The following is a 131,969-nucleotide window of genomic DNA, read 5'->3' as shown; positions in this document are numbered from 1 at the left end:
CATACCAGAGACAGACATCCTGCTTGAATTATCTGTGTGTGTTTGAGTGTGTGTGCATGCTGGCTGACCCCAACAACGCTGCTGCTTAGATAATGCAGAACCATGGTCTCAACATTCCAGGAGCTTTTAATAAATTCCCTGGTTTTCCGGAAGTACTGCTTGAAAGATTCTGAATTTCTTGCTTATTCCCTCCTGACTCTAAAAATCCTCCAACCGGCGTTTCGGGAAGAAGAATTTATTGAAAGTTCCCGGAATTTTCCAACTCTATCCAGAACACACTGCTGCGGTTTAGGGGAGTGAGTGAGGAGGGGAATTAGTAACACAAACAAACACAGACTCAGTGAAGCCATCAGTAACTCTGGGACCTTTCCCCCAGTTTTAGACCTAGAAAGGGAGGACAGATATTAGCTTACATAGCAGCAGTCAGGATAGACTCACGATGGTGTTCTTTTCACGCTGTAAAGTGTTTGCTGTGAATTTGATAGTAACTTAAAGGCAGCTCAGTGCCAAGTAAAATTCTGCATTTCCTATTGTAGTACACCTACTGTAATCTAAATACAGTATCAAAGCAAGTACTGTTCAATGACACACAGTACAATACCGTAAAATCGACTGTATTATACTGTAAACAAAAAAAGGTAAATGGTACCGTAACTGAAATGAAGGAATGAATGGATGAATTATTTCAATTGATTGAATGAATGGGTTTGTACTTCACAGTATTTTATTGTAATTACAAGGCATTGTTGCAAGCAGGTTTGCTGCTAGGTATTGTGTTTACACATTACAGCATATTAATGAATATTTGGTGTTTTAAATGACTTGCATTTCTAGAGGTCTTAACAAAGCCTTCCAAACTGGCAGGGCAAAACAGACCAAAAGAGACTTGCTCCCACTCCAATCTGTCCCTTATACATTATACATTAATGGGGCACTACTACCACATACCAGTTAAACTGGCACAGAATTCTCACTCACTGGTGAAACAAATATAGCCTCTTACAAGGCACACGTCAAAACATGTCAAAATATGTTAATGATCCAAAAAAATACCATGCAACCACTAGTGGTCAAAAGGTCTTTGGCGTTCCAAAGACACGGTATGGTTCTGAATTCTGTGGGATGAAATTACATAGAACAAATAGAACAAATATTTCCCCGCCCAGAAGGCTGCAGTAAAACATTTCTGAATATTTTAGTGTTGACAATACAGAAAATTACCGCATAAATTACAGTTTTCCGTTACAGTGCACAGACACGGCTAGATGGACATGGCAGACCCCTGCAGAGCATCCAGCACCCTCCACACACTCACACACACACCCAACCACACTCACACACTCGCACTCAGCCACACAGAGATACACACAAAACACTTACTAAACTAGAGACAGCCATTCTCTTTATATTACGTTTCAGCATGTCTTATTATGTGACATCATGTCTATTTATGAGTGGCTTTTATTCACGTGTGCTGTGTGTTGTTTACAATGAGTGCCTTTCACTTAATTCCTTACATTCTCACATGTGAAATCAAATTGAAACACATGGACTATTTTGCTTGCTTGTACTATATGTTGTGATGTGATTCCAAAGATTGACATGGACTAAAGTGATATTGAGACAGCTGTTGACAATTCCTTATCACCTCTTGCCTCCCCAAACTAATTGCTAAACACAACCCAGAACTAGAGTCAAAAGGAACTGGAACTTTCATTCAGTGCACCATTTGAACCGGGGACCTCTCGAGTGATTGGCATCTACCTCCTTGCTGCTCCTCTTCACCAATCACCTGTGTGGGAAAAAGACAACTCATACAATGTGATCAAAAGGAAGGTGCTTATTTCCAGCATGTGATTGTGACTTCAACTGTTGGCCAGTACATGCTCTATTTGTATGTTTACTGATACAGGGGACACGCCCGACACAGCTACAAGAGGCTACAACCCTGCAGGCCCAGCGTTGAATGAGAGACCACCCAGCAAGCAGCCACTGACAACTGAACCTGCCATTGATGACCAAACCAGCCATCAACTAACGACCCCTGCTCGGTAGGAAGAGCAGAACCCTGTACGGGTAGAGCCGAATGAATGAACATTGGCCACCGTTCTGTGAGTGAATCAACTGCTGTTAGTTTGCCCAGGTGCTCAAAGTTAGCCTATAGCCCTAAATCCTAGCCCTATTATACATTTCAAATCAAATCAAATTGTATTTGTCACAAAGGGCCAAATACAGTGAAATACATTTACATTACATTTACATTTAAGTCATTTGGCAGACGCTCTTATCCAGAGCGACTTACAAATTGGTGAATTCACCTTATGACATCCAGTGGAACAGCCACTTTACAATAGTGCATCTAAATCATTTAAGGGGGGGGGTGAGAAGGATTACTTTATCCTATCCTAGGTATTCCTTAAAGAGGTGGGGTTTCAGGTGTCTCCGGAAGGTGGTGATTGACTCCGCTGTCCTGGCGTCGTGAGGGAGTTTGTTCCACCATTGGGGGCCAGAGCAGCGAACAGTTTTGACTGGGCTGAGCGGGAACTGTACTTCCTCAGTGGTAGGGAGGCGAGCAGGCCAGAGGTGGATGAACGCAGTGCCCTTGTTTGGGTGTAGGGCCTGATCAGAGCCTGGAGGTACTGCGGTGCCGTTCCCCTCACAGCTCCGTAGGCAAGCACCATGGTCTTGTAGCGGATGCGAGCTTCAACTGGAAGCCAGTGGAGAGAGCGGAGGAGCGGGGTGACGTGAGAGAACTTGGGAAGGTTGAACACCAGACGGGCTGCGGCGTTCTGGATGAGTTGTAGGGGTTTAATGGCACAGGCAGGGAGCCCAGCCAACAGCGAGTTGCAGTAATCCAGACGGGAGATGACAAGTGCCTGGATTAGGACCTGCGCCGCTTCCTGTGTGAGGCAGGGTCGTACTCTGCGGATGTTGTAGAGCATGAACCTACAGGAACGGGCCACCGCCTGATGTTAGTTGAGAACGACAGGGTGTTGTCCAGGATCACGCCAAGGTTCTTAGCGCTCTGGGAGGAGGACACAATGGAGTTGTCAACCGTGATGGCGAGATCATGGAACGGGCAGTCCTTCCCCGGGAGGAAGAGCAGCTCCGTCTTGCCGAGGTTCAGCTTGAGGTGGTGATCCGTCATCCACACTGATATGTCTGCCAGACATGCAGAGATGCGATTCGCCACCTGGTCATCAGAAGGGGGAAAGGAGAAGATTAATTGTGTGTCGTCTGCATAGCAATGATAGGAGAGACCATGTGAGGTTATGACAGAGCCAAGTGACTTGCTGTATAGCGAGAATAGGAGAGGGCCTAGAACAGAGCCCTGGGGGACACCAGTGGTGAGAGCACGTGGCGAGGAGACAGATTCTCGCCACGCCACCTGGTAGGAGCGACCTGTCAGGTAAGAGTGGGCCGCGCCGGAGATCCCCAACTCGGAGAGGGTGGAGAGGAGGATCTGATGGTTCACAGTATCGAAGGCAGCCGATAGGTCTAGAAGGATGAGAGCAGAGGAGAGAGAGTTAGCTTTAGCAGTGCGGAGCGCCTCCGTGATACAGAGAAGAGCAGTCTCAGTTGAATGACTAGTCTTGAAACCTGACTGATTTGGATCAAGAAGGTCATTCTGAGAGAGATAGCGGGAGAGCTGGCCAAGGACGGCACGTTCAAGAGTTTTGGAGAGAAAAGAAAGAAGGGATACTGGTCTGTAGTTGTTGACATCGGAGGGATCGAGTGTAGGTTTTTTCAGAAGGGGTGCAACTCTCGCTCTCTTGAAGACGGAAGGGACGTAGCCAGCGGTCAGGGATGAGTTGATGAGCGAGGTGAGGTAAGGGAGAAGGTCTCCGGAAATGGTCTGGAGAAGAGAGGAGGGGATAGGGTCAAGCGGGCAGGTTGTTGGGCGGCCGGCCGTCACAAGAAGCGAGATTTCATCTGGAGAGAGAGGGAGAAAGAGGTCAGAGCACAGGGTAGGGCAGTGTGAGCAGAACCAGCGGTGTCGTTTGACTTAGCAAACGAGGATCGGATGTCGTCGACCTTCTTTTCAAAATGGTTGACGAAGTCATCTGCAGAGAGGGAGGAGGGGGGGGAGGGGGAGGAGGATTCAGGAGGGAGGAGAAGGTGGCAAAGAGCTTCCTAGGGTTAGAGGCAGATGCTTGGAATTTAGAGTGGTAGAAAGTGGCTTTAGCAGCAGAGACAGAGGAGGAAAATGTAGAGAGGAGGGAGTGAAAGGATGCCAGGTCCGCAGGGAGGCGAGTTTTCCTCCATTTCCGCTCGGCTGCCCGGAGCCCTGTTCTGTGAGCTCGCAATGAGTCGTCGAGCCACGGAGCGGGAGGGGAGGACCGAGCCGGCCTGGAGGATAGGGGACATAGAGAGTCAAAGGATGCAGAAAGGGAAGAGAGGAGGGTTGAGGAGGCAGAATCAGGAGATAGGTTGGAGAAGGTTTGAGCAGAGGGAAGAGATGATAGGATGGAAGAGGAGAGAGTAGCGGGGGAGAGAGCGAAGGTTGGGACGGCGCGATACCATCCGAGTAGGGGCAGTGTGGGAAGTGTTGGATGAGAGCGAGAGGGAAAAGGATACAAGGTAGTGGTCGGAGACTTGGAGGGGAGTTGCAATGAGGTTAGTGGAAGAACAGCATCTAGTAAAGATGAGGTCGAGCGTATTGCCTGCCTTGTGAGTAGGGGGGGGAAGGTGAGAGGGTGAGGTCAAAAGAGGAGAGGAGTGGAAAGAAGGAGGCAGAGAGGAATGAGTCAAAGGTAGACGTGGGGAGGTTAAAGTCGCCCAGGACTGTGAGAGGTGAGCCGTCCTCAGGAAAGGAGCTTATCAAGGCATCAAGCTCATTGATGAACTCTCCGAGGGAACCTGGAGGGCGATAAATGATAAGGATGTTAAGCTTGAAAGGGCTGGTAACTGTGACAGCATGGAATTCAAAGGAGGCGATAGACAGATGGGTAAGGGGAGAAAGAGAGAATGACCACTTGGGAGAGATGAGGATCCCGGTGCCACCACCCCGCTGACCAGAAGCTCTCGGGGTGTGCGAGAACACGTGGGCGGACGAAGAGAGCAGTAGGAGTAGCAGTGTTATCTGTGGTGATCCATGTTTCCGTCAGTGCCAAGAAGTCGAGGGACTGGAGGGAGGCATAGGCTGGGATGAACTCTGCCTTGTTGGCCGCAGATCGGCAGTTCCAGAGGCTACCGGAGACCTGGAACTCCACGTGGGTCGTGCGCGCTGGGACCACCAGATTAGGGTGGCCGCTGCCACGCGGTGTGGAGCGTTTGTATGGTCTGTGCAGAGAGGAGAGAACAGGGATAGATAGACACATAGTTGACAGGCTACAGAAGAGGCATACGCTAATGCAAAGGAGATTGGAATGACAAGTGGACTACACGTCTCGAATGTTCAGAAAGTTAAGCTTACGTAGCAAGAATCTTATTGACTAAAATGATTGAAATGATACAGTACTGCTGGAGTAGGCTAGCTGGCAGTGGCTGCGTTGTTGACTTAGTAGGCTAGCTGGCAGTGGCTGCGTTGTTGACACTACACTAATCAAGTCGTTCCGTCGAGTGTAATAGTTTCTACAGTGCTGCTATTCGGGGGCTAGCTGGCTAGCTAGCAGTGTTAATTACGTTACGTTACGTTACGTTAAAAGAACGACAATAGCTGGCTAGCTAACCTAGAAAATCGCTCTAGACTACACGATTGTCTTAGATACAAAGACGGCTATGTAGCTAGCTAGCTACGATCAAACAAATCAAACCGTTGTACTGTAATGAAGTGAAATGAAAATGTGATACTACCTGTGGAGCGAAGCGGAATGTTGACCGGGTTGTTGAAGTTCTATTCGGTAGACGTTGGCTAGCTGTTGGCTAGCTAGCTAGCAGTATCTCCTACGTTGAGGACGACAAATAGCTGGCTAGCTAACCTCGGTAAATTAAGATAATCACTCTAAGTCTACACACTCTAAACTACACAATTATCTTGGATACGAAGACAGCAAAGACAACTATGTAGCTAGCTAACACTACACTAATCGAGTCGTTCAGTTGAGTGTAATAGTTTCTACAGTGCTGGTAATCGGTGGACGTTAGCTAGCTGCTGGGCAGATAGCAGTGTAGACTACGTTAGGACGACGAAATACGATAATTACGCAATTATCTTTGATACAAAGACGGCTATGTAGCTAGCTAAGAAGAAATTGCTAAGATTAGACAAATCAAACCGTTGTACTATAATGAAATGTAATGAAAATGTAATGAAAAGTTATACTACCTGCGGACCGAAGTGTAGATACTTACTTACAAGCCCTTAACCAACAATACTTTAAGAAGTGTTGAGTATCAGTGTGGCAGATGTGTTGTTACCTACCCTTACCACCTGGGGGAGGCCCGTCAGGAAGTCCAGGATCCAGTTACAGAGGGAGGTGTTTAGTCCCAGGGTCCTTAGCTTCGTGATGAGCATTGAGGGCACTATGGTGTCCTAATTGGGCCGCAGTGATACTGTGTGTTGTCATAGTTGTAAAAGCTGAATTTATAATAAAGAACCTTTAATTGACAACACTGCAAGGAGTGTTGTATGGCATTGAAGCTCATCTGGAGGTTTGTTAACACTGTCCAAAGAAGAGCCAGATGCATACAGAATGGTGTCGTCTGCGTAGAGGTGGATCAGAGAATCACCAGCAGCAAGAGCAACATCATTGATCTATACAGAGAAAAGAGTCGGCCTGAAAATTGAACCCTGTGACACCCCCATAGAGACTGCCAGAGGTCCGGACAACAGACACTCTAATTTGACACACTGAACTCTATCTGAGAAGTAGTTGGTGAAACAGGCGAGGCAGTCATTTGAGAAACCAAGGCTATTGAGTCTACCGATAAGAATGAGGTGATTGATAGAGTCGAAAGCCTTCACCGGGTCGATGAAGACGGCTGCTCAGTACTATCTTTTATCGATGACGGTTTTGATCATGTCTAGGACCTTGAGCGTGGCTGAAGTGCACCCATGACCGGGTAGGAAACCAGATTGCATAGTGGAGAAGGTACGGTGGGATTCGAAATGGTCGGCGATCTGTTTGTTAACATGGCTTTCGAAGATTTTAAAAAGGCAGGGCAGGATGGATATACTGTAGGTCTATAACAGTTTGGGTCTAGAGCATCGCCCCCTTTAATGAGGGGGATGACCGCATCAGCTGGTCATTTGACCGCGGACCGATCACGCACACAGGCAATGTGGTGCGTGATGGGTGTATTTAGAGGGCAAGTTGGTCAGGATGATATCTAAGAGGGTGCCCATGGTTATGGATTTAGGGTTGTAGCTGGTAGGTTCCTTAATAATTTGTGTGAGATTGAGGGGCATCTAGCTTAGATTGTAGGACGGCCGGGATGTTAAGCATATCCCAGTTTAGGTCACCTAACAGTACGAACTCTGAAGATGGATGGGGGGCAATCAACTCACATATGGTGTCCAGGGCATAGCTGGGGGATGAAGGGGGTCTATAACAAGCAGCAACGGTGAGAGACTTGTTTCTGGGAAGGTGGATTTTTAAGCTTCCCAGAAGCTTGAATTGTTTGGGCCCAGACCTGGATAGTAAGACAGAACTCTGCAGACTTTCTCTGCAGTAGACGGCAATGCCCCTTTTGGCAGTTCTATCTTGTTGGAAAATGTTATAGTTATAGGACATTTCTGGATTTTTGGTGGCCTTCCTTAAGCCATGATTCAGACACGGCTAGGACATCAGTGTTGGCGGAGTGTGCTAAAGCAGTGAATAAAACAAACTTAGGGAGGAGGCTTCTAATGTTAACATGCATGAATCCAAGGCTTTTACAGTTACAGAAGTCAACAAATGAGATTGCCTGGGGAATGGGAGTGGCATGTGTAGCCAAGTGATCATAGGGTCCAAAGAGTAGCACTAGATCAGTCAGGGAGCCAATTCCGTAGTCGCTGCTACTCTAGGCGAGCTGGAGACAAGGTGATTCAGACAGCTAGCGGGCTAGCGGGCTAGCAGATGGGCATCCGGTGACGTCGCAATGAAAGAGCCCGTTGAGACCACCTTGGACGGTGACGTCGGCAGACCAGTCGTGATGGATCGGCAGGGCTCCATGTCAGCAGTCAAGGGTCCGGGCCAATTAGCAAAAGAGGTATTGTAGCCCAAGAATTGGCTGGTGGACCTCTTTGGCTAGCCGGGAGATGGGCCTAGCTCGAGGCTAACTGGTGCTTGCTGTGGTAAAGAGACGTTAGCCAGGAGTAAGCCAGCATCCCGGAGTCACCTCTTCACTGTTGACATTGAGACTGGTGTTTTGCGGGTAAAATTTAAAAAAAACATCAGCCTTTTCCAGCTACAAAAGTCATTTACAACATTAACAATGTCTACACTGTATTTCTGATCAGTTTGATGTTAACGTAATGGACAAAAAATGAGTTTGTCTTTCAAAAAACAAGGACAGTTTTAAGGTACCCCAAACCTTTAAATGGTAGTGTATATCTGTTGTTTTTATATTGTTTTTGTAAACAGTTTATTTGTATGTGGGACCAATACATTGGATATGCCAAGGCTAAACATTCAGGCACTTTGGAGAGGTTAAAAAACATTTGAGTATCCCCCAAATGTCCCCTGACACCATCACAATATTTGAGTGAGATTGATATGGTAGAAATTGTGTTTATTTACTGAAAAAATAGTTGGAAACGTCCCATGACCACACCTGACACCACTTACTAAAAAATGTCTAGTTGTTCGGTCTATCAATCGCATATTCTTTTCTGATATCGTTCACATGTTGTGGAAGCCAATGAAAGATGACTTTCCAAATAAATAAATAACAAACTGTTTATTTATTCTGTGCTTGATTTTGTGTATTCTGAATTATGTAACTCCCATCTATCTTCTGATAATTTCCTCATCTCCCAGATGTCTTCTTTCCAAACATACCATGTATGGGTGGGATGACCTGAAATATTCTGCTTTTACAAACTATTATGCTGTTTTCAAATGAAACACAATACCTTGCTCTTGTTAAAGCTTTTAGAATGTATTAGTTTTTTGATGACATCCCACGCATGTCAGAATCATGTAATTGCACATGAATAGCAGTTACTTTTGGGTTTGTCTATTTAGGCAGAAATCTACATTTTAACATTACGTTTAAGAGGTTAAATGTTTTTTGGAGTATCTGTACTTTATTTTACCATTTATATTTCTGGTAACTTTGACTTTTACTTCACTACATCCCTAAAGAAAATGTATGTTTTATTCCATGCATTTTCCTTGTCACCCAATAGTACTCGTTACATTTTGAATACTTAGCAGGACAGGAAAATTGACAAATTCACGCACTTACCAAGAGAAAATCCCTGGTCATCCGAACTGCCTCTGATCTGGCGGACTCACTAAACATACATGCTTAGTTTGTAAAGATTTCTGAGTGTTGGAGTGTGCCCCTGACTAACCGTAAATAAAATAACAAGAAGATGGTGCCATTTGGTTTCCAAATATTAGGAATTTTAAATTGTTTATACTTTTACTCTTGATACTTAAGTATATTTTAGCAATTACATTGACTTTTTATACTAAAGTATATTTAAAACCAGAGTGAAAACTGGAATAGAAAGGTAGTTGGTTCACTCAACTGGGACAAGGTCACAGCTGAGAGAGCCAGGGGCCGAACGGCTGCGGGGGCAGCGGGACCCAAGAGTGGGATAGCTGCGTGAGGCTATGACGATAGTGCAGGTTAGTTAGCCGGAAGGCCAGAGCGGCCGGCAGTGAAAACTGGAACAGAAAGGCAGTCGGTTCACTCAACTGGGTCAGGGTCGCAGCTGGGAGGGCCAGGGGCCAAACTGCTGTGGGGGCGGCAGGCACGTAACCGGCTGAGTAGGTGGGTCAACAACATTGTAGTATCTCCACAATACTAACGAAATTGACAGAGTGAAAAGAAGGAAGCTGGTACATAATAAAACTATTCCAAAACATGCAGCCTCTTTGCAACAAGGCACTAAAGTAATACTGCGAAAAATGTGGCAAAGCAATTAACCTTTTGTCCTGAATACGCTGTTGAAATACCTGGATTATAAATAACATTATATTCCACTCATCTGAATTTTATTGATACACTGTAAGCAGAGATATAGGCAATACCTTATCCGTTGACAAGACACGCAAAAAAGTGATCTTGTACAATGTTGCATTGGGAAGAAATGGCATACAACACTGTGCACGATTTTACAGTAGCTAACTGCTTTATAATACCTCTATTTCTGATGATTTGTCCAACATAAAGTATGTACTGTATAAGGATAATGAAACTGTAAGACAGACATGTTTCTCAACATGTTCACAACCTGCCATCGTATACAATTTTGTTTTATGTCAACTTATAGTCAAATACCATATGGAAAATGATATTTACCATCTACCATTCTTTCTATTTAGCACTTTAAAAAAAGAACAGTTTTGAAATGTGTATCTTGTATTTTTTGCTTTTGGATTAAGTGGTAGTTCAAATTACTAAATGGTGAACCTATCATTATCTGATGTATTGGTGACCAAAAAGTCCATGCTGCCAAACAAATTTCAGGCGGTCTTTTTTCAAACAGTGCATAATTTTCACAATTTCACAGTATTTTTCCAACCTCACGGTATGGAAATATATATAAAACACAGAAAAATAATGTTTTTGACTGCGCTGTCCCTTTAAAATGAAAAGTGTTATCCAGGATAAAGGTCGCCCTCTAGTGGCCACAATGGAAGAGGGAGAAAGAAATGTAATTGAAGAATCCATAGGCTCTAACCACTTCTGGGAATATTGTAAAACACTGAACAAACAACACGAAGAGTTATCTATCCAAAACGGAGATGTATGGGTAAACCACTTCTCCAATCTTTTTGGCCCTGGAACAAAGAAAAAACAGCAAACACATATACATGATCAAACACAAATCTTAGAATCAACTACTCAAGACTACCAGAACCTACTGGATTCCAATTACATAAAATGAACTACAGGACAAAATACAAACCCTCCAAACCAAAAAGACCTGTGGGGTTGATGGTATCCTAAATGAAATGATAAAATATACAAACCACAAATTTGGCTATACTTAAACTCTTTAACATCATCCTCAGCTCATCCATATTCCCAATTGTTGGAACCAAGGACTAATCACCTCAATCCACAAAAGTGGAGACAAATTTGACCCCAATAACTACCGTGGGATATGTGTCAACAGCAACATTGGGAAAATCCTCTGCATTATCATTAACCGCAGACTTGAACATTTCCTCAGCGAAAACCATGTACTGAGCAAATGTCAAATTGGCATTTTAACAAATTACTGTACGACTGACCACTTATTCTTCCTGCACACCCTAATTGGCAAACAAACATAAACAAAGGAAAGGTTTTCTCATGCTTTGTTGATTTCAAAAAAGCTTTTGACTCCATTTGGCATGAGGGTCTGCTATACAAATTGATGGAAAGTGGTGTTCGGGGAAAAACATAAGACATAATAAAAATCCATGTACACAAACAACATTGGCAAAAAACTGTTAAAATTGGGGAAAAACACACACATCTTTCCACAGGGCTGTGGGGTGAGACAGGGATGCAGCTTAAGCCCCACTCTCTTCAACATATATATACAGTGCCTTGCGAAAGTATTCGGCCCCCTTGAACTTTGCGACCTTTTGCCACATTTCAGGCTTCAAACATAAAGATATAAAACTGTATTTTTTTGTGAAGAATCAACAACAAGTGGGACACAATCATGAAGTGGAACGACATTTATTGGATATTTCAAACTTTTTTAACAAATCAAAAACTGAAAAATTGGGCGTGCAAAATTATTCAGCCCCTTTACTTTCAGTGCAGCAAACTCTCTCCAGAAGTTCAGTGAGGATCTCTGAATGATCCAATGTTGACCTAAATGACTAATGATGATAAATACAATCCACCTGTGTGTAATCAAGTCTCCGTATAAATGCACCTGCACTGTGATAGTCTCAGAGGTCCGTTAAAAGCGCAGAGAGTATCATGAAGAACAAGGAGCACACCAGGCAGGTCCGAGATACTGTTGTGAAGAAGTTTAAAGCCGGATTTGAATAAAAAAAAAATTCCCAAGCTTTAAACATCCCAAGGAGCACTGTGCAAGCGATAATATTGAAATGGAAGGAGTATCAGACCACTGCAAATCTACCAAGACCTGGCCGTCCCTCTAAACTTTCAGCTCATACAAGGAGAAGACTGATCAGAGATGCAGCCAAGAGGCCCATGATCACTCTGGATGAACTGCAGAGATCTACAGCTGAGGTGGGAGACTCTGTCCATAGGACAACAATCAGTCGTATATTGCACAAATCTGGCCTTTATGGAAGAGTGGCAAGAAGAAAGCCATTTCTTAAAGAAATCCATAAATAGTGTTGTTTAATGTTTGCCACAAGCCACCTGGGAGACACACCAAACATGTGGAAGAAGGTGCTCTGGTCAGATGAAACCAAAATTGAACTTTTTGGCAACAATGCAAAACGTTATGTTTGGCGTAAAAGCAACACAGCTCATCACCCTGAACACACCATACCCACTGTCAAACATGGTGGTGGCAGCATCATGGTTTGGGCCTGCATTTCTTCAGCAGGGACTGGGAAGATGGTTAAAATTGATGGGAAGATGGATGGAGCCAAATACAGGACCATTCTGGAAGAAAACCTGATGGAGTCTGCAAAAGACCTGAGACTGGGATGGAGATTTGTCTTCCAACAAGACAATGATCCAAAACATAAAGCAAAATCTACAATGGAATGGTTCAAAAATAAACATATCCAGGTGTTAGAAAGGCCAAGTCAAAGTCCAGACCTGAATCCAATCGAGAATCTGTGGAAATAACTGAAAACTGCTGTTCACAAATGCTCTCCATCCAACCTCACTGAGCTCGAGCTGTTTTGCAAAGAGGAATGGGAATGAATTTCAGTCTCTCGATGTGCAAAACTGATAGAGACATACCCCAAGCAACTTACAGCTGTAATCTCAGCAAAAGGTGGCGCTACAAAGTATTAACTTAAGGGGGCTGAATAATTTTGCACGCCCAATTTTTCAGTTTTTGATTTGTTAAAAAAGTTTGAAATAGTCAATAAATGTCGTTCCACTTCATGATTGTGTCCCACTTGTTGTTGATTCTTCACAAAAAAATACAGTTTATATCTTTATGTTTGAAGCCTGAAATGTGGCAAAAGTTCGCAAAGTTCAAGGGGGCCGAATACCTTCGCAAGGCACTGTATATATCAACGAGTTGGCGAGGGCACTAGAACAGTCTGCAGCAGCCGGCCTCACCCTACTAGAATCTGAAGTCAAATGTCTACTGTTTGCTGATGATCTGGTGCTTCTGTCCCCAACCAAGGAGGGCCTATAGCAGCATCTAGATCTTCTGCACAGATTCTGTCAGACCTGAGCCCTGACAGTAAATCTCAGTAAGACAAATATATTGGTGTTCCAAAAAAGGTCCAGTTGCCAGGACCACAAATACAAATTCCATCTCGACACCATTGCCCCAGAGCACAAAAAAAAACTATACAGATGCACAAAGAATTTGAAAACAAACCCAATTTTGATGAACTCCCATATCTATTGTGTGAAATACAACAGCGTGCCATCACAGCAGCAATATTTGAGACCTGTTGCCTCAAGAAAAGGGCAACCCATATTTATGTTAATTTATTTTCCCTTGTGTAATTTTTTGGGGGGATAGATCAGCTTTAGTATTGTGGATAGATTGTAGATTCCATCAATATTGCATAACTTCCAATCCCTCATATATTTTGGGGGTAAATATATAGTACCAGTCAAAAGTTTGGACACACCTACAGTGGGGAGAACAGGTATTTGATACACTGCAATTTTGCAGGTTTTCCTACTTACAAAGAATGTAGAGGTATGTAATTTTTATCATAGGTACACTTCAACTGTGAGAGATGGAATCTAAAACAAAAATACAGAACATCACATTGTATGATTTTTAAGTAATTAATTTGCATTTTATTGCATGACATAAGTATTTGATCGCCTACCAACCAGTAAGAATTCTGGCTCTCGCAGACCTGTTAGTTTTTCTTTAAGAAGCCTTCCTGTTCTCCACTCATTAACCTGTATTAACTGCACTTGTTTGAACTCGTTACCTGTATAAAAGACACCTGTCCACACACTCAATCAAACAGACTCCAACCTCTCCACAATGGCCAAGACCAAAGAGCTGTCTGAATTGTAGACCTGCACAAGGCTGGGATGGGCTACAGGACAATAGGCAAGCAGCTTGGTGAGAAGGCAACAACTGTTGGTGCAATTATTAGAAAATGGAAGAAGTTCAAGATGATGGTCAATCACCCTTGGTCTGGGGGCTCCATGCAAGATCACATCTCGTGGGACATCAATGATCATGAGGAAGGTGAGGGATCAGCCCAGAACTACACAGCAGGACCTGGTCGATGACCTGAAGAGAGCTGGGACCACAGTCTCAAAGAAAACCATTTCTAACACACTACGCCGTCATGGATTAAAATCCTGCAGCGCACACAAGGTACCCCTGCTCAAGCCAGCGCATGTCCAGGCCCATCTGAAGTTTGCCAATGACCATCTGGATGTTCCAGAGGAAGAATGGGAGAAGGTCATGTGGTCTGATGAGACAAAAATAGAGCTTTTTGGTCTAAACTCCACTCGCCGTGTTTGGAGGAAGAAGAAGGATGAGTACAACCCCAAGAACACCATCCCAACCGTGAAGCATGGAGGTGGAAACATCATTGTTTTGGGGGGATGCTTTTCTGCAAAGGGGACAGGACGACTGCACCGTATTGAGGGGAGGATGGATGGGGCCATGTATCGCGAGATCTTGGCCAACAACCTCCTTCCCTCAGTAAGAGCATTGAAGATGGGTCGTGGCTGGGTCTTCCAGCATGACAACGACCCGAGACACACAGCCAGGGCAACTAAGGAGTGGCTCATTAAAAAGAATCTCAAGGTCCTGGAGTGGCCTAGCCAGTCTCCAGACCTGAACCCAATACAACATCTTTGGAGGGAGCTGAAAATCCGTATTGCCCAGCGACAACCCCTAAATCTGAAGGATCTGGAGAAGGTCTGTATGGAGGAGTGGGCCAAAATCCCTGCTACAGTGTGTGCAAACCTGGTCAAGAACTACAGGAAAATTATGATTTCTATAATTGCAAACAAAGTTTTCTGTACCAAATATTAAGTTCTGCTTTTCTGATGTATCAAATACTTATGTCATGCAATAAAATGCAAAAACTTAAAAATCATACAATGTGATTTTCTGGATTTTTGTTTTAGTCTCTCACGGTTGAAGTGTACCTATGATAAACAAAATACAGACCTCTACATGCTTTGTAAGTAGGAAAACCTGTAAAATCGGCAGTGTATTCAAATACTTGTTCTCCCCACTGTACTTATTCAAGAGTTTTTCTTAATTTTACTATTTTCAACATTGTAGAATAATAGTGAAGATATCAAAACTATGAAATAACACATGTGGAATCATGTAGTAACCCAAAAAGTGTTAAACAAATCAAAATATATTTTAGATTTGAGATTCTTCAAAGTAGCCACCCTTTGCTTTGATGACAGCTTTGCACACTCTTGGCATTACTCTCAAACAGCTTCACCTGGAATGCTTTTCCAACAGTCTTGAAGGAGTTCCAACATATGCTGAGCACTTGTTGGCTGCTTTTCTTTCACTCTGCGGTCCAACTCATCCCAAACCATCTCAATTGGGTTGAGGTCGGGTGATTGTGCAGGCCAAGTCATCTGATGCAGCACTTCATCACTCTCCTTCTTGGTCAAATAGCCCTTACACAGCCTGGAGGTGTGTTGGGTCATTGTCCTGTGGAAAAACAAATGATCCACTAAAAGCAAAGCAGATGGGTTGGCATATCGCTGCAGAATGCTGTGGTAGCCATGCTGGTTAAGTGTGCCTTGAATTCTAAATAAATCACAGACCTTGTCACCAGCAAAGCACCATCATACCTCCTCCATGCTTCGCGGTGGGAACCACACATCTGGAGATCATCTGTTCACCTCCTCTGCGTCTAACAAAGGCAAGACGGTTGGAACCAAAAATCTCAAATTTGGACTCATCAGACCAAAGGACAGATTTACACCGTTCTAATGTCCATTGCTCGTGTTTCTTGGCCCAAGAAAGAAGTGGTTTCTTTATAGCAATTCGACCATGAAGGCCTGATTCACTCAGTCTTCTCTGAACAGTTGATGTTGAGATGTGTCTGTTACTTGAACTCTGTGTGGCATTTATTTGGGCTGCAATTTCTGAGGCTGATAACTCTAATGAACTTATCCTCTGCAGGTAACTCTGGGTCATCCTTTCCTGTGGTGGTCTTCTTGAGAGACAGTTTAATCATAGCGCTTGAAGGTTTTTGCGACTGCACTTTAAGAACTTTCAAAGTTCTTGAAATTTTCCAGCATTGACTGTCATTTCTCTCTGCTTATTTGAGCTGTTCTTTTTTCTTCTTTTTTTAACTAGGCAAGTCAGTTAAGAAAAAAATCTTATTTACAATGACGGCCTAGGAACAGTGGGTTAACTGCGTTGTTAAGGGGCAGAATGACAGATTTTTACCTTGTCAGCTCGGGGATTCGATCGAGCAACTTTTCGCTTACTTACTAGCCCAACGCTCTAACCACTAGGCCTCATGTATACCACCCCTACCTTGTCACAACACAACTGATTGGCTGAAACTCATTAAGAAGGAAAGAAATTCCACAAATTAACTTTTAACAAGAAACACCTGTTAATTGGTTGGTTTTGATATTAAACTGTTCCGGCTATTACCTAATTCTGCTCTCCTGCTTCTGACTTCACTGCCACCAGTTACGCACCCCATTACAGAATTCCACACCCCCATATGGAGTCAGCAGGAGCAGGTGCCCCTGGAAAAGGGGTCGAGGAGCGCGTCCAGGAGCAATCGGCGATGATCCACCATCTCGGCGCCGCCATGGACCGCGTTGTCCAAACCATGGACTGCTGGGAGAGACAGGGAGTTCCTCCAGCGCCTCCCCCACCACAACCAGGGCCTCCACTACTCGCCTCCCTTTCACCCGGTCCCAGTGAGATTTGTCTCGCCCTTCCCTGGGAATACAATGGGACGGCTGCACGCTGCCAGGGTATCCTATTGCAGCTAGAGCTCTACCTGGCAACCGTCCACCCGGCTCCTTCGGGCCTTGAGAGGGTGTCCGCCCTAGAGTGGGCCAGCGCCGTGTGGGGAGAAGGAGACGCGGCCTATCTCAAGGATTTCACCCACCGTTTCCGGGCAGTCTTCGATCACCCGCCCGAGGGTAGAGCAGCAGGTGAACATCTCAACCACCTAAGGCAGGGGACGAGGAGCGTCCAGGAGTTCGCCATGGACTTTCGGGCCCTAGCTGCCAGCGTGGGATGGAGCGACAGGCCCCTGATCGACCACTACCGACCGCAGTTTGTGCGAGGACGTCCTTCGGGAGTTGGCCTGCAGGGACACAACCCTCACCTTCGACCAGCTGGTGGACCTGTCTATTCGGTTGGATAACCTGCTGGCTACCCACGGACATCCAGAGCGGGTACTGTTGGTTCCATCCCCCAGCACCACCGCTCCGGTGCCCAAGGAGCTAGGAGGTGCTGTGCGCAGGGAGACCGGAGGAGGTTCAGTCTCGTGCACCATCTGGTGTCACCCAGGTGAGCCGGCACCAATCTCACCCAGAGCCCTCTGTTGCGCACATGTTTTTGTATGTCACTTTTCCTGAATTTTCCCCGCATTCCCATTATAAGGCGCTCGTCGATTCAGGCGTGGCTGGGTATTTTATAGACAAATCGTTCGGCCATAATTTAGGGATCCCTATTGTTCCTGTGGCTGTGCCCTTCCCCATTCACGCCTTAGACAGTCGACCATTTGGGTCCGGGTTGATTAGGGAGGCCATCGCCCCCCTGGGCATAGTGACACAGGGGGGATCACAAGGAGAGAATCAGTCTTATTGACTCTCCTGCGTTTCCCGTGGTGCTAGCCCTACCCTGGTTAGCCTGTCACAACCCCACTGTCTCGTGGCAATAGAGGACTCTCACGGGGTGGTCGCGAGAGTTCTCGGGTAGATGTTTAGGGGTTTCCGTTGGTGCTACCAGGGTGGCGAGGAGACTGAAACCTCCCCAGGCAAGGTGGGCCATGTTTTCCACCCGTTTTGTTTTCACCCTCTCTTACAGACCAGGTTCCCAGAATGCCAAGGCCGTATGACACAGGGGAGCGGCCTATGGATCCCACCCACATACTCCCGGCCTCCTGCCTGGTGGCGCCGGTAGTGTGGGAGCTGGACGCGGACATTGAGCAGGCGCTACGTGCAGAGCCTACTCCCATCCAGTGTCCCACTGGGCGTCTGTACGTTTTGTCTGCTGTCCGTGACTGGCTGATCTATTGGGCCCACACGCCACCCTCCTCTGGTCATCCAGGCATCGGTCGGACGGTGCGCTGTCTGAGTGGGAAGTACTGGTGGCCCACTTTGTCTAAGGACGTGAGGGTTTAAGTTTCCTCCTGCTCGGTGTGCGCCCAGTGTAAGGCTCCTAGGCACCTGCCCAGAGGTAAGCTACACACCTTACCCATTCCACAACGGCCGTGGTTGCACCTGTTGGTGGATTTCCTTACTGATCTTCCTCCCTCACAGGGTAACACCACGATCCTGGTCGTTGTGGTCCTGCCATCTCCTTCCTCTGCCCGGTCTCCCTACGGCCCTACAGACTGCGGAGGCCTTGTTTACACACGTCTTCCGGCACTACGGGGTGCATGAGGACATAGTGTCTAATCAGGATCCCCAGTTCACTGAGGGTCTGGAGGGCGTTTATGGAACATTTGGGGGTCTCAATCAGCCTTACCTCGGGTTTTCACCCCGAGAGTAACGGGCAGGTGGAGAGAGTTAACCAGAATGTGGGTAGGTGTCTGAGGTCTTATTCCCAGGACCGGCCAGGGGAGTGGGCGGAGATGGCCCAGAACTCACTCCGCCACTCCTCCACTAACCTCTCCCCCTTCCAGTGCGTACTGGGGCATCAGCCGATTCTGGCTCCTTGGCATCAGACTCAGACTGAGGCTCTTGCGGTGAATGACTGGTTTCGGCACGAGGAGGAGACATGGGACGCGCTTATGTTCACCTTCAGTGCACCGTGCTGCACCAGAAAGCCTGTGCAGACCATCACTGCAGTGAGGCCCCGGTGTTCGCATCGGGGGACTGGGTCTGGCTCTCCACCCGAAACATGCCCCTCCGCCTGCCCTGCCCGGAAGCTGGGTCCGCAGTTTGTGGGCCCATTTAAAGTCCTGAGGAGACTGAATGAGGTGAGTTACAGGTTACAGCTTCCCCCCAATTACTGTATTAACCCCTCGTTCCATGTGTCTCTCTTCAGGCAGGTGGTGGCTGGCTCGCTCCAGGGGTCTGAGGTGCGGGAGGTTCCTCTGCCCCCTCTGGACATCGAGGTGGCCCCGGCGTACTCCGTTCGATCAATACTGGATTCGAGACGTCGGGCGAGGGGCCTTCAGTACCTCGTGGACTGGGAGGGGTACGGTCCGAAGGAGAGATGCTGGATTCCGGTGGAGGATGTGTTGGATCCTTCAATGCTGCGGGAGTCTCCGTCCGGATCACCCTGCACCTCGCACTCAGGGTCATCCCCGAGGCCGGTGTCGGCGCGCTACTGGAGCCGCTCGTCAAGGGGGGGTACTGTCACAACTTCCACAGAAGTCGTTTCCTCTCCTTGTTCGGGCGGCTTTTGGCGGTCGGCGTCACCGGTCTTCTAGCCATCGTCGATACACTTTTATTTTCCATTTGTTTTGTCTTGTTTTCCTACACACCTGGTTTCCATTTCCCTCATTATTTGTTGTGTATTTAACCCTCTGTTCCCCCCATGTCTTTGTGTGGAATTGTTTGTTGTAAGTGCTTGTGCACATGTTTACTGGTATGCGTCGGGTTTTGTACCCATGTTGGTTTATTCTTTATGCCGTTGGTTTTGACATTAAACTGCTCCTGCTATTACCTAGTTCTGCTCTCCTGTGTCTGACTTCACCACCGCCAGTTACGCACCCCATTACAATGAGGCTGTGGAGGGATTCTAATTATGGATTTAAAAGAAAACATGAATCATGAATGTACAATGACACCTTTGTTTTTAAACCCTGGATTTCCAATCCCTTAATATTATTGTTGCATCTGATTTTAACAGCTAACATTTCTATGGCAATAATAAATAGATATGCCGATGGTGGACAGCCTTGTTTTACTCCTCTTGACAGTTTATAATATAATAATATAATAATATATCCCATTTAGCAGACGCTTTTGTCCAAAGCGACTTACAAGTCGGCTGGGGCCACTACTTTTACATATGGGTGGCCCCAGCGGGAATCGAACCCACGACGCTTGGCGTTGCAAGCGCTATGCTCTACCAACTGAGCCACACAGGATGGGTTTAAAACTTTCTGAGATGTGGCCATTATTTACTATTTAACACCTAGGGTTACTATACATAACTTAAACCCATTTTAGAAGAGTTTCTTCAAAATGTAAATATTCCAGGCATTTCTATATAAACTTCAGTCATACTTTATCAAAAGCCTTTTCAAAGTCAGCTATGAATAGCAGGCCTGGTTTCCCAGATATTTCATATTGTTCTGTTGTTTCCAGTACTTGTCTTATATTATTTCTAATGTATCGTCCATGTAAAAAACCTGTCTGATTAGGAGGAATAATATCCGAGCCACACCTTTTTAATTCTAAGGCGCTAAGCATTTTGCTAGAATTTTTGCATCACAACACTGAAGTGTAAGAGGCCTCCAATTATTTTAAATGGACTGGATCTTTATATTTACCACTTGATCCTGTTTCAGTACTAATGAAATCAGACCTTGTTGCGTGTCTGATAATCTACCATTTATATAGGAGTGGTTAAAACAGGCTAATAACGGTCCTCTGAGTATATCAAAAAAGGTTTGGTATACCTCCACTGGTATGCCATCCAGCCCTGGAGTTTTTCCGAACGTAAAGGCTTTAATTGCATCAAGAAGTTCCTCTTATGTAATTTGGCCTTCACATGAGTCTTTTTGTACAGCTGTTAATTTTACATTATTAATAGGGAAAAAATCCACACAATTAGCTTTGGTTAGTGGAGATGGAGGAGACAAACAAAAACATATGCTTTCCTTCCTTTTTCGAAATACCGTTTGGTGAATCATGGGTGACTACATTATTTTTTATTTTTGGTAGCATTTCTATGTTGAAAATTTAAAAACAATTTGGTGCATTTTTCTCAATATTCCATTCAGTTAGCTTTATTTTCAGAATATATTACACTGGATCTTTCTTGAATAAGTTCCTCCATTTCTTTTTGTTTTTCCTCTAACTTATTCTGAGCCTCTATGGTACAGTCTTGCTATCTATCTTTACTGTTAGTCCTTTCATTTCCTTGTTTTAATATGGACTCTTTTGACCTCAATTGCTTTTGTTTTAGAGATGAGTACTAAATTGCATGACCTCTAAAGGCACATTTAAGTGTCCCATTTGTATTATATATAGCTATTTATATCATAATAACAATATATATATATAATTTATTTTCTTTAAATCCTGCTTATCTTAATTTCCGTAATCAACCATTCATATTTGCAATAATGTAGGTAGTTCACACACACACACACACACACACACACACACACACACACACACACACACACACACACACACACACACACACAACCCCTTTCCCCCACAAACAACCATAAACTCAGATGCTTAACAGTTGTTCCAACCCAGAGCCCAACTCAAGAAGGGACTTGATTTATGAATGCATATACAGTTGCAGCTGTATGAGAAGACATGCAACATTTTGCAAATACTGGCAAAAATTGAGAGATTTAATTAACCATTGTCAAGTCGTAGGGGAGTCCTTTTGTTCTTTAAATATTTGCACATAATATGACATTTGAAATGTATTTATTATTTTGGAACTATTGTGAGTGTAATGTTCACTGTTAATTTTTATTGTTTATTTCACTTTTGTTTATTATCTACTTCACTTGCTTTGGCAATGTTAACATATGTTTCCCATGCCAATAAAGCCTTTACATTGAAATTCAATTTAGAGAGAGAAAGATACATTTGCATAGTAAAACAGTAAGTTACTTATTGTTATTATTATTGTTGTGATTATTATTCCAAATAGTAGTGGTATGGGTAGTAGGGGTGATGGTAATGATAACAGTTTAGTGATGGTAGCAGTAGAAGTAGTAGTAATAATGATGGTAGTTGTAGTACTGATGTAAAGGTGAGGATGACAGTAAGTTAGTTATAGTTTCATTTTCTATGTTTAACCTTTTATATTTATTATATTTCTACTATTGACTTATTTTATTATTATTATTTGCAATTATTTATTATTTTCTTACAATGTATATTGTACACATTGCTTTGGCAATATTGACGCAATGTTTTTCATGCCAATAAAGCAGCTGGAATTTGAGAAAGAGAGAGAGATTTTCCAGGCATTACTTTGGTTGTGTTGTTCTGGGAGGGGTTTCCATGGCCACAGGAATCACTTCCCAAATGTGGAAAATTCATCAAAATAATTTCAAACTACAGTCTGACTCGACACAAACATACTAAACACAGGCACACACTGCTCAGCTATGTTTAATTTGAAAGAGACTGATGTGCATAGAAGAATGAGAAAAGAACGTGTCAGTACTGTAATTTAATTTCCCAGCACAATAGCTAAAGAAAGAATAGCCAAGAGTCCAATTTCTTGCCAAATCAACCCAACCCTTTACTGAAAACAGCTACAGTATGTCAACTGAACAAAGTTATCCATCTCCCTCACCGAAGTCAGACAGACACAGACAGTCAGACAGACTTAAAACTTAAATGTTTATTTCTTGCATCGCAATACACAATAATGTGAAGAGTATTTTCTTTGGTTAAAGCATAAAGTATTGCCTGTGCCTCTTAGAAGCATGTCAGTAAGATTAGCATGATTTGGCTATTTGGTTTCAACATCGTAAGAAATTAAAATAATTTTTTGGTAGCATTTCTATGTTGAAGATTAAAAAAGAATTTGGTGCATAGTTCCCCATATTCCAAATTGCTTTATTTTTCAAATTCCTTTTCCTGAAAACAACTTGAGAATTCAAGGAATATCAGTGAGTGTTTGGACTATTGGCCTAAATAGTATACATGGTATTCCTACAGGATTAACCAACTGATCCACAGGATTTTTAATGGTAATCAATTGTTTGGTCCCCACAATAATAGTAAAACAAACATGTGTGTGTGTGCGCGCTTATATCCTCAGTTTGCGTGGGTTCACCACCCTGCCGATGAAGAGCAGTGCCCCCGAGGCCTCATCCCTCACCAGGAACAGGAAGGGGCGGTCCACGCGGTACGACAGTGGCGCGTGGACTTGGCTGGAGCTGGCATACTGGGTGCCCTCTGGGGCCATCTCCATAACAACCTTATGATTGAGGCTGCCAAGCTTCACCGTCTGAGCCGTGATCTTAGTCAGGTCTGTGTCTGCCAGAAATTCGGCAAGACCTGGAGAGATGGAGAGAGAGGATGTGAGAGACGTGAAGACAGAGGAGAGCAAGATGAAGAAAGAGGGAGAGAGGTACAAGCACTCACCCAGGTCAGAGAGCAGTGGCAAGAGGTCAGTGGAGTAGCTGAATTTTAGGACAGGTAGTGTAAGGGCAACTTGCACGGGGTGAAGGGTCATGGAGAGGTCCTGAACAAACTCAGCCGTCAGGCTCTCCTCCACCAGGGTCATGTTCTGAGTGACATCATCAGGAAGGAACACAAACATGCTGACGTCATCCTGCATCTGGATCTGAGCAATCTGGTGAGAAAGGGAGAGGGAAGGAGGGGCTCAATAGAGGTTTTCCCTGAGGCAAACTTTCATAACTGGCTGTAATAAGTAATAAGTAATAACCATTGAAAAAAGTTACATTTCTGCATGTGTACTCACTGTGCAGCCCAGGTCTGGGTCAACTCCCATCTTCACTGGGTAATTGTCCTGTTGCATCATGGGAATGCGGGCGGGAACCTCTCCATCAAGCTGGAAGTCCTCCATCAATCCACTCTGACTGAACCGAGTTATCCACTTCCCTACACAAACACAGCATTTTACAAACTACACCCCATAAACGAGTGCACACTTTGGGGATAAGGGTAGAGAATTGAACCGCAGACAGACTGTCCTTACCTTTGAAGTAGGCAGCACCGAGAGGAACCACACCAGAGTTCCGTCCCAAGGGCTTGGACATGAAGCGGTCGACCTTGCCACCTGTCTGCTGTTTGACCCAATCATTGATCTCATTCACATCTTTAGCCCCACCCATCAGAGCCTTGGGCCGCACCCCATACTGCTTTTCCACCACTCCAAAATATTCCGGTTTCAGACGCAGTCCTAGAGAGTTACACACACACACAAATACACACACAGGTCAACAAACATACACAATAAAAATACACACAGACTGTTCAAAGTATCACAGAGACGCATGTATGCTTATACACACACTCACTGCGGGCCAGGTAGATGCGTGCAGCGATGCTGAGGCCTTTGCCAGGTGCTCTGAGTGAGACCAGTAGGTCCCTGAGAGTGTCGTGGAGCTGAGGGTCCTGAAGGGTGTGATACCTTAGAGCTCTGTACAACCACCTCTCTGAACGATCCGGAGACGCTCCTGAGTGAGAGGGGGGGGGGGGTAAATACCAGATAAATACCAGACAATGATAGAGTATAACAGTGCTGAGGCTAACTAACCCATGGAGAGCTGAGTGAGCACTGCAGAGATGCTGATGGGGGCCAGGAATACGTTGGCCTTGTGGTCGCGTCCCGCCAGGGCCCGGAAAAGGTTGTAGCCGAAGTCAGAGGTGGCGGCAGCCATCTTGGCTCTGGGCGTGGTAAAGAGCTCCACAGCTTCCTCTTCCCCTCCCGTCCCCTCTGTCTCCGACTGCACAGGATTGGTTGATCCAAAGACACAGGAAGAAAGAGAGGAGGGTTAATGGCATGGCTAGTTCATGAAGAATGAGGAAAATAGAGAGATAAACTACTAGAGGATGAGGAGAGAGATTCTACATGTCATCTCTCATAAGAAAGCCAACGGGATGGAGCGCATATAAAGAGACATGAAAGTATGAGAAAAAGAAAGGAGTATGAAAACAGAGATGTGGAGTGGTCTCACCAACTGAGCATAAGAGAGGGAGAGGAGGGCCCCCAGCCACAGCAATAGGGTTGTCCACATCATCCTGCAACACAAGCACACAATCAATTACACACACATTATTATACAAACATACATCCAGAACTAGGCTTAATCTGTGTCTGGGAAACTGGCCCATAGAGTGTGAGTCAGACTTTCAGTTTGTGAGGGTGATTCCCTGCAGGCCAAGGCTCTTGGGAAAATGTGGTTTTACCTTAGAGTAAGTCCCTCCATCTCACCTGCTCAGCAGGGTGTGGAGCAATGAGTTCTCAATAAGGTCTCTCTGTCTGTCTCTCTATTGCTCTCTGTCAGCATCTCTCTTCACTTCTTGCTCTACTAGTTGGAGATGTGTAGACCTTTGTGTGTTCAGACTGAGCTCCATTACATCCTATTACTGAGTAAAGACTTAACTATATAATATATCCTAAACTTCTGGCTCTCCACTCACACACATGGTGTAGCTAACACACAATACAAGCAGGCTGCTGTGAAGTTCACACCTGTTTACTAGCTAGCCACACTAGCACAGCTAGTATTGGTAATGAGCTTAGTGGAGTGAATAGAGTCATACAGAGAGGTGAGCAGACAGAGCAGGGAGAAACTGAAGGGTCACAGGAGGTGGAGATCAGAGGATTCTTTCCCTCTTTCTTTCTCCCTCTCTCTCACATTCTTTCTATTTTACCCCCACACACACGTATGCTCTTGTTCCCTGCACATCTGGTTGTCATTAAGGTTCTCCTGGTTTCCCAGATGAAAAAAACATCCATAACTGACCTCAGACCACACACTTCTCCTCTCAATTCCTTTCATCTTCTCCTCCCCCTCTCCTCTCTGTCTGCAGGCCTGATGGTTAAACCAGACACTTGATCTCTGAGTTCCAACCCAAAGCAGCCAGCCAAACCCATACTGAGAGATCTTCCTTCTCTCTGCACTGAGTCCTCTACCATTCACAATCACAAGCACGATGAATTTAAGACAAAATCAAATGGAAAATGGTACAGTAGATATTGGCTGTAGGGCACACAGTCCTCTTGATCTACACACATTTTTAACCCACAAATTAAGAGCATTTCCAAAACGCTATATCGACTACTTTTTCACATTTGTGTTTTTTCATCAGAAATTATTGCTTATGGGTACCTTCATGTGTGTGTAAAATATTGCTGTTTTCTTATTTTTTTATTAATAGATTTTAGATATTTTTTGCAAAACGCTGCATTAGCTGGAATTCCAGCTAATGTACGTACCCTGTATATTCGACTGTAATATGTCGTTGTCTCACCTAGCTATCTTAAGATGAACGCACTTCCTGTAAGTCGCTCTGGATAAGAGCATCTGCTAAATGATCAAAATGTCAAATGTAAATGTTTTATATACAGTATTACTGTATTTAATTATTATATATTTTTTTTTATCAATATTGATGTAAAGAATGTATAATCTGTACATTTATTTGTAAATAGATATAGTTATTTGTTACATTTTACAGTTTAAAACCTAGCAGTAGCCTACTACTTATTTCTCTGAGAGTGCGTCGGATATTTAGCATATTGCAAAACAAACATGATTATTTGTCTCTTTGAAATGAAACCATTAAGTGATATTTTAAACAAATACATGTCTGTCATTGAACAAACCCATGCGATGATTAGATAGTGAAAAGAATGCACCAATAAAAGCTCATACCAACAGTTCTGAAAATATATAGTGTTTTAGAGTTGCTTGCACATCCTGAGGTAGCCCAAAGGCCGGCAGATGAACCAGTCAGTAAAGTGCTCGGAAAGAAAGGGAAAAAATGTATAGTCACACTATGTAACTCTGTTTTACAGACAAGTATTAAAATGTCAATCCTGATCAAATGATCCCATTTAAAGGGTTGGTGAGTAACGGATTACATAAAAACTCACGGAATCAGATACTTTACCAGCAAGAATATTGTCATCAGATTCCAGATACTTAAACAAATATCTGATATATGATTACTTCTAGGATTACTTTTAAATTCAGAAAGGATGTTTATGAAAAAAAACATGACACCTTTCTAGTTTCTTAATGACATTTAAATCAGCATAAAAAAAGCCACAATCAGAGAGTCTGACCACAATCAGAGAGTCTGACCACAATCAGAGACCACAATGAGGACACACCAAATGCGTTTGATGGATCGCAGGAAAAGAGCAGGAATACGTTTTTGTAGGCTACAGTCCAAGGTATGTCTTCCAATGAAGCGACTGTCGGCATCCAAAGATTATCCAACTTGAATAAACGCGTGGAGGTAAGGATGACAACAGTGGTGTAGCCTACGGGAAACGGATATCACTGATTATTGATATGTAGGCTGCATAACGCATTGATGTGAATCGCACTGCTGCTCTCTCATTTAACTATTTTCGGATTGTGGATGATGTGATGTGGATGGCTGTTCACAAACGTATATGTGTATTTTAACCAAATAATGGTTGAATTGAAGAAGTTTAAGCTGCCTGTCAATCATTGTTTTTGCGGCCAGGGGTGTTTTCATTAAGGAAACCGTTTACCGTTTAAGAACCAAACAGAAGCATACAGAGCAAAACGAGAGTTTCTATTAGACAAATTCAAGTAGGTCCCTCCACGGTTCGTTCCATTTGCTTCCGTTTAAGAAACATTTTGCAACAGAATAGGCATAATGAATATGCCCCAGTGGACAGCCAGTATAAAACACTCTTGCAACACATAGTGCAGATCCCAGCCTATGGAATAAAAGTTTGAGGGAGTTCCTTCGAAACTCACCCTTGGTATAGTGCTACATACTGTCAAAACAAGTTTCACGTAAGAAGACCACATAGGCCTTACGGACACAACTCACACACTTCTGATAGACTTAAACAGTTGAAAATTATCAAGATGTCACCAACAAAAATATGAACAACAGGCCTCTATCAAATGCAGCATATGGGACACAAGCGCTTTTCAGTAGTACTCAAAGCATGCCATTCTGAGAGCAGCATTTATTTTTCAACTCAAAGCAATGAGCCCAATGTGTCCTCTATGGCAAGAAAAATCAAAAACAACAGAGTAGGCTAATAATTCCTTAGTTTTGGGGTTATGCTCAGGTAAAACAGTTCGGCTAATCTATATTTCCATGTCCTATTATTGAAGATCAAGGGGTTTTAAATGAATTGTAATGACAGTAAATCTGACAGATGTTGGGTAATAATGTAAAGACAGCCTAACTGTATTATTATCTGTTGTAGAAAGAAATGGGTTAGAAGAATCCTACATAACCAACCCAGAAATTAAAATGGAACATCCAATGATGGCCATCTATGTAAACTTTAATATTGATTTATCCTGTAATAGATGTTCAATTGATAATATGAATTATTGTCTTCTTAAGAAGGTTGATGTTTATTGGGATGAGTCTTGTCCTTGAGGCAGAACTGAGCGATTTCCGATTGGTGGGCCAGCTGCAGAGTCAAAATTGTCTGTATTGTAAAAATGTGTGAAAGAAAATAGCTTTTTGGTCTTAATTTAAGATTAGGGTTAAGCATTAGGTTGTTATCAGTGTGGTTAATGTTAGGGTTAAGATTAGGATTAGATTGAATGACTTTGTGGCTGTGCCAGCCAATGATCACTCTGTAGAGCTGCCCCCAGAACAAGATTCATGATGAAAAAATGCTAGCCTGCACCTGTTAAGGGGAGAGTAATCTGAAAGTAATCAAATTACATTACAGAGTTTGGGTAATCCTAAAATTACATTACAGAATACAATTTGACAGGTAACTATTAACTGGTGGGTCCTGTGTGGCTCAGTCGGTAGAGCATGGCGCTTGCAACGCCAAGCGTCGTGGGTTCGATTCCCGCTGGGGCCACCCATATGTAAAAGTAGTGGCCCCAGCCGACTTGTAAGTCGCTTTGGACAAAAGCGTCTGCTAAATGGGATATATTTTATATTTTAACTGTAACGGATTACATTTTAGAAAGTAATCTACAGTGCTGAATATGTGTTTTTGCCTGCGTTACAGATGGCTATATCAGTCGCTAATACAGGACTAGTAAATATTATTATTTTTCATTATGATTTGTCAGGGGTGCTGCAGCACCCTCGGCACCCATACTTCCCGCAGCTATGCACATAACCTTATATTTAAAGTCTTTTGGAATGCAGATTTTACACTAAATAATAAGTAATATTTCCTGGGGACAGGAAATGCACCGCATAGTAGGAATGACCCTGGTGTATCATCATAGTGGTCTCTGATCTGTGGTCAGACTTGCTCAGGCATAGCAAACTTAAACTTGTGCCTTTTTTCAATGCTGATTTGAATGTCATTGAGAAAAGAGATGTGTCTGATATGTTTTTATCATAAACATCCTTTATAAATTTAAAAGTAATCCCAGAAGTTTTCATACAGATTTTCAAAAGTATCTGTAAATCTGATTACAATGTTACTGCTGGTAACGAAACGGATTACAGTTAGTTTTTTTGTAATGCATTACTCCCCAACTCTGCATATGATGCATAAAAGTACTGACCTTTCCAAGCGGTTATGGTCCACGTCGCCTGTACGTATGTCTCTAGCAGTCGTGTCTCCAGTGGAGTGCTGAATGTACCAGGACGATGCACACAGCCGTGAAGCCAACTTTTACCCGCCCTTCTCTGACGTAGCCTGTTGGGTTGGGCAAGAATCTGGATGGCTGTTTTGAGCGCAAGGCGCATCCATGGTCCTCCCTCACTGCCCCAAATTAACGGTGGTATGTTAAGTTTGACGCTGAAATGTTATAACAAATCTTAAATAAGTCCGTTTTTAATTGCATGAATGTGCTGGAGAAAATAGTTCAATTATAGGTTGTGAGGTATAAGCCTAAATCTAAATCCATTGAAAATGAAATAGACTCCCCTGTTGTTATATAAAAACATCCAGTCTTGCTCATTCACATGATCACATCCACCATTCACTAAAACATTGAGACTTCATTTCTTTAATCAATACCAGAGGTGAGAATCATCAAAAAGTAAGACATCAAAACAAAACACAAATACTGTAAGACAGACAGTGCACAGCCAAGTGTAAAAAAACACATTTGAGTGTTAATCTGCACACACAGTGTAGTATGGGACAGGTCCATGGTCTCTCCTAAATCATTGGGTTGTAATCAGGGGCATTCACTGGGGAGGGGAGGGACTGTGCGAAGTTGTCAGGTGTCTAGGGGTAGGGGCTGTTGTTGATTCTGGACTGGGAACTGTGCCAATAGATTGGGATAGGGTTTTGCTATGTGAGGGCTGGGCTCCATATGAGACCAGCTGGTCAGGCAGTGTTGCTCAGGACAGAACAGTGAGAGATGGGTTAGGGCAAGCTGGGCATCAGTGTTGCTCAGGACAGAACAGTGAGAGATGGGTTAGGGCAAGCTGGGCATCAGTGTTGCTCAGGACAGAACAGTGAGAGATGGGTTGGGGAAAGCTGGGCATCAGTGTTGCTCAGGACAGAACAGTGAGAGATGGGTTGGGGCAAGCTGGGCATCAGTGTTGCTCAGGACAGAACAGTGAGAGATGGGTTGGGGCAAGCTGGGCATTAGTGTTGCCCAGGACAGAACAGTGAGAGATGGGTTAGGGGCAAGCTGGGCATCAGTGTTGCTCAGGGCAGAACAGTGAGAGATGGGTTGGGGCAAGCTGGGCATCAGTGTTGCTCAGGACAGAACAGTGAGAGATGGGTTGAGGCAAGCTGGGCATCAGTGTTGCTCAGGACAGAACAGTGAGAGATGGATTAGGGACAAGCTGGGCATCAGTGTTGCTCAGGACAGAACAGTGAGAGATGGGTTAGGGACAAGCTGGGCATCAGTGTTGCTCAGGACAGAACAGTGAGAGATGGGTTAGGGACAAGCTGGGCATCAGTGTTACTCAGGACAGAACAGTGAGAGATTGGTTGGGGCAAGCTGGGCATCATTGTTGGTTTAGGAAGGAACTGTATGAGAGGGATTGGCACAGGAACTGGATCCTTGCCCCTCCACTTGGGTGTTGGGGTTTCCCTCTACTTCATTCAGGGGCTGTTGTTGCTCCTCCCCCCCGACAGGGACGCCACACTGCATTCTCTCACTTTGTGGCTGGTCACTCTGTACGTTGTTACTGCTATGGGGACTGTCGCTCTGTACGTTGTTGTTACTATGGGGACCATCGTTCTGTACATTGCTGTTGCTATGAGAGCTGTCACTTTGGGTCCTGTTGCCATTGGGATCATCGCCGAGGGGACTGTTGATCTGAATGGGGCTGGCGTCAGGGGCTGGGTTAGTGACGGTGCCCAGGAAGATTGGAGCGAGGGAGGCGTGGTCTACCAGGGCGAACAGGAAGGGGGAGTTTACAGAAAAGATGGGAACAGAGCGCATGATGGTGATGGAGGTGGCTGCAGATGCTTCGGCCCCCTCCTCACTCAACTCCACCCCGCAGGCGTGACGCATGCTGGACACCTGCAGAGGAACCGCTGAGACACCGGACAGATTAGGACTAGAGAACAAAGAGCCCAGACCTGAGAGAGAGAGACACCAGAGAGATTTTGATTGACAGAATAGTAGAATACACAACATGCTATTTCTAAATTTAGTTGTGCCTCAGCAGTTTTTTTGCTTGATAGGTCAGTCACTGACAGTCACTCAATAAGACATGTCAGCTAATCATTTTTAGGTTGGTAAATTAGTCAGCTATATACACTTGTAGTAATCATGGCTGTATACCGACAGGGCACGCAGGGCACATGCCCAGGGGCCCTGAACTCCAGGGGGGCCCCATTGATTTTGTTAGTCACTATCAATCAGATATCATATTTAACATGGAATAAATAAAAATGTGTAAAATTACAGGAAATTTGCTGTAAACTGCACAAATGTCTCTCAGCCACATGGCAAAATGAGTAAAATTACATGAAATTTGTTACAAAATTTTAACATTTTCTCTCCACCCCAGGGAAAAATACAGATGTGTGGAATTACTGAAATTGTACTTTAAACCTAAAAATGTTCTCTTCGCCGTCAAGAAGGGGACCACTATAATGTTTTGCCCGCAAGGTAGGGGGGCCCCATTGTCTCACATCAGAAGGCTTCACTCCTACGTGATGTACGTCCCTCAACCGATCTCTCTTGTAGATGTGGTGGAACTCATCTCTAAAAATCTAGATTTTGCCCATCCACCTAACACTAGTTCCTTATTCTGAAAATCATTCTGCTCTCGTTAGCTACCGACTACTATGGCAAACCATGCTCGAACACCTGAGCGAACGTGTTCCAGCGAGCAGCCGAGTCCAAGCTTGTTTGGCCATACGGTAGCATCCCTGCCTTTCGTTTCATCTGGATTGGTTTCAGACTGGTTCAGCCAGCAAGCAGACACTAGATAGCTAATGCTTAGGGCCCCCAAAAGGCTAGTGCTGGCCCTGCCTGTCCGTTTATAGCTCACTTGAACTATGACTAGGGCTTAAACTATGACTCAAGTTTTTCCAGACCACGTGATCTGACAGAGGAAAAATTCCTGGCCAAAACTATTTAACTTTCTGTGCTAGTTTCTAGACAGATTGGTACGTTCTGGGAGGCAACCCATGTTGCAGCATACAAGTCTGTACTAGGACCAACGTCAGTTTGGCAGAGAGGAAAGAGTGGAGCTGAAGCTACCTAGATGGAGCTGGAGGAGGATATTTTCAATTGTGTATTTCACAAGTGAGTAGTTTGCATGCGCCATGACGTTAGCATTACAAGCTTAAAACCCCTGACTGGCTGTGGCTAAAATTACCCTAGCTATCTGCATCCACATTGTGTGTCCGTCATATTTCTGAGGGGATTCTTTTTAAACCCCACCTACCAAAACAAGTGATTTGTTGGAAGAGTTGTCTGTCTCGAAAATCACCTTCTCAGAATTGGCCAAGAGAACCAGACATGATTCCCAGACCTAGTGCTGTTGCCCTTGGTCATTTCTTACACTACTTCTGTTCTCACCCATGCTGGTCAGCGCCTCCTGTAGCTCTTGGCGGTACTGCAGGGTGAACTTGGGCAGTTGGACCTGCATGGTCCTCTCCTGAGGTAAACGTCTGTACAGGTCAGAGATATTCAGCTTGGCCACCAGCGATGACACGTTTCCTCTTCCTGGCAACGGCATCACTACCAGAAAGCTGGTGTTTCCCTTAAATGGAAAACGTGCAACCTGCAAACACAGAAGGGGTGTGGAGATAAACATTTTAGAGAGGGAGACTGCACCAACTGCACTGTAGAGAGATTGAGAGAAAGAGAATGGAGGTGAGAGAGTGGTGGAGAATAAAACGTATTGTTCTGTCTACGTTTCAACAGCAAGGACTTTTCAAAACAAGTCTCGAGTAGAAACTGTGGTGTGTGAAAAGATAGAAAGGGAGGATGGAGACAGAAGCAGACAACAGAACAGATACAGCTAGCCCAGCTCACCTGAGCCCCAAGCTCCCCATCTTCTAACAGGCTCAGTGGATACTTGGCTGACCGCATCATGTCTACATGGACAAAGTTCTTATTGTCCAGATAGAAGACATCCTTCTGTGTGAGCTGAGGGTCGAAGCGAGCCTCCCACTCACCTACCAGTGACAACAGGAGAACAAGCCACACAATTGTAAAAAGGAGACACTTGTATACAAACGTCAAAGACATTATTTTAAACAAGGAGTGAAAGGGCTTACCTTTGAAATGCACAGCATTGATCAGCATGAGCACCACATCATGTGGAATACTGGTCAGGAAATTGGTCATGTGACCTTTGGTGGTGTCTTCCACCCATTGGTTGACATCTTCCACTGAGATCAAGGGGGCAGGCTCTGATTTGTAGCTACGCATGGATTCTGCAACAAAGGACTGGTACACCTCAAACTCTGCGAGAGAAAGAGAGAAACAAATATATAAACACATAAACATACACCAAAATAATCCAAAACATTGTCAGACCTTTACTGCATTACCAAAGGCAGTTGAATGGATGTGCTTTATAATTATGTCAGTAGACTGCTATTTTCTGGCACAGAGCTGCAACACTGAAATATATACATAAACACACACACTCACTCACCTGGGCGCAGGTACATGCGTGTAGCCACCTGTAGGGAGGTGTTGGTGAGGTGTTGGAGCAGGCTGCCCAGGGATTCATGGTAGCAGGGCACAGTGTGGGCGTGTAGAGAACTTAGCAGCAACTTCTGTGTCTCGTTACGAGCTCCTGATAGGGGCATCACAAGGAGGCAATGAAAATGTTTTGATTACATTAGTTCTTTGAGACAAAAGTTAATAAGTCATAAGCAGACATACACTTACAATCTCACAGATACATACTCACTCTTGACATTATACATGTCTCTCTCTCTCACACACACACACATGTGCCTCACCCAGTGTGAGCTGTGCTAGTGCAAGGGCCACGCTGAGGGGTGATATGATGACGTTGGGCTGCTCTGGCCCTGTCTGCAGGCTGTCCAGTAGCTGCCTGCCCAGTCTCTCTACAGCACCCCCTACTGACCACTGGGCCTCCTGGCTGAGCACCTGCTCCCCGCAAGAGTGGTACTCAGTAGCTACCGTACCAGTCTCATCCTGAGAGAGAAAGAGAGAAAGACTAGGGGTTAGACTGAGAAACTAGGGTAGGGTGCTTTAAAAGTATTGTAGTCAATACTTTTCTAATTTAAGGAAGGTTGATTTGTTTTGGGGTGAGGTTATGGTTGGCCCTCTTACAGTCAGTCCCAGCCAACAGAGGCAGAGCAGCAAGAGTACAGGCAGATGCAGCTTCATATCCCAACAGCTAGCCTGCAATACAGAACAAAGAAACCTGTACAATAATATAACATATATTCAAAGATGCAGGTTCTATCTAGGACCATTTAAGGGAAATAGTCTGAGGCAGATGTAAAAGGTTTATTAAATGACTAAGGTTTGTTTGTATAGAAGTAGATACACATACAAAATACTTTGACATGAACACAAAAGGCTGGTTTGATCTCAGCTCCTTCTAAAGTTCAACAGTGATTTCACAGGACTAAATTGACCTAGTTAGGCTACACACAGTGACCAAAAAACAGTGACAAGCAATACTTTCCGTAAGGGAGGGCGCTAGCAACAGTGCTTGGACCCAGAAGCGAGCCTCTCCCAACACAAATCAACTGGAAACAACTTTTGAGAACAATGGACCACACCCTAAACATTTCTTCACAGACAGCATGAGCATGTTCACAAAATGGTTCCTCATAGAAATAAAGTTAGACAGCAACAACGCTGCACAACCTGTGCACACACTGTGGGAGATTGTCAATTGGGCAAAAGCCTGTCCTTTTTTAATTCTTTAGTAGGCAAAAGCAAGTGTCTGCTCCCCTCTTCGATCACCTACTTCAACAGAGGATTTACAGGAATATCCTCACAGCAGGTAGCATGGAAGTGTTTTAAAATACACCATGCCCCTTTGAATCAGATGTTTTCTTCTCAAAGGAGTAAAGCCTGCACACTTTTAGAAAACAATATGCTACTTATCCTTTTATCTTTCAAAGCTAAATTCGTTTTGATCACTTTACACATTTATTTTAGGATTCCACACCTGTAAATATAATTTGCCTGGTGATGCGAAAGAGTAGAAATGGAGAGTCTCATTTAATAAAAACGCATTTGTTTCCTCTCCCCAGCTGGAGGAAAGGAGGCGAGCAATCCAATTGGAATTCTCCCAATGGATTCTGATGCAAAACATTTAGTCTGTTGCAAAACATTTTGCAACAGAAACGATTTACTCTAAAGGGAAAATGTTTTGCAACAAAAACAGGATTTTCTATTGGACAAATATAGGTAGGTCCCTCCCTGTTTTGTTCCGTTTGCTATGTTTGCTTTTGTTTGGTTCTTAAACGGTAAACGGTTTCTGTAATAAATACACCCCTGAAAAGGACTATGGGGTGCTTTTATCAGAGAGGAAGAGGCGAAGCGAGATGGTCCACTCCCGTTAAAATCTGTGTACTTGGGAATACAGTGATATGCAGACCATATGCCTTCCCACCTTTGGGACAACAACGCCCATTGTTAGGGCGGAGACAAGACCGTCTCGTCATCATATACTGTACAGTATCTCTGCTTTTATACATTTCACATGTTTAGCACCAATTAGAGTCCCCTGGGAAACATGGACCGAAACTATGGTTCCTACCCTGTCACTATGGGCTTGTTTGACATTGCATTCGACAGTACAAGCGACTGCCGACAAAAAACCTTGCATCATAAATAACTACTCGTTATTATTTGTAGATCAGTCAGTCACAATTTGCCCATGATACATTATGGTTTTGATCCTCTAGAACACAGCCAATAACTTAAATAATTAAGATTCAATAACAGTGATTATCAATGCATAAGAATTACTGAACCCCTCACTTTTACAGAGCAAATAAAAGAGTACATATTACTGCTGGACATGCAAACACCAGCGAACACTGATAGGTTGAGAGGAAATGAGAGCCAATCAAAAGCATGATTGCTTGGCTAGAGGTCCGTGTGGCATTGCTTTAGGCCTGGTTCTACACTGTAGAGATGTGTGGTGTTTTGCTCTGGGATCAACTGTTTGTCAGAGGGCCAAAGGTTTCTGTTTCACTGCTAAAGTCCACAAACAGCAAACACTGGCCTCACGACTGCAATGGGTTCTCTATGGATGCAATGGTAGTATTCGTGTTTTTATATATATGTATATGACTCTGCTTAGAATCATTAGCATTCATAGACGTAGTAGAAATAGTGGTAGTAGTGATGTCTTGATTGGTGATTTGAGTGTACATTTACATTTACAAAGGGCTCTTTAAAGTCAATTTGAATCTTTTAAAAAAGACTAAACAGTTTGTGCTATTATTATATCACTAGTAAACTAATAGCTACAGCCATACATCTAAATCATGTTCCAAATAGCTTTAAATAAAGAGCACTTACTATACCAGAATTATATGGCTTCATGCACTGTGTCAAAAAACCTACTGACTCCATTACATCAGATACTATCCCTTCCAAGTGAATTGAGGTGGAGAAAACTTACCCAGCCGATGTTTGGTCAGGGGATAGGTGATATAGGCAAACGGGATTAGGATATAGACAGATAGAGAGTCAGACAGGCACGGTGAGTGTTCCCCTAGCTGGATCCTGTAGTGCCCAGTACTCTACTGTCAGCCCCCTCATTGCTCAGTTAATGTTCAACTCTGAATTGATTCAGCAGTGCCACTACACAACCAGAAAATGTAAATATGTAGATATGTGACCCACAGGTCAAACCTGCCTTCATAAGAGCCTTCTTCCCCTCATTCCATAGAAATGTCACTCATCTGAAACATTTAACAGGTGTAATAAATGTAAAAGTTGCCAGTAGCACAATATGTTCACCTTTCTGCTCTCATCAGATCAGTGGTATCCCTTAGGGAGGATGAAATATGCATTTTTTAAATGTCCATCAGAATTTTAATATCTACCGTCTAATAAGGACGTCTATGTTTTTCTATTTTTCTCAGAGGAGGATGGGGGTTGCCGTTTGGATTGTGATATTATTTTTTGCTGACCTACAAACACATTTTCCTAGAAAGAGTTTGGAAACCCTCACAGATAGCTCTACGATAGTGTCAACTTTCAAATGGCTGCCCACTGAAGTGGCTGTGACTATGACAGCTGATATGTTACAACATTAACACGTATGACCTTTAGCATTACAGCACTGTGGCTCCCTCTATTGGCCCTAATGGAGGAAACCCAGAATAAGCACTGTAGAATGAGTTGATATAACATGATTTTGGGCATAATTCTAGTCCTCTGTCTCTAGCCCTTTAGGTAAAATAGAGTAGGCGGTGGGAGATATTGTTTTTCTTGCATGGACTGCCCCATTCCAGCCCTACACCGATGCAAGAACTTGGCACTAACATTGCAAACCCACAATGCACCTGTGAATCAGGGCATCACCTACTCAGCCCCTTTGGGTTGTTTTGCGGTGACTGTTTGTTTACTGCCTCCCATTAGGGAAGCATAAAAGGACCCCATTCACAGCCCCCACCTTACCTCACAAGCCGATGGATTGTGTTATGTATACAGATAGGAGAAGCATAGACTGTCTGCAGAACTGATGTTTTACCTTTACTTGCAATCAGAACAAGTAGCCTGGATGTAGCCTTTTCCACATGTAAACCCTGGTCCTGAAACGCGGGAAAGGAAGATGATTGGCCCCCACATATTTTGTATAAAGACTGACCTGCAACTGGTCCTCCATGTTCCAATCAAATTTAAGCAAAATAATCTGATTTCATATTTGTGCATTTCTGTGTTTTAACTCTAATTTCTAAGAACATCTGGGCTATTTGAAGGGAGGGATCATGTTAAGGACTGAGTTTAAGTAAACAAAAAAATTGCCATACGGTGGCAGTGTAGGATCTGAAGTCAAATGTGTGTGTGTGTGTGTGTGTGTGTGTGTGTGTGTGTGTGTGTGTTGTGTGTGTGTGTGTGTGTGTGTGTGTGTCAGACCGGAGTTCAAATTATATTTAAAATATCTCAATTACTTTCATATGCATTTCGAAGTAAGAATTCAGATATTTTAAATATTGAATATTGGAATGTATTTGGAAATACACTTAGAAAGTATTGGCATGTATTTCAAAATACTAAATTATACTTACTCAGGTATTAACTCAGGTATTTGAAAATAGTAATTGAAATAAATATTTAAAAATACTTTCAAATAGTAGGATATTATTTGATACGGGACATACTTTAAAAAAAACAATCAAATACACATTTGAACCCTGGTCTGATGTGTGTCAATCAATCAATCAAATTGTATTTGTCACATGCTTCGTAAACAACAGGTGTAGACTAACAGTGTAATGCTTACTTACAGGCCCTTCCCAACAATAGAGAGAGAAAATAGAAAAATAATAACACAAGGAAAAAATACACAGTGAGTAACAATAACTTGGATATATACACGGGTTACCAGTACCGAGTCGATCTGCAGGGTAGGTAGATATGTAGGGGTAAAGTGACTAGGCAACAGGATAGATAAGTAGTAACAGCAGCTTATGTGACACGTCAAAAGAGTTGGTAAATGCAGCTGGTAAATGCAGATAGGTAGCTATTTAGTTCAATATTAAGCAGTCTTATAGCTGTTCAGGGTCCTGTTGGTTCTAGACCTGGTGCACTGGTAACGCTTGCCATGCAGTAGCAGAGAGAACAGTCTATGACTTGGCTGGCTGCAGTCTAACAATTTTTAGGGCCTTCCTCTGACACCACCTTGCAGTTGGATGCCAAGCAGTTGCCATACCAGGTGGTGATGCAACCAGTCAAGATGCTCTCAATGGTGCAGCTGTAGCACACTGTGTGTGTGTGTGTGTGTGTGTGTGTGTGTGTGTGTGTGTGTGTGTGTGTGTGTGTGTGTGTGTGTGTGTGTGTGTGTGTGTGTGTGTGTGTGTGTGTGTGTGTGTGTGTGTGTGTGTGTGATGGGGAATGTACTCCCAAAGAAAGGTTGGTTTGCCAGCACTCACTGCTGTTCCAAGGAAATCCCAACTATCTGTCCCCTTATGTCGATCTCAGTTTATACCTTCTCTCGCTCTCTCTCTCACACCGCCATCCAAAAGCCAATGTGGTATGACAGGATTTGAATTACATGGGTGTCCAAAACAAATCACTGCCTGCTGATGATATGTCAAATCACTGCCTGCTAGTCTTAATATGTCACTTTCTTGTGAGAAATTCACCAATTGTGATAAATCCTAAAAAAGCTGCAACAATGAACAGATTCAAAGTTTAAAAATGTTAAGTGCACAATATGACTTAAAAAAATAATAATTCTAAGACTTTAAGATAAACTTGCACCAGGACTACAGTGTGTGAGTAAACGCGTTAAAAAAGTTAATATTTAAGTATGAATGCCACACAAGTGTTGACTCTCTGTCTCACACACACACACAAACACAGAGAGAGAGAGAGAGAGAAAGAGAGAGCGAGAGAGCGAGAAAGTTGTCATGTGCAGTCCTGTACCCAGTGTAAAGCTGGAGGTATCAGAGTTCGCTCACCCTTTCCCTCATAATTTTTGCTTTCTTTCCGGAGTGAGTCCAGACTTCCGCAACTGTAATTCTCTGTATTCTCTGACCGGGAGAGGATGGTGTCCTCGCTCCAGGCGATATGGATGTTCAAGGATGGGGTGATTCTGTTCTGCACACCGTTCCTCCTCCTCCCACTACCTCTGCTGATCGGAACCACGGTATGCGCCAAAGTTGTCGAATAGACTTATTCCAGGGGTACCTACCTCCTTTTGACCTCATCTAGAACTACTCTTTCTACACAAAGAGTAGGCTATCTGAATGATGATTTAGAATATTTCACTTGCAGCCTACTAGTAGTCTATCGTCTTGTTAGATATTTCATAAATCAGAATTATTTTGTGCACCTGACGCATGCTGATTTTGGCATAAACATGTATTGCTATAGTTCTAATGTCCCCACGCACACACTGGTGTAGCACCCAAGGGGCGGGGGGCATTGGGGTCCCCCTCGGAGGTCGGGCCCCCGATTGTCACGGCTTTCGTTGTGGGAAGGAGGAGCGGACCAAAATGCAGCGTAGTTGTGATTCATTTTATTTAATAAGGAAACTATACACGATTAAACTAACAAAATAACAAACGTATGAAAACCGAAAACAGCCCTATCTGGTGCAAACAAAACACAGAGACAGGAACAATCACCCACAAACACACAGTGAAACCCAGGCTACCTAAATATGGTTCCCAATTAGAGACAATGACTAACACCTGCCTCTGATTGAGAACCATATCAGGCCAGACATAGAAATAGACAAACAAGACATCCAACATAGAATGCCCACTCAGATCACACCCTGACCAACCAAAACATAGAAACATACAAATAAACTATGGTCAGGGTGTGACAGTACCCCCCCAAGGTGCGGACTCCGGCCGCAAAACCTGAACCTATCGGGGAGGGTCTGGGTGGGCATCTGTCTGCGGTGGCGGCTCTGGTGCTGGACGTGGCCCCCACTTCACTGTAGTCCTCCCCCACCTTGTCCGCTTCCGTGACCTCCTAGCCACGGCAACCCTGCTAAATAACTCGGGACAGAGGGGCAGCTCGGGACAGAGGGGCTCTTCAGACTCCGGCAGCAGCGCCGGACAGGCGGGAGACTCCGGAAGCAGCGCCGGACAGGCGGGAGACTCCAGCAGCACAGGAGAGGAGGAAGGCTCTGGCAGATCCTAGCTGACTGGCGGATCTGGAAGAATCTGGCTGACTGGCGGATCTGGAAGAGTCTGGCAGACTGGCAGATCTGGAGATCCTGGCTGACTGGCAGATCTGGAAGAGTCTGGCAGACTGGCAGATTCCGGAAGATCCTGGCTGACTGGCAGATCTGGAAGAGTCTGGCTGACTGGCAGATCTGGAAGAGTCTGGCTGACTGGCAGATCTGGAAGAGTCTGGCTGACTGGCAGATCTGGAAGAGTCTGGTTGACTGGCAGATCTGGTTGACTGGCAGATCTGGAAGAGTCTGGTTGACTGGCAGATCTGGAAGAGTCTGGATGACTGGCGGGTCTGGAAGAGTCTGGTTGACTGGCGGATCTGGAAGAGTCTGGTTGACTGGCGGATCTGGAAGAGTCTGGCTGACTGGCGGATCTGGAAGAGTCTGGCTGACTGGCGGATCTGGAAGAGTCTGGCTGACTGGCGGATCCTGGCAGACTGACGGTTCTGGCTGCTCCATGCAGACTGGCAGCTTCAAGCTGACTGGCGACTCTGGCTGCTCCATGCAGACTGGCAGCTCTGGCTGCTCCATGCAGACTGGCAGCTCTGGCTGCTCCATGCAGACTGGCAGCTCTGGCTGCTCCATGCAGACTGGCAGCTCTGGCAGCTCCTTGCAGACTGGCAGCTCCTTGCAGACTGGCAGCTCCTTGCAGACTGGCAGCTCCATGCAGACTGGCAGCTCCATGCAGACTGACATCTCTGGCTGCTCCATGCAGACTGACAGCTCTGGCTGCTCCATGCAGACTGACAGCTCTGGCTGCTCCATGCAGACTGACAGCTCTGGCTGCTCCATGCAGACTGACAGCTCTGGCTGCTCCATGCAGACTGGCAGCTCTGGCTGCTCCATGCAGGCTGGCAGCTCTGGCTGCTCCATGCAGTCTGGCAGCTCTGGCTGCGCTGAACAGGCAGGAGACTCCGGCAGCGCTGTAGAGGCGGAAGGCTCTGGCAGCGCTAAACAGGTGGGAAACTCCAGCAGCGCTGTAGAGGAGGAAGGCTCGGGCAGCACTGAACAGGCGGGAGACTCCGGCAGCGCAGGAGAGGAGGAAGGCTCCGGCAGCGCTGGAGAGGCGAGGCGCACTGTAGGCCTGATGCGTGGTGCTGGCACTGGTGGTACTGGACGGAGAACACGCACAGGAAGCCTAGTGCGGGGAGCTGCCATCGGAGGGCTGGTGTGTGGAGGTGGCACAGGATGGGCTAGACCGTGAAGGCGTACTGGAGATCTTGAGAGCAGTGTTGGCACAGGACATGCAAGGCTAGGGAGGTGCACAGGAGGCCTGGTGCGTGAGGCTGGCACCAACGTCACCAGCCGACTAACACGCACCTCAGAACGAGTATGGAGCGCTGACCCAGGTGCCATCAAATCCCGACACGCTCCGTGGGCGAATTCCATACTTAAAGCACCAACATAGCAACTCCCTCATTACTCTCTCCTCCAATTTCCCCATTAACTCCTTCACAGTCTCTGTTTCGCTCACCTCCAACACCGGCTCTGGTTCTGGACTCCTCCTTGGCTCCTCAGGATAAACAGGGAGAGTGGGCTCAGGTCTGACTCCTGACTCTGCCACACTCTCCCTGAGCCACCCCCAAGAAATTTTTGGGGCTGACTCTCGGGCTTCCATCCGCTGCCGTGCTGCCTCCTCATACCGGCGCCTCTCCGCTTTCCCCGCCTCCAGTTCTTCCTTGGGGCGGCGATATTCTCAGGCTGAGCCCAGGGTCCTTCTCCATCTAATTCGTCCTCCCATGTCCATTCCTTTTTTGTTGCTCCTGCTGTTGCTTTTGCCTGTTACCACTCCGCTTGGTCCTGTTGTGGTGGGTGACTCTGTCACGGCTTTCGTTGTGGGAAGGAGGAGCGGACCAAAATGCAGCATAGTTGTGATTCATTTTATTTAATAAGGAAACTATACACGATTAAACTAACAAAATAACAAACGTATGAAAACCGAAAACAGCCCTATCTGGTGCAAACAAAACACAGAGACAGGAACAATCACCCACAAACACACAGTGAAACCCAGGCTACCTAAATATGGTTCCCAATTAGAGACAATGACTAACACCTGCCTCTGATTGAGAACCATATCAGGCCAGACATAGAAATAGACAAACAAGACATCCAACATAGAATGCCCACTCAGATCACACCCTGACCAACCAAAACATAGAAACATACAAATAAACTATGGTCAGGGTGTGACACCCCCCCCAGCATATAAACACGTCAAAAAAAACCTATCGGGGAGGGTCTGGGTGGGCATTTTTAATTAATTAATTTCACTTTAACTCCCCCAACATTTTCTCTCAGACTCCTAACGATAACCCTTATAATTTATTCACAGAGGGGCTTCTACAGTGGGGCTTTTCATTACAGAAAGGCGGGAATCTCAAAGTCTTGAAACTAAACAGGAGAGGAAACAATCAGATCCTAATGATCTGGAAGAATCTGTACTGTTAAGAACTGGCAGACTGACGGTTCCGGTCCTGGCTGACTGGCAATCTGGAATCTGTCACTGAGCAGATCTGGAAGAGTCTGGCTGACTGGCAGATCCAAAGAGTCTGGCTGACTGGCAGATCTGGAAGAGTCTGGATCCATCTGGAAGCTGGCTGAGCAGATCTGGAAGAGTCTGGTTGACTGGCAGATCTGGTTGACTGGCAGATCTGGAAGATCTGACTGGCAGATCTGGAAGAGTCTGGATGACTGGCGGGTCTGGAAGAGTCTGGTTGACTCCATCTGGAAGAGTCTGGTTGACCCGCGGATCTGGAAGAGTCTGGAAGAGTCATGATCTGGAAGGTTAAAATATCTGGAAAGTCTGGTTGACTGGCGGATCTGGAAGTCTGGCTGACTGGCATCTGGAAGAGTTGGCTGACTGGCGGATCTGGAAGAGTCTGGCTGACTGGCGGATCCTGGCAGACTGACGGTTCTGGCTGCTCCATGCAGACTGGCAGCTTCAAGCTGACACACTCTGGCTGCTCCAGATGGAAAAAATGTGATGTCCATGCAGACTGGCAGCTTTGCTCCATGCAGACACGCTCTCTGCTCCATGCAGACTGGTATAATGACACTGCAGGATGAGCTCATTTATACTGGCAGTGTCAGAAGACACTCCATGCAGACTGTCTGTAATCATGGGCCGGGTGTGGCCTGATATCATTGGTTAATTCTCATATATTAAAATAGCATACAAAAAACGTAAATGGATAGTCTGATCATAGATACAATTTGGTTACATAAGCCTACAAACATTTACAACAGCAAAATCACAAGAATCACATAAATGGCTTCAGATTAAAGTCTACGTTGAGACCGAAGGGAGCAAGAGTCTTTAAATTAAAGATCCAGGCAGCCTCTCGTTTTAACAATACATTGTCGAGGTCACCCCCTCTCCCAGGAAGGGTGACATGTTCGATGCCAATATAACGTAGAGACGAAATCTAGTTATTTGCTTCCAAAAAGTGGGCCGCAACTGGGTAAGTTTTTGCACTTAATGGTGCTACAAACCTCCGAGATGCGTACTTTTAATTCATGCTTTGTTTTACCCACATAATTTTTACCTCAAGGACAAGTTATATATAAATAACTGCCTTAGTGGAGCACATTATAACACCTTTGATTGGGATCTGTTCCCTGTTTGGGGGTGTTTGAAGGATCTACATTTATACGTGCCATTGCATTGAGCACAGCCATTACACTTGTAGTTTCCATCCAATAGGGGCGCAAATACACGTTGTGCAGGGATATCATGGGGTGGTAAATCAGAGTTTACCAATTGATCTCTGAGGTTTCTGCCCCGCGAGAATACGACCAAGGGAAGGTCCGCAAACACATTACCGATACTATCATCGGGATCTTAGAATGTGCCAATGTTTGTGAACGATTCCCTTAATTTGTTCAGAGCACTTTGAATAGCGGGTAGTTAGAACGCAAGAATGTTTCTTTTTGCGAGACTGACCTTGAAAGAGGTCATGTCTCAATTTGTTTAGAATTTTCTCAATTGCAGTATTAATCTGACCATTTCTGTACCCAGTGCTGATGAACCATGATAACTATCCGTCAGTGTTGATATAGTCTGTGATTCCCAGAAGTATCCATTGAGATATGTAGAATCTGAAAAAACATCCCAGATGCCACACTGATTGACCGGGTAACCCTGGCAACTGGATCTCATGGGTCTCCACAGCACGTGCCATCCCTATGTAAAGTAGAAGGCCCAGCTGGACCCTTTAAATATAAATATGAATATACCAGAAAAATACACATAGCAAAGACTTTTGGTTTCGGAGAGAGTGTGTTATTGACACCTGACCATGCTTTCTCCTGCTGTGCTGACAGACCGTAGACCAATTTTAGGTATTACTCACACTTAGTAATCTACTCTTGTGAGAGTGACATAAAGCCTGACCTACCCCAGGAGGTCTTATATTCTTGTAAGTTCAGTGTTTCAGTGCCAAGGCATTGAAGACTAAGGAAAAATGTCCTCATCACACCATAGGGTGTTGAAGTTCAGGTTTACATTACTTGAGATTCACATCACAGATCAATATTGATACAATGGCACTATCAGACACACAGAACACCTTGTTTTCATGTGTGTGTGGGTGTTTGTCCTTTTGACCTCTAGGATATTTGGGTTCTCTGTACATCTATGTGCATCTAAATCATGTATTGTAAATGTGTGTGCTGCAGGAGGCAGGCTGTGCCTATGTGATCGCCCTGATGGCAGTGTACTGGTGTACTGAGGTACTGCCGCTGGCTGTGACTGCACTCCTGCCCGCTGTCCTCTTCCCTTTGTTTGGCATCATGGAGTCCAAGCAGGTACGCTTCCCTTACACACGCACAAACACACATGCTCACACTCAAAGACAATCTCTCACGTGTGTGTATCAGGTGTGTATGCAGTACCTGAAGGACACCAACATGCTGTTTGTTGGCGGGCTAATGATGGCTGTTGCCGTGGAGAAGTGGAATCTTCACAAGCGCATCGCCCTCAGAGTTCTACTCGTTGTGGGGATGCGGCCTGCCCTGTGAGTAGCAAATCACAGGTGTCTGTCTATCCGTTGTTCAAGTATCAAAGCAAGATTGTCAGCCCACTGAGCTAAAGCCTAGCATGCTTTCCTCCTTCTCCACTTCCTATCTTCTTTTCTGACTCTGATACACCCTCCCCTCCTCCGCTGTCCCCACCAGTCTGATGCTAGGGTTCATGGGTGTGACAGCCTTCCTGTCCATGTGGATCAGTAACACAGCCACCACAGCTATGATGGTCCCCATTGTCCAGGCCGTCCTGGAGCAGCTCAACGGCCCACGAAAGGGGGAGAACCCCCTGCCCACCCCTCAGAGCCGGGAGAATGTTACGACTCCTGAGGAAAATCTGGAGAACAGTTCGACCCCACAGGACACACTTATGATCCAGGACAATCACATCCCACTGGAGAAACTAGCCTCAGAAGATAAACTGGACTCCCCAGACAAACCAGTTCCTCAGGACAACTCTCTGACTGATGGGAAGCCAGGTGAGGTGCAGGGCACTGGGCTGGGGGCAGAGGCCAGGGCAGGGGTCTGGGGTCTGGGTGAGGCTGGAGCACTGCTTTTTCACCAACACACCATAACACAGTTAAATGGCGATTTCAGACAATTATAGACATAGGCTAAATGTCTGTAGGCAACAGGAAAACTATTGCCTTCCTAGTTTGGCAGTGACCTCTTGGTAGTCCTGATTCCCAAACATCTCTAATATATAGTGCTATTTTCTCCTCCTTCCTCTCTGTATACAGTGTTGGTGTCCATGGTCTTGAAGGAAGGGACTGAAGCAGAGGAGCAGGTTGGGGAGGAAGAGGAGGAGAAGGAGAGGATGAAGATGTGTAAAGGTCTGACGTTGTGTGTGTGTTACGCTGCCAGCATCGGCGGCACTGCCACTCTAACTGGCACCGGACCCAACCTTGTCCTCACAGGGCAGATGAGCCAGTATGTACCACACACACACACACACACAGACACAGACACACACACACACATATGTACCTCTCACAGACACACACCTCACATATGTTAGTGCATGTACAGTATATCCCGTCGCTATAAACATAGATATGGGGGTCAGAACATATCATGTTGATCAACTGACATTTGATGTTTTACATTTCTGAGAAGTTATGTTGTTAATAGAAGCCCACTGTCAGACTCTTCCCTCAGAACGGTGACGTCATTAACTTTGCCTCATGGTTCGCCTTTGCCTTCCCCACCATGCTGCTGATGCTGACGCTGGCCTGGCTCTGGCTCCAGCTCGTCTTCATCGGCTTCAAGTGAGTCACCTGGCCAGAGCATCACAGTGCATTATTTTAACTCTACTCTCTCCTCCCTCTCAGTTCAACCATGACATGATATCTGTAAAGGTTTGCATAGGCCAAATAGGGGTAATATCTCTCTCACTCACTCTGCTTCTTATCTGACCTATTATTGCAAATCATCTCTCTCTCACTCAGTCTCTCTTTCTCTCAAACCTTTCTCTTTTCCTCCCCCACTCATTTCTCTCACCCCTGTCTCCCTGTCTCCCTGTCTCCCACTCCTCCTCTCCAGTCTGAAGCGTACATGGGGCTGTGGTGCTGTGCAGTCAGAGAAGGAGTTTGCGGCATATGATTTGATCCGTGAGGAGCATCGTCGTCTGGGGCCCATGTCTTATGGAGAGCTGAGTGTCCTGGGGCTCTTCATCCTGCTGGTGGTGCTTTGGTTCACACGAAGCCCAGGCTTCATCGATGGATGGGCAACCCACGTCTTCAATGCCAAAGCACCGTTTGTAACACACACCACAGTGAAATACTGTACACACCATACACACTCAACCACACAGACACACACACACAAGTGGAAATATGCAGAAACATGCACAGTTACACAAGCCTGATCTGATCTGAAGGATAGGTGACCTGAGTTGTCTTTAGTTCCAGAACCTTCCATTAGACCAAATGTCAGGACACGGGGAACAGGATAAAACAAACACAGGCAGACAAAATATGTCGTTCAGAGAGTAAACCATCTGTGTTGCATCAATACACGTGTTCTGAACTTTGACACACAGGAACACACACGTGTGCACGTACACACACTCTCATCTGCACACACATACGCTGTAACCAGCACACAGAGTCCGGGAAACGTGATCTCACTAGTGAATGAGAGACAAAAGCACACTTCTTTATGACAAACAGATCGATGGGCAGGAGAGGCACACACTTCATTCTGGGCAATTCCACGGTAACGGAATTACGCTTTGACTCAGATTAACTTTCAAATGTATGCCAAACAAAAATAATTGATTTCAAAGACTACTTTTGTACAATTTACACAGAACATTTCACAAAAACCCATTTACTGGAAGACCTGTGCAGATGCAAAGTTTGGTAACAGAATTACAGTAAACTCTCCCTCAGTGTTTTATGTGACCACCATTTCCAAAAACGTTTTGGCCGACCCCACCAAATTCACATAGAATGTGAGTTATAGATTTGTCATTCTCTTTGAAAGGAAGTCTAAGAAGCGGTAGATCTGTTCTATGTGTGCTATTTCTATGCTTCCCGTTCTTAAGTTACATTTTTGTCTTCTACGTTTGCTTTTGTACGCCAACTTCAAAAAGCTGGAAATACAGTATTTTTGGATATTGAAAATATATTTCACAGTGGTTTAGATGGTACAATGATTCTCTATACAATACATTGTTTGTTTTGTCAAATAAACTGAGAAATGGTGGAGCGATTTCTGTATATTGCCCCTCTAAATGTCTGCTCCGAATTAAGATTCAAAGACTCCTGCAGAAAGAATGGGGTGTCACCTTGACACCTTGAATAAAAAAAAATAAAAAAAATGGTTATTGAAGTACAGTAGGTGACAATTTCAGTAACGGAATAACATCATGGGTACATGATCTGTACTATACAGGAATTTATAATTATGGATATAATTATACAACATTTTTGCATATTTGGGTTTTACTGACTTGCCTAGTTAAATAAAGGTCAAATGTTACAAAACATTTTTTTAAATAGGTAGCCGAGTGGTTAGAGTGTTGGGCCAGTAACCGAAAGGCTGCTGGATCGAATCCCCAAGCTGACGAGGTAAAAATCTGTCGTTCTGCCCCTGAGCAAGGCAGTTAACCCACTGTTCCCCGGGCACCAAAGATGTGGATGTCAATTATGGCAGCCCTCCGCACCTCTCTGATACAGAGGCGTTGGGTTAATTGAGGAAGACACATTTCAGTTGAGTGGATTCAGTTGTACAAGTGACTAGGTATCCCCTTTTCCTATTATTCTACACACTGGCTTTGATTGTAATGAGCTCCGCCCCCAAACAAGACCACATTTGGTTGGACCAGACCAAATCTTGAAACAATCTAAACGTCTGTTTCACAAGTTTGGATATCACAGTACAACACGGTAGAGTCCAACAGTACATTATACTGTAATCTACGCTTGTGTGCTCTACTGTAGTGTACAGTACTTTTCTCTAGAATTTTATAATTGGTTCAGATCTGGTCCAGACAGGGAGGACTGACCAAATTTCAACTACTTTTCAACATCCATGAACGTCGGTGTCGGTCGGTGCTCAGTGGGTTAGGATGCTTGATAAAGTAAATGGAAATAGGGTAGGTGGTAGGGTGTCATGGTAGGTGTCAGTAAGAGCCAGGAGAGGTGGCATTACCTGGAGAGAGAGAGAAACGGCAGAGAAACAGAGAGTGAGAGTGGGTAGGGGTTGTCGAGACTGTTTTCATAGTCTTGCTTAGACCACCAGACGACAGAAAGATAAAACCAATATGTTATGAGCTGAACAGGACAGGTAGTATAACATTTATATATGCCTTCATTTCTCAAAAATATAGACTCTTAGCTTTCATTTGACACGCAGTGTGACATGCTCCTATGAACTTTACATGTTGGTGCTCATGGGTCCTTTTACATGGAAATGCCCTTCTCTCTTATCTGGTCATGTGACCTGCCTAACACATAGGGCATATGTGACGTCTGTCAATTTATGAATGGGCACATCACCATGGAAACAGGCGTTGATTCTAACAGAATCCTGGATCAAACTGGGGCTAAGGTCATCAAAAATGTTCTGTCCTTTACGTCAATCACCTCTGTCATCACATTGCCATTGGGTAAGAATTAGTTAGTGTTCAAAATAGGATTGGAGGGCCCCTCCCCGGCCTCCCTCTGCACCTTTTCCCAAATCCTAACCCCTATATTCCCCGACACTGCTGCCCCCTAACCCCACACAGTCTAACACCTAACCGCTAGCCATCCTCTCCTAAACCCTCCACCTCTCCCTCTCCAGGTTTGTAACTGATGCCACGGTGGCGGTGTTTGTTGCCATGCTGCTGTTCGTCTTGCCCTCTGAGCCCCCCCGCTACCTCAGCTTCTGGAGAACACAGAGATTTGGCACAGGTGATACACACACAAAACAGAAATACCTTAGTTACATAAGTATTCAGACCCTTTGCTATGAGACTCGAAATTGAACTCCGGTACATCCTGTTTCCATTGATCATCCTTGAGATGTTCCTACAACTTGATTGGAGTCCACCTGTGGTAAATTTGATTGATTGGGCTTGATTTGGAAAGGCACTGTCTTTAAAAGGTCCCACAGTTGACAGTGCATGTCACAGCAAAAACCAAGCCATGAAGTCGAAGGAATTGTCCGTAGAACTCAGAGACAGGATTGTGTCGAGGCACATATCTGGAGGAGGGTACCAAAACATTTCTGCAGCATTGAAGGTCCCCAAGAACACCGTGCCCTCAATCATTCTTAAATGGGAGAAGTTTGGAACCACCAAGTCCTAGAGCCGGCCAAACTGAGCAATTGGGGGAGAAGGGCCTTGGTCAAGGAGGTGACCAAGAACCCGATGGTCACTCTGACAGAGCTCTAGAGTTCCTCTGTGGAGATGGGAGACTTTGAGGACAACCATCTCTGCAGTACCAATCAGGCCTTTATGGTAGCGTTTGGTTGATTTTCCGTCTAATGAAAAGAAAGTAATAGAAAACAGCATCAGTAAGTGTCCCACAAGAGTGATGACTGCTCACCTCAAACTCTTGGAAAAGCACTTTGGGACTTCCCAATCCGTTTGACTGTGATCCTGGCTCATTTGACATGCCGGTAAGTGAAATCATACAAATGATTGAGTTGTTATGTAACCGAATGCATTCACGGGTCACAACACAGGAGTTTTGGTTCCTGAATCAAAGGGAATACCTTGCCTTTTTCCTCTGAGCATTAATGCTGTGTTCAAAACAACTGGAAACTCGGAAATCTCCACCTTCCCGACTTCAATGTGTTCAAGACAACTGGGAACTCGGAAAGAAATGAGCTCCGACTGTGAAAAACCTTTTTGAAACTCCAACTCGGAATTCCAACTCGGGAACTCTGGCCTCTTTTTAGAACTCTGACTTTCCAACCTTTCCAATCACTGACATCATGATTTGACCTTGAAAGCACCAAAAACACATGGTAGGCTATATCTGTGTGAAGCCAGATTCAGTGCTCTCGTCTGCATTAAAACAAAATATTGATCCAGGTTGGATATGACAGCAGAGATGAGGTGTGCACAGTCGAACCAGACTTTGAGAAGCTCTGACGCAACATGCATCAAGCTCACCCATCTCCTTAGTGGTGGGATAAGATGCATTATGTCAGACTAATATTCAATTGACTGCCATAGCTGCAAATAAAGTAATTGGCTGTTAAGTATATTTCTTTTTACACATAGTTTAGGTTGCGAGAATTGTCAGATATCAAAATGGGGTCTGGGACCAAAAAGTTTGTGAACCCTGCTGTAGACAATGCTTGACATGTGTGTGCCTCCTCCCGTCAGAGCATCAGCCCACCCGTGGCCCCGCCCCTGCCCTGCTGACCTGGCAGGTGACCCAGAGGAAGATGCCCTGGAGCATTGTACTGTTGCTAGGAGGAGGCTTCGCACTGGCTAAGGGCAGCGAGGTGTGTGTGTGTGTGTGTGTGTGTGTGTGTGTGTGTGTGTGTGTGTGTGTGTGTGTGTGTGTGTGTGTGTGTGTGTGTGTGTGTGTGTGTGTGTGTGTGTGTGTGTGTGTGTGTGTGTGTGTGTGTGTGTGTGTGTGTGTGTGAGAGAGAGAGCTTCAATATTTGTGTGTATCCATCTAGGTGTCTGGTCTGTCACGGTGGCTGGGTGATCAGATGATGCCTCTCTGCTCCGTCCCTCCCTGGGCCATCGCTGTCATCCTCTGTCTCCTCATCGCCACCTTCACTGAGTGTGCCAGCAACGTGGCTACCGCTACACTCTTCCTGCCCATCCTCGCCTCCATGGTACACACACAGTCTCTCTTTCTCCCTCTCACACAGACACTCCCTCTGCGCCCTCATTCTGGGATCAAGTTTCCTCTTGATGAAATTGGAATGTACTGAATAGAGTTGGTCAATAGGGGATCTGAGCCAGGCCTATCACTTAAGAGGTTCACACACACACACACACACACACAGAGAGAGAGAGACTCTCTCGCTAATAGGTCACATTAGAGAGCAGACAGTGAGACTGTAGCAGCACTGTGTAGAGCTCTCAGCTCTGTTGATTCAGTGAAGAGAAGCTTTGATAACTGATCCAGCACACAGAGCCACATGCATACACACTCTTATTCTTCCTATTCACATCCACATTACAGGATAGTATTACTTGTGTATGTACTCGTGTGTGCTCATGTGCATACATTCGTATGCACGTAAGTGCGAGTGTGTGTTGGTTAATATGTGTGTGTTCTATTGCAGTCCCAGTCCATAGGGTTGAACCCGTTGTATGTGATGGTACCCTGCACCCTCAGTGCATCCTTTGCCTTCATGCTGCCTGTGGCCACGCCTCCTAATGCCATCGTGTTCTCTTATGGATACCTGAAGGTGTCAGACATGGTGAGAGACAGGCTACCATAGGTACCTACTGTACTTATCAGACAGAGTCAAATCGAAGGGCCTGTTGTCCGGACCTCTGGCAGTCTCTACGGGGGTGCCACAGGGTTCAATTCTCTGTCCGACTCTTTTCTCTATATACATCAATGATGTCGCTCTTGCTGCTGGTGATTCTCTGATCCACCTCTGCACAGACGACACTATTCTGTATACTTCTGGCCCTTTGGAAACCGTTTTAACTATTTATTGCCTTACCTCCCTTATCTTACCTCATTTGCACACACTGTATATATACCTTTTTTCTCTATTATGTTATTGACTGTATGTTTGTTTATTCCATGTGTAACTCTGTGTTGTTGTTTATATCGCACTGCTTGTCATGTCTTGTTATGTCTGTTCCTGTCCTTTCTCTTCACTCTGTCTCTCTCTGCTGGTCTTTTTAGGTTACCTTCTCTGTCTCTCATTCTTCAGCTGTTCTACATCTCCCCTAACTAGCTCATTCACTCTTTCACACCTGTTCTCTCTTCCCCCTCTGATTAGGTCTCTATTTCTCTCTCTGTTCCTGCTACTTTCAGTGTCTGATTCTTGTTTGTGTTTTTGATGCCAGAAGCAAGCTGTCGTCTCGTTTGCTTCCACCTTGTCCTATCCTGTCGGAGTCTGCCTGGCAGGTGCATCCTGCACTATACTACGTTCTTTTTGTTCCATTGTCAACGTTGGAAGAGGATTTATGCCATTCCTGTTTTTCATTAAAGAACTCTGTTTTCTGTTAAAACCGCTTTTGGGTCTTCACTCAAGTACATAACAGAAGAATCAGACCAAGAATGGACCCAGCGGCTCCGGACCCTTTTCACTCCGCCGTCGAGATCCAGGGAGCGATGCTAGGCAGACACGAGGAGGAATTGTCTGCTGCTCGACATGCCGTTGAGACCCTGGCCGTCCAAGTCTCCGACCTCACAAGACAGGTTCACCAACTCCACCTCGATCCACCGCCCACTTCCAGGGTTTCCGAGTCTCCGGAGCCCAGGATCAACAACCCGCCCTGTTACTCTGGGGAGCCCACTGAGTGCCGCTCATTCCTCACTCAGTGTGATGTGGTGTTCTCTCTCCAGCCCAACACTTACTCCAGGAGCGCAGCCCGCATCGCCTACGTCATTTCTCTCCTTACCGGACGGGCACGTGAGTGGGGCACGGCAATCTGGGAGGCGAGGGCTGAGTGTATTAACCAGTTTCAGGACTTTAAGGAGGAGATGATACGGGTTTTTGACCGTTCTGTTTTTGGGGAGGAGGCTTCCAGGGCCCTGTCTTCCCTATGTCAGGGGAATCGATCCATAACGGATTATTCTATTGAGTTTCGCACTCTCGCTGCCTCTAGTGACTGGAACGAGCCGGCTTTGCTCGCTCGTTTTCTGGAGGGTCTCCTCGTCGAGGTTAAGGATGAGATCCTCTCCCGGGAGGTTCCTTCCAGTCTGGACTCCTTAATAGCCCTCGCTATTCGCATAGAGCGATGGTTTGATCTTCGTCGCCGAGCTCGTGGAAAGGAGCTCGCGTTCTCCGTTGCTCCCCTCTCCACATCACTGCCACCTGCCGCATCACTGCCACCCTCCTCCGCCGGCTCGGATGCTGAGCCTATGCAGCTGGGGGTATCCGCATCTCGGCCAAGGAGAAGGAACGGAGAATCACCAATCGCCTCTGTCTCTACTGCGGCTCCGCTGGTCATTTTGTCACCTCATGTCCAGTAAAAGCCAGAGCTCATCAGTAAGGGGAGGGCTACTGGTGAGCGCAACTACTCAGGCCTCTCCTTCTGGATCACGCACTACCTTTCCGGTCCATCTCCGCTGGCCCGGTTCATCTGCTTCCTGCAGTGCCTTGATAGACTCTGGGGCGGAGGGCTGTTTTATGGACGAGACCTGGGCTCGGGAACATGACATTCCTCTCAGACAGTTAGGGAGCCCACGGCCTTGTTCGCTTTAGATGGTAGTTCTCTCCCCAAGATTCAGCGTGAGACGCTGCCTTTAACCCTCACTGTCTCTGGTAATCATAGCGAAACCATTTCTTTTTTAATTTTTCGTTCACCTTTTACACCTGTTGTTTTGGGTCATCCCTGGCTAGTGCGCCATAACCCTTCTATTAATTGGTCTAGTAATACTATCCTATCCTGGAATGTTTCTTGTCATGTGACCTGTTTAATGTCTGCTATCCCTCCTGTTTCCTCTGTCTCTTCTTCACAGGAGGAGCCTGGCGATTTGACAGGGGTGCCGGAGGAGTATCACGATCTGCGCACGGTGTTCAGTCGTTCCAAGGCCACTTCTCTCCCTCCACACCGGTCGTATGACTGTAGTATTGATCTCCTTCCGGGAACTACTCCCCCGGGGTAGATTATACTCTCTGTCGGCTCCCGAACGTAAGGCTCTCGAGGATTATTTGTCGGTTTCGCTCGACGCCGGTACCATAGTCTCCTCCTCCTCTCCCGCCGGAGCGGGGGTTTTTTTGTTCAGAAGAAGGACGGGTCCCTGCGCCCATGCGTGGATTATCGAGGGCTGAATGACATAACAGTTAAGAATCGTTATCCGCTTCCTCTTATGTCTTCAGCCTTCGAGATCCTGCAGGGAGCCAGGTTTTTCACCAAATTGGACCTTCGTAACGCCTACCATCTCGTGCGCATCAGGGAGGGGGACGAGTGGAAGACGGCGTTTAACACTCCGTTAGGGCACTTTGAATACCGGGTTCTTCCTTTCGGCCTCGTTAACGCTCCAGCTGTCTTTCAGGCACTAGTTAACGACGTCCTGAGAGACATGCTGAACATTTTTGTTTTCGTTTACATGGACGATATCCTGATTTTTTTCACCGTCTCTCTCGATTCATGTTCAGCACGTGCGACGCGTCCTCCAGCGCCTTTGGAGAACTGTCTTTATGTGAAGGCTGAGAAGTGCACTTTTCATGCCGCCTCTGTCCCTTTTCTCGGTTCCGTTATTTCCGCTGAGGGCATTAAGATGGATCCCGCTAAGGTCCAGGCTGTCATTGATTGGCCCGTTCCTAAGTCACGCGTCGAGCTGCAGCGCTTTCTGGGCTTCGCTAATTTCTATCGTCGTTTCATCCGTAATTTCGGTCAGGTGGCAGCTCCCCTCACAGCCCTTACTTCTGTTAAGACGTGCTTTAAGTGGTCCGTTTCCGCCCAGGGAGCTTTTGATCTTCTTAAGAATCGTTTTACATCCGCACCTATTCTTGTTACACCTGACATCTCTAGACAGTTTGTTGTTGAGGTTGACGCGTCAGAGGTGGGCGTGGGAGCCATTCTTTCTCAGCGCTCTCTCTCTGACGGCAAGGTCCATCCTTGCGCGTTTTTCTCTCATCGCTTATCGCCGTCAGAACGTAACTATGATGTTGGTAATCGCGAACTGCTCGCCATCCGCTTAGCCCTAGGCGAATGGCGACAGTGGTTGGAGGGGGCGACCGTTCCTTTTGTCGTTTGGACTGACCATAGGAACCTTGAGTACATCCGTTCAGCCAAACGACTTAATGCGCGTCAGGCTCGTTGGGCTCTGTTTTTCGCTCGTTTCGAGTTTGTTATTTCTTATCGTCCGGGCTCAAAAACACCAAGCCTGATGCTTTATCTCGTCTCTTCAGTTCTTCTGAGGTCTCCACCGACCCCGAGGGGATTCTCCCTGAAGGGCGTGTTGTCGGGTTGACTGTCTGGGGAATTGAGAGGCAGGTAAAGCAAGCACTCGCTCACACTCCGTCGCCGCGAGCTTGTCCTAGGAACCTTCTGTTCGTTCCCGTTCCTACTCGTCCGGCCGTTCTTCAGTGGGCCCACTCTGCCAAGTTAGCCGGCCACCCCGGCGTTCGGGGTACGCTCGCTTCCATTCGCCAGCGTTTCTGGTGGCCCACTCGGGAACGTGACGCGCGTCGATTTGTCGCCGCTTGTTCGGTCTGCGCGCAGACTAAATCTGGGAACTCTCCTCCTGCCGGCCGTCTCAGACCGCTTCCCATTCCCTCTCGACCGTGGTCTCACATCGCTTTAGATTTCATCACCGGACTGCCTTCATCAGCGGGGAAGACAGTTATTCTTACGGTTGTCGATAGATTCTCTAAGGCGGCTCATTTCATTCCTCTCGCTAAGCTCCCTTCTGCTAAGGAGACGGCTCAGATCATTATCGAGAATGTTTTCCGAATTCATGGCCTTCCGTCTGACGTCGTTTCCGACAGAGGCCCGCAGTTCACGTCTCAATTTTGGAGGGAGTTTTGCCGTTTGATTGGGGCTTCCGTCAGTCTCTCGTCCGGCTTTCATCCCCAGTCTAACGGTCAAGCCGAACGGGCCAATCAGACTGTTGGTCGCATTTTACGCAGTCTTTCTTTTCGTAACCCTGCGTCTTGGTCAGAACAGCTCCCCTGCGCAGAGTACGCCCACAACTCGCTTCCCTCGTCTGCTACCGGTCTATCTCCTTTTCAGAGTAGCCTCGGGTACCAGCCTCCGCTGTTCTCATCTCAGCTCGCCGAGTCCTGCGTCCCCTCCGCTCAGGCTTTTGTCCAGCGTTGCGAGCGCACCTGGAAGGGGGTCAGGTCGGCACTTTGCCGTAATAGGGCGCAGACTGTGAGGGCCGCTAATAAGCGTAGGACCAAGAGTCCTAGATATTGTTGCGGTCAGAGAGTATGGCTCTCCACTCAGAACCTTCCCCTTAAGACAGCTTCTCGCAAGTTGGCCCCGCGGTTCATTGGTCCGTTCCGTATTTCCCAGGTCATTAATCCTGTCGCAGTGCGACTTCTTCTCCCGCGCTATCTTCGTCGCGTTCACCCGGTCTTCCATGTCTCCTGTGTTAAGCCCGTTCTTCGCGCCCCCGCTCGTCCCTCCCCCCCCATCCTTGTCGAGGCGCACCCATCTACAGGGTTCGTAAGATTTTGGACATGCGCCCTCGGGGCCGTGGTCATCAGTACCTAGTGGATTGGGAGGGGTACGGTCCTGAGGAGAGGAGTTGGGTTCCCTCTCGGGACGTGCTGGACCGTTCGCTGATCGATGATTTCCTCCGTTGCCGCCAGGTTTCCTTCTCGAGTGCGCCAGGAGGCGCTCGGTGAGTGGGGGGTACTGTCATGTCTTGTTATGTCTGTTCCTGTCCTTTCTCTTCACTCTGTCTCTCTCTGCTGGTCTTTTTAGGTTACCTTCTCTGTCTCTCATTCTTCAGCTGTTCTACATCTCCCTAACTAGCTCATTCACTCTTTCACACCTGTTCTCTCTTCCCCTCTGATTAGGTCTCTATTTCTCTCTCTGTTCCTGCTACTTTCAGTGTCTGATTCTTGTTTGTGTTTTTGATGCCAGAAGCAAGCTGTCGTCTCGTTTGCTTCCACCTTGTCCTATCCTGTCGGAGTCTGCCTGGCAGGTGCATCCTGCACTATACTACGTTCTTTTTGTTCCATTGTCAACGTTGGAAGAGGATTTATGCCATTCCTGTTTTTCATTAAAGAACTCTGTTTTCTGTTAAAACCGCTTTTGGGTCTTCACTCAAGTACATAACACTGCTTTGCTTTATCTTGGCCAGGTTGCAGTTGTAAATGAGAATTTGTTCTCAACTAGCCTACCTAGTTGATATAGATATATTTCACCCTGCCACCCAATCCGAAACCTTAACCTCCTCCTCACACCTTATTCATCCACCATCACCTCCATCCCATCAACCTACCACCACCTCAACTCTAACCCCTCTCTCTCCTACAGGCTAAAATGGGTATAGTGATGAACATCATCGGGATCCTGTGCATCACTCTGGCCATTAACAGCTGGGGCAGAGTTATGTTCAACCTGGACACCTTCCCCTCCTGGGCCAACACCACTGCAAACATCACTACAGGAGGAGGAGGGGGGAAATGACCCCAAATATACCACCATACGCCCCTGTACTGCCATTGCACTGCTACCGATGCCAAAAGGGGATGAGGAAGGGGGAGTATTACCAAGAGACCACAGATCTTTCTCCAACAGCACTACAAGCCTCGCTGGGGCAACAGAAGGCTGGCCATGAGAGCACTGTTATGGTCTGGTGAACACATGCGCGCGCAGTGTATCAGTGTATTTTCTACTGTTCGGGACTTATTCTTATATTATATGGTTATGACACTAGAGAGCCTTAGGGAACAGGGATGATAAATAACTTGCAACGCCTAGACATGCTGTAATACTGTAACTTATATTTGTATACCTGACAATATTGTTATATCAATTTATATTCTATAATTGTAATATATTACAGGGATCATCAACTTATTTTAGCCACTGGCTAATTTTCTCTTGAGTGGATGGTCAGGGGTCCGGAACATAATTACAAATCATTTGGAGACTACAAATTGACTGCCCAAACAAATATAATATTTGAATAAAACATAATCATTGCAAACCTTGCTTACATTTGTATACAATCACACATATCGCTCTATTATCCGTGGGAATACTTTGGAACAGATTTTCCTAATTAAAATCACTTGGAGCTGATTTTCTGGCATTTTCAGTTTTTTATGTCCAACAATCAAAAAATATATATAATACGTTTTGCACAGAACTTGGAGGCCAAATAAAAGAATCTGCGGGCTGCCAGTTGGGGAACTCTGTTAGATTACATCAATTAGGATCAATTATTTTCAGTAAGTGTAATTAATTAGATATTTTGTATAGTTATCAATGTAAATGATTGACTTTTGTAAGAGTTTAGAGTTGTTTTTTCCATTCCAATAACAACCTATTATGGTTTTGTCTATTGTACTTTATTTGTTTAGTTTTTTTTCTGAATAAAGCCTGGACTTTTGAGGTTGTGCTGATTACTGTTTGAGCAGATATGGTCCCTGGGACATAGTCTCTTTCTGTTGACCACAAAACATCTTCTCATTTACATTACATTTACATTTAAGTCATTTGGCAGACGCTCTTATCCAGAGCGACTTACAAATTTGTGAATTCACCTTATGACATCCAGTGGAACAGCCACTTTACAATAGTGCATCTAAATCATTTAAGGGGGGGGGGGTGAGAAGGATTACTTTATCCTATCCTAGGTATTCCTTCTCTCACACTAGCCTATCAAACTATATACCATGCAGTACTGTGACAGACACAAATATCATTTGGATAAGAATCCAGTTACTGTCTCGAAGGCAAACGCTTAAGCACAGTACTACAGAAGCCTGTTGTTGCCCCTCTCTCTCGCTCTCTCTCTCACACACACACAAAAATGTTCAGGGTTACCTCATCAAGCAAACAGAATGAGATATGGTGTGTAGTCAGTCAGCCTAAATGTTTAGAAGCGTATTCCTCCACACACACACACACACACACACACAGCACACAACACACCACAGGACAGGATAAAGTCCACTGACGCCAAAAGAGAAATGACTTATCTATTCACTCACGTCTGAGAACATGACTGACTGTAACAAATCCTCTATCTATATCATACTGATAGCCTCAGGGGATTCAAGTCATTCAGTCAAAGAATCTCAAAAGTGTATAATTAATCGTTCACCTCCCAGTTAAGTTATTGGATGCTTTGGTTGAAGGAGTTTTTAAATACTTTTTATAATTCAGAGGATTGTAAGAACAGGAGGGTGTATTGAACTATGGCCCTGTCTGTCTGGGGCAGGTAGAGCTGTGGGAAAACAACTCAGCAGGGGGTATGAGGCAAGTGCTACAGTGCCTTCAGAAAGTATTCATACCCCTTATTCTACATGTTGTTGTGTTACAGCCAGAGTTCAAAATGAATTCAATAGATTTTTGTCTCACCCATCTACACATAATACCACATAATTACAAAGTGTTTTTTGACATTTTAGCAAATGTTTTGAAAATGAAATACATAAATATATAATTTACAATAGTATTCACACCCCTGAGTCAATATATGTTGGAATCATTCAGAGATCCTCACTGAACTTCTGGAGAGAGTTTGAAGCACTGAAAGTAAAGGGGCTGAATAATTTTGCACGCCCAATTTTTCAGTTTTTGATTTGTTAAAAAAGTTTGAAATATCCAATAAATGTCGTTCCACTTCATGATTGTGTCCCACTTGTTGTTGATTCTTCACAAAAAAATACAGTTTTATATCTTTATGTTTGAAGCCTGAAATGTGGCAAAAGGTCGCAAAGTTCAAGGGGGCCGAATACTTTCGCAAGGCACTGTATCTTTGTAGTGACTGGCTGTATTGATACGTCATCCAAAGTGTAATTAATAACTTCACCGCTCAAAGGGATATTCAATGTTTGCTTTTTTTAATTTTTAGCCAGCTACCAATAGGTGTCCTTCTTTGTGAGTCATTGGAAAACCTTCCTGGTCTTTGTAAATTAATCTGTGTTTGAAATTCACTGCTCAACTGAGGGACCTTACAGATAATTGTATGTGAGGGGTACAGAGATGAGGTAGTCATTCAAAAATAATGTTAAACACTATTATAGCACATTTATTGCAATTTATTATGTGACTAATTATTACTCCTGAACTTATTTAGGCTTATCATAACAAAATGTTTGAATACTTATTGACTCAAATCATTTCAGCTTTTAATTTGTAATTAATTTGTAAACGTTTCTAAAAAAACATACTTCCACCTTCACATTATGGTGTCTGTAGGCCAGTGACACAAAATCTCTACGTTTATTCATTTTAATTGCAGGCTGTGTGTTACAAAATCAGTGTAAAAAATCAGGGTGTGAATATTTTCTGAACGCACTGTAGATGTAGATAGCCCTTATAGTATCAATCACAAATCAAGATAAATCTACATATAACCTAGACTCCAGGGTGGTAAATCCTGCCTTATTGCGATGGCACATGTGTCCAACGTAAGCTTTGGTGAAAATGATTGTACTGGATGTAAAACAAAACATTCCACAAGTCAGTGAAGTCTCCTATCAGACAGACATACTGTATTTGAAGACTGGGGGAATACTGCCCTCTAGTGGTTAACTTGAGAATGGCAGTCTATTGTCGTAAAAAAGTGATACTGCTGCAGTTTACGGCAAATATGGCGACATGATCGGGCTGATTTTGTTGCTGACCAGACCACAACAATTAATTCAGCAAACTAACAATATATTCGTTTAAACAGCTTACACATTTACGTTTTAAGGAACCTGTTGTTTTCGTGCAGTCCCAGTCATCTTTAATGGCAGGCGTCATGGAATCAGGTAATATAGCTAACCAACTCGCTATCTAACGTTAGCTAACTAGATCGTTAGACAAAGTAGGCTACAAACAACTATAAAGTGGCTAGCGGACTAGATGTTTTGTCGCTGCTTTTTTTTAAGACTAATGTCCACATAATGCAAGCTAAATGTGATATATTGGTGTTGCTTGAGCTAACGTTGTAGCAGCGGTCTAAGGCACTGCATCTCAGTCCCTGGTTCGATTCCAGGCTGTATCACAACCGGCTGTGATTGGGAGTCCCATAGGGTGGCGCGCAATTGGCCCAGCGTCGTTTGGGTTTGGCCGGGGTAGGCCGTCATTGTAATTAATAATTTGTTCTTTACTGACTTGCCTAGTTAAATAAAGCGTACAAAAAATGAAAACAAGTTATCCCTGGGACGCGTTCAGAACGACAGAACGGTGTGCAAAGTTTAAGTAAACGGAAACGGTGTTGTACTGCTCAGCCAGATGAAGAACGTTGTGATTATGGTGTGCTGTACGAGTTATGCAATTTCATATAGTCACACCTATATTTAGATAGAACTTACCTCAAAGGCTGTTGAAGAAAGGTGTTTTGGCTAGCAAACTGCTTTCCCCAAAGTCAATTGTAATGTTATGTTACTCTAACTTGTTTTGTGTCTAATTTCACAGAGGAGCAGGCAAGGAACCGCTTTCAATCAGAGCTGGAGTTCATCCAATGCTTGGCCAATCCGAATTATCTGAACTGTGAGTGGGTTATTCAGTTAGCTAATTTATCCTCAATTTTCTGTCACTCAGTACAACCAAAGACACTCATTACTATAACCTGCAGATATCACTGGCCACTTTAAAAATGAAACACTAGTCACTTTAATAATGTTTACATACTGCTTTACTCATCTCATGTATATACTGTATTTTAGTCAGTGCCACTCAGACATTGCTCGTCCTAATATTTATATATTAATTCCATTATTTTACATTTGTGTGTATTGTTGTGAATTGTTACGTACTACTGCACAGTTGGAGTATTTTGCTACAACTGCAATAACATCTGCAAGAAAAAATGTCTATGTGACCAATAAAACTTGATTTGAGATATAGCTAGCATTGTTTGTGACTCATCTCTGTTCCTCTGTGTCCCTCCAGTTCTGGCTCAGAGGGGTTACCTGCGAGAAAAACCCTTTGTGAACTACCTGAAGTACCTACTGTACTGGAAGGAGCCTGAATATGCCAAATTCCTGAAGTAAGATTCACTGTTGTTTTTCCCTCTGCATCATATACATCAGTCACAGTAGTATAACGATGTGTATAATGTATGTACAACAGTGCCCTCAGTAAGTATTCACACCCCTTTACTTTTTTCCACATGTTGTTACAAAGTGGGATTGAAATGTATTTAATTGTCATTTTTTGGTAAATGAGCTACGCAAAATACTCTGTCAAAGTGGAAGAACAGGTCAGGGTTCAATAGCCGCAGGCAGAACAGTTGGAACTGGAGCAGCAGCAGGGCCAGGTGGACTGAGGACAGCAAGGGTCATCAGGCCAGGTAGTCCTGAGGCATGGTCCTAGGGCTCAGGTCCTACGAGAGAGAGAATTATAGAGGGCATTCTTAAATTCACACAGGACACCGGATAAGATAGGAGAAATACTCCAAATATAACAGACTGGGTGGTTCGTTGCTCCAGTTCCTTTCCGTTCGCCTTCACACTCCTAGGCCAGACTACACTCAATCATAGGACTTACTGAAGAGATGAGTCTTCAATAAAGACTTAATGTTTGAGATCAAGTCTGTGTCTCACATGGATAGGCAGACCATTCCATAAAAATTGAGCTCTATATGAGAACGCCCTGCCTCCAGCTGTTTGCTCTAACTCTGATGAACTTATCTGCAGCAGAGGTAACTCTGGGTCTTCCTTTCTTGTGGCTGTCCTCATGAGAGCCAGTTTCATCATAGCACTTGATGGTTTTTGTGACTGCACTTGAAGAAACTTTAAAAATTCTTGAAATGTTTCACAATGACTGACCTTCATGTCTTAAAGTAATGATGGGCTGTTGTTTCTCTTTGCTTATTTGAGCTCTTCTTGCCATAATATGGACTTTTTACCAAATAGTGCTATCTTCTGTATACTAACCCTATCTTGTCACAACACAACTAATTACCTCAAACTCATTAAGAAGGAAAGAAATTCCACAAATTAACTTAACAAGGCACAACGGTTAATTGAAATGCATTCCAGGTGACTACCTCATTAAGCTGGTTGAGAGATTGCCAAGTGTGCAAAGCTGTCATCAAGGCAAAGGGTGGCTACTTTGAAATATATTTTGATATATTGAACACTTTTTTTTGGTTACTATATGATTCCATATGTGTTCATAATTTTGATGTCTTCACTATTATTCTACAATGTAGAAAATAGTACAAATAAAGAAAAACCCTTGAATGAGTAGGTGTGTCCAAACTTTTGACTGGTACTCTATATGAAAAAGAAAAAAACATATCTCTTGATTAGCTAAGTATTCAATCTCCTGAGTCAATACATGTTAGAATCACCATTGGCAGTGATTACAGCAGTGAGTCTTTCTGGGGTTTTTTTTTTTTTTTTACCTTTATTTAACCAGGCAAGTCAGTTAAGAACAAATTCTTATTTTCAATGACGGCCTAGGAACAGTGGGTTAACTGCCTGTTCAGGGGCAGAACGACAGATTTGTACCTTCTGGTTACTAGTCCAACGCTCTAACCACTAGGCATCTGCCGCCCCAGGTGGGTAAATCTCTTTAGAGCTTTGCATACTTGGATTGTATAATATTTGTACATTACTCTTAGTTCTTCAAGCTCTGTGATGTTGCTTGTTGGTCATTACTAGACAGCCATTTTCAAGTCTTGCAATATATCTTCAAGCCAATTTAAGTTAAAACTGTAACTAGGCAACTCAGGAACATTCAATGTCATCTTTGTAAGCAACTCCAGTGTATATTTGGCTGTGTTTTATGTTATTGTCCTGCTGAAAGGTGAATTTGTGTCCCAGATTCTGTTGGACTGAACCAGATTTTCATCCAGGATTTTGCCTGTGCTGAACTCTATTCCATTGCGGAGTTCAGCACAGGATGCATGTTTTGGCAAATGTATATTCTGTACAGACTACTTTTCACTCTATCAATTAGGTTAGTATTGTATAGTAACTGCTGAACGAAAATATTAATTCAACGATTTTACTGAGTTACAGTTCATATAAGGAAATCAGTCAATTTAAATAAATTAATGTATGGGTTTCACATGACTATGCAGGCGCGCAGCCATTGGTGGGCCTGGGAGGGCATAGGCCCACCTACTGGGGAGACGGGCCCAGCCAATCAGACATTTGTTTTTCCCCACAAAAGGGCATTATTATAGACATAAATACTCCTCAGTTTCATGAGCTGTCCTGGTGGCTGGTCTCAGATGATCCCGCAGGTTAAGAAGCTGGATGTGGAGGTCCTGGGCTGTCATGGTTACAAGTGGTCTGCGGTTGTGAGGCTAGCTGGAAGTACTGCCAAATTCTCTAAAATGATGTTGGAGGCAGCTTATGGTAGAGAAATGTACTTTAAATTCTCTGGCAACAGCTCTGGTGGACATTTCTGCAGTCAGTATGCCAATTGCACGCTCCCTCAACTTGAAATATCTGTGGCATTGTGTTGTTTGACAGAACTGCACATTTTGGTGGCCTTTTATTGTCCCCAACACAAGATGCACCTGTGGAATGATCATGCTGTTTTTATCAGCTTGATATGCCACACCTTTCAGGTGTATGGATTATCTTGGCAAAGGAGAAATGCTCACCAACTGGGATGGTAACAAATTTGTGCACAAAATTTGAGAGAAGCTTTTTGTGAGTATGGAAATGTTCTAGGGTCTTTAATTTTAGCTCATGAAACATGGCCCAACACTTAACATGTTGGCATTTTTGTTCAGTATACAATGTTGTTGATCCATACAGTTTTCTACAATCACAGCCATTAAACTCTGTAACTGTTTTAAAGTTACCATTGGCCTCATGGTGAAATCCCTGAGCGGTTTCCTTTCTTTAGCAACTGAGTTAGAAAGGACGCCTGTATCTGTGTACAGTTGAAGTCGGATGTTTAAATACACCTTAGCCAAATACATTTAAACTCGGTTTTTCACAATTACTGACATTTAATAATAGTTAAAATTCCCTGTCTTAGGTCAGTTAGGATCATCACTTTATTTTAAGAATGTGAAATGTCAGGTTAATAGAAATTATTTTATTTCAGCTTTTATTTCTTTCATCACATTCCCAGTGGGTCAGAAGTTTACATACACTCAATTAGTATTTGGTAGCATTGCCTTTAAATTGTGTAACTTGGGTCAAAGGTTTCAGGTAGCCTTCCACAAGCTTCCCACAATAAGTTGGGTGAATTTTGGCCCATTCCTCCTGACAGAGCTGGTGTAACTGTGTCAGGTTTGTCGGCCTCCTTGCTCGCACATGCTTTTTCAGTTCTGCCCACAAATGTTCTATGGGATTGAGGTCAGGGCTTTGTGTTGGCCACTCCAATAACTTGACTTTGTTGTCCTTAAGCCATTTTGCCACAACTTTGGAAGTATGCTTGTGATCATTGTCCATTTGGAAGACCCATTTGCAACCAAGCTTTGACTTCCTGGCTGATGTCTTGAGATGTTGCTTCAATATATCCACCAGTCCCTCCTGCAGCAAAGCACCCCCTCAACATGATGCTGCCACCCCCGTGCTTCACTGTTGGCATGATGTTCTTTGGCTTGCAAGTCTTACCCTTTTTCATTCAAACATAACAATGGTCATTATGGCCAAACAGTTCTATTTTTGTTTCATCAGACCAGAGGAGATTTATCCAAAAAGTACCATATTTGTCCCCTTGTGCAGCTGCAAACCGTAGTCTGGATTTTTTTATGGCGGTTTTGGAGTAGTGACTTCTTCCTTGCTGAGCGGCCTTTCAGGTTATGTCGATATAGGACTTGTTTTTCTGTGGATATAGATACCTATTTCCTCCAGCATCTTCACAAGGTCCTTTGCTGTTGTTCTGGGATTGATTTGCACTTTTCACACCAAAGTACGTTAATCTCTAGGAGACAACGCGTCACCGTCCTGAGCGGTATGATGGCTGCGTGGTCCCATGGTGTTTATACTTGTGTACTATTGTTTGCACAGATGAACGTGGTACCTTCAGGTGTTTGGAAATTGCTCCCAAGGATGAACCAGACTTGTGGAGGTCTACAAATGTTTTTATCTGAGATCTTTGCTTATTTCTTTTGATTTTCCCATGTTGTCAAGCAAAGAGGCACGGAGTTTTACGGTAGGCCCTGAAAGACATCCACAGGTACACCTCCAATTGACTCAAATGATGTCAGTTTGCCTATCAGAAGCTTCTAAAGCCATGACATCATTTTCAGAAATTTTCCATGCTGTTTAAAGACACAGTCAACTTGGTGTATGTAAACTTCTGCCCAACTGGAATTGTGATACAGTGAAATAATCTGGCAGTAAACAATTGTTGGAAAAATTACTTGTCATGCACAATGTAGATGTTCTAACGGACTTGCCAAAACTATAGAAATTTGTGGTGGTTGAAAAACGAGTTTGCTCAAATGGATATTCAGTTTCTGCTTTTTTTTATTTTTACACATCTACCAATAGGTGTCCTTTTTTGCGATGCATTGGATAACATCCCTGCCCTGGTCTTTGGTTGAATCTGTTAAATTAATTACTCGACTGAGGAACCTTACAAATAATTTTGTGTGTGGGGTACAGAGAAGAGGTAGTCATTTAAAAATATAATGTATAACAATATTATTGCACACAGTGAGTCCATGTGACTTGTTAAGCACATCTTTACTTGTGATATCAAAGTTTAATACTTATTGACTCAAGACATTTCAGCTTTCATTTTTTTTATTATTATTATTTTTTTTTTATTAAAAACATAATTCCACTTTGACATTATGGGTTATTGTATGTAGGCCTGTGATACATTTTATCTCAATTGAATCCATTTTAAATTCCGGCTGTAACAGAACAGAATATGGGAAAGGTTCAGCGGTGTGAATACTTTCTGAAGGCTCTGTGTATGTCTCCCTTGTCATGCAGATACCCCCACTGCCTGCACATGCTGGAGCTGCTTCAGTACGAGCACTTCAGGAAGGAGCTGGTGAATGCACAATGTGCCAAGTTCATCGATGAGCAGCAATTACTGCACTGGCAGCACTATTCCCGGAAACGCACCCGTCTGCAGCAGGCTCTGGCAGAGCAACAGCAGCAGCAACAGCTGCCTCATGGCAATGCTACTGCTAAATGAGAGAGAGCGAGAGAATCTGTGGCATAAAAAAAACAGGATGATTGAACTTGAATGGACATGGACTCAAATGTCTATTCAGCCTCCTGGAAATCTGTGTGTGATATGGATCATGGCGATGTCTCTCTTTCGCTCTTATTTATGTTTCTGACTTTGTATAATAAAAATAACTTTTGGTTAAAATGCTGTTTCTTTGTGTCGTTTGACCTCAATAGAACAGTGGTGGAAATGGGCAGCATTGTTTACTCATTTTTCAGAGGGAGTCAGCAGTTTTGGTTAGTATTAGAAAACTATGATAGATACTTACGGTATGTAATGAATATTATGCAACCAAGAGCTAAAATAACAATATTAGCAGTGAAAAACACTTATGGAGAAATATAATACACATTCAAATATGGGACTGTTGTAAAAGTGTGTATGTAAAACAAATTGTCACCCTGATTCAGGCCTCTACATCATGAAATTAAGCATTACAGCGTGATAAAAGTGTTATGGCAATGTACACACTTTAGCGTCTACTGCATTCACGGTAAATAGTGCTTATGTCGGCTCAATCGGAATTTACCTTAACATTTCTATCGCAGAATCTATAACACTTCAATTTACAGATGGATTAGAGCTTTCAATCTTTTTATGACGAGATGCTTCTTGTATTAATCTATTTCCAATATGGGTAAAGACCGTGAAAAACCTCTCAATTGATATTATTACATTAGTAAATTTAAACATGCACACAATTAACATGTATTATTTCTGAATTATGATGCATTTGGAAAGTATAACTGTAATCGGATACTTTTTTTATCTAGTTCGTAGTCCCTTACCAAGATGGCGCAAAATATAACCAACGTTTTGAGTTGTCACAAACTCGAAAGATTACTGAACAAAAACTGCTGTGATTAGAGCACAGCACGGATTATTGCGAAGTTGAAATGTTTTTATCATTGTCCTGTCTCATTTGCTCCAAAATACTGTAACGACCCTGGGCATGCTTTTGCGGCACAGTCGATAGCGAGCCGGACCTCGGGCTTGCTCCCTGCCTGTTTCATTACACTGGTGTCAGAAGTGATCGGACCTTGCATCCACGACAGTGCGTGTGCTTGACCTGTGAGCGCGTTCCTGTAAAACGTGGAGTCGGAAACTAGCGCGAGGACGCGCTGAAAGGAGGGAGTAGTGGGTTTATAAAGCGCGGAAATCGAACCTATCGCACGAGCATGCTTTTGCGGCACAGTTGATAGCGCGCCGGACCTCGGGCTCGAAGGTCAATAGTTCGAGACCTACTCCCTGCCTGTTTCATTACAATATATTTGTGGATGGTTGTTTATTAACACGCGGTAAATGTTCAACTCAAAGAATTGTGGCTGTGTGTTTTGCGTCTGTCACGCTTCTGGTTTATGACGTATCCCCAAAAATTACTACTCTTTGTCACGTGATGTTGTTTAGATAATGGTAGGATTTCAATTGTATACTCTTCGCCTCCTGTCTCCTCGCCTCCTTCTCAAAACTCATTGGAGGAGAAAGCCAGAGGTCCCGCCCCTCTGACCTTCTCCCCCAATGGGATTTGAGAAGGCGAGGAAGTACAATTGAGATTCTCCCAATGTCCATTTTTTGTCTGAAGATCAATGTTCACTTCACTCTGTGCCGAAATAGACTGGTGGCTGCTGTACCGCGGAAGGATTGTGAGATTAAGTATTTTGACTTTTCCTTCTTGTCTTCTGTTGAAATTACTTTTCTTATTCTATTGTTTTAACCCTGCTCAATGCACAGCCGTTTTTGGCTTTACACGTAAGTCAACTTTGAAACACCCTCAGTCCCCTCCCACCAAACCCCCACAGCTCAAACACACACTGTAATGTTTAGATTATGTGCATTCTCTCTCTTGAGCTCAGATGTATCTGTTTGGCATCATATACAATGTTACCCAGTTGGACAGTGTGTGTGACACAGGGGGTTTTGTTTGTGTCTGTTGTGTAGGTATGTCAGTGTTGTCTCACAGTGCTGGTCTGTTATCTTTAGAGTTATTAGTCAGTTCTCTAGCTGTATTTTTATAAACACCCTCCTGAATAGGTCCCTGGTGTAATTGTATTCCAGGTCTGTCTGGCATGTCCTCGGACAGGACCGTGAGGATGCAGCAGCTGCGAGTTGCGGTGGTGGGCGCGGGAGCTGCAGGTCTGTGTGCCGCACGTCACATCTTGTCCCGCCCAGACACCTTCGCCCCACCCGTCGTCTACGAGCTCACGGAACACGTGGGCGGCACATGGTTTTACGAGGAACGCACCGGTAGCTATGACAACGGGCTGCCCATTCACAGCAGCATGTACAGAGACCTCCGGTACAGTAACACTAACTCCACCCTCTCTTTCTCTCCATGTCTCTCTCCATGTCTCTCTCCATGTCTCTCTCCATGTCTCTCTCTCTCTGAATTGACCCAGGTCTTATTTTGTGTGTCTCATGTTTTACACTCCCTTAACTCTATGCAGGACCAACCTGCCCAAGGAGGTCATGATGTTCCCTGACTTTCCCTTTGACCCCCAGCTGCCCTCCTTCCTGCCACACCAGGAAGTGCAGAAGTATTTGGAGAGATACTGCCAGAGCCACTGCATCACACCACATATTAGGGTAGGTACCGTCACTCACACACATGGTCCTCTGTCAGGGGTAGAGAAGGAAGGTACACACTCATCGATTTCAGGTTATAAAAGGAAAATGTTTATTCCGTTTAACAGGACAAGAGTCTAAAGCCTCTCACCCCATCTCTCCCCCATTCTTTGTTAGTTCAGCGCTTTGGTGGATGAGGTGAGCCCTGTGGTGACAGAGGGTAAAGGACCAATGACGACGTGGGAGGTGACCTCACGTGACAAGTCTGGATCACAGAAAACTGAAACTTTTGATTCCGTGTTCATCTGCAGCGGGTAAGAGATGTGCATGTGCTTTAGATATTTACAATGTGTTTTACACCCTAACCCTTAACTCTTGACCCCTGTCTCCTTTCCCTGTAGGCACTACTCTGACCCCCACATCCCATCCATCCCTGGGCTAGAGCGATTTAAAGGTGTACACCACAGTCATCAATCCCTATCCCTCTCTTTCTCTACCTAATATCTCATGCCCAGAATTCTCCTGACCATGCAACCTGAACTGGAAAATGTCTGGGCCAGGTTAGGTGTTCAGGACAAACTCATGGCTTTTATCTCATCTCTTTATCTCCCTCTTTCTCTGAATCTGTATCTCATCCCATCCCCCCGTCTCTCTCTAGGCAAAGTGATCCACAGTCACTCATACCGCCACCCAGAGCCCTTCTCAGGTCAGTCAGTGGTAGTGCTGGGAGCTGGGGCCTCAGGACTTGACATCTCACTAGAACTGGGTCGATCCAACGCCCAGGTGACTCTGAGCCACGGTAAGCCCACCCTGCCCTTTCCTCTGCCCTATGGAGTCCACCAGGCCACCCCTGTGGAGGAGATCCAGGAAGATGGGTCTCTGCGGTTCCAGGATGGGTCCATTACCCAGGCCCAGGTCCTGCTGCTCTGCACGGGCTACAACTTCAGCTACCCTTTCCTGGAGCCAGCCCGATTGGGCCTGGAGGTCCAGGAGCACCTGGTAACCCCGCTCTACAGGTTCCTGATGCCCCCAGCATTCCCCTCACTCTTCATCATAGGCATCTGTAAAATAATCTGCCCCTTCCCCCACTTCCACTGCCAGGTGAGGTTGATGTTGATGTTGATTATCTTATTTTTTGTGGAACAAAATGTCTGGCTACCCATTCCCTCCCTCACTATATCTTGTTCATTCTCTCTCTTATTGCTTGTTTGTTCTTTCCCTTCTTTCTCTCTCTCTATCAATCTCTCTCGCTCTTCCCCTCTTTCTCTCAGATCCAGTTTGCTCTGGCAGTGCTGGAGGGCTCTGTGGCCCTGCCATCGCGGGCTGAGATGGAAGAGGAGGCCCAGGGAGAGATGGCGAGGAAGGTAGAGAGGGGGGTGCAGCTCAGACATATGCTGAAGATGGACAAGGAACAGTGGGGTTATGCCCAGACCTTAGCTCAGACTGGAAGGTTTGCCCCTCTACCCCCAGTCACACAGAGCCTGTATGAGGAGGTATGGAGGCAGAGACAGGTTCACCCACAGAACTACCGGCAAGTGAACTATCGACTCGTCAGTGACACACAATGGGAGGAACAGGAACTGCATGCTGGTGAATGAGGAGGAGAGGAAAGTAGAGGTTAGGAATAGGATAGGAGGAGAGGAAATGACTGAGCATCCTTGGATAAATGGACAGAATGATGTAGGCCTTTTACTGAAATGTTACTTTGACATAATTTATTGTAATGTATGCAATTTCACCCACAATCCTTTAGATAATGTTAGTAGCCTAGCCTATAACAAATGCACCTCACCAGCTTTTTTTCACTTATTGTAAACAGAAAACATGTCATATCTCTGTCAGATTTCTCAATATTGAATTATTTGGAGTATATTTTATATCAATACACTCCCTAATGAAATTTTCAAAATGTATTTCCAATGCCAAAATTGCCAAGCTCCAAGGAAATAAAAAAATTCCATGGAAATATTAGAAAACCAATTTGTCCACTTTTTTTCATGTGACTATTTTAGTTTATTTAGGATTTCCCTCATAATTCAAATGACATGAATGTAACAATAGCCATCTGGCCTGCATGTCAGGCTATTTTAAAATACATTGAGATATGTATGTGTTTCAGTTTTTCTCCAAATGCTGTAATATTTAGTGGGTGAGTTTCTCTCCTGGGTTTTCCCATCTGGTTTGAGTAGTCATATCCCATAATGTTGAAATTGGACACTAATTAAGAGTACATTCTTAACCTTTATAACCCTCCTTTACAATTGTTTCTAGTTCGAAATGTAGAACCAGAGACAGACCACACCAGATTGTTTTAATCTTAAATAGATATCGCATGTAATTTCAACACTTCCAGGAATCCGAAGCATCGCTATTTAAAAGGGATAGGCTCCGAGGGATGTAGTGGCACATTGGATGTAGGAAAAGCGGGCGTATCTTTCCCGGCTGCAGAAGGTAGAGGTTAAACAAAAACTGTGGGAACGGGTCAGAGGAAAGAGGGGGCGGGAGGAATGGGAAAGGGTACAGTAGAAAGGCAGGCAGGGTGTTTTCTTAACTTAAAGGAAGCGTTAAATCAAAAGTCAATAGCTTATTGTGAGTTATTAAAACGATTGCCCACACCGCCGAGAACTGGAAAACCGAAAGTTATCTAATTATATAAGACATAAACAAGAGAAGGAGACCTCGATGTCGGGAATAGGACACGGTCTGGAATAGGTAAGTCAAAGTATCCGCTTGCCACCAGCCCCCCTCTATTCAAATTATAAACAACAAATCTTTAATGGTGTGTGTGGCATACATGTGCGTTATATCAAAGGAGAAGAGATACTTTGTATTCAACGTGTCGTACGCGCGTTCCAGGCAGCTCGTTCATGGCAAGAAATCTGAGCGCACTCGTTCTACAGTCAGAGTGAGTCTGAAAAGTATTTCAAATGCAACCTTTTAAAACAGATTGGGAATTTTCCGGTGTAGGCTAGTGCATGCGTACTTCCGAGTTTAGATAATGGGAAATATTTTTTTTTAAATCACTATTACGAAATAGACTAGTCTCGCCTACAGTTCAGTCAGTGTTTTGCGAACTTCTCTAAGGAATGCTTTGTGTTTTTCTCCTGAGTAGGCTATCCTGGTATCCTATTGTTGATACATTCTGCTTTATCCTGTAGCAAGATTGTGCACATTGTATAATTATCTTGGCAGCTTCTTTTTGATGCTATATATATATATATATATTTTGTTGTTGTTTATACAGTGGGGCAACAAAGTATTTAGTCAGTCACCAATTGTGAAAGTTCTCCCACTTAAAAATATGAGAGAGGCCTGTAATTTTCATCCTAGGTACACTTCAACTATGACAGGCAAAAGGAGGAAAACAAATCCAGAAAATCACATTGTAGGATTTTTAATTAATTTATTTGCAAATTATGGTGGGAAATAAGTATTTGGTCACCTACAAACAAGCAAGATTTCTGGCTCTCACAGACCTGTAACAACTTCTTTAAGAGGCTCCTCTGTCCTCCACTCGTTACCTGTATTAATGGCACCTGTTTGAACTTGTTATTATTATTTTTTTCTCATTTTGTCTGTCATAGTTGAAGTGTACCTATGATGAAAATTACAGGCCTCTCTCATCTTTTTAAGTGGGATGACTTGCACAATTGGTGGCTGACTAAATACTTTTTTGCCCCACTGTATATATCAGAGACCACCCACCTGAGTCACTTTATGCCAAATTAAAATGAATCAAATCCTCTTCCTTGACCTCCCTTTCTCGGCCATCTGCCCACAACAACAGGGTGAAGGATGGAGGGAGATACAGAGACAGCAGAGGAGAAGGAGGGTGATGACACAGAACTGTCTGGTGAGGAAGGGGTAGGGCAACTTCACCAGAGCGGAGGGTCCTCGGATGAAGACCAGGACCTACCCATCATGCAGTGGGAGGACCTGAGCCTGCGTATCGCCGAGCTAGAGAAACAGGAGGAGGAGAGGAGGGAGAGGGCAAAGGTCAGAGGGCATAAAGAGAGGGAGTAGACGTTTTTGTGCTCTGCCCTTAATGACAGATCTGAGATTAGCTCATCTGCCCCAAATCAAGACCTTAACAATTAGCGGGAACAGCACAACATTGACCTTAGCTCAGAATCTAGGGGTAACTTCATCCTACTTCTCTCTTTGCCTTACACATGTGACTGTCATCTACTGGTATTAGGCTGAAAGCTGGAGCCCGAGATCACAGTAATAACCTCTGTTAATAAGATGATAGGAATAACACCCTGAGAACCCCTGGCATTAAAGCTGAACTTGTCTGTTTGAAAAAGACTGCAGAGATGGGTTTAATGACACCCATACACTCTTAAATACCCCACCACCACACGTCTCCACCCCTTCCCTCCTCCCATGTCATCTCTCCATCCCTGATCCCTCCCTCTATTCCTTTCTTTCAGAGTACGAGTGGGTCGGAACAGGGGAGTGTGTCAGGGGGCTGGGCGGAGGAGAGGCAGGGGGGGCTTCGGAGGAGAGAGGAATGGGAGGAGGAGGACTATGGAAGGTGTCGAGTTACTGTTTTCTCATCTAGGTAACAAATGTCAAAAATCTCATTATCAACTTCATTCTGTATTCTCTGAAAACATCTAATTTCTGTTCTTTCTGTTCATGCAATTGTTGCCTTTTTCTTTTCTTATTACAGATTCCACAATCACAGAAATCTACAGTTATGCTACACCAACAACAGCAGTGAGAGTGAGGATGATGATACGGAGGAGGGGGCTGGCAAAGAGGTGAGCGATTCCCTCCTGTATTATAGCCTAGCTCAAGACTGGGACAAAAACCTACACACATTGCGGCACTCTAGGACGAGGTGTGAAGAACTCTGTTCTACAGTGATGTATCATTCATTCATCCATCAGGGTTGGGGTCAATTACATTTAAATTCCAGTCAATTCAGGAAGTACACTGAAATTCCAATTCCAACTCTCTTCAATGCTTTTCAATTATGAAAATTTGGAATTGAAATTTGGTTTACTTTCTGAATTGATTGGAATTTAAATGGAATTGACCCCAACCCTGGCATCCATACTCATGCCATTTTGTGTTTCCTGTTTACTGTCAGGGTTCTAAAGAGGCTGGTAGCCATGGTTACCATCCCTCTGGCCTGAAGCTGGAGGTGAGGGCCGCACTGAGTGAGCTTAAAAACAAGCTGCTCGCTGAACAGAAAGAGAAGGAGGTAAGAAAGATGGAGAAGGGAGACAGAGGAAAACACTGAGCATTGTCTGAGAGGTGAAGATTGGTATGTGTGAATAATTCCTGCGTGTGTGTCTCAGCACCTCGCCTGTGTGATCACTAAGAGGAAGCATCTGGAATGCTGTGACCTGCAGATCTGCTCAATACAACAGCTCAGTTCCCTCAGGACCTCACTCAACCATGACATACACGGTCAGTAGGCGGTCACTACATGGAAATCTTAGTCATTACATGGGAAAGTGGTTATTATATGGTAATAACTTGTTAGTAAGTGCACTGGCATGTGAGTGCTTGCTGTACAGTTTGTGCATTTTTGGCTCTATGTATTTGTGCCTTGTTGTTGTGCTTTGCATGTGACAATAGTAGTAATACTAGTAATATTCTATTCTATTCTTGTAGACCTGAGCTCTGAGTTGGTGGGTCACCTGTTGATAAGGGACCAGCTGAGGACCAAACAGGATGCCATGCTCCTGGATGTACAGGATCTGACATAATGTTGACCCACAGGTGCACAGGATGTGACATCACCACTGCCATGGACAGGGTACCAGGACAGGAAGTCATTGTGACCAATAGTGGATAAAGTGATTTTGGCCCAGACATGCCACTATGAGACTGTCAGAAGTATTGCCATTGTTGCCTACTCAACATGATTTTTCGTAAAGGAGAAATGTTGATTATGAGCAACATCTTGGACCGGTGTCATAATACAATCCATATTTGTCAGACAGGGTATGGATAACTTTCTCTTCGTCATCCCCACCTGATCTTGACCAGCGTAATATTCATCATCATAAGTGGAGAGAGTACTGTATTAGGACCTGTTTTGACTTACGCATGCACTTAACCAAAAATATTTAATATCAAAAAGAGGGTTTTAAGCCATTTGTGATGTTGTTTGAAACATCTCTAGTAACATCTGACTCATAGTCTTTTGCCTGTGGTAAGAAAGTCCTATTTATCTTGGGGGTGTCAGATGGAGAACCTTCACAGCCATATTGTAACCCAACATTCAATGAGTTATATCATTTACATATATGAGGGATACCGCTTTGCATAAGTTTTATTGTGTAAGCATTGCAATATCCTTGATTTAGTAATTTAAGGGAATTGTCCACTTGTAGCCTGTATAAAACAAGCTAAGGAGTTACATATTCAGGCTAAAGCGAACTGTCCTGTAACAATTTGGTAGAGAAGTTTCTTTGTTGCTAATTATCCTCTATTATGTATAATATAGGCCTCATGTAGTTGTTGATGCAAGGGAATTGTCCGCATAGTGCCAATAAGCCTGTGGGTATTGTCATTATGTATTTTATGATATACCAGGTTTGCAACCATAACTATAACTACCACCAGCAAAGGAAACTACAAAGCTGCAATTGGTCGATTGACTCCATGCCAGCATAGCCTGAAAATATTTTGTGTTTCTCAGATTGTTCTGGCAATTCTCACATAGAAACTTCATTGGGATGAAGGATGTTTGATGTGCTTTTTACATTTGTAACACAAATCATATTTTTAAAATGTATCATGATGGAAGTGGCAATTTTGGGCCCTTTTTAATCCTATGCATGACAACACCTTGGTGTCATTATAGCCCTGATAGCTCTAAAATATGGACTGTCATTACATTCTGAAATACAATTTTACACATTAATTTATTCAAGATTAAAACTATTACAATTATCTCAAAAGTACCCTTTTTGATTTTGTTCAGTTTTAGACATTGTTTTGAACAATCTATTTTACTAGTACATCACATTTCCAGAGTGGGCTCTGTTACTTTTAAAGTTATGATTCAAAGGGAACTGCTTCTGCTGGTGATTTGCTGAACGTGCAATCCTACAGTAGGGCTGTGATTGGTTTATTACCCATAATGTATTCTTTGTATTCTGAACAATAATATAAACGCAACATGTAAAGGTTTGGTCCCATGTTTCATCAGCTGAAATAAATTATCCCAGAAATGTTCCATACGCACAAAAAGCTTAATTATCTCAAATTCTGTGCGCAAATTTGTTTACAACCCTGTTAGTGAGTGTTTATCCTTTGCCAATATAATCCATCCACCTGACAGGTGTGGCATATCAAGAAGTTGATTAAAAAACATGAACATTACACAGGTGAACCTTGTGCTGGGGACAATAAAAGGCTACCCTAAAATGTGCCGTTTTGTCACACAACACAATGCCACAGATGTCTCAAGTTTTGAGGGATTGCAGGAATTTCCACTAGAGCTGTTGCCAGGGAATTAAATGCTAATTTCTCTAGGACCTCCACATCGGGCTTCTTTACCTGCGGGATCGTCTGAGGGTGGGATTGCTGAGGAGTATTTCTGTCTGTAATAAAGCCCTTTGTGGGAGGAAACTTATTCTGATTGGCTGGGCCTGGCTCCCAAGTGGGTGGACCTATGCCATCCCATTTATTTAAATTGACTGAATTCCTTATATGAAATGTAACTCAGTAAAATAATTGAAATTGTTGCATATTGCGTTTATATTTTTGTTCATTATATAACGTTTATCATTTATTCAAATGTGGTAGAGAGCCCACTCTGGGAATGTGATGTTTGAAAAGTATATTTTTCCAAACAATGTGTCTAAAAATAAGCAAAACCAAAAAGGGTACTTTTGAGATATTAATAATGAATATAATATCTTACCTGGTTTTCTGGTACTATGAAAGATTGTCATTTGTCTGCCATTTTAAAATATACCAGCCTGTTTCTTCCCTCTTGTATTTGTCCTGCTATCACAGTTCATTGTTTCATCATACTACAAATACACACGATTATTGGAAGTACCACATATAATAATTGCTAGTTAAGACACAAGAGGTAATAAGGCCAAGATATTTTCCTGACCATGTGACCTCACCAGGACAAACACCCGGCTCAAGTTACTGGCCCAGAGTCTTTCCTCTTCAAGTCACATGATCAGGAAAAACTCCTGGCCTTATTACCTCTTGTGTCTTAACTAGCAATTATTGTATGTGGTACTTCCAATAATCGTCTGTATTTGTAGTATGATGAAACAATGAACTGTTTTAGCAGATTCAAGGCCATGGGAAAAGGGATGAATGCTATGAAGTAACATTGAACTTTTTAATCTCTGAAGTATTATTCATTATTAACTTTTTTTTAAACGTATAATTTTGCATTCAATAAACCTTGTAAGGTTGTTGTGTGTCACTGTCACTGTGTTTGTCTTTGCTGCTGCTAGCACACCATACAATATTTCCAATATTTGTTCAAATCTATAGTTTAAGTGCTTGCGTGTGAGTGAGTAAACGTGTGTGTACCAGTGGGACCTTCAGTTGACTAGCTCAGCACTAATGATTGCGAGGACAACAACAGAGGAATAGGGAGGGAGAGATGAGGATGAAGAAAAACTGAGGTAGGAGAATAGTTGTGCAACAGAGTCAGGGATGCCTGACCTGCACCAGATGAGAGATAGAGAGAGCAGGAGGAGGAGAGGAGTAAAATAATCATGTGAAATGTGAGAGAAAGTTACTGTTACTGTACGCTAACTGTTTTACTGATGAGTTCATTGGCTACAAGGACAAAGGCAAGAGAGAAGAAACAGGCTGGTATATTTTAAAGTGACAAAGGACAATCTTTCAAAACACCAGAAAACCAGGTAAGATATTATATTTGTACACATTAAATACGCCAAAAATATCAACACCACCACAAACATACAGAGAACGGTGAATGAGGATTTTCCTTACTGCTGTAAGATTTACAATGATGTAAATACCCAATTAACACACATTTTGGATTTGACAAAAGGGTTTGTGAAAAATGTCAATAAACATAAATCGAAGTGTTGATAATTCAATGTTGTAGTAACATTCCAGTAGTAGAGCATGTAGCTGCCTGCTTGTATTGGATTTCCGTTCTGCATATCTGTCTGAATGGATATCAATTATTTACAGTGCCAGCGAAGGTCATAGGAGTAAGACCCTGTGTCGATCGGGACCAAGACACTTTTACCTGCACCCTCCCCAGCACCAAGATGCTCCGTCTTCCTTTAAATGTTCAGATCCACTTGTATTAGAAAGATCTAAATAAGAAGGCTTCTGGAATGACTAACCAAGGCCAGGAGAGAGATCTGTGTGATAAACACTCCCAACATAGAAGGTAAACATGAGGGAGCTAAACATTGATCACATAAATAACATTTTCCAACTAATTTAGCTTCTCAACAGGAAATGTGAATTATTATGTGGATTATAATGAATGGACATTTTTTGTAGGGGTTGATGCATTTTTCGTTAGGGCAAATCAAATTACAAACCTTTGAAGCCTTTTTAAAGCTGAAATACACTGCAAGTTTGCATTTCCTGCTGCAGGAAAATTCCTGCAACAAAAGGATGATCAAATTAAGATATGGCATCTGTAGGTTATGAGGAATGACTCGACAACGAATAAGCAGGCTTAAACTACATGTGATTGTTTGAGTGAGTTTGCGTAATTCATTATGTAGGTTGAACATTATACAGTTAAGTAACAATGCAATTATATACTGACATGCAATGTCAGAGTAGAATTACAGGGAAATTGTTTAACTGTTAAAGGGTCACAATGAGGGTCTCGGGACCTATATTCATGTTCAAGGCACCATCGGGACACAATTGGCATCTAAAGATTCAGTACTTCTTCGTAGGTTAAGAGTAAATCAGAGGTCGATACTGATTCCCAGCAAGATTAAATAGGCAGAACCAGTGTATCTGTATTAAGGTCGCCATAAGGTGAGTACAGCCAGGACATCCAGGGGCCTGCTTGTTGCATAAATCCAGATGAGTGTTTCAGGGCAGAGCAGAGTGGAGCAGGCTGCTGAAATCAAATGGGTCAGCCAGCTGCCTGGTCTCACTCCATAAATATAGGCTTTGTGAAACAAACTTAGAGGGACTTCACAATTAGTAGACTTCGCGCAAAAATATCCTCGGCTATACATATTACTGCATTGTAAACTTGCAAACTTGTCACTGTGTCAACCACTACCTCCGGAAGTAGCGCATGACACTCACCTGACAGTTACCGCCCTCTAAGCAGGACAGTGTAAACAGAATTGTATTGTTGAGCCAACAACTTACAGTACAAATTTCACATGTACATACATTTTCCTTATTGTTAAGACTTGTTTTGTTGAGTTTTTACCTGAAATTGTAATAACAGCCTGTAACATTCTGAAATTGTCACCGTACCTTTAAATCTCAACTGTATTTTTTATGTTTCTATGCTTGACTGCTTGACTAGCAGCAGTTAGCTGTGTATTGTCAGCTAATGTGTATGGAGGAGAAAATTAACCCTTTAATTATCTGCACATGCTTGTGAATTGTGGCATTATTCAAGAGTGAAATATGGTTTGGTTGCATTATTCAACTGTGTAATAGCTATGTTTTAGAAGAAAGGTTGCTTAGATTATTAAACAGTTTTTGCTTACTGGCTAGTGGCTACTGTGATATTTACACTGCGGTCGAGTGAGCCAACACTCGCAAAAAGCAGTCAAGCCATCAGCGCTTCGTCTGCTCTTTCAACCAATTGATTGGTCAAATTTTGAACATCTATTTTTCCATATATCGACAATACCCTATGTGTTTTTATAAAATAAACCATTGAGCTTGTCTGATGCTTTAAGCTCACTGTTTGATGAAATTACACGCAAATGACTCAAGAGGGAGCCAGAGATCAAGATAACAAGAAGAGGGAGAACTGAAGCTGTCCTGACCATTCTCCTCCCGCTCCTACTGGCTTTTGTAGATTCTGCCATTACTCTCCTGAAGTTGCCGGTAATAGGCTACACAAGGAGTCGGTAAACTTTCTCATGTGGAATGCCAATTTATCTTACAATTTCTACCGAAATATGTGTGCCAGTTATGGTTTTCATATACACATTTTCGTGGAACAGATTAATGTAATTTATAATAATGTCTTCGTAACTCAAAATCATTGTCATATGGTTAATTAAAATTCTGTTCAAATCTAAATGAAAATTCTACAAACCAAAAAAGTTACTTCTACTGCCATTGCCAACTACAGTTTGTAAAAAATAGCTTATAAAGCCAACAAATAAAAACATTTCAGCCTGCAGGCAGAAAATATCCTGATAAAAATAAATATCACATTGGCTATGCATGGACTGTCTGCAACGAGCTTAAAACATATCAACTATTAACTTGGGTCCAGCCTAAAGCTGCTTGCAACATTGGGATCCCTGGACAGACAAAGCTGTAGGCTATTTGTTCAAGGGGTAAGAAGTAATCAGGTAGGCCTATTTTATGATGTTTCCACTGGATCAGAGCATGACATTTTTCCCTTTCATACTGAGTGGTTATCGAGAGTGAAAGAGCTAGATTTTTCAAATACATTGAGGAATTATTGTCATTCTCAATGGATGTACAAACAGACTTTGTTTGCTTGCTGTTTGAGGTGAAGTAAACATTATTTTCACAAGCTCCACTGCTCATTAGTGGTTGTGCATTAAGCCAATCAGAAATACCATCAGATCCCCAAATGGGAACATTTATATGCCTACATTTGCACGCAAACCAGGCAGCCTATAGGCCTACTTCTATGCATAATCATGTGCGCATCCTGACTCCACATTGACAGGAGGCTCCAAACAAAAGACAATGACTAAATTGACAAAACTCGTAAATGGAATAAAACCAAAGCGTGTTTATCACAAGTGTAGCATAGATTGTGCGCTCTGCAAACATGTCCAGTCCGACAATGAGAATGGTAAAATCTAGAAGAAGAATATATTGAATGCATTAACAGACATGGCCATAACCAAACAAACACTGTAGATTAGAAATGATAGGAATTAATGGTACATTAACTACTGGTGATATAGGCGTATGTAATGGGGAATTGATAGACACTAACAATCAAATGTAAACAATTCACACAGTGAAATTATGAAACAATGAACGTGCACAAATTAGCGGGAGAGGGCGCATTCCGGAGAGAGAAGTGCATTGTGCAGCCACACTCCCCTTCTTCCTGGACTGTGCCATCCCTGCGGCATCCGCAATGAATTAGTCTCGTCCTCCGCAATCGATTAGTTCACTGAGATGGGCGCGAATAAAACACGTTTCTTTGTGGAGATTAAGAGATAATCAAAAGTACCATGCATCCTTCATTCATATGCACTTCATCAAGTAGCCCTGTGGCTGCGTTGATCACTATGCACTCGTGGGACATTTAAGCCCTGAATGATGCCTGACAGACAGCCCTGTCGTCCAGGCTTGGTGCTGAACCTAAGACCACAACCAATCGCATGCAAAGAATAAAGCAGCTAACTTGGCTAGTCTTGTGAGCTAGCAAGCAAGCTTGTTATCTATGCTGGTTGTTAGCTGCATAACTGATATGTATATAACACTTCATGTTTTGTGGATAATATTTTGATTTACAGTGGGTGAGTGCTATTCCTGACAGGCTAATAAATCAGGATTCTGCTCGAGTCCAAAAATCCCATTAAAAATCCTATCCTATTAGAATCCAAAAGAAAATCCTAGCAGATTTTGGAACCTATCCTATATGATTATAGAAGTCAAGTGGGACTGGTTCCAAAATCTGCTAGGATTTTTGGGGGGATTCTAATAGGATTGTTTTATTGGAATCCTATAGGATTTTTAGACTAAAGTCAAATGTGATTTTGTGAGATTAGAATACTTTGTATTGACAGGACAGATGTGAGAACAGGAAGTGGTTAAGGGCACAGACAGTCAGCCGAGCCAGGGATCAAACACACGTCATCAAGGAGGTCCAGCATCAGGAGCTTAGACCAGCACCAGCACCAGACTCCTGCACACTGAAAAACTCTCTAGTAGATTATTGTATATAAATCATATAGATTATAATCCCATGGGAGTCCAATAGGGCTGCTTCCAAAATCTGATATGATTTTTTTATTGGATTCAAATTGGATTCTAATTGGCTCATTGAATTGAAATACTATAGGATCCTATAGGATTTCAATGTTTTTTTTCTCCTATTGAATTTCTATACATTTTGTAGATTGGAATTGTATAGATATTTACATTACATTTTAAAGGATTTATCCCCAAAACGTGGCAATAGACTATAGTTACCTTGGCTGCTTAACATGTGGAGCACCCACCCTCCAAACCTCTTAGACAATTACCTAACAAGGTGGGACAGTGGACACATGTGAACTGTAATAACATCATAAGTGACCAGTATTGAACTGCCACCCTTGCCACTTGGTGAAACCACTAGCACAGTAGCCATCTCATGCAGCTCCATCCCCGCGAGGTCCAAGTGACACAACGTGAGTAAACATTTGAATCTTGTGCATCTGCATCACACATTAAAGTTATTGTTCCAACTGCAACAACAATAGCTGTTAAACCTACTGAGATTGTCTGCAAGGTTGTTTACATTTGTGTCAAAAAGCTGTGGCATTATAGTAAAACAGCATAGAGATTATATTAACAAGTTGATGTAATCTTAATGACACAGGTCTTCATTTATTGTTTTTACAACACCTGGATCAGGTGTCCCAAGAGGTCACTAGATGGGCACTGGTAGTTACATCCAGGAGGGAGGGAGGGAGGGAGGGAAGGAGGGAGGGAGGGAGGGAGGTTTCTAGAACCCTTGGAGGGAAAGAGTTGGTTGGGGGGGTCTCATTATCTTTAGGTTTTTATTTTCCTCTCCCTATCCCAACATAAAGAGAGTAAAGGGAACATTCCATGTATTGTATGCATAGCTGACTATTATATATTAAATGAAAGAAAAGTTCATATCTGTGTGTTACTATACCTTAACATTTATTTTCCTTAGATGCTGTGCATACCCCCATACCCCCGTTGTGACAATCCTATAAGATTCTATTGGAAAAATCACTAATCCTATAGGATTCTTTTGGAAAAATCACTAGTCCTATAGGATTTTTTGACTAGGGTGCCTTGTAGGCTGTTTCAAAGGTAAGGTTCCTTGCAGGCAGAATAGCTCACAGTGCTTTAGAGGCTGATGCATATAATCCAGAGAGGGTGCACTCTATTCCTGGCAGCTGATCAGATTCAATAGCAGCCTCAGAGGCTGATGAATCAGGCAATGAGCACCCAGTTAGCAAAGAGCCTTGTAGGCTGTTTCATGGGAAGGGTTCCTTACAAACAGCCTACAAGGCAGCATCAAATTAAATCAAATCAGATGTATTTGTATAGCCCTTCGTACATCAGCTGATATCTCAAAGTGCTGTACAGAAACCCAGCCTAAAACCCCAAACAGCAAGCAATGCAGGTGTAGAAGCACAGTGGCTAGGAAAACCTCCCGAGAAAGGCCAAAACCTAGGAAGAAACCTAGAGAGGAACCAGGCTATGTGGGGTGGCCAGTCCTCTTCTGACTGTGCCGGGTGGAGATTATAACAGAACATGGCCAAGATGTTCAAATGTTCATAAATGACCAGCATGGTCAAATAATAATAATCACAGGCAGAACAGTTGAAACTGGAGCAGCAGCACGGCCGAGTGGACTGGGGACAGCAAGGAGTCATCATGTCAGGTAGTCCTGAGGCATGGTCCTAGGGCTCAGGTCCTCAGAGAGAGAGAAAGACAGAGAGAAAGAGAGAATTAGAGAGAGCATACTTAAATTCACACAGGACACCGGACAAGACAGGAGAAGTACTCCAGATATAACAAACTGACCCTAGCCCCCCGACACAAACTACTGCAGCATAAATACTGGAGGCTGAGACATAACTTATAACTTAAATACTGGAGGCTGAGACATAACTTATAACTTAAATACTGGAGGCTGAGACATAACTTATAACTTAAATACTGGAGGCTGAGACATTACTTATAACATAAATACTGGAGGCTGAGACATAACTTATAACTTAAATACTGGAGGCTGAGACATAACTTATAACTTAAATACTGGAGGCTGAGACATAACTTATAACATAAATACTGGAGGCTGAGACATAACTTATAACTTAAATACTGGAGGCTGAGACATAACTTATAACTTAAATACTGGAGGCTGAGACATAACTTATAACTTAAATACTGGAGGCTGAGACATAACTTATAACTTAAATACTGGAGGCTGAGACATAACTTATAACTTAAATACTGGAGGCTGAGACATAACTTATAACTTAAATACTGGAGGCTGAGACATAACTTATAACTTAAATACTGGAGGCTGACTTATAAGCCTCTGAGGCTACTATTGAATCTGATCATCCTGCCAGGAATAGAGTGCACCTAATCTTGATGATATACATAATGCACTGACTGCTAATCTGCCTGCAAGGAACTTTACCTATGAAACAGCCTACAAGACAGGATCCTGATTTATCAGCCTCTGAAGATGCGATTGAATGTGATTAAGCTCTGAGGCTAAAATTGAATCTGATCAGTCTGTCAGGAATGGAGCTCACCCACTCTGTAAATGTAAATATTATCCATAAAACATGAAGTGTCCCTTACAATTATACAAATATCAGTTATGCAAGCTAACAACCAGCATAGATAAAAAGCTATGGGATTTCTTTTGACATGGAGTCATCAAAGGTCACAGTAATATAACAACTTTTCTTAAATTACTATTAAAAAGATAAAGAATGTGGGGATAGGCCAAGTAAAATGTTGTTATTCAACGCTTTAAAAGAAAATATCTCTTTCATGATATACAAATAAAAACAAAAGAAAACCTATCAAGCTCACTTAGATATTGCTGTGAAGCTGGGTGACTGTGTATTGTGTCTGTGTACTATGTCTGTCTGTGTCTGTCTGTATACTGTGTTTGTAGAGTTGAAATCGGAAGTTTACATACACTTAGGTTGGAGTCATTAAAACTTGTTTTTCAACCACTCCACAAATGTCTTGTTAACAAACTATAGTTTTGGCAAGTCGGTTAGGACATCTACTTTGTGCATGACACAAGTAATTTCTCCAGCAATTGTTTACAGACAGATTATTTCACTTATAAGTCACTCTATCACAATTCCAGTGGGTCAGAAGTTTACATACACTAAGTTGACTGTGCCTTTAAACAGCTTGGATAATTCCAGAAAACAATGTCATGGCTTTAGAAGCTTCTGATAGGCTAACTGACATCATTTGAGTCAATTGGAGGTGAACCTGTGGATGTATTTCAAGGCCTACCTTCAAACTCAGTGCCTCTTCGGCTTGACACCATGGGAAAATCAAAAGAAATCAACCAAGACCTCAGAAAAAATGTAGACCTCCACAAGTCTGGTTCATCCTTGCGAGCAATTTCCAAACGCCTGAAGGTACCACGTTCATCTGTACAAACAATAGTACGCAAGTATAAACACCATGGGACCACGCAGCCGTCATACCGCTCAGGAAGGAGATGCGTTCTGTCTCCTAGAGATGAACCTACTTTGATGTGAAAAGTGCAAATCAATCTCAGAACAACAGCAAAGGACCTTGTGAAGATGCTGGAGGAAACAGGAACAAAAGTATCTACAGTGCCTTGCGAAAGTATTCGACCCCCTTGAACTTTGCAACCTTTTGCCACATTTCAGGCTTCAAACATAAAGATATAAAACTGTATTTTTTGTGAAGAATCAACAACAAGTGGGACACAATCATGAAGTGGAACGACATTTATTGGATATTTCAAACTTTTTTAACAAATCAAAAACTGAAAAATTGGGCGTGCAAAATTATTCAGCCCCTTTACTTTCAGTGCAGCAAACTCTCTCCAGAAGTTCTGTGAGGATCTCTGAATGATCCAATGTTGACCTAAATGACTAATGATGATAAATACAATCCACCTGTGTGTAATCAAGTCTCCGTATAAATGCACCTGCACTGTGACAGTCTCAGAGGTCCGTTAAAAGCGCAGAGAGCATCATGAAGAACAAGGAACACACCAGGCAGGTCCGAGATACTGTTGTGAAGAAGTTTAAAGCCGGATTTGGATACAAAAAGATTTCCCAAGCTTTAAACATCCCAAGGAGCACTGTGCAAGCGATAATATTGAAATGGAAGGAGTATCAGACCACTGCAAATCTACCAAGACCTGGCCGTCCCTCTAAACTTCCAGCTCATACAAGGAGAAGACTGATCAGAGATGCAGCCAAGAGGCCCATGATCACTCTGGATGAACTGCAGAGATCTACAGCTGAGGTGGGAACTCTGTCCATAGGACAACAATCAGTCGTATATTGCACAAATCTGGCCTTTATGGAAGAGTGGCAAGAAGAAAGCCATTTCTTAAAGATATCCATAAAAAGTGTTGTTTAAAGTTTGCCACAAGCCACCTGGGAGACACACCAAACATGTGGAAGAAGGTGCTCTGGTCAGATGAAACCAAAATTGAACTTTTTGGCAACAATGCAAAAATGTTATGTTTGGCGTAAAAGCAACACAACTCATCACCCTGAACACACCATCCCCACTGTCAAACATGGTGGTGGCAGCATCATGGTTTGGGCCTGCTTTTCTTCAGCGGGGACAGGGAAGATGGTTAAAATTGATGGGAAGATGGTTGGAGCCAAATACAGGACCATTCTGGAAGAAAACCTGATGGAGTCTGCAAAAGACCTGAGACTGGGACGGAGATTTGTCCTGCAACAAGACAATGATCCAAAACATAAAGCAAAATCTACAATGGAATGGTTCAAAAATAAACATATCCAGGTGTTAGAATGGCCAAATCAAAGTCCAGACCTGAATCCAATCGAGAATCTGTGGAAAGAACTGAAAACTGCTGTTCACAAATGCTCTCCATCCAACCTCACTGAGCTCGACCTGTTTTGCAAGGAGGAATGGGAAAAAATGTCAGTCTCTCGATGTGCAAAACTGATAGAGACATACCTCAAGCGACTTACAGCTGTAATCGCAGCAAAAGGTGGCGCTACAAAGTATTAACTTAAGGGGGCTGAATAATTTTGTACGCCCAATTTTTCAGTTTTTGATTTGTTAAAAAAGTTTGAAATATCCAATAAATGTCGTTCCACTTCATGATTGTGTCCCACTTGTTGTTGATTCTTCACAAAAAAATACAGTTTTATATCTTTATGTTTGAAGCCTGAAATGTGGCAAAAGGTCGCAAAGTTCAAGGGGGCTGAATACTTTCGCAAGAGACTGTATATCCACAGTAAAACGAGTCCTCTATAGACATAACCTGAAAGCAAGGAAGAAGCCACTGCTCCAAAACCGCCAAAAGCCAGTCTATGGTTTGCAACTGCACATGGGGACAAAGATCGTACTTTTTGGAGAAATGTCCTCTGGTCTGATGAAAAAAAATAGAACTGTTTGTCCATAATGACCATTGTTATGTTTGGAGGAAAAAGGGGTAGGCTTGCAAGCCGAAGAACACCATCCCAACCGTGAAGCACGGGGGTGGCAGCATCATGTTGTGGGGGTGCTTTGCTGCAGGAGGGACTGGTGCACTTCACAAAATAAAGTGGGGCAAGAAAGTCTTTAGTCAGCCACCAATTGTGCAAGTTCTCCCACTTAAAAAGATGAGAGAGGCCTGTAATTTTCATCATAGGTACACTTCAACTATGACAGACAAAAGGAGGGGGAAAAATCCAGAAAATCACATTGTACGATTTTCAATTAATTTATTTGCAAATTATGGTGGAAAATAAGTATTTGGTCAATAACAAAAGTTTATCTCAAAACTTTGTTATATACCCTTTGTTGGCAATGACAGAGGTAAAACGTATTCTGTAAGTCTTCAAAAGGTTTTCACACACTGTTGCTGGTATTTTGGCCCATTCCTCCATGCAGATCTCCTCTAGAGCAGTGATGTTTTGGGGCTGTTGCTGTCACCCAACTTATTGTGGGAAACTTGTGGAAGGCTACCTGAAACGTTTGACCTAAGTTAAACAATTTAAAGGCAATGCTCCCAAATACTAATTGAGTGTATGTACATTTCTGACCCACTGGGAATGTGATGAAAGAAATAAAAGCTGAAATAAATCATTCTCTCTACTATTATTCTGACATTTCACATTCTTAAAATAAAGTGGTGATCCTAACTGACCTAAGACAGGGAACTTTTACTTGGATTAAATGTCAGGAATTGTGAAAACCTGAGTTTAAATGTATTTGTCTAAGGTGTATGTAAACTTCCGACTTCAACTGTATGTCACACATCTTGCTTTCACAATTTCATATTTGCTAAACAGCACCCGCTTTAGGATTCTGCAGCCTCACTCTACCCGTGATAAAGTTATTTTTGATAAGGTGCGAAAATGAAAGAAGCGATTTGCTATCATGTTATTGTGAAAGATGGAATAAGTGTGCTTCAAACTGTTTGCTTGAATGAGTTGTAACTATCACCTCTATCTGTGCATGAGAGTGCATCCAACTGAGTTCCCTACCAGAAAACACGTGATATTGTAAAGTGGTGTGTATTCGGGGACCCAAATTCAGGAGACTGAAGCGCCGATGACTTGACCGCTTTTTGCGATTGTCTACTCACTTTACCGCAATGATATTTACAGCTTTTATTGCGGGACTTTAACTGTGGGAAATCACCTCACTATTAAGCCTATTGTGGGATTTGGACATTCCTATTGCAATGTACAGCCTTAGCTATGAATCTTGGGTCCATGAAACGGGGTATACAGGCTGTACATTGCAATATGAATGTTTAATACACATAGGTTGACTTATGAGCTTAATGTTGCTAATTTCAGTGTTTTCAGAGTTGCGCAATAAGAGCTATGATGCTAATATTTGTGAAAACTCTTCACAGTTGTGCTCTGTGAGTGTCACTGAGAACTCCATTTCATGGACCGAAGATCCATGAATTAGGCTGAACATTGCGCACAATAGACTGAATTGTGAGGTGAAAGTTAAAGCCCCACAATAAGAGCACACAAATATTTGTGTAAACTCTTTACAATTGTAATATGGCACTGAGTAGGCAGATAACCTATTTCATGGACCCAAGATCCATAGGTAAGGCTGTACATTGCAATATAAGAATGTACCTATAAGGGCACAAGGCGAGACCCAGATGCAGACACGGGAGGCAGATGGTTTGAGACTTTGATATTTATTACATCCAAAAGGGGTAGGCAAGAGAATGGTCGTGGACAAGTAAAAGGTCAAAACCAGTTCAGAGTCCAGGAGGTACAGTGTGGGAGGCAGACTCGAGGTCAGGGCAGGCAGAATGGGTACAGAGTCCAGAAAACAAGGCAAGGGTCAAAACCGGGAGGACTAGTAAAACAGAATAGAAAAGGCGGGAGCACAGGAAAAACACGCTGGTTGACTTGGAACATACAAGACGAACTGACACAGAGAGACAGGAAACACAGGGATAACAAGTGACACCTGAAGGGGGTGGAGACAATAAGCATTACGGTTGAAACTGATCAGGGTGTGACAGTCTAATACATCCACAGTGCCATGTCAACAGATTTGTTACGTTATATTAACTAATTATAATATTTTATTGAATTTATTCAACAACATTCCAACCTACAAATTCATTATCTAGTCCAATTGTGGCATGCTTCCAATTTTTTTAATCTGTTTGCATTCGTTTCAATGGGGGACTTTTATGTTGAATTCTCTTTTCCAGCAGTAATAAGCGTGCAGATTAAATGTAGATGCCTTTAAATCCATAATAAGCAAATAATCCTGTGCTAAAAATCGTGGTGACGTCCTGTTAGATCAGATGTAACGGCTATTTAAAGTGCCACCACCAGGTGTCAGTTATGTATGATTGAGTTATAACATGGCTGTATATAGACGTGTCAGGCCAAAAATATGACCATTCTCAGAACACTAGTCAGGTGTAATAAGACTGGAATGGAGGTTTCACCATCTGTGTATGGGAGGAGCGTTTATAAATGGCCACCTGATTATAGACTGTCTGTGATATGATTCCTCAACCCATCATCGGCCACAAAAACATGTCTATCTCCTCCCCACTGATATTCAGAAACTCATGACTGGTCTCAGAACACAAATTATAATTTCTGGATTAATTAATATTTTACTTGAGTAGCATGCAGACGACTGAGGAGAAATTGACAATAATGAAGCCTAGCAATTTACTGTCTTTGTACAATATAATTTGTGTAATATTTCCATGAGTAATTACAATCAATATGATTTCCTTTTGCAAGTGATAATGAATGAGGCATTAATTAATGTTCAAAAGACCATATGCCATAGCCTCTACATTCCCAACTCTCTGAGAGACTGACTGTTACCCACCACAGTGCATTGTAGATGGGACTCCAAAAAATAATCATACTCAAAATAGCACTTCAAGCAGCGGAAGCAGAACACTTTATGGCAGTGTGGACAGACGATATTGGGGCATCCCTTTCCAGTGTGAGTGAGGAGGGCCTTACAGCCAGGACAGGCCCTGAAGAAGGGGCATCCCTTGGCTGAACTGCAGGGATCAGCTATGACCTCTGGGGAGAGGAGGGCAGCCCTGAGGGCACAGCCTGGCAGAGGGCAGGAGGAATGGCTCCCATGGCCCTCCAGGGTTTCTCCTGACTGAGGCCACTCCCTCCCACAGGCCCAGCAGAACTGGTAGACACGGTGCAGAGCCTCGGAGCAGCGTTGACACACAGCACGATGGCCTTTGACCTTTCTGGCCCCAGCCTGGTGGCAACAAGGGCACTTCAGTGGGGATGGAGGAATGGACTGGTGAGGAGTGGGGAGGGGAGAGGTATACAATGTCATAAACCATTATCTGTGAGATTCCCTGTTATATACAGTGCATCTGGAAAGTATTCAGACCCCTTGACTTTTTCCACATTTTGTTACGTTACAGCCTTATTCTAAAATGGATTAAATAAAATAATGTCCTCAGCAATCTACACACAATACAAAACAGAAACAGTTTTTTAGACATTTTGCAAATGTATACATTTGTCAACACAGTTGACAGTGCATGTCAGAGCAAACACCAGGCCATGAGATCGAAGGAATTGTTCGTAGGAATCCGAGACAGGATTGTGTCGAGGCACAGATCTGGGGAAGGGTACCAAAACATTTCTGCAGCATTGAAGGTCCCCAAGAACAGGGCGGCAGGTAGCTTAGTGGTGAGAGCTTTGGGCTAGAAACCGAAAGGTTGCTATATCGAATCCCTGAGCTGACAAGGTAAAATTCTGTCGTTCTGCTGCTGAATAAGGCAGTTTAACCTGCTGTCATTGTAAATAAGAATTTGTTCTTAACTGACTTGCCTAGTTAAATAATTGTTTTCTTAAAAAAACACATTGGCCTCTATCATTCTTAAATGGAAATATGGAACCAAATCAAATCAAATCAAAATCAAATCAAATGTATTTATATAGCCCTTCGTACATCAGCTGATATCTCAAAGTGCTGTACAGAAACCCAGCCTAAAACCCCAAACAACAAGCAATGCCGGTGTAGAAGCACGGTGGCTAGGAAAAACTCCCTAGAAAGGCAAAAACGTAAGAAGAAACCTAGAGAGGAACCAGGCTATGTGGCTACCACTCAAGACTCTTCCTAGAGCTGGCCGCCCGGCCAAACTGAGCAATCGGGGTAGAAGGGCCTTGGTCAGGGAGGTGACCAAGAACCCGATGGTCACTCTGACAGAGCTCTAGAGTTCCTCTTTGGAGATGGGAGAACTTTCCAGAAGCAGGAAACTTCCATCTCTGTAGCATTCCACCAATCAGGCTTTTATGGTAGAGTGGCCAGACAGAGGCCACTCCTCAGTAAAAGGCACATGACAGGCTGCTTGGAGGGCAATTGCCAAAAGGTACCTAAAGACTCTCAGACTATGAGAAACAAGATTCTCTGGTCTGATGAAACTAAGATTGAACTCCTTGGCCTGAATGCCAAGCATCACGTCTGGAAGAAACCTGGCACCATCCCTATGGTGAAGCATGGTGGTGGCAGCATCATGCTGTGGGGATGTTTTTCACCAGCAGGGACTGGGAGACTAGTCAGGATTGAGGTAAAGATGAACAGAGCAAAATACAGAGAGCTCCTTGATGAAAACCTTCTCCAGAGCACTCAGGACCTCAGACTGAGCGAAGATTCACCTTCCAACAGGATGACCTTAAGCACACAGCCAAGACAACGCAGGAGTGTCTTTGGGACAAGTCTTTGAATGTCCTTGAGTGGCCCAGCCAGAAACCAGACTTGAACCCGATTGAACATCTCTGGAGAGTCCTGACAATAGCTGTGCAGCAACGCTCTCCATCCAACCTGACAGAGCTTGAGAGGATCTGCAGAGCAGAATGAGAGAAACTCCCCAAATATAGGTGTATCAAGCTTGTAGCGTCATAACCAGGACGACTCAAGGCTGTAATCATTGCCAAAGGTGCTTTAACAAAGTGAGTAAAGGGTCTGAATACTTATGTACATGTGATATTTCAGTTTTTGATTTTTAATAAATTAGCAAACATTTCTAAAAACCTGTTTTTGCTTTGTCATTATGGGGTATTGTGTGTAGATTGATGAGTAAAAAAAACGATTTCATCAATTTTAGAATAAGGCTATAACGTAACAAAATGTGGAAAAGGTCAAGGGGTCTGAATACTTTCCGAATGCACTGTACCTCGTAATAACTTAATGCTGTTGTATAGCTCTTGCACTGGACAGCCCAACTTGCTTGGTACCAAAAATAGTGACAGTACAAGACGGTGACTTTATACTCTGTCTCTGTGGAAGTGTGCAGCTTACCTGTGCAAGCAGCAGTGAGACACTCATTATCAACTGTCCTCTGAGTGGCTTGGGAAATAGAACATTACAGTAAAGAGGGTCAGTGAAAATCAGGAAGGTCTATTGTAAGTAAAGGGCGCTTCTACTCTTTAAAACGTCCAGGAACGTGCCTTTTCATTGGTTGCTATATCATCCACTTTTAAAGTAATTCCTTGTGAAGATTCATACTGTTATCCTAATAAAAACATACGTATCTTACAAATCAAGGAACTGGTTCAAAGATCGATTATGAACTACTTGATTTACTTAAAAAATTGGATCTATCAATATGCAAGCATACCAATGACATACAATCATTTTTCATTACCTTTTAATCATAAGTCCCAACCGGAAAAAAACGTCAGCTCCTCTTCCTTTCTCTGCCTAAATCCACTGTGACAGAACAATATGTTATTTTGTTTTTCATCTCACAAAACAAGGGGAAATCCAGGACTTAAACCGAAAGTTGCTTGATGTGGCGATTCAATTTTCACTTTCACTTAGAACAGGGAGGGGCAACTGGCGGCCCGGGGCAATTTCACTACAACAAAAAATGTCCATGTATTATTATTATACATTTTTGTAGGAACTCAGTCGGGGTCTCAGCTTACTGTTGAGAGTTAGAATAATAGAATACACAAGGTGCATTAGAACTCATTCAATTAGCCCATGTCAGATATTTTATATTGGATTGGTAAATTAGTCTAGCAGCCAGCTATCTAAACTAGTAGTAAGCATGGTCGAATTACCAAGGGGGGTGGTGCCCAATGATTCTCACTTATTATATTAAAAACTGCAAACATTTGCCTCCATCCTATGGCAAAATGTGTAGAATTGCAGGAAATTAGCTGTGAAACTGCACATTTATCTCTACACCCCATGGAAAAATAAGTACAATTCCATGGCATAACATTGCTAAATCTTCTCTCCGCCCAATGGCAAAATGTTCAGAATTATAGCAAACTTGCTTTAAAATGGCAGAATGTTATCTACACCCCTGTCACGACTTCCGCCGAAGTCGGCCCTTCTCCTTGTTCGGGTGGTGTTCGGCGGTCGATGTCACCGGCTTTCTAGTCACCATCGATCCATGTTTCAGTTTCGTTTTGTTTTGTCTGTATTACACACACACCTGGTTTCTACTACATATCACGTTCCTTATTTAACCCTCTGAACATGAGTTGTAAAAGTGACATTTGCTCTTTCCATGGATTTTTAAACGCGTAGTTGCCTCTTCCTCTATGGAGACATATATATATTCACGCTTGTTCAAAGGTTGGGGGTCAGTTAGAAATGTCCTTCTTACTGAAAGAAAAGCACATTTTTTGTCCATTAAATTAACATCAAATTGATCAGAAATACAGTGTAGACATTGTTAATGTTGTAAATGACTATTGTAGCTGGACATGGCTGATTTTTAATGGAATATCTACGTAGGCGTACAGAGGCCCATTATCAGCAACCATCACTCCTGTTTTCCAATGGCACTTCGTGTTAGCTAATCCAAGTTTTTCCTTTTAAAAGGCTAATTGATCATTAGAAAACTCTTTTGCATTTATGTTGGCACAGCTGAAAACTGTTGATTAAAGAAGCAATAAAACCAGCCTCCTTTAGACTAGTTGAGTATCTGGAGCATCAGCATTTGTGGGTTCGATTACAGGCTCAAAATGGCCAGAAACAAATAACTTTTGTTATTTGTTTCTGGTCATTTTGAGCCTGTAATCAAACCCCAAAATGCTGATGCTCCATATACTCAACTAGTCTAAAGAAGGACAGTTTTATTGCTTATTTAACCAGAACAACAGTTTTCAGCTGTGCTAACATAGTTGCAAAAAGCTTTTCTAATGATTAATTAGCCTTTTAAAATGATAAACTTTGATTAGCTAAGACATTGTGCCATTGCAACACAGGAGTGATGGTTGCTGATAATGGGCCTCTGTACGCCTATGTAGATATTCCATTAAAAATCAGCTGTATCCTTTAATAGTCATTTACAACATTAATAATGTCTACACTGTATTTCTGATCAATGTTATGTAATTTTAATGGACAGAAAATGTGATTTTCCTTAAAAACAATGACATATCTATGTGACCCCACACTTTTGAACTGTAGTGTATTTTTTGTACAGTGCATCACATACAGATGTAGGATCTTAATTCGACCAGTTTCGTCGCAGGAGTAAAATAATCCTGCAGCAGGAAGATCTGATTACTGTCCAAAAATAATTTCTAACGGGAAATCAGTTTTCATAGACTACAGTAGGTTATAATTTAGGTGTAGCCTATGGCTGTATTTTGAATACACTTGTATGTTGTAGTGGAGATCAATATATATATATATATTGTGTGTTATCAGTGGTGGAAAAAGTAATCAATTGTCACACTTGAGTAAAAGTAACGCTACCTGATATAAAACAGAAGTAAAAGTCACCCAGTAAAATACTACTTGAGTAAAAGTAAAAACAATATCTGGTTTTAAATGTACTCTGGTTTTCAATGTAGTTCAGTACAGTGGTGGAAAAAGTCAAAAGTAAAAGTAAATGCTATACACGAAATTCCTTTATATTAAGCAAACCAAACGGCCATTTTTAAAAAAAAAATTCAAATTGTATTTATGGACATCAGTGGCACACTACAACACTCAGACATCATTTACAAACGCAATATTTGTGTTTACTGAGTCTGCCAGATAAGAGGCAGTATGGATGACAACACGTTATACTGATAGGTGAGTGAATTAGACCATATTACTGTCCTTTCTGAACATTCAACATGTAACTTGTAGGCCTACTTTTGGGTGCTAGGGAAAATGCAGTGGAGTGTAGTGGAGTAAAAGTAAAGGCTGCCAAAAATATAAATAGTAAAGTGAATTACAGACACCCTCAAAAAACGAAGTAGTACTTCAACATATTTTTTACTTAAGTTACTTCACAGTTTAAGTTATTAAGCTATATAAAATGATGGTTGTCGATGTGTATTGCTGCATTTCAAATACATTTTTGTACATTTGAATGTCGCAGTAGTAGGACCTACAATAGTAGGATCTTTATTATGTCTGATGCTCTTGCGTTCGATCGAGAGAGAGAGAGAGAGAGAGAGAGAGAGAGAGAGAGAGAGAGAGAGAGAGAGAGAGCGAGAGAGAGAGAGAGAGAGAGAGAGAGAGAGAGAGAGAGAGAGAGAGAGAGAGAGAGAGAGAGAGAGAGAGAGAGAGAGAGAGAGAGAGAGCGAGAGAGAGCGAGAGAGAGCGAGAGAGAGAGAGAGAGAGAGAGAGAGAGAGAGAGAGAGAGAGAGAGCGAGAGAGAGAGAGAGAGAGAGAGAGAGAGAGAGCGAGAGAGAGCGAGAGAGAGAGAGAGAGAGAGAGAAAGAGAGCGAGAGAGAGAGAGAGAGAGAGCGAGAGAGAGAGAGAGAGAGAGAGAGAGAGCGAGAGAGAGCGAGAGAGCGAGAGAGAGAGAGAGAGAGAGAGAGAGAGAGAGAGAGAGAGAGAGAGAGAGAGAGAGAGAGAGAGAGAGAGAGAGAGAGAGAGAGAGAGCGAGAGAGAGAGAGAGAGAGAGAGAGAGAGAGAGCGAGAGAGAGAGAGAGAGAGAGAGAGAGAGAGAGAGAGAGAGAGAGAGAGAGAGAGAGAGCGAGAGAGAGAGAGAGAGAGAGAGAGAGAGAGAGAGCGAGAGAGAGAGAGAGAGAGAGAGCGAGAGAGAGAGAGAGAGAGAGAGCGAGAGAGAGAGAGAGAGCGAGAGAGAGAGAGCGAGAGAGAGCGAGAGAGAGAGAGAGCGAGAGAGAGAGAGAGCGAGAGAGAGAGAGAGAGAGAGAGAGAGAGAGAGAGAGAGAGAGAGAGAGAGCGAGAGAGGTCTGCAGGTTTTCACTGGATTTATGTAAATCTCGAGGCTCATTTGAATTTCCTTAAGCTCAGAAAAAATCATAGTGACAACAGAGTGATCAAATTAAGATAACAACTGTGACAATATCTGACACCTCAACTACTGGCACCTAAAAAGCTTGTTGAGATGCCAGTAGGATCCCCATCAGTCTCTGTTGGCTGCTTCTAGACTGAGGTGGCAGTAAAGCCAATTCTGCTGGCTCCCTCTAGTGTTATATAGTCAGATATATATATACATATATATGGTCAGATGTTTCAATTTTATTTGGTGAATATTAAAACATACAATCTACCTGCAGTGAAGCCGCTCAACATTTACATTACATTCAGTCATCTAACTTGACTCCAATTCAGAGCGACTCTCCCTCCATAACTGTTTTTTATTTTTATATTGACTTTATTTTTTACTTTTATCTTTGACCGTCATAATGATCTAACTATGATTCTTATATTAATAGGCCTACATAGCATTGTGCTGTACTGTATTCATTTGACTGAACAGAGCTTCCATTCTTCATTCCATTATTTCCATACATTTATACACACTCCATACTGCAACAACACTTGGAATGTTATGTAAAAGCCCTATCCAAACCATAGGATTGACATCTGATTGTTTGAGGGACAGGGACTGGCAGTACAATCAGATTCTATCAAATTTTCTCGCTCAACATGAACTGCTCCATAACATGCACCTATAGGCTCCAGTAGTAGCATTGCCAAAACTTGAAGAATAGCCTTTCCCTATTCATTCTTCTTCATTAACCTTTACCCGAGTGCAAACGTTCTTTTTTTCAAATATAGTGCTTAACAAATTTTTCATGTCAACCTTTTGCAGGGGGCAGAGGGTATCCATGTTTAAAGAATATGAAACATCTCAATGATATTAGTAGGCCTACAAGTGTATTACCTTATCATAAACCAAAGATTATGGAGGTTATTATAAAACTATGGAGATTGCATGGAGGGGAAGCACACAGTTGTAAACCCTAAAGCTATCACAGGGATGAATGTACGTTACTGAGCAGCAGACGTCACACTCTCAATTATGATAATGAACACTTACTCACGCACATTTTTAGCTTATCTATGAGCATAACATAAACATGTTGTTTTTAAACATCACCACACACAATGAGTTAATCTGTCAGTATAGCGTTTGGTCATTTATCTGCATAGGACAAGCAAGTGATACAAAGTACATAACAAGCACAGCCTCTACAATGGAGCCACGCAACTTACAGATAACTGATTGCTTGTTACACTGTATTGACAAGACTGCAATGCCACATGTGTAGACGATGTGAAAGAGCCCATGTTCTATGTTCCCAAGTTTTAAACACAGTCAAAACTATTTCAAAGTAGTTCTGCTCTCACCTACAATTGGTAAAATCGCGAACTTTTTGAATATGACATAACGTTAGCGCATTGATGTGAATCACACTGCTGCTCTCTCATTTAGCTATTTGCGCCTTACGGAGTGTGGTTGTTGTGGATGGTTCTTCACAAATCTATATGTGTATTTGAACCCAATAATGTTTGAATTCAAGAAGTTTAAGCTGCCAATGAATCATTGTTTTTGAAACCAGTGGACAGCCAGTAAAAAATGCCCTCTTGCAACAGCTGCATATTGCGGATCCAAGCCTATGGAATAAAAACGGGGCTTTTATTGCTCAACCTAATTCATGCTGATAAAAAAAATATATATCCATAGGCCTAATGGACATATTCTGAAACTTGCACACTTTTAATAGACTTAAATTGGCAATCTGTAATTGCTACATCTATTTTTGGATTTATAAATTATATATACATTACCGGTCAAAAGTTTAAGAACACCTACTCATTCAAGGGCTTTTCTTTATTTTTACAATTTTCTACATTGTAGAATAATAGTGAAGACATCTTAACTATGAAATAACACATACGAAATCATGTAGTAACCAAAAAAATGTTAAACAAATCAAAATATATTTTAGATTCTTCAAAGTAGCCACCCTTTGCCTTGATGAAAGCTTTGCACACCCACAGCACTTATTTTTCAACTCGAATCAATGAGCCCAATCAGTCCTCCATGACAACAAAATCATAAACAACAGAGTAGGGCTAGCTAATAAGTCCTTAGTTTTGGGGTCATGCTCAGGTAAAACAATTTGGCTAATCTATACTTCCATATTTCCAAGTCCTATTCTTGAAGGTCAAGGGGTATAACATTTATTGGAATGACTGGAATTCTGATAGACTTTGGTTTTTAATGTAAAGATATAATTTAATCGTATTTTTATATGTAGTAGAAAGCGATGGATTAGAAGAAGCCACATAACCAATCCATAAAGTTCATTTTAACATCCATATATGGCCAGCTATGTAAACTTTAACATTGATTTATCCTGCAATAGATGTATTTCAATTGGTAACATAAATGTATTGTCTGATTGTTGGAGTGTGTCCCTGGCTATCTATACAGTCAAGAAAACAAGAAAATCGTTTGGTTTACTTAAAATAAGGAATTTGAAATTATTTATACTTTTACTTTTAATACTTAAGTATATTTTTGCAGTTACATGTACTTTTGATACTTAAGTATATTTAAAACTAAGTGTTTTTAGACTTTTAGACTGAAGTAATATTTTACTGGGTGACCTTCATTCTTACTTGAGTCACTTTACGGTGCGGAAAAGCGTCATACTGCTTTTGCCTATTGATTTGCTGAGATGACGCACCAGGAAATATTCCCGACCAATGCGCCGATTAGATCAAGATTCTTGGGCGGAGCGTTGCACGTTTTATGTCTAAGTAACCATGTTTATTTCTAATTTAAAACCAGCCAAAGTTCATATTTTTGAAGAACTGTCTTCTGAAGTGTGAGTGAAATTTGCCCAGACATGGATACTGTATCAGACTCGATGCTTGTGAGGGGACTGGTGTTCATAGGTGGCTTCACAGTGCTGTATTACATGCTCAAATGGTCCTGGATTTGCTGGTGTGGATTCAGAGTGTATGTGCTGTCAAAAGTTTGGCAAACTGATTTAAAGGCATATGGACAATGGGCAGGTAAGGCAGGCTACATGTTATGAAAAGGAAGCTATTTTTTACAGTAGACTGATATTTGTTTATTTATGAAAATAAATGCATTCTCTTTTTAGTCATAGTGATGGCTATTTTACATTATTCTTTAGACATTCTCTACAAGATAAAAACACATTACTACAGTAGACTGAGGGCGGGTTAAACCAACATGGAGTAACTCTTAAACTGGGTTAAATCAAGGTGTATCTATTAATATTGTTGCACCAAATGTTAAACCTAGTTTTAAATGAATCCTAGTTAAATTACATTATTCCTCTAATCTACGTTTAGTTTTCACTTTAAACCTAGATGAATTGTAAGCCTGTTGCTAAATTAATTTTAAAAATTGTATACATTTAGATTGGAGATTAATTCTAAACTGCCACTTGAGGTGGTTTAACTGATTAAATGACAGCATATCTACTGCGGAGAGACCAAAACGAGTTCCTCAGAGAATAATTAGAGACCTGTTGAGTTTTCTGATAATTAACTCATTAGTAGGCTATTTACGTGCCCATTTTGTACAACAATTGAATTGGGGTTTATGATATTGCCTTGGTACGAATGATGATGTTATGCAACATGCTGTAACGGGCCTGACAACGGTAACATTGTAGTGAAGTAGTGTTAACGTTAGTTTTAACATGCATTATAGGCATTGATATTTAACAGTTATTTATGCTTACTAAATATTGGTGGGTCAAGTTGTCCGTCGTCATCATAGGGGTTATGGAGAGGGTCAAACTGCTGAGGAATCATCTCGCATATCTTCTGGGAGAGAGGATCAATTCCATTGGACGGAGGCCCCCCTCCGGTCTGAAATAGCCCCCGCCTCTCCTCTGCCGCATCCTTTTTGGCTTTCGCCTTTGATTGTTTTCCAGGCCGCTTTCATCCAATTTGGGTCCCTCTTCTCTTTAATCCGTGCCGATCCATTACATTTGTCGCATAAAATGGCCCAGGCGTCTTCCTTCTTTTTGACAGTCGTGTTGTCTGTCTTTATATCCTCCAGTATGTTCCTAAATTCCTCCATCAGCTCCGACAATAGGCGGTTAGCGGACAAATAATAAATGGGTCATTAACGTTAAGTAATGACAATAATAAATAATACAAAAAAACAAAACCTAGATTAATTTAAACCATGTTGGTGCAACCCACCCTGAATGTATCATGTTTCCCCTGTGCACCTTACCCTAGCCAAATCAAATCAAATCACAAATCAAATCAAATTTATTTGTCACATACACATGGTTAGCAGATGTTAATGCGAGTGTAGCGAAATGCTTGTGCTTCTAGTTCCGACAATGCAGTAATAACCAACAAGTAATCTAACTAACAATTCCTAAACTACTGTCTTATACACAGTGTAAGGGGATAAAGAATATGTACATAAGGATATATGAATGAGTGATGGTACAGAGCAGCATAGGCAAGATACAGTAGATGGTATCGAGTACAGTATATACATATGAGATGAGTATGTAAACAAAGTGGCATAGTTAAAGTGGATAGTGATACATGTATTACATAAGGATGCAGTCGATGATATAGAGTACAGTATATACGTATGCATATGAGAGGAATAATGTAGGGTAAGTAACATTATATAAGGTAGCATTGTTTAAAGTGGCTAGTGATATATTTACATCATTTCCCATCAATTCCCATTATTAAAGTGGCTGGAGTTAAAGTGGTAGCCCTGTTCAATGGAAGACTGAGAGAGGCAGGTCACATTCCACTTTACAGCTCACTATTTTGCCCTGTGCACAAGATGATATCTACTGTTAGGTGGAACAGGATTTGTGTGGGCAATGGTCCACTTCAGTCTCATTTGGAAACTTAACTTTCCTGTTGGTTATTGCAGCACATCTTTTTACATTTATGGCAGCAGTTGGAGAAAAGTTGTTGCCAGTGCTTGACAAAGGCCACTACAAAACAATTTTACAAGTCTCTGATGACAAAGTATAGTATGCTTCCACCGAGCAGGCCAGGATAGCAGCATTCCTGCCAGCATTGTGAAAGAAAGGAAGAGAGAGATCCTTAAATGTTCCTCCATCCTGCAGTTTTTCAAATCAAATCAAATCAAATGTTATTTGTCACATACACATGGTTAGCAGATGTTAATGCGAGTGTAGCGAAATGCTTGTGCTTCTAGTTCCGACAATGCAGTAATAACCAACAAGTAATCTAACTAACAATTCAAAAACTACTGTCTTATACACACAAGTGTAAGGGGATAAAGAATATGTACATAAAGATATATGAATGAGTGATGGTACAGAGCAGCATAGGCAAGATACAGTAGATGGTATCGAGTACAGTATATACATATGAGATGAGTATGTAAACAAAGTGGCATAGTTAAAGTGGCTAGTATACATGTATTACATAAAGATGCAGTGGATGATATAGAGTACAGTATATACGTATACATATGAGATGAATAATGTAGGGTATGTAAACATTATATTAGGTAGCATTGTTTAAAGTGGCTAGTGATATATTTTACATAATTTCCCATCAATTCCCATTATTAAAGTCGCTGGAGATGAGTCAGTGTGTTGGCAGCAGCCACTCAATGTTAGTGGTTGCTGTTTAACAGTCTGATGGCCTTGAGATAGAAGCTGTTTTTCAGTCTCTCGGTCCCAGCTTTGATGCACCTGTACTGACCTCGCCTTCTGGATGATAGCGGCGTGAACAGGCAGTGGCTCGGGTGGTTGTTGTCCTTGATGATCTTTATGGCCTTCCTGTAACATCGGGTGGTGTAGGTGTCCTGGAGGACAGGTAGTTTGCCCCCGGGGATGCGTTGTGCAGACCTCACTACCCTCTGGAGAGCCTTGCGGTTGTGGGCGGAGCAGTTGCCGTACCAGGCGGTGATACAGCCCGCCAGGATGCTCTCGATTGTGCATCTGTAGAAGTTTGTGAGTGCTTTTGGTGACAAGCCGAATTTCTTCAGCCTCCTGAGGTTGAAGAGGCGCTGCTGCGCCTTCTTCACGATGCTGTCTGTGTGGGTGGACCAATTCAGTTTGTCTGTGATGTGTATGCCGAGGAACTTAAAACTTACTACCCTCTCCACTACTGTTCCATCGATGTGGATAGGGGGGTGTTCCCTCTGCTGTTTCCTGAAGTCCACAATCATCTCCTTAGTTTTGTTGACGTTGAGTGTGAGGTTATTTTCCTGACACCACACTCCAAGGGCCCTCACCTCCTCCCTGTAGGCCGTCTCGTCATTGTTGGTAATCAAGCCTCCCACTGTTGTGTCGTCCGCAAACTTGATAATTGAGTTAGAGGCGTGCGTGGCCACGCAGTAGTGGGTGAACAGGGAGTACAGGAGAGGGCTCAGAACGCACCCTTGTGGGGCCCCAGTGTTGAGGATCAGCGGGGTGGAGATGTTGTTGCCTACCCTACCCGGGGCGGCCCGTCAGGAAGTCCAGTACCCAGTTGCACAGGGCGGGGTCGAGACCCAGGGTCTTGAGCTTGATGACGAGCTTGGAGGGTACTATGGTGTTAAATGCCGAGCTGTAGTCGATGAACAGCATTCTCACGTAGGTATTCCTCTTGTCCAGATAGGTTAGGGCAGTGTGCAGTGTGGTTGAGATAGCATCGTCTGTGGACCTATTTGGGCGGTAAGCAAATTGGAGTGGGTCTAGGGTGTCAGGTAGGGTGGAGGTGATATGGTCCTTAACTAGTCTCACAAAGCACTTCATGATGACGGAAGTGAGTGCTACGGGGCGGTAGTCGTTTAGCTCAGTTACCTTAGCTTTCTTGGGACAGGAACAATGGTGGCCCTCTTGAAGCATGTGGGAACAGCAGACTGAGATAGGGATTGATTGAATATGTCCTTAAACACACCAGCCAGCTGGTCTGCGCATGCTCTGAGGGCGCGGCTGGGGATGCCGTCTGGGCCTGCAGCCTTGCGAGGGTTAACACGTTTAAATATTTTACTCACCTCGGCTGCAGTGAAGGAGAGTCTGCATGTTTTCGTTGCAGGCCATGTCAGTGGCACTGTATTGTCCTCAAAGCGGGCAAAAAAGTTATTTAGTCTGCCTGGGAGCAAGACATCCTGGTCCGTGACTGGGCTGGTTTTCTTTTTGTAGTCCATGATTGACTGTAGACCCTGCCACATACCTATTGTGTCTGAGCCGTTAAATTGAGATTCTACTTTGTCTCTATACTGACGCTTAGCTTGTTTGATAGCCTTGCGGAGGGAATAGCTGCACTGTTTGTATTCGGTCATGTTTCCAGTCACCTTTCCCTGATTAAAAGCAGTGGTTAGCGCTTTCAGTTTCACGCAAATGCTGCCATCAATCCACGGTTTCTGGTTTGGGAATGTTTTAATCGTTGCTATGGGAATGACATCTTCAACGCACGTTCTAATGAACTCGCACACCGAATCAGCATATTCGTCAATGTTGTTGTCTGACGCAATACGAAACATATCCCTGTCCACGTGATGGAAGCAGTCTTGGAGTGTGGAATCAGCTTGGTCGGACCAGCGTTGGACAGACCTCAGCGTGGGAGCTTCTTGTTTTAGTTTTTGTCTGTAGGCAGGGATCAACAAAATGGTGTCGTACCCATTGTCCGACCTGATCTCTCTCAGAGACCTCTCACTGCAGAGGATGAGGAGACACAACAATAGTAGTAATATGTAATTATGGAAGTCTGCGGACTAACTAATTCTGACCATGATCTCCTTTTTACAGTTGTCACAGGGGCTACCGCAGGGATTGGCAAAGCTTACGCAAATGAGGTGAGTCTTTACTGATTCTCGCCTGTGTACAGACAAGATAGAAGAATGCATAAGCATGTAATTCAAGTGCTTTGTAAAATGAGTGTTTTCTCACGTAACAGTTGCCTTTCTTCCTGGACACTACAGTTGGCCAGAAGAGGTCTGGACATTGTACTGGTCAGCCGGTCAAAAGATAAACTCCACATTGTCGCCAAGGAGATTGGTGAGTGAAGGGCTGAGATGGAAAAACATAACTAAATGAAGAGTTGAGGTACAAAAGATCAATATGCAAATGTAATTGTCCCTTTATATGAAATTGTACGTCAATATGTTTGTTCCAGAGAGCCAACATGGACGCCAGACCCAGATCATCCAGACAGACTTCACAAAGGGCCATGACATCTACCCTGCTATAGCTGAGGCACTACGGGACCTGGACATAGGCATCCTGGGTAGGGAACCTATGGCAATGATATATAGGAGGAAGAGAACAAGGAGTCAAAAGGGGACGACAATCAGGAAATGAGAAAGGAACTAAAGCTAGTCTGCAATTAAATGTAGAATGTGCTCTTATTACCGTCATCATACAGTGCCTTCAGAAAGTATTCATACCCCCACATTGTGTTGTGTTACAGCCTGAATTGAAAATTGATTTGAAAAAACACAAAACCCCATTATGACAAAGTGAAAACATGTTTTTAGACATGTTTGCAAATGTATTGAAAATAAAATACAGAAATATCTCATTTACATGAGTATTCACACCCCTGAGTCAATACATGTTAGAATCACCATTGGCAGTGATTATAACAGTTAGTTTTTCTGGGTAAAGTCTCTAAGAGCTTTGCACACCTGGATTGTAAAATATTTGCACATTATTATTTTTTAAATTCTTCAAGCTCTGTCAAGTTGATTGTTGATTATTGCTAGACAGCCATTTTCAAGTCTTGCCATAGATTTTCAAGCTGATTTAAGTCAAAACCGTAACTAGGCCACTCAGGAGTATTCAATGTCGTCTTGGTAAACAACTCCAGTGTATATTTGTCCTTGTGTTTGAGGTTATTGTCCTGTTGAAAGGTGAATTTGTCTTCCAGTGTCTGTTGGAAAGCAGACTGAACCAGGTTTGCCAATGATAAGCATACCCATAACATGATGCAGCCACCATGATGCTTGAAAACATAGTGGTACTGAGTGTTGTGTTATGTTGGATTTACCCCAAACAACACTTTGTATTCAGGACAAAAAGTTAATTTCTTTGCCACTGGTTTTGCAGTTTTACTTTAGTGCCTTATTGCAAACAGGATGCATGCTTTGTAATATTTTTATTCTGTACAGGCTTCCTTCTTTTCACTCTCATTTAGGTTAGTATTGTGGAAAAAGTACAATGTTGTTGATCCATCCTCGGTTTTCTCCTATCACAGCTCCTTAAACTCTGTAACTTGTTTTAAAGTCACCATTGGCCTCATAGTGAAATCTCTGAGCTGTTTCCTTTGTCTCCAGCAACCGAGTTAGGAAGGACGCCTGTATCTTTGTAGTGACTGGGTGTATTGATACACCATCTAAAGTGTAATTAATAACTTTACCATCCTCTAAGGGATATTCAGTGTCTGCTTTTTTTGTTTAAATATCACCCATCTACCAGTAGGTGCCCTTCTTTGCGAGTCATTATGAAAAGCTCCCTGGTCTTTGTGGTTGAATCTGTTGTTCTAAATTCACTGCTCAACTGAGGGACCTTACAGATAATTGTATTTGTGGGGTATAGGGATGAGGTAGTCATTCAAAATCATGTTAAACACTATTATTTCACACAGAGCCCGTGCAACTTATTATGACTTGTTAAGCACATTCTTACTCCTGAAATTATTTAGGCTTGTCATTACAAAGGGGTTGAATACTTATTGACTTGAGACATTTCAGATTTTCATTTTTAATGAATTTGTAAACATTTCTAAAAACATAATTCCACTTTGACGTTATGGGGTGTTGTGTGTAGGCCAGTGACAACACATCTCAATTTAATCCATTTTAAATTCAGGCTGGAACACAACAAAAAAATGAAAAATCAAGGGGTGTGAATACTTTCTCAAGGCACTGTAGCTTTTCTCTCTTTCAATGGATGTTAGTAGTGAAATGTAATACTAAATTACATAGAAATATATTCTGACACTCCTCATTTACAGTTAACAATGTAGGCATGAACTATTCTGACAAGTTGGTACATTTCCTGGACATTCCCAACCCTGAGCAGGTAGGATTCACACACACCCCCACTCACATTAATGGTCTATGTATACAGTTGAAGTCGGAAGTTTACATACACTTGGGTTGGAGTCATTAAAACTCGTTTTTCAACCACTCCACAAATTTCTTGTTAACAAACTATAGTTTTGGCAAGTCGGTTCGGGAGATCTACTTGTGCAGGATGCAAGTAAACTTTCCAACAATTGTTTACCTACAGATTATTTCACTTATAATTCACTGTATCACAACTCCAGTGGGTCAGAAGTTCACATACACTAAGTTGACTGTACCTTTCAACAGCTTGGAAAATTACAGAAAATTATGTCATGGCTTTAGAAGCTTCTGATAGGCTAATTGACATAATTTGAGTCAATTGGAGGTGTACCTGTGGATGTATTTCAAGGCCTACCTTCAAACTCAGTGCCTCTTTGCTTGACATCATGGGAAATGAAAATAAATCAGCCAAGACCTCATAAAAAAAAATTGTAGATCCCACAAATCTGGTTCATCCTTGGGAGCAATTTCCAAATGCCTGAAGGTACCACGTTCATCTGTTCAAACAATAGTACGCAAGTATAAACATCATGAGACCACGCAGCCGTCATACCGCTCAGGAAGGAGATGCGTTCTGTCTCCTAGAGATGAACGTACTTTGGTGCGAAAAGTGCAAATCAATTCTAGAACAGCAGCAAAGGACCATGTGAAGATGCTGGAGGAAACAGGTACAAAGGTATCTATATCCACAATAAAACGAGTCCTATATCTACATAATCTGAAAGGCCGCTCAGCAAGGAAGAAGCCACTGCTCCAAAACCGTCATAAAAAAGCCAGACTACGGTTTGCAATTGCACATGGGGACAAAGATCATACTTTTTGGAGAAATGTCCTATGGTCTGATGGAAAAGTAATAGAACTGTTTGGCCATAATGACCGTTGTTATATTTGGAGGAAATAGGAGGGATGCTTGCAAGCCGAAGATCACCATCCCAACCGTGAAGCACGGTGGTGGCAGCATCATGTTGTGGGGGTGCTTTGCTGCAAGAGGGACTGGTGCACTTCACAAACTAGATGGCATCATGAGGGGGGAAATTATGTGGATATATTGAAGCAACATCTCAAGACATCAGTCAGGAAGTTAAAGCTTGCTCGCAAATGGGTCTTCCAAATGGACAATGACGCCAAGCATACTTCCGAAGTTGTGGTTAAATGGCTTAAGGACAACAAAGTCAAGGTATTGGAATGGCCATCACAAAGCCCTGACCTCAATCCTAAAATTTGTGGGCAGACCTGAAAGTGTGTGCGAGCAAGGAGGCCTACAAACCTGACTCAGTTACACCAGCTCTGTCAGGAGGAATAGGCTAAAATTCACCCAACTTATTGTGGGAAGCTTGTGGAAGGCTACCTGAAACCTTTGACCCAACTATTTAAAGGCAATGCTACCAAAAACTAATTGAGTGTATGTAAACTTCTGACCCACTGGGAATGTGATGAAAGAAATAAAAGCTTAAATAAATAATTCTCTACTATTATTCTGACATTTCACATTCTTAAAATAAAGTCGTGATCCAGACTGATCTAAGACGGAATTTTTACTTGGATTAAATGTTGGGAAAACTGAGTTTAAATGTTTTTGGCTAAGGTGTATGTAAGCTTCCGACTGCAACTGTATATATCATGTTTTGTGTGCCATTTTGATTCTAACAAGGTAATAATGTACTATGGTTGGATTTATAGCTTCAGTTAATAGTTGAGTTAATTTGTGTTTTCATTCCTCCCTAACACAGAGAACCACCCAGGTGATTAACTGTAACATCCTCTCTGTCACCCAGGTGAGATGATCTGTCAGGACTTAGAGACTCCCTCTGAAGTTCTATGCATGGTGACACGATCGTTTGTAGAAACGGACCAAGGCGCAGCGAATGTTGAGTTTAATTTATTAATAGTGAAACTTAGCAAAAGCAATTAACAATAAACTAATAACGAAACGTGACGACAACGGAGTGCTGACATACAACTACCCATAATCATTATCCCACAACCCACAGGTGGAAAAAGGCTACCTAAATATGATCCCCAATTACAGACAATGATTACCAGCTGACGCTAATTGGGAATCATACAAAATCCCCAACATAGAAAAACAAAACTAGAACCCCACATGGAAATAATAACCTAGACTAACCCCCCAGTCACACCCTGACCTACTCCACCATAGAAAATAAGGACTCTCTATGGTCAGGACGTGACACATGGTCCATGTCTTGGTTTATGTTTCTAAACTAGTGTATGGCTCATACAAAGTCATAGCTTTTAATATTTGGTCATTATGTGAAAAATATAATGCTAACATTTAGAAGATTAACGTTGGTGTTGTTGAACATGATGATCATGATGCGGGTGATGATGGTGATGGGGGTGAAAGAGGATTCTGGTGATTATGGAGATGTTGGTGATGGTACTGATGGTGTTATCATTCCTCAGATGACCAGACTGGTTCTCCCACGCATGGTTTCAAGGTACATATGCATCATGGTGATGTCAATGAAACGTGAATCTTATTAATGATTTCAATCTATGGAATTGTCCCTTTATTTACCTGTCCTGTCTTTCCCAGAGGGAACGGTCTGATCATCAACATGTCTTCAGAGGCAGGTGCTCAACCACAACCCATGCTGTCTCTCTACTCCGCCACCAAGGTGCCACTCCCTTTCACTTAACTTTCTCTCACTCAAGCATACACAATGTATCACACACATACACGCTCAACCTCATGTACATACACTGAACAGAAATATAAACGCTACATGCAACACTTTTACTGAGTTACAGTTCATATAAGGATATCAGTAAATTTAAATAAATTCATTCGGCTCTAATCTATGAATTTCACATGACTTGGCAGGGGTGCAGCCATTGGTGGGCCTGGGAGGGCATAGGCCTACCCACTGGGGAGCCAGGCCCAGCCAGTCAGAATGAGTTTTTCCCCACAAAAGGACTTTATTACAGACAGAAATACTCCTTAATTAAAAAACCCTCACCCCTCCAACGATCACGCAAGTGAAGAAACTGAATGTGGAGGTCCTGGACTGGCGTGGTTACACGTGGTCTGCGGTTGTGAGGCCGGTTGGACATACTGCCAAATTCTCTAGATCGACTTTTGAGGCGGCTTATGGTAGAGAAATGTTGTGGAATATTCTAATCAAGTGAGAGAGACTTTGTCAGTTTTTCAAACAATCATCTTTATTCAATGTCGATGAATTATTGCAATAATGAGGCTGGTCGACCCAACACCTTGAGTGTTGGATTGAGAGTCTAACCTTTACAAAAAATGCTGTTTCTTATATAGCTGACACTAAGAATGCTTGTTATAGGTGACACTAAGAATGCTTGTTATAGGTGACACTAAGAATGCTTGTTATAGGTGACACTAAGAATGCTTGTTATAGGTGACACTAAGAATGCTGGTTATAGCTGACACTAAGAATGCTGGTTATAGCTGACACTAAGAATGCTTGTTATAGGTGACACTAAGAATGCTTGTTATAGGTGACACTAAGAATGCTTGTTATAGGTGACACTAAGAATGCTGGTTATAGCTGACACTAAGAATGCTGGTTATAGCTGACACTAAGAATGCTGGTTATAGGTGACACTAAGAATGCTTGTTATAGGTGACACTAAGAATGCTGGTTATAGCTGACACTAAGAATGCTGGTTATAGCTGACACTAAGAATGCTGGTTATAGGTGACACTAAGAATGCTTGTTATAGGTGACACTAAGAATGCTGGTTATAGCTGACACTAAGAATGCTGGTTATAGCTGACACTAAAAATGCTGGTTATAGCTGACACTAAGAATGCTGGTTATAGCTGACACTAAGAATGCTGGTTATAGCTGACACTAAGAATGCTGGTTATAGCTGACACTAAGAATGCTGGTTATAGCTGACACTAAAAATGCTGGTTATAGCTGACACTAAAAATGCTGGTTATAGCTGACACTAAGAATGCTTGTTATAGGTGACACTAAGAATGCTGGTTATAGCTGACACTAAAAATGCTGGTTATAGCTGACACTAAGAACGCTGGTTCCACACCTCCCATGCAGATTGGGGGCACCATAAGACATCTTGGGTTCATCTGGTTATCTGCAGCTGATATTTGTTCTACTCCTCCAAGTTATCTCTATCTCAAGTCACACACACCACATCTTATCTATGGAATGCAGGCTGTCAGCCCAGCGACATATGTCGCACATGCACCACTAATCATATAATGGAATGTGGCTGTTTAGTTTTCATCACCAATCAATTGTCAGCTCAAGCTATCTCTAGAAAAAACCCATGTCCTCGACACCCAGACTAGCTGCAGGAAGCTAGAGTAACCATGAAAACACAGCATTAGTAGGACAGAAATGTCTTACTGTTGTTAAGTATATATTGTTAACTATTATAATCAAACAAATCAGGTGAATACGTAATTCCTCTCACGGAAATTAACACTCAATTCTCTGGCAACAGCTTTGGTGGACATTTCTGCAGTTAGCATGCCAATTGCACACTGCCTCAAAACTTGAGACGTCTGTGACATTGTGTTGTGTCACAAAACTGCACATTTTAGAGTGGCCTTTTATTGGCCCAGGCACAAGGTGCACTTGTGTAATGATCATGCTGTTTAATTAGCTTCCTGATATCCCACACCTGTCAGGTGGATAGAAAATCTTGGCAAAGGAGAAATGCTCACTAACAGGGATGTAAACTAATTTGTGCACAGAATTTGAGAGTAATAAGCATGTTGTGCGTATGGAAAATGTCTGTGATCTTTTATTTCAGCTCATGAACCATGGGACCAACACTTTACATGTTGCGATTATATTTTTGTTCAGTGTATACAGTTGAAGTCAGAGGTTTACATACACTTAGGTTGGAGTCATTAAAACTTGTTTTTCAACCACTCCACAAATTTCTTGTTAATTATTAATTATTAATTGTTATTATTAATTATTTTACTTATAATTCACTGTATCACAATTCCAGTGTGTCAGAAGTTTACATACACTAAGTTGACTGTGTCTTTAAACAGCATGGAAAATGTCAGAAAATTATGTCATGGCTTTAGAAGCTTCTGATAGGCTAATTGACATAATTTGAGTCAATTGGAGGTGTACCTGTGGATGTATTTCAAGGACAACCTTCAAACGCAGTGCCTCTTTGATTGACATCATGGGAAAATCAAAAGAAATCAGCCAAGACGTCAGAAAAGAAATTGTAGACCTCCACAAGTCTAGTTCATCCTTGGGAGCAATTTCCAAATGCCTGAAGGTACCACATTCATCTGTACAAACAATAGTACGCAAGTATAAACACCATGGGACCACGCAGCCGTCATACCGCTCAGGAAGGAGACGTGCTCTGTCTCCTAGAGATGAACCTACTTTGGAGCGAAAAGTGCAAATCAATCCCAGAACAACAGCAAAGGACCTTGTGAAGATGCTGGAGGAAGCAGGGACAAAAATATCTATATCCATAGTAAAACGAGTCCTATATCGACATAACCTGAAAGGCTGCTCAGCAAGGAAGAAGCCACTGCTCCAAAAACCGCCATAAAAAAGCCATACTACGGTTTGCAACTGCACATGGGGACAAAGATCATACTTTTTTTTTTTTGAGAAATGTCCTCTGGTCTGATGAAACAAAAATAGAACTGTTTAGCCATACTGACCATTGTTATGTTTGGAGGAAAAAGGGGGATGCTTGCAAGCCAAAGAACACCATCCCAAACGTGAAGTACGGGGGTGGCAGCATCATGTTGTGGGGGTGCTTTGCTGCAGGAGGAACTGGTGCACTTCACAAAATAGATGGCTTCACGAGGCAGAAAATGATGTGGATATATTGAAGCAACATCTCAAGACATCAGTCAGGAAGTTGAAGCTTGGTCGCAAATGCGTCTTCCAAATGGACAATGACGCCAAGCATACTTCCGAAGTTGTGGCAAAATGGCTTGAGGACAACAAAGTCAAGGTATTGGGGTGGCCATCACAAAGCCCTGACCTCATCCGATAGAACATTTGTGGGCAGAACTGAAAAAGTGTGTGTGAGCAAGGATGCCTACAAACCTGACTCAGTTACACCAGCTCTGTCAGGAAGAATGGGCCAAAATTCACCCAACTTATTGTGGGAAGCTTGTGGAAGGCTACCTGAAACGTTTGACCCATGTTAAACAATTTAAAGGCAATGCTCCCAAATACTAATTGAGTGTATGCAAATTTCTGACCCACTGGGAATGTGATGAAAGAAATACAAGCTGAAATAATCAATCTCTCAACTATTATTCTGACATTTCACATTTTTAAGATAAAGTGGTGATCCTAACTGACCTAAGACAGGGAATTTTTCCTATGATTAAATGTCAGGTATTGTGAAAAATTTAGTTTAAATGTATTTGGCTAAGGTGTATATAAACGTCCGACTTCAACTGTATATGCCATTCAGCAGATGCTTTTGTCCAAAGCGACTTACAGTCATGCATGCATACATTTTGCATACAGATGGTCCGGGAATCAAACCCACTATCCTGGTGTTGTTAGTGACATGCTCTATAACAGCTACAGAGAATCAATGTTATCCATTCTTTTCTTGGCAGATTTTTGTGACATATTTTTCCAGATCTCTGAATTCAGAGTACAGGTCACAGGGAATAACAGTTCAGGTAAAATACTTTAAGAATTTTGTATCACATGCACTCCTGTTACAGTATCCTTCCTTGCATCTTTGTGTTTCTTCCAATCGCTTGTGCTTTCTTAATTTCCTCTCCTTTAGTGTGTGGCTCCCTTTATGGTGTCCACTAACATGACCCACAACTTGCCCCCCAACCTGTTGTTGAAGAGTGCCAGTGCTTTTGCCCGTGAAGCTCTGAACACAGTGGGTCACTCCAGCTACACCAGCGGCTGTGTCTCTCACGCTCTTCAAGTAGGAACTCCTCTTATCCACTCAAATATTCAAAACAAACTACTCTATAACGTTTTTGTTACCTTAGCCAAAAATGAGCCATACAGAATATACTATTAGACTATTTTATGTGATTGTAAATATCTCGGTCTCTCTTTGCCATCTCACAGAACATTGCTCTGTCCATTTTCTTCCCTGATTGGCTACGCCTTTCATCCTACTGTGTGAAGCAGACAGAGAAATTTGCACAGAGCATGGAGAAGAAAATTGATGAAATGACAGAACGTTCTGCAAGCAAAGAGGACTAAGGAGTGCAAAGGAGGTTGTTACTGAAACGTTGGTGGTGCTTTAAAGAGGTCATATTGGAAATTGAAACGAGTTTTACTTCATATGTAGAGAACTAATTGATCAATGTTACTGTTTTTGCATTGACTGCCATTGAAAGGTATTGGTAATAGGAAAGAGATTGTGTAATGTTGATGTGATGTAATAAGCTGACCCCAAATCCATCATGAACTATATAGCCTGAGTGCAGCAGAGTATGATCTGTGGGAGACTCTCAAACAGGCTTCTATAGTACATATGTTAGCTATATACTTATTAGGGATATAGACTACAACATAACTGAATGCTTGAACATATGCATGTTCTGGTTGATTTGGACTTTTAACATAGTACAATTTTTGGCATCAACATTTACATTTACATTTAAGTCATTTAGCAGACGCTCTTATCCAGAGCGACTTACAAATTGGTGAATTCACCTTCTGACATCCAGTGGAACAGCCACTTTACAATAGTGCATCTAAATCATTTAAGGGGGGGGGGGTGAGAAGGATTACTTATCCTATCACATTTTTGTGATTTCGATTTTCTTAGAAATAAATAGAAAGACAATTACTTTTGTTTATTTTATTGCCTTTTGCCAACCCATTCACAAATGACTGTCAAATTGTTGTTACTGAGTAACATATGTGTAAAGGAAACAATATGTTAAAAAACACATGTTTAATGTAATTATTTTGGTTTTTGACATTTTCTATTGCGTCATTTGCTTGGACAGAGTCCTTATTAACTCACAAGCAGCCTGTCTGGCACTCACTGGTCAGTCCACAGACTCTAGAGAACAGTCTGTCTGGCACTCACTGGTCAGTCCACAGACTCTAGAGAACAGTCTGTCTGGCACTCACTGATCAGTCCACAGACTCTAGAGAACAGTCTGTCTGGCACTCACTGATCAGTCCACAGACTCTAGAGAACAGTCTGTGTGGCACAACCTGAGAACAGTACATGGATTCTGAGTAGAGTCAGAAATATACAGTAACTTCATAGGACTGTAAAGAGGAAACTATTCCCTGCTTAAGCACAAACATCCCCCCACAAGTTGTGAAATGTGTAAGCTTTCATATAGCGCCAACTACATGCCTCTAAATTAGTAAATAGTTTTTATAGATACCAAACTCCTTGCAGTAACATTCTGTTTCCAAAATCTGTACATAAGAAAAGCATAGCAAGACAGCATAAAAATAGAAATCATTTTTCCAAATAACAAATGAATGGCATGATCCTGAGCATTTGGTATAAGGGTGATGCATTATAAATTAGACTAAATACATCAACAATCCATATTTAGTCTGCCTGCCAGTGGCTTAATGCTTGTGTATTATGACAATATTGTCAAGCATTAGGAACTAATGTAGTTCATAGCGGTTTCAGGAAGTTTGAATTCATGTTCCATCATGGACCACATAGTAGTCCGAAGAAGCAGCATTTCAAGCACAACCAATTGGTGAGTGACCCAAAATTCCAAGAGATCATTTGGTCCAAAGACACTTGTGAGCTCTCCCAAACTGGGTCACAATCTGAAGAGAAATACACTGGGGAAAGGGCTCAATGGAAAGCGATTGTACCAGCATCAAATAACAAATAAAAGAACACAAGGAACACAATATTCTAGTTTCCATAGCTAGTTAGCATATGTTGCCCTTTCTGTATTTCAGAATCCATTTTCCCTCCATCACCATTCAACCTATCATATGATTCTTCTTTGGTCCTGTGCCGCAGAACAGACCATTTGATCTACTGACATGTAACATTCACTCACACTGAATCAGTGTCACTCTCAGGCCACACGGTCAATTCCAGAGCGGAGGTTTTTTATGAAAACTACATCTGCTATATCAGGCACAACATACATGTATTTATATTATTACCCAACCAACAAAGGCATGAGACAAGTACTCCATTAAATTACAGTTAACAAATAAATATATTACAGAAAGTAGGTAGATACCACTGTGATTGACTAGGTGTTGAATGTGTTCATTTGAGAAATGAGTGAATGTGTCAATGAGTTACAATACAAGGTGTGAAACTACATGCCCAGGGAACAGAGCTATACTTATAGGTCCATGTTCAGTTGACATTTTGATAGTGTGCCTGTGTGTTTATTTTCTAACTAAAAAGTATGTTATGTAAAGTAGCTCATATTGTAAACATTTAGACTGCCCTTTCTATCATGTTCAGGATGAAGTTAATTACATGACATTTTGATCCCATAAATACAGTGACACACTCAAAGCTCAGTGCACGTGACTGGGGTGAGACCATGAATCAAGAGGGTTGGGACTAAACCATAAGTCACAGCTTCCAACTGACTGAGATATGTGTGTGATTGGCTGGAGTGAGCAGGGGGGCGTGGTAAATACAGGAAGCGGACAGCAGCCTCAGCACTGTGCTCCATCAGCATCCTGTTGACTGCAGACTGGAAGTCCTCTGAAAGGGCCTGGGCCGGCTTCGTCAGGTCCTCCAGCTCTGGGTCCTGTGTCTGTCCGTAGAGCTGCACCACAGAGTCCCAGGGCACTATCTTGATGGAGGCCCTGATCCTCAGCTTCCTCAACAGCTCCTGGTAGGTCTCCTCTTTAACCACCCAATCCTGGTCGCTGGACTCTGCCTCCACACAAAGGAATGTTCTCATTCTTGCATGGCGCCAGCTGCTGGCCATGTTGAGAACACATGCCACCTGCAGCAGGAAGAGACTGCACACGTCCACGGAGGCTGCAGACGTGTTGTTCGGCTGCAGCAGGTTGAGGGGCCACACGTCGATGATCCTCGCGGCCCCGTCCATCTTGGTCCCCATGCCCTCTCCCTGCAGCTGGAAGAAATGGCGGCCCAGACACACGTTCTTACTCATCTTGATGGCATCCGAGATGATTCCCACATACTCCTCTGACGTGAGCCAGCGTGGGCTCTCCACTTGGCAGACCGGGGGAAGTGGGCTTGCAGAGGGCAGATCCACCCTAAAATCACCCCCACCAGACCCTTTTCACTCACAAAAGGCAGGGTCTTAAAGTATAATCACAGTTATCGTGAACAGTGTGGTCTATTTATTGTTTGTGTTTAACTTTATTTGTGTGATCACCAGCCAACGAAGACTGGACTTTAGGGGGAGTGTCCTGTGATAATTAGCCAATCCATAAGGAGGGTAGAAGGTTAATGAACTTCCCTTTCATCTGGTCGACATACAATACTGTATGTCCTCTGACACTGCGCATTGCTTAATCTGACACCCTCACACATCTTTGAACTCTGTATTCATTCACAGAACATCTCCCTCCCTCTCGTCAGAGGAGTAGACAATGTCCTCATGCAGCACTCCAGCCTTCTCATGTTGCAATGAATCTCCTTCGCGCAATATTCTATCTAGCCAAGAAGAGGCGCTGTAATCACAGATGACGAACTACCTCTAATTGTTGGAGGACTATGTTGTAAAATCTTTCAATTAGTTATATTTCGATATAGTTCAAATGTTGGGAGATTTGGTCGATTGCGCAATTAACAACTTAACCGGAGGATGCACCACTTCAACGACCCAAAACCAAAGGTTATATTGTTGTTGAGGACAGTGCCGTTTTATTCTGACTGACTGGTTAGCTGCTAGCCAACAGTTGGAGTTGCTAGCTACCCAGCTAGCTAATCTTAAAAAGTCACGTCTCCAGCTGGCCTGCTAACCTCATTTACGTTAACATTTATTGTAAGGGATATATCTCGCTAGTTTAGTGTTTTTCAATGCGTTGTTTGTTTAGCCTTTGTGCAACCATATGAGTTGGGTTTCTGGGTGTTTCATTATAAGGTTAGCTAGCTACGAATAGTCGCTTGCAGTAACTGGAGCCAAAAGTCTGACTTCATTTAACAAAAATGAGATAGAAGGAAGACACCAAGTACATTTCCCGCTGATTTTAGCGGCTCTGAATTGGATCGAAAGTTTTGTGTGTGAGGCCTGCAGGTCGGGCTTTCACCGAGCTAGATTAGAACCGTACGCTGCCTGTGAACACTCTTAGGCCGACAGCTCACGCTGCTAGGCTGGAGGCCGGGGATTTCAACAAATGGAACGAATGGAAGTGGACCAGTGCGCAGGCGCAACTACCGGGAGCGGCGGAGGGGCCCTTCGTAGATCGAACAGCGCCCCCATGATCACAAGCGTCAGGTCAGTGAAATTGATATTCTCTTTGAGTGAATGCAACTGTATGTCATTTTGTTTTTCATGTCTGCTTTGGAATGACTGAGTTTTATTGTATTGTTTGTTTCCCTCCGTGTAACAGTGATGGTATGACAGTGTTCAGTCCAACTAGTTCAGTCCGGTATCGGCGGAGCAGTGTCTCTGTGAATCCCAGTTGCCCTTATCGGGTGAGTGTGAGTGTGTGTGTGTGTGTTCTGTCTGACTAAGTTGGTGTTGAAATGCCTTCAGTGTTTTCTGATCTCTCAATCTCCATGTATTTCTGTCTGTCTCTGGTCGCCTGTCTGTTAACTTTCAGTATTCTGTCACTTACTCCTTCAAGAGGAGGCCGACAATAATACCTCCAGTCTTGTTTCCACAGGCTGTTCCCTTGTCCCCTTTCTCATTGGGTGGTGAGAGACCAGACCACAAAAGGCAGGTGAGGACAAGGTTAGGGATATTTGTGCAAATGCCTGCCTCTGAGTAATGATGCTGGTTTGAGTGTTTGCTTATGCATTTGCCTGTGTGTTAGTACAGTTCTGTGTGAGGTGCTCACATTGGTGTTTCAGAGTGTGTGCAGCATGCTGTAGTATGTGTAGCATGCTGTAGTATGTGTGGTGTATGACCACTGACTGGAAGTTTTTATTTTTGTTCCAGGTTGAGAATATGGAGATGACACTCAGGGGGAGTCTTCAGAGACTAAGGTATGGTAGTAAAACGCTGTACAAATGCACATACATACACACTACTATGTTTTCTCTCTCTCTTGCTGTAGTGCTTCCAACCTGGTCCCTCCTCCTGTCAGTCACTGGCATGACCATTCATCAGGGGTGAGTACTCCCTCTGTGTTCTGCATGTGACTGTAGTGCTTTGTCATACCAAAGCATGGACAGAAGTGTAATGAATGAATGATTAATACATAGATGGATAAAGAGGCTTCTGACCATTTATTTATTTATCTTGGTCCGCTGTCTTTCACAGGGATTCCATTCACAGGACAGTGGTGTCACACCCAATTCGTCCCCTAGTCCAACTCGAAGGTTTAGGGGGTAAGTTGAGTTCCACGCTGTATGGCAAACTAAATTGAGTGCAGATTCATTGCCATCCTATGATTGTGGACTGACACTGTGTCCACACCATCTTAACACAAAATGTGTCCCCCACCAGGCCTACAGTTAGTTCTACTGTGAGATGGCCTGCCCTGACTCCACTGAAAAGGAAAGGTAAGAACGGTGCTTCAAGAATAGTGCTTACTTAGCTCAGTCTTGGTGTGTGTGTTTGTCTGTGTCCTCTCCTCCATCCTGTTGTTCTGCCATGTAGGAGGTGTGGAGTCTGATGGCCCGCCCAAGAAGCTGTTTGTTGCCGGGGTAACAGAACCTGCTCACCGGACTAGTTACACAGTCAGGTGAGAACTAGAAACATACGCACACAAACACACTCTTGCAAATATGGTGCTAGCTGCATCTCTGTTAACCTCTTTCTATATTTCCTTCTTTCCCCTTCCCCCAGTGTGTCCCAGGCGTCAGCAGACTCTCCTACAGGTGGTGTGTCTGTGTGTGATGCCAGTCCCCAGGGTAGTCCACTGTCCCTGTCTCCTCCCCCCTCTTACCAGCCCAACATCTAGACACCCCAACACTAGGAGCCTATCATAGACCAGGACTACAGTCCGCCTGTCAGGGCCCTGGATCCCTCTCAACACAGCCCCACCCACCCAGTCCACCTACAGAGCCTGGGAATCAACTCAGTAAGCCTATCAGAACCTTAGTTTCTACGCAATCTGCCTATCAGGGAGCACTCCTCTCTCTCAAACCATCAGAGCCTTGGGGAAACATATTCCTTGTCTCCTGAAGTAATCAGATCTGGATTTGTAATCAAGATAATATCTAGATGTTTAACAAAGACTGGCACCCGTGCTTTGTTAATCAAAAGGTTTCAGGAAATGCCCTGCTAAAGGAAGTTGGTGACCAATGCATTGTAAGATAGTGTCAGGGTGAAGAGATTGTGATGACAATGGGAAAGAACTTAGAAAATAATTTGACTAAATTCTGGACTCAATTTTTGCTGTAGTTGACATGTGGGTTGTGATAACCAATGTCAACAATGGTTGTAATTTTCCTTGTTGGGATTTTCTTTTTCTCATATCCAGAGGTGTTACTGGTACTGTAAAACAGAATGACTTCCAATAGTCTTCCAATAGTCAAGAAAAGGCCTTGTCTGAAGTTGTGTTCAGGGGTAACGGTGGGGGAACGTTATATCCCACTGAACGGGACCCAATGGTCCAGTATTCTTTGATAGTCCAGAAGTTAGCGCTCAAACATGAAACATTAAGTCACCACAGCGGACTGCCGAGCCGGTGTATATGTGAATAGTGTATTGACATGTGAATACGAGGATATAACCAGGGCTGCCTTTATGGCCCTTCACTTTCTCTGGCTGTGGGGGTTTGTACTGTAAATATAGAATCCCCAAGCAAAGCTCTGCCCAGAGGACCCTCCCAATCTTGGTCCTTAAGGGCCCAATCCTAATGATTGTTCTGCGTGGATACTGGTAACTCAAATTTTAGCACAAATCTGTCATTAACATGACAGAGCAATTCCACTGTATCAGCGTGACACAAACCATGTTTCCATCCACAGTTTTTATGCCAGTAAAGTCATATTGTATAAAAACTTTTTTTTTACGACCGCTGTGATGGTAACAGGAAGTTTCAGTACAATTTCCTAAATGCCGACAGATAATTTGTGAATTCGACATGATGGGATCTTTTTGTCTGTAAAATAAATTATGCGAGAAATGGCTTTATGCTCTAATATTGATAAAATAACCATCATATCGAAGTAAACTTGGAGTCACACGATGACGTGTTGTCCTCCCACTACAACTCAGGGAAACAATGCAGTTTATTAGCCTACAGATTAAATAAGTTATGAACTTCACAGGGTGGGGAAAGTGCACAATGCTCCTTTGTAATAAATATCGAGTCTTATTCTGGTGACATGATCGACACTTGACTGCCATTTTGACAAATAAAAATATTCTGGCTCTTATCCATAATAATCTCATCATGTAGACTAGGCAACCTGCATTGTATTGGCTAGAGCGCAGGTGCCAAGACCAGAGTAAGCACATTTGCTATTTAACACAACTGTTTGTGGCCAAAGTATTGGTAGAGTGAAAACTTAAGCGAAAAAGTATGTTTTGTTTGCACTGTCATCACACCGATTATTATCGGCCAGTTTGGTGGAAACCACCACCGTATTTTAGAATATTCAAATGATAATCTGTCGCCAATTGGATGGAAACCTAGCTACAGACTCACATTTACTTGACGAAGGAATCACCTCTTGACAGGTGTGAGTGTGTGTTCTTTAGTTAGTTAGAAAGGACCAGGACTGGGGATCTCAGTCTTCTGGGTAGAGCGTGATATTACCCTTTTTCTATATGAGTACTTTAACAGAGGTAGTCTGTGGGGTGTTAACATACATTTTTCCCATGGATTACATTGCTGACCGGTATATTCAAATTCTGTAAAGTGGTATGGTTATACATGCTCAGTACCCTGGTAGATAACATAAGTGACATCAAGGGCATATCATGCTGTTTGGGTTAATGTAATTTATGGGAAAGTTGTGGTTTTTAACTGACTATGTGACCTCCAGACCTTTTGACTTGTGAAATATATAGTCTATATAAGCTGCAGTGTCTTATACAAAAACAGAATGTTATTGACAGTAACTGTAATACTCTTAATTCAAATACCCTTTCCAGAGCTGAGTTTTACAGCAAATGTCTCCTTTTTGTAGACCTACTTCCAATTTCACAATTTTGCACAGTATTAGTTTCACATTATTAATCAATATGGCTGTTACATGAATGGGATCATATCCCGGTTTTAAGACATGCTGTTGCTTTGTATATTTTGCTTCATTTGCTCGTTTCTCATCAGGTTACTGTCTCTTGTCCTGTCTCAGAGAAGTGCTTGGGTCAGCAAGGGTTGAGGGTCGTCTGCTGATCTTAACCACTGATTTTAGATGGAATTCTGTTTTTCCTTAGTGACAATCAGTGAATTTGGAGGGAAATAAAAACCTCCAGTTCAAGTTATATTCATGTTCACTTATTCTCAAGACTGTAGTTATATTGACTGCATACATTGTTTAGATTGACAACCAGCATCACAGCTCCATTTCTCGCCAAGGTGTATGATTGAGATCCTAGTGTAGATGATCAACTCACGTTGCCAAAGTCAAATGATTACCGTTTCATACTCATTGTACAGACAGACTAGCTTTCAGACACATGCATTCGATACTCTTTCCTAATTATGGGGAGATATCCTGTAAATGCATACTGAGTCAAATGACATGAACATCCACAGAAGATGCTGATCTGTCTGATATAGCTAACTCCATTTTAATCTGCGGTTAACCTACAAGTAAAACTTGCAATCAAATGGCACTAACATTCAATGGTAGTTTCACCAATCCCATCCTTGTTGCAGAAGATAAACTAGAGGGAAATAAATATATTTGGACATGATCTGAAGCCAAATATAAAATATTTAAATAATCTGTTGATGTTCATTGTAGTTGACCCACAAGGTTTGCATGCCTTATCAGCAGTGTTTCCCAGTGTCCTGTCATATGAGACCACTGCCTGTAGGAGACAAACAGAAGCCACGTCTGGCCGTCTCAATTGCAATAATTCAAGGAGACCAGCTGGTTGTTGCGAGGTCAGTTAAAAACACTTGTATTGCCATTTACTGATTATTTTATTGTTTCCTTTTCATTATTGTTGCTGTTGTCATTATACAAAATATCACATTTAAAAAAAACAATGTGAACAGCCACAATCTTAAAAATGATTGTTTTCCAAATATGACATGTCAGTATTAGAGGGCTCCTTTTACTCTTTTTATTTTATTTTTTACTGACAATAGAATAAAACAGAGAGAGAGAGGAGGTGGGAAAGGGAATTAAAGCACATTGCCAGAACATTCAGACAAGTATTTTCAAACTGTAAATAGCTTTGACAAGTCTCTACATAAAGAGAAGATTGTATTTTTATGGAACTGTAAGCACGAGAAAGTGAGAATGTACACCTTTTTAAATATTGTATTATATATATATATAAATAAATATCATGATAAAAAGACACTATTTTAGAAAACTTGTGGACTTTCCTTTGTCTCCATAGATAATTTGATTTGGTCACCTGTACATTTCTGCTATCTTTTTTTATAACAGCCACTAGATGGCAGTCTGAACCGCTACCCTCTATCACATTCTTCGAGCCCAGTGAAACAGACACAAAAGAGATTAACATTTTACTACACATCAACATAAGAGGAATCATGTCATGCACAACCATTGTGAACAAAATGAAATACCAGTAATAGCTGGATAGCTGGTGTCTTGCATTTATAAATATCAACCAGTGGTAGACAACATGTACACTCACTACGTTACACGATGGATATCTGCACTCAAACACCATTTCTCTCTGGAGATCATGAACAGCATATGTAGCTGCAATACACTACTTTGAAAATTAGCAGAGCAAATACATGTTACAATACAAAAAAGCTATACATCACAAACTAGGTTTGTGAGAAACAGCCAAATAGAAGGGTTCCTCAGTAGAAATGACTGAATAGAGAAGTACATGATGGGGAGGGGTCTGTTCATAAAAATACACATCTGCTTAAATGTGTCCAAAAATGCTCTGTAACAAAGATACTAACTGTAGTCTGCTCTGGTGATATAGGGACCGAGTGTTTCCAACCCAATGGTACAGTGGGTTAGAGGTCAGCGAGACAGGAGGGGCAGGTCACTGGAGTTCATGATTAGGCTGGAGTCCAGGTTGAGGCTTTCTGGGAAAACAAGATGAGCTACATAGATTTAAGACAGAACTGATGAAGACACTATTCAGCTAAATACCTTGGACTTTGGCATAATGCCACAATGTGAACCATGTTGATTGAGAGCCAGTGATGGAGCAGACATTATCATTCACCTTGATCAAAGTTGAGCTTCTTGGTGTTGGAACTATCTCCCAGTCCCTCAATGTCCACCAAGTCACTGTTCACATCAGAGTCATTCAGAGCACTGAGCGTCACATCTACACACAGACAGGGAAACATGTTAGTAAACTTGCACATACATTCAAGTCAGCCAATGTTTGCGGTAAACGCATCACAAGTATTGATTCGAAAAGAGTTAGCATATTTCAAAAGAAATGTCTGTCTTTTGACTATGGATGAAAATCGAATAAACTAAAATCAGTATACAAGCCATATTCATTACAATCCCTGCCCCATGACGTAAAGGCCTGTATCATTCCACTTACCTGCCGTTTTCTGTTTCTTGATGGCAGTGGGCATAGACGGGCTCTGCAGCCCTGTAGTCACGACAACCTGTGAGGTGGGCACTGCGATGACAGTGGGGGCCACGGGTGCTAGTGCGGCTGCCATGATGACTGTGGTCTTCTTGGTGATCTTTTTGGGGGAGTCGGAGGAGAGGGGCACCCTGCTGTCCTCATACAGTTTCCTCTTCACTGTTGTCTTTATCTGGGCTCTGCATAAAACAGAGGAGGCAACAGATTGGTTATGTGATTTTCATACAGGTTTAAACAGGATGTATAATGGTAAACAAGGTCATTTGCCAACAGAGATGTCAGGAGTTGAAGTCAACCCCACCAGATGTCTTCTTTAGAAAAAAGGCAGTAAAGATACAAGATCAATGGATGAAAGATTGTAAGAGTGGGTGCAGTATGATGAGATAGAGAGGGAGAAAGAAAGATTGAAAGTGTGGCAGGATAGAATAAACATGGATTGCAAGAAAGAGGGGACAGAAGGGTCCTTACACAGTGCGCTCCTTAATCACAGAGCTGATACTGTTCAGATCATCACCGAAGCGCCGCACAGCTGACCGCAGCATCTCGACCTCCGTCTCTGTCCATTTGGCTCTGGGGAGAGGACATAGTAATGGGAAGGAGAAGAGTCCGTAGGAAGGTTTCCATTGACCCAGATTTATCACCCCGTGCGAAATGGAAACGGCAGATACAATTGTTTCTTTGTAGGGCTTAAAAACTATTACGGACTACAAAAGGGAAACCCAGACAGGAGCTGCCCAGTGACGCGAGCCTACCAGACAAGCTAAATTCCTTTTATGCTCGCTTCGAGGCATGCAACACTGAAGCATGCACAAGAGCACCAGCTGTTCTGTATGACTGTGTGATAACGCTCTCGGTAGCCGATGTGAGCAAGACCTTTAAACAGTTCAACATTCAAAGCCCCGGGGCTAAATGGATTACCAGGACGTGTACTCAAAGCATGTGCGGACCAACTGGAAAGTGTCGTCACTGACATTTTCAACCTCTCCCTGACCGAGTCCGTAATACCTACATGTTTCAGGCAGACCACCATAGTCCCTGTGCCAAAGGAAGCGAAGGTAACCTGCCTAAATGATTACCACCCCGTAGCACTCACGTCGGTAGCCATGAAGTGTTTAGAAAGGCTGGTCATGGTTCACATCAACAGCATCCTCCCGGATACCCTAGACCCACTCCAATTCGCATACCGCCCCAACAGATCCACAGATGACACAATCTCAATCAAACTCCACACTGCCCTTTCCCACCTGGACAAAAGGAACACCTATGTGAGAATGCTGTTCATTGACTGCAGCTCAGCGTTCAACACCCGTAGTGCACACAAAGCTCATCACTAAGCTAAGGACCCTGGGACTAAACAGCTCCCTCTGCATCTGGATCCTGGACTTCCTGACGGGCTGCACCCAGGTGGTAAGGGTAGGCAACAACACGTCTACCAAGCTGATCCTCAACACTGGGGCCCCTCATGGGTGTGCACTTAGTCCCCACCTGTACTCCCTGTTCACCCACGACTGCGTGGCCAAACATGACTCCAACACCATCATTAAGTTTGCTGATATCAACAGTGGTAGGCCTGATCAACAATGAGACAGCATATAAGGAGGTCAGAGAACTGGCAGTGTGGTGCCAGGACAACAACCTCTCCCTCAAAGTGAACAAGACAAAGGAGCTGATCGTGGACTACAGGAAAAGGCTGGCCGAACAGGCCCCCATTAACATCAAGGAACTTGAGAAACTCTACCCGCACTACTACAGCCCCGTTGGTGTCCACATCACCAATGATCTATCATGGTCGAAACACAACAAGACAGTCATGAAGAGGGCACGACAAAACCTTTACCCCCTCAGGAGACTGAAAAGATTTGGCATGGGTCCACAGATCCTCAAAAGGTTCTATAGCTGCACCATCGAGAGCATCCTGACTGGTTGCATCACCACCTGGTATGGCAACTGCTCGGCATCTGACCATAAGGTGCTACAGAGGGTAGTGCGTGCGGCCCAGTACATCACTGGGGCCAAGCTTCCTGCAATCCAGGACCTATATAATAGGCGGCGTCAGAGGAAAGCCCATAAAATTGTCAGAGACTCCAGTCACCCAAGTCAGGCTGTTTTCTCTGCTACCGGCAAGCGCCAAGTCTGGGACTAAAAGGCTCCTTAACGGCTTCTACCCCCAAGCCATAAGACTGCTAAACAAAATGGCCACCGGACTATTACATTAACGTCACCTCCATTTGTTTTCTACACTGCTGCTACTTGCTGTTTATTATCTATGCATTGTCACTTCACCCCTACCTACATGTACAGTCGTGGCCAAGTTTTGAGAATGACACATTAATTTTCACAAAGTCTGCTGCCTCAGTTTGTATGATGGCAATTTACATATACTCCATGCCAACAGTAAAGCATCCTGAGACCATTCATGTGTGGGGGCTGCATCTCAGCCAAGGGAGTCGGCTCACTCACAATTTTGCCTAAGAACACAGCCATGAATAAAGAATAGTACCAACACATCCTCCGAGAGCAACTTCTCCCAACCATCCAGGAACAGTTTGGTGACGAACAATGCCTTTTCCAGCATAATGTAGCACCTTGCCATAAGGCAAAAGTTATAACTAAGTGGCTCGGGGAACAAAAAAAAAAGATATTTTGGGTCCATGTAGCCCAGAAGTTAATTGACATCATGCCAGGACGGATTGCAGAGGTCTTGAAAAAGAAGTGTCAACATTGCAAATATTGACTCTTTGCATCAATTTCATGTAATTGTCAATAAAGGCCTTTGACACATATGAAATGGTTGTAATTATACTTCAGTATTCCATAGTAACATCTGACAAAAATATCTAAAGACACTGAAGCAGCAAACTTTGTGAAAATTAATATTTGTGTCATTCTCAAAATTGTTGGCCACGACTAACCTGTACCCCCTGTATATAGCCTTGTTATTGTTATTGTATTACTTTAGCTTATTTGTTAACTATTTTATTAACTCTTCTTGAACTGCACTGTTGGTTAAGGGCTTGTAAGTAAGGTCTACACTTGTTGTATTTGACGCATGTGACATAAAGTTTGATTTGACTTGACAAGGATTGTCCTGACTTTCAAGAATGCCTGAACTGCTTCGCCTTCTTTTTCTGGTCGGCTGGATGCAAGTTTCACCATCCAATTATTTCAGATCTACAGGACAGCAAGTTTTACCATGGCAGGGACCGTGGAGATATGTTGGCACATGAGAATTATTAGAATATGGCAAATTAGTAAATTCTTGCGTTCTATAAATGCTGGCTTTTGTGGGCTCGTGAAACATATACAGTGCATTCGGGAAGGTATTCAGACCCTTTGACTTTTTCCACTGTTACGTTTCAGCCTTATTCTAAAATGTATTAAATCATTTCCCCCCCTTAATCTACACACAATACCCCATAATGACAAAGCAAAAAAAAAAACAGGTTTTTAGAATTTTTTGCTAATTTCTATCAAATAAAAAAAAACATATCAAATGTGCATATGTATTCAGACCCTTTACTCAGTACTTTGTTGAAGCACATTTGGCAGCGATTATAGCCTGGAGTCTTCTTTGGTATGATGCTACAAGCTTGGCACACCTGTATTTAGGGTGTTTCTCCTATTCTTCTCTGCAGATCATCTCAAGCTCTGTCAGGTTGGATGGAGAGCATCGCTGCACAGTTATTTTCAGGTCTCTCCAGAGATGTTCGATTGGGTTCAAGTCCGGGCTCTTGCTGGGCCACTCAGACATTCAGAGACTTGTCCCGAAGCCACTCTTGCATTGTCTTGCCTGGGTGCTTCGGGTTGTTGTCCTTTTGGAAGGTGAACCTTCGCCCCCAGTCTGAGGTCCTTCAGCAGATCGCTCTGTACTTTGCTCCGTTAACCTTACCCTCAAACCTGACTAGTCTCGCAGTCCCTGCCCCTGAAAAACATCCCCACAGCATGATGCTGCCACCACCATGCTTCACCGTAGGGATGGTGTCAGGTTTCCTCCAGACGTGACGCTTGGCATTCAGGCCAAAATGTTCAATTTTGTTTTCATCAGACCAGAGAATCTTGTTTTTCATGGTCTGAGAGTGCTTTACATGGCCTTTGGCAAACTGCAAGCAGGTCTCGGAGATCTATGGACAATTCGACCTCATGGCTTGGTCTTTGCTCTGACATGCACTGTCAACTAAGGGACCTTATATAGACGTGTGTGCCTTTCCAAATCAATTGAATTTATCACAGGTGGACTCCAATCAAGTCATAGAAACATCAAGGATGATCAATGGATACAGGATGCACCTGATCTCAATTTCAAGAGCTCAAGTCTCATAGCAAAGGGTCTGAATACACATTAAAAATAAAAACATTACTTATTTACATAAACATGCAAATATTTCTAAAAACCTGTTTTTGCTTTGTCATTATGTGGTATTTTGTGTAGATTGTTGAGGGGGGAAAAGTATTTAATCCATTTTAGAATAAGGCTGTAACGTAACAAAATGCAGAAAAATTCAGTCAATGCGGAACATTTCAAGAACTTTGAAAGTTTCTTCAAGTGCAGTTGCAAAACCAAGCGCTATGATGAAACTGGCTCTAATGAGGACCGCTACAGGAAAGAAAGACCCAGAGTTACCTCTGCTGCAGAGTCAACTGCATCTCAGATTGCAGCCATAATAAATGCTTCACAGAGTTCAAGGAACGGACACATCTCAACATCAACTGTTCAGAGGAGACTGCGTCAACCAGGCCTTCATGGTCTAATTGCTGCAAATAAACCACTACTAAAGGACACCAATAAGAAGAAGAGACTTGCTTTGCTTTGACAATAGACTGGTGGAAATCTGTCCAAATTTGAACTTTTTGGTTCCAACCGCTGTGTCTGTGAGATACAG

At 43.0% G+C, this 131,969-nt stretch overlaps 9 protein-coding genes and 1 long non-coding RNA gene across 20 annotated transcripts in view; 6 read left to right on the top strand and 4 right to left on the bottom strand.

The window, feature by feature from the left end:
• Window positions 1–22,900: 22,900 nt before the first annotated feature.
• serpinf1 (serpin peptidase inhibitor, clade F (alpha-2 antiplasmin, pigment epithelium derived factor), member 1) lies at window positions 22,901–29,864 on the bottom strand. Its single transcript, XM_064981649.1, has 8 exons — window positions 29,757–29,864; window positions 25,224–25,287; window positions 24,803–24,992; window positions 24,564–24,722; window positions 24,242–24,445; window positions 24,005–24,144; window positions 23,665–23,875; window positions 22,901–23,577 (listed from the first exon to the last, which is right to left on the bottom strand). Exons 2-8 carry the CDS (start codon window positions 25,284–25,286, stop codon window positions 23,327–23,329), a joined length of 1,218 nt encoding a protein of 405 aa, XP_064837721.1. The 5' UTR covers window position 25,287; window positions 29,757–29,864; the 3' UTR covers window positions 22,901–23,326.
• A 323-nt stretch (window positions 29,865–30,187) lies between these two features.
• Window positions 30,188–40,345, bottom strand: LOC135550646 (alpha-2-antiplasmin-like). 3 transcript variants are annotated; one of them, XM_064981646.1, is made up of 8 exons: window positions 40,262–40,345; window positions 34,932–35,003; window positions 34,595–34,793; window positions 34,282–34,425; window positions 33,899–34,087; window positions 33,654–33,796; window positions 33,195–33,399; window positions 30,188–31,741 (listed from the first exon to the last, which is right to left on the bottom strand). In XM_064981646.1, exons 1-8 carry the CDS (start codon window positions 40,271–40,273, stop codon window positions 31,173–31,175), a joined length of 1,533 nt encoding a protein of 510 aa, XP_064837718.1. In that variant the 5' UTR covers window positions 40,274–40,345; the 3' UTR covers window positions 30,188–31,172. The 3 variants fall into 3 exon arrangements, with proteins under 3 accessions (XP_064837718.1, XP_064837720.1, XP_064837719.1); XM_064981648.1 differs by lacking the exon at window positions 40,262–40,345 and adding an exon at window positions 37,252–37,406 and having other exon boundaries at window positions 34,932–35,025; XM_064981647.1 differs by lacking the exon at window positions 40,262–40,345 and adding an exon at window positions 37,252–37,406.
• LOC135550644 (Na(+)/citrate cotransporter-like) lies at window positions 40,323–60,179 on the top strand. Of its 2 annotated transcripts, XM_064981645.1 has the most exons (12): window positions 40,323–40,449; window positions 46,171–46,299; window positions 46,372–46,508; window positions 46,669–46,994; window positions 47,256–47,445; window positions 47,661–47,783; window positions 48,058–48,270; window positions 50,806–50,915; window positions 52,340–52,461; window positions 52,642–52,803; window positions 53,260–53,397; window positions 59,099–60,179. In XM_064981645.1, the coding sequence occupies exons 1-12, from the start codon at window positions 40,348–40,350 to the stop codon at window positions 59,249–59,251; spliced, it is 1,905 nt and encodes a 634-aa protein (XP_064837717.1). In that variant the 5' UTR covers window positions 40,323–40,347; the 3' UTR covers window positions 59,252–60,179. The 2 variants fall into 2 exon arrangements, with proteins under 2 accessions (XP_064837717.1, XP_064837716.1); XM_064981644.1 differs by having other exon boundaries at window positions 46,171–46,508.
• Window positions 60,180–62,380: 2,201 nt separating this feature from the next.
• med31 (mediator complex subunit 31) lies at window positions 62,381–69,037 on the top strand. Its single transcript, XM_064981643.1, has 4 exons — window positions 62,381–62,553; window positions 63,203–63,277; window positions 63,680–63,776; window positions 68,650–69,037. The coding sequence occupies exons 1-4, from the start codon at window positions 62,532–62,534 to the stop codon at window positions 68,855–68,857; spliced, it is 402 nt and encodes a 133-aa protein (XP_064837715.1). The 5' UTR covers window positions 62,381–62,531; the 3' UTR covers window positions 68,858–69,037.
• A 1,370-nt stretch (window positions 69,038–70,407) lies between these two features.
• On the top strand, window positions 70,408–73,426 carry LOC135550642 (uncharacterized). 3 transcript variants are annotated; one of them, XM_064981641.1, is made up of 7 exons: window positions 70,408–70,536; window positions 70,949–71,189; window positions 71,338–71,476; window positions 71,633–71,769; window positions 71,857–71,909; window positions 72,114–72,556; window positions 72,727–73,426. In XM_064981641.1, exons 1-7 carry the CDS (start codon window positions 70,455–70,457, stop codon window positions 73,051–73,053), a joined length of 1,422 nt encoding a protein of 473 aa, XP_064837713.1. In that variant the 5' UTR covers window positions 70,408–70,454; the 3' UTR covers window positions 73,054–73,426. The 3 variants fall into 3 exon arrangements, with proteins under 3 accessions (XP_064837713.1, XP_064837714.1, XP_064837712.1); XM_064981642.1 differs by having other exon boundaries at window positions 70,416–70,546; XM_064981640.1 differs by having other exon boundaries at window positions 70,418–70,642.
• A 388-nt stretch (window positions 73,427–73,814) lies between these two features.
• Window positions 73,815–78,370, top strand: LOC135550641 (schwannomin-interacting protein 1-like). 3 transcript variants are annotated; one of them, XM_064981639.1, is made up of 8 exons: window positions 73,815–74,167; window positions 74,312–74,360; window positions 75,243–75,451; window positions 75,889–76,019; window positions 76,131–76,221; window positions 76,554–76,667; window positions 76,765–76,876; window positions 77,084–78,370. In XM_064981639.1, exons 3-8 carry the CDS (start codon window positions 75,251–75,253, stop codon window positions 77,176–77,178), a joined length of 744 nt encoding a protein of 247 aa, XP_064837711.1. In that variant the 5' UTR covers window positions 73,815–74,167; window positions 74,312–74,360; window positions 75,243–75,250; the 3' UTR covers window positions 77,179–78,370. The 3 variants fall into 3 exon arrangements, with proteins under 3 accessions (XP_064837711.1, XP_064837710.1, XP_064837709.1); XM_064981638.1 differs by having other exon boundaries at window positions 74,268–74,360; XM_064981637.1 differs by lacking the exon at window positions 74,312–74,360 and having other exon boundaries at window positions 73,816–74,167.
• A 13,717-nt stretch (window positions 78,371–92,087) lies between these two features.
• LOC135550640 (uncharacterized) lies at window positions 92,088–95,835 on the bottom strand. Its single transcript, XR_010457124.1, has 3 exons — window positions 95,676–95,835; window positions 95,330–95,377; window positions 92,088–93,316 (listed from the first exon to the last, which is right to left on the bottom strand). It is a non-coding gene; the product is annotated as an uncharacterized LOC135550640 (long non-coding RNA).
• A 6,133-nt stretch (window positions 95,836–101,968) lies between these two features.
• Window positions 101,969–117,320, top strand: LOC135550639 (very-long-chain 3-oxoacyl-CoA reductase-like). 3 transcript variants are annotated; one of them, XM_064981635.1, is made up of 11 exons: window positions 101,969–102,271; window positions 106,987–107,033; window positions 107,160–107,235; window positions 107,354–107,464; window positions 109,193–109,260; window positions 111,038–111,082; window positions 111,735–111,769; window positions 111,868–111,949; window positions 115,897–115,962; window positions 116,073–116,222; window positions 116,435–117,320. In XM_064981635.1, the coding sequence occupies exons 1-11, from the start codon at window positions 102,103–102,105 to the stop codon at window positions 116,507–116,509; spliced, it is 924 nt and encodes a 307-aa protein (XP_064837707.1). In that variant the 5' UTR covers window positions 101,969–102,102; the 3' UTR covers window positions 116,510–117,320. The 3 variants fall into 3 exon arrangements, with proteins under 3 accessions (XP_064837707.1, XP_064837705.1, XP_064837706.1); XM_064981633.1 differs by having other exon boundaries at window positions 116,372–117,320; XM_064981634.1 differs by lacking the exon at window positions 111,038–111,082 and having other exon boundaries at window positions 116,372–117,320.
• A 1,597-nt stretch (window positions 117,321–118,917) lies between these two features.
• On the top strand, window positions 118,918–125,849 carry LOC135550635 (P2R1A-PPP2R2A-interacting phosphatase regulator 1-like). Its single transcript, XM_064981629.1, has 9 exons — window positions 118,918–120,687; window positions 120,803–120,887; window positions 121,079–121,135; window positions 121,354–121,400; window positions 121,472–121,526; window positions 121,678–121,745; window positions 121,864–121,919; window positions 122,017–122,101; window positions 122,206–125,849. Exons 1-9 carry the CDS (start codon window positions 120,587–120,589, stop codon window positions 122,318–122,320), a joined length of 669 nt encoding a protein of 222 aa, XP_064837701.1. The 5' UTR covers window positions 118,918–120,586; the 3' UTR covers window positions 122,321–125,849.
• Window positions 125,850–126,006: 157 nt separating this feature from the next.
• Window positions 126,007–131,969, bottom strand: part of LOC135550637 (chromatin complexes subunit BAP18-like) — a 13,691-nt gene continuing 7,728 nt past the window's right edge. The window contains exons 3-6 of one of the 2 annotated variants that reach the window (XM_064981630.1): window positions 127,558–127,659; window positions 127,042–127,268; window positions 126,709–126,813; window positions 126,007–126,583 (exon numbers count right to left, since the gene is read on the bottom strand). In XM_064981630.1, coding sequence (XP_064837702.1) covers window positions 126,501–126,583; window positions 126,709–126,813; window positions 127,042–127,268; window positions 127,558–127,659 — 517 coding nt within the window. In that variant the 3' untranslated portion in view covers window positions 126,007–126,500. The remainder of the gene's footprint in view (window positions 126,584–126,708; window positions 126,814–127,041; window positions 127,269–127,557; window positions 127,660–131,969) is intronic. The other variant, XM_064981631.1, reaches the window with a different exon arrangement.

Source organism: Oncorhynchus masou, chromosome 12, assembly GCF_036934945.1.
Source record: "Oncorhynchus masou masou isolate Uvic2021 chromosome 12, UVic_Omas_1.1, whole genome shotgun sequence".
In the NCBI taxonomy this organism is placed as follows: domain Eukaryota; kingdom Metazoa; phylum Chordata; class Actinopteri; order Salmoniformes; family Salmonidae; genus Oncorhynchus; species Oncorhynchus masou.
The sequence above is the reverse complement of the archived record's forward strand: the minus strand, read 5'-3'. Positions and strand labels throughout refer to the sequence as shown.

Bases quoted from the DNA above. Each gene is read 5' to 3' on its own strand.
- LOC135550646 (XM_064981646.1), bottom strand. The intron at 34,088-34,281 runs GTGAGTGAGTGT...TTTCTCTCGCAG, and splicing joins ACGCATGTACCTGCGCCCAG to AGTTTGAGGTGTACCAGTCC. The intron at 33,797-33,898 runs GTAAGCCCTTTC...TGTCACTGGTAG, and splicing joins CAATGCTGTGCATTTCAAAG to GTGAGTGGGAGGCTCGCTTC.
- med31 (XM_064981643.1), top strand. From the start codon at position 62,532: ATGGCAGGCGTCATGGAATCAG. The intron at 62,554-63,202 runs GTAATATAGCTA...CTAATTTCACAG, and splicing joins GGCAGGCGTCATGGAATCAG to AGGAGCAGGCAAGGAACCGC. The intron at 63,777-68,649 runs GTAAGATTCACT...CTTGTCATGCAG, and splicing joins GAATATGCCAAATTCCTGAA to ATACCCCCACTGCCTGCACA.
- serpinf1 (XM_064981649.1), bottom strand. From the start codon at position 25,286: ATGATGTGGACAACCCTATTGCTGTGGCTGGGGGCCCTCCTCTCCCTC. The intron at 24,723-24,802 runs GTTAGTTAGCCT...CCTCTCACTCAG, and splicing joins GCTCACTCAGCTCTCCATGG to GAGCGTCTCCGGATCGTTCA. The intron at 24,446-24,563 runs GTGAGTGTGTGT...GTAACTCTCTAG, and splicing joins ACGCATCTACCTGGCCCGCA to GACTGCGTCTGAAACCGGAA.
- LOC135550641 (XM_064981639.1), top strand. From the start codon at position 75,251: ATGGAGGGAGATACAGAGACAGCAGAGGAGAAGGAGGGTGATGACACA. The intron at 75,452-75,888 runs GTCAGAGGGCAT...CCTTTCTTTCAG, and splicing joins AGAGGAGGGAGAGGGCAAAG to AGTACGAGTGGGTCGGAACA. The intron at 76,877-77,083 runs GTCAGTAGGCGG...CTATTCTTGTAG, and splicing joins ACTCAACCATGACATACACG to ACCTGAGCTCTGAGTTGGTG.
- LOC135550644 (XM_064981644.1), top strand. From the start codon at position 40,348: ATGGTGTCCTCGCTCCAGGCGATATGGATGTTCAAGGATGGGGTGATT. The intron at 47,446-47,660 runs GTATGTACCACA...GCCCACTGTCAG, and splicing joins CTCACAGGGCAGATGAGCCA to ACTCTTCCCTCAGAACGGTG. The intron at 48,271-50,805 runs GTTTGTAACACA...CTCCCTCTCCAG, and splicing joins GTCTTCAATGCCAAAGCACC to GTTTGTAACTGATGCCACGG.
- LOC135550642 (XM_064981640.1), top strand. From the start codon at position 70,480: ATGTTCACTTCACTCTGTGCCGAAATAGACTGGTGGCTGCTGTACCGC. The intron at 71,770-71,856 runs GTAAGAGATGTG...CTTTCCCTGTAG, and splicing joins TCCGTGTTCATCTGCAGCGG to GCACTACTCTGACCCCCACA. The intron at 71,910-72,113 runs GTGTACACCACA...GTCTCTCTCTAG, and splicing joins TGGGCTAGAGCGATTTAAAG to GCAAAGTGATCCACAGTCAC.
- LOC135550635 (XM_064981629.1), top strand. From the start codon at position 120,587: ATGGAACGAATGGAAGTGGACCAGTGCGCAGGCGCAACTACCGGGAGC. The intron at 120,688-120,802 runs GTCAGTGAAATT...TCCGTGTAACAG, and splicing joins CCCATGATCACAAGCGTCAG to TGATGGTATGACAGTGTTCA. The intron at 122,102-122,205 runs GTGAGAACTAGA...CCCTTCCCCCAG, and splicing joins CGGACTAGTTACACAGTCAG to TGTGTCCCAGGCGTCAGCAG.
- LOC135550639 (XM_064981633.1), top strand. From the start codon at position 102,103: ATGGATACTGTATCAGACTCGATGCTTGTGAGGGGACTGGTGTTCATA. The intron at 107,034-107,159 runs GTGAGTCTTTAC...TGGACACTACAG, and splicing joins GCAAAGCTTACGCAAATGAG to TTGGCCAGAAGAGGTCTGGA. The intron at 107,465-109,192 runs GTAGGGAACCTA...CCTCATTTACAG, and splicing joins CCTGGACATAGGCATCCTGG to TTAACAATGTAGGCATGAAC.